The sequence below is a fragment of the Cibotium barometz genome, chromosome 24, assembly GCF_041138505.1.
Source record: "Cibotium barometz isolate CiBa-2024 chromosome 24, ASM4113850v1, whole genome shotgun sequence".
Classification (NCBI taxonomy): domain Eukaryota; kingdom Viridiplantae; phylum Streptophyta; class Polypodiopsida; order Cyatheales; family Cibotiaceae; genus Cibotium; species Cibotium barometz.
In genome coordinates, this window is record NC_141069.1 from 26,123,454 (window position 1) to 26,267,632 (window position 144,179).

At 45.2% G+C, this 144,179-nt stretch overlaps 1 protein-coding gene and 1 pseudogene across 2 annotated transcripts in view; one reads left to right on the forward strand and one right to left on the reverse strand.

The window, feature by feature from the left end:
- Nucleotides 1-5,623: 5,623 nt before the first annotated feature.
- On the reverse strand, nt 5,624-66,690 carry LOC147625087 (uncharacterized; annotated as a pseudogene). The gene is made up of 17 exons (XR_015268916.1): nt 66,519-66,690; nt 57,519-57,840; nt 57,166-57,391; nt 56,771-57,019; nt 56,552-56,667; nt 56,342-56,440; nt 56,154-56,241; nt 55,389-55,618; nt 55,090-55,274; nt 54,688-54,887; nt 41,247-41,579; nt 41,072-41,173; nt 28,318-28,616; nt 27,313-27,461; nt 6,880-7,164; nt 6,143-6,470; nt 5,624-6,001 (listed from the first exon to the last, which is right to left on the reverse strand). The product of XR_015268916.1 is annotated as an uncharacterized LOC147625087 (transcript).
- A 32,171-nt stretch (nt 66,691-98,861) lies between these two features.
- LOC147625088 (U2 small nuclear ribonucleoprotein B'' 2-like) overlaps nt 98,862-144,179 on the forward strand; it is a 53,810-nt gene continuing 8,492 nt past the window's right edge. The window contains exons 1-2 of the mRNA XM_086818345.1: nt 98,862-99,009; nt 99,178-99,350. Coding sequence (XP_086674471.1) covers nt 98,937-99,009; nt 99,178-99,350 — 246 coding nt within the window. The 5' untranslated portion in view covers nt 98,862-98,936. The remainder of the gene's footprint in view (nt 99,010-99,177; nt 99,351-144,179) is intronic.

Here is a 144,179-nt window from a genome sequence, read left to right on the forward strand (position 1 = left end):
CTATAACAACCCCTCAAAATCTGCAAGTTTTATACCCTTAAGTTTCAAATTTGAAGGTAATTTTAAAAATCTGCAAGTGCGAATTACACTATACCGGGGTTTTTTAGAACACTATTTTTTACGGACGAGTGACTGGATAATCTTCCACAATTCTATTATGAACATAGATCAAGTTGACGGACAACAGGTGACCCAATCAGCTTCAACACATGACCAAACAACATTGTCCCCTTCCAAATGGTTATCATATCCCTAGTGGCATCAGGGCACCCACCTCCCAAGCCTTATCCTCCACTTATTAGCCACCCCCTTAGGCACTACATTCTCGCCTCATCACGTGTCATCCACCCCTTCAAACCACCACCATTATGTACATCCTAAACCTCATCAGAGAAGATGAAGATCACTCCCCAAACCTCAGACTGAGCAACCCTTCAGGGAGGTCCGCTGAGAAAGAATGTGAACCCAAGAATACCTTGGCTAGCCAAGTAAAGTCCAACACCCATGCATGGACCTTGCAGAGCCACCAAAGCCCAGCTATGAGAGTAGATCTGCCAAGCAAGAGTCCCATGCAATAGTGTTCTACCCAAACCCTGAGCCTCGTTTGGAGCCTCGTTGGATCCTCGTCGAGCTTTTAAAAGCCCAGGGCTTCTACGAAGGAAACTTGTTTATCTGGGTCCCCAAAACCTTGCTAACCACACAGCCCTGGAAGCTAAAAAGATCCAGGTGACAGCCCTAGTACCTAGTGCCGCCTCAAAATTCGATGTTTCATTGGATCCTTACAAAATTTCAAGAGACGCAAGATTCTACAAAGGAAACCCCCACATGTAGGGTGTCAACATCAAACAAATATATGTTTCGCACACCTACAAATGTGTCCTTGAATGTCAAATCCTAGTGGATGTGGAGACCCAAAGCCATGCCTCCGATATCAACTCTAAATCCTAAGCAGGAATGCAGAGCAATAACTTCCACCTCGACTCATGTGATGATACCACCTTCAAAAAGTCTGAAGAGCCCGCAGACTCCGAGCAGCAAGAAACAACACCTCGCCCATGTAAAGTGGCCCTACCCATCCTTGTTCCTATTAAAGAAGATTTGGCCATGGTGCCAAACCCCAAAGAGAACCATACACAGTTCAGTGGCATTGCCGAGCAACCCCCAAGGCTCAAAAAGACTAACCAAGACCCCACAACACCTATGTGTGTCATCCCACAACACCAACTCACAAGCTGGAAGTGACAACACAAAGCTCAATCAAGCATGCTAGAAAAGCTAACCACGGTGGCGTCTAACCTTTCATTGTGGATAAGCAAATGATTCTCCACCCACGGTAAACACGAATCCGAAGCCTATGTGTACATATGTAACATAGCCCCCCTCCTAAAGTATACAGTTACTAATTTCACTAGAAATGATTTTGAAAAACATAAAAAAAAAACCCAAAAACATATCAAGAATTGTCAAAAACCAACTAAAAACGTGCACACGTACCCCCACTGCACATGCACGTTCCCACACATATTCACATATTTGCAACACTTACATCCCTTGCCACATGAATCCACATTTATATTCATATGCACATGCATTGAAGACCCACATTTGTGCACCCCCCATGTGTGCACATTCACTCACATGTGCACCTGCATTTTCACACCTTTGCACATTATTTACATGCACACACCCCATATGTGCACATTCACTCACATGTGCACATTCACTCACATTATTTACATGCACACACCCCATATGTGCACATTCACTCACATGTGCACCTGCATTTTCACACCTTTGCACATTATTTGCATGCATATGCACGTGCACCCCACACATTCCCACTTGCACACGTACACTTGTCGGCATACACTTTTGTACACACACCGTGTGCACTTTCCCATATGCATATTTGCATCATGCACGCAGACGTGTGCATACACTAATTTGCTAACATGCACATAAACTTACAGCCCATTCATTCATGCACCCACCTACACACACAAGCACCTTTGCACCTTCATGCTCACATTCACATGTGCATGTGCACATCACATGCATCAGTACATCTGTGTGTGCACCGTACACACATTTTAATCCACATGCACACACGTGCACGCGCACGCGCACGCGCACTCTTGAATCTTGCACACACACATTTTAATCCACATGCACACACACACGTGCACGCGCACGCGCACGCGCACATGCACTCCTCTTGAATCTTGCATCCACTCGCGTACATGGACTCTCCATATTTTCACTCATTTTTACACACATCGTGTTTGCTCACACATGCATGCACACGCGCACTACTCTACTTATTTACACTACACACGCACACATTCATACACGTGTTGCACCGACATGTGCCCTCACATTCATATTTACACTTCATGCACTACTCGTGCACACATGCACCATTCCCCCACATTCACTCATGCACACATACCTCATACTCAGGTTCACATATTTTCACACCACGCACGTGCGCACGCACACTAGCGCACGAGCAACCGGCATCCCTATCACATCATCGCATGCCCACAAGGCACTCACTCAGTCATGCATCATTCCATTGGCACATTTAAAGCACCATCGCATCGTTGGCACATTCGATGCACTGCCCATAACCCAACAAAGCTCCAAGCCCCCCGGTAAGAAGACCTACTCATCGGTACATCGACAATGACATTGACATACCGACACCGAAACTGACGCTAATAACAAGGTGAAACCCCTGTCGGCATGAAGCCACTGGGGAGAAGAAGATGTCATCAATAATCTGGCAAAGCAACGATCAACACAACCTAACGATCAACACAACCTCAATGTCCCTACTTTTCTTGACGATCAGTAAGTGCAAGTAAACTCTTCACCCTCCTTTTGCAGCTTATTTTGGCTCCCCATGGCCACTAGAGCACTCCCCACAGAGGGTAGAGCTAGGGTTGCTAGGTTTTCTTGTAAGTACGTCGTCGTGTAGATAGCCCAATACCAAAACCACTCACAACCTTAAAAGAAAATCCCACTAAGACCAAACCCAAATCCACTTCCACTTAGAGACAGCTCCTTGTAAGTCTCCCGTCTCAACCCCATATCAAGGCACTCGCACACTGTATCCCATTCTCGCACGTAGCTTCCATGCCCCATGCCAACACTTTTGCATACTTGCCTTCAATCCAATGTTAACCGCAACCGAGTGGTTAACATACCCCCTTCCTAATGGTGAACACATCCTCATGTCACCCAAGTCGGTGGTGAAACTACTGTGGAAGTGGATGGTGTGGATGATCTAGGATATGCCATGCAGTTGGGACTGAGCTTGAGTTCGGAACCGATCTACAGCCAGATGCATTGCAAAGTGATGGAAACCTTTGGGCAGCCCTAATACCAAGCAGCTTGTCGAGGCGGCACGAAAGGTGACTTAGACATGCCAAGCCTCCATTGGTGGATGTGGTGTGGACCCTTCAACATGTGGTAGTTGGCAAAAGCAGTTTGCACCCTGGGAGTGATGGAATGAGGGCCAAGACTCCATGGGATTATTGCCATGGGTAGATGGTGATCATAATGTCTTGGTGCCACAGGGTATTATTTCTAGTTCTCATAGCATGATGGTTAGAGATTACACTTTATCATGGCAAAATGTCGGCTAGAGCGAGATTTTGTTGGTGTTGAATTAGAGAGGATACATGCATGGAAGCTCATTGTACGTATCGGAAAGGCCAAGGGTTCTCTAGGCAATGGGTCATACCATGGGGCAAACTTGCACACGCCATGATGGTGCCCCATTCAGAGATATACCTCAAGGGTTGTTAGATGTAGGTCCATGTGCTTGTGTGAGCCATTAGATACAAGAAGTGAAAGCAATTGTAATGCCCGTATTGAAATATATAGGTGACGTGCCTGGGCAATGAGCAGAAGGTGTGTCCATGTGTACAATTAGATACAAGAAGTGAAAGCAATTGTAATGCCCGTATTGAAATATATAGGTGACGTGCCTGGGCAATGAGCAGAAGGTGTGTCCATGTGTACAATTCGCTAACACACAGGGAGTCAAGATTATTAAATTGTTGGCTGCATGCTAGCGACCGTTGCGCATGGTTATGCCCACAGGTTTAATGGAGGCACGCAACCTCTATGGCTCGATATATTTGGCATTATTGAGCGATTGGGATAGAGACGGTGTGGCTCAAATGAGTGGTGTGTTCGAGGACAAGGCGATGATGGGTTTCTACTGCTTTAGTAGGTCTCGATGATGGGTCATACCATGGGGTAGGCTAGTGTCCGAAGGGCACAAAACATCAAATTTAGAAAAATAATAGAATTGAATCAATGAAAGCGTATTACAATATGCATGACAACGTACCAAAGGTGCTTCAAGAACTCCTGGATCCACGAGAATATAGTCACAAAATCTTGCATCAAGGATGCTCTACATGGTCTCGCAACATGGAAGGAAAGGCACTAACCACTCATTCATCTAGACACATCTGTGACCATGTGTTTCATACCTTTTTTCTTTCGCTCTCAATACACTAGTGCATATGTCCGAAGAACCTTTGGTTCGAGATGGATTTGGCCAAGGTGAGAACTGCTAGGAATTATATCGGAGTCTCCAATTTTCATGTACTTCGAGGAATGATTTTCCCATTCTCTTTACACCATTCGAAAACCCTTCACCAACCGTTACATGGATTGGTTGAGCCTCCATTTGGCATCAACCAAAATCTGGTCCAATCATCTCGAACTATAGGACCATCACGACATGCCATTTTCTTGAGATGTACTCTGGGTGCTACATAAAAGCAAGTTGTTGCCGTGTAGATAGAACAACTTGTTTCTTGACGTTCCTTGTATTCTTGCCATCTGCAATAGAGTTGGAGAAATGCATGATGTGGGCTTGGGTGGCTATTGCATGACTTATGGGACATTACGAGGAGAAGGTTTGGTACGGCACACATCCATTCTATGATGGCAAAGGAGGCTCAGGCCATTAGAAACCATGTAGAAGGCGCAACTAACGACAATATGCACAGCAAGGAGCGCAAAGATGTATGAAATATGTGTAGCAGAGCGCAGAGATGTCCGAAATATGTGCAACAACTAGCACAACCAAGAGCTATTTGCATAGCATCAAACAATGCCACTTTATGGAGGTACAAGATTTCGAACATAGAAGTGCAAAGATTGAATATTTTTTTCAATTTTGAGAAAAATAGTTTTATATAGATGTTAACAAGTTTTAGATATATGTTAGCAATTCAGAGTTACGCATTTCATGCAAATTATGTGTTTGGTCCCAAGTCCAACAATCGAAATGCTAGTGAAAGATTTATAAGAATCATAAATAGAGTAAGTGCAATGGAAACTATTTATACCCCATTGTGATCAAGGAATTCAATAAACCTAATTAGACTAAGATTTATAAGAATCATGAATAGACTTAAGTGCAATGGAAACTATTTAAACCCCATTGTGATCAAGGAATTCAATAAACCAAATTATACTAATCACCCACGAAGAGTGAAAGCAAACACCATAGCTAAAAAGAAGAAGAAATGACCATGTAATCACTTTAAAATGACATCATTAACGATTGCCTGCCCTTTTCACGCACTCCACGTTCAACTGAAAGTTTATTTCGTGAATTGTTTATCATGGAAACTCCCAGACCACAAGGGCATCATAAATTAATTTATAAACATCCTACACAACTTTTAGTTTTTTTCATGACACGCCCAATGCAGAAGTATCCATCAGATACAGCCGAGCCCTGCATGAGCAGTGGAGGACTAATTGGGTTGAGCCTTATGTCGAACTTTGAGGCATTTATCAAGGGTGAATGATAAAATGCCACTGATGAGTAATTCAGTGCACACCACAAACTGCCTCAATAGATCATCCTACCATAATTATTGCAACTTACACCACCTTTCTCAGGAGCTTGGTTTCATCCCGAGCAGCTTCGCCACACGATGGGTTCCATACTGAGGCTTCGCCCTGCCTTTGAAACCAAGAAGGGTATCAACATCATTAACTTAAAAAGCCTTATTTTTCACAAGATTATGGTCATTTAAACACAGGAATTTTTTTATCGATACAACAAGAAGCTTTTTATTACTTCCTGAGAATCCATAGCGCTCACCTCGAGACCTTCAAAGGCATAGACGCAGGCATGTCCACTTGTAAGCACATATGTCCGTGTGTATTCTCTCTATCAATGAAAACTGAGTTAAGCTCCTATATGCTTCTTGGGGCAGCACCAATAGTGAGAAGCTTCACTCCCATGTCTTGTACTGCTACATCCTTTCAATGACAAAGTGATCAACAACACGCGCATTGCAATTTGGGTCGGGAAAAGGCCATTGCGGAATCCAAGAACTTGGATGCTTCCTTGTGTATGATGGGGAGCCTTCCTTCATAAACCTATCCTCCTCCTCCCACTCAGGGTCCATAACCCATTCTTTAGGAACCTGTCACAATACAAGAATGTAAGTGTTTACCCTTAAGAATCAAATACTTGCCTGCATGATGGATACCGATCCTGCCCCTAGCTATGGCACCAAATTTATCCTGCCAGCAGATGATTGTCACGGTGTGGCCAGTCAGGTGCCCGTGGCTCAGTGGGGGCTACGACCACACCTCCCAACTTTGACAGGTCCACTCATAGGTGTCCATTGAAGGGATGGCATTTCCTCCCCCATGGTACATCCATTCCACCTAGGCAGATCTCATCCCATACCTTCCAGGGTGGATGGGAGTGCCTCCGAGGAAGCTCCCCCATGCTGGACCTCATCGAGCAGATTTTGTGTCTGGGAGGCATGAAACAATATACAACAGCATTACAAAAAATAACTCCAGAAGAGTAGAGATTCAACAAACCTTATCAACAGCAACAGTATACACTTCAAGGTTCCCCGCCACTGTGATGTGAAACCGAGTGAAAGACTTATAGTTTCCAATTCGCAAGGAGGAGAACGCTTCATCAAAATGGAGATGGAACCAGTTGATGCAGATGTATAGGTAGCAGCCAAAGACGAGAGAGACGACAGGGGTGGAAAGGACCCAATAATAAAGGAAAATACTTATAAAATACACAAAAGCATATCCCCGAGGTAGAGTTGTCATTCCTTTTTGGCATATATTCATACGAGTGACTGCCATTACCTGTATATATTTTGAGTGAGTTCACTTGTAAAAAAAGGCACCAAGTTTTGACCTGCCATTTCAAAGTTAGCTCTCAGCCATACATCTTTTTTTGAGTTTTGATACCACTTTTAAAGAATACTTTTGTTTCCCTCTGTATCCACCACAATAATTGCCGCCTGCAAGGAATGCTGATCAAGAAGGGTAAAATAGAGCTCATGAAAGCACAACAGGAGCATAAGAGTACCATCGAGAGGACAGTCAATGAAATAATGCCGCCTGCAAGGAGTGCTGATCAAGAAAGCTAAAAGAGAACTCATAAAAGCACAACAGGAGCATAAGAGTCCCATTGACAGGACAGTCAATAGAAGTATCCGTGAGGTAAGAAAACTTCGGGATTGGTAAGCAGAAAGGACACACAATGAAGACGAGCTACCTACATTGAGGGCATGCAAAACTGCAATTTGTAAGCAAGGAAATGGAACAAAAGCATGCCCGAGATTTGGTCAACATGAGGGCTGAAATGTAAGATAATCATAATGCAAATATGAAAAAAAATGGAAAGGAGGTGCAAAACATGGAAGGAAATGCATGCTCAAAATGATGAAGGTTTTTCAGCCATGGAACCATTGAAACAAGAAAATGCTGATTTGGAAAAGTTTGTGGAAGAGCTTTAGAATGCCAAAGAAGATGCCAAGAAGATAAAGGCGAAAGTTAAGGCAAAGCTTGAAGAGTATATGAAAATGGCATCTACAGGGTTATTATATACATTGCAGCCAGTACAGCCAGCCAAGGTAACGTGCAAGATGCTCTTCATGCAGAAATACCAAGAACTGAACTTAAAATTAATGGGCACAAACGTTAATCACACAAACTATGGGATAAGAAAGCCCACATTGAAAGAGCTTGGCGAATCAGGAAAGATGACACAAAGGAAAAGCCCCTCTATCTGAAAGAAACGAGGTATTTCATGTACAAAGACATGACACATACAACTAGAGCTAAAAACAAGTGGGTTGTCTACAAAGATGGACGAATGATTATCCAGGAGAAATGGGCAGCCTGCGGGACCAAGATAGCCTATGCACGGCAGTCTGGAATTGCAACGGTACCCTTTGACCAGCACAGGCAATTTCAGCAAGGCATACTCTATTAGAGATGTTATCTTTTATACAAAGACAGACCAAACCCCCGGAGAGCAGTCTGCCTATGGTACACAGCTACATCTAGGAATCAACGTGCAGGGACGAGACTCGAGTATGTGGACTAGTACACGGATCCAATGGAGTGGCCAAGCTTTATGTCAGAGAGAGAGAGAGGGGGAGAAGTACTTGCATGTATATTCACACAATAATGATAAGTGACAAGTACAAGTGATAATAAAAACCTAGTCTAGGTGTCCTTTCACACCAAATGTCCAGGGGGAAAACCCGTTGGACAAAAGTGCCCTTGGAGTTAGTGCAAGTTCACTTGCAGCACTACATATAAGCATATGCCCTCAAATCCCCCCTGTAGTGGTAATGTGAACCTGTACAAGGATGCAGATCTCTCTCTCTCTAGGAGAGTAAGCGTAAAGCTTGGAAAGCTTCAAACTTCTCTCAAGGCAATGCCTTTGTAAACAGATCTGCAATGTTATCTTGCGTAGAGACAAAAGGTTAAAGTGATCTCCCTTGCATGAAGCCTCTCCCTAACATAGTGATAAATGTATCTCTATGTGCATTGTACGTGCATGGAAAACTGGATTCCGTGCCACAGCCGTAGCACTCTAGCTGTCAATGAGTATAGTAGTGGGTGTCTGCTGACACTCACGAAGATCTGCAAGTAACCTCCACCGCCATACACAATCCACCATAGAAGTGAAGGTTGCCATGTCCTCAACCTCACACGTAGATGTGGCAACAGTGGGTTGTTTCTTACTCACCCAAGATATGCATGAGTTGCCAAGAAAAAACACCTCCCACTGGTTGATTGCCGGGCGTCATAGCCTCCAGCCCAGTCGGAATCACTGTAAGCATATAACTGCAAGCCCCCCCCTCCCCATGGGGGATAAAACAAGCCACGATCCAAGGTGCCTTGAAGATAGCAAAAGACATGCCAATGCTTAGTACCTGGATTGTGCATAAATTTGCTGGCCTCCAAACACCAAACTAAATATATGGCCTTGTGTTGCACAAATATATGAGACACCCAACTGCTTGGCTATACATACTCATGTCATAAGCCTCTCCTACATCATACATGCTCAATTTAAGCCTTGGTTGTACTAGGGTAGAAACTTACGCACGAGCTTCTATATGTACTTGGATTGAAGCATTATAATTCCGTCATCTGTCTGCACAAACTATATGCCCAAATAGTAGAGCAAGAGACCCGTATCTCACATCTCAAATGAGGTCTTTAATTCAGCTTTGAAAGCTGAAACTGCATCCTCACTATGCCCAATCAGCAGCATGTCATCCACATAAACCCCATGATCCTCTTTAACATGAAGGATGCTCTCAATTGGACTATTTCTGAAATCCTAGCTGACCAAATAGGAGTGTATCTTCTCATACCAAGCTCTGGGAGCTTGTTTGAGACCATAAAGAACCTTCCAGAGCTTACACACTTTGCCTTCATGGCCAAACACCACAAAACCAATGGGTTGACTCACATAAACTTCCTCCTACAAGTCCCGTTGAGAAAGGTTGTCTTAATGTCCAATCAATGCATCTTCCATCCATGAGTGGCTCATGTGTGTCATAAAGACTACTCACCCAAGCCGCATGTGCATGTTCTCTAGAATTTTCAAAACCAGCATGTGTCCTGCTATGAAAAGGAGCTGAGAGTTTACTCTCTGCAAAGTACGTGAAGGCAAATGCACACTTCTGGTTGTGCTACATGTGAACAGGACCTAACCATGTGCTTTTTCCCCTTTGAACCACCTCCGCCCATTTCTACGGCCCAGCCAATGAACGGTGCTGCAATCTCAACAGGCGGCGCTCAGCCCACTTTTGGGCTTACGTGGCAAGGGAACATTTTCCTTGCAATTGGCAGTAGTGCGAGGAGAGCTACCGCTGCCTAGCCAGTGGACAGTGCTGCAATCTCAACAGGCCGTGCTGGGCCCACTTTTGGGCTTAAGTGGCAAGGGAACATTTTCCTTGTGATCTTCAGCTCCTCCGTCACTGTCGGAGTTGCCGTCGGTGTCTCAACTGCCGTGCCTACGCTTGGAGTAGCCCCCCGACCAGCACGCCTTCATCCAGTTCGTGCACCTAAAGTAGCTCCCCGACCCGCACACCTTTGCCCAATTCGCCCAGCTGCTCTCTGTTCAGGATTCTGTCGAGGGTCTACGGGTCCGAATCTCTTTGAATCTCTGAATCTATGAATTTTATGAGGCTTTCAGCTTGCAGGTACTACACTACAGAGTCACAAATTTTGGCCCTTTTCTGAAATTTGTGCAATTCAATCAAACTGTGTACAACTTTTGAGGCTTTTCTGAAATTCATGCAATTCAACACAAATTGGGGCCAAATTTGTATGCAAAAATTGGAGCTTTTCTGTTCGGAGCATGTGTCAAGGTTACAGTGCAGACATTTGAAAAATATTACACACATTGAGTGTTTTTCTGGATGCTACAGAGAATCTGCAAGAATACTCTTGCTTGAGGTTGCATTTTTGCAGGCAAAAAATTTGCACAGGAACATTGGGTTGCCTGGCAATGCACCAAGTGCTTCTTGGCTTGCCTGCAAGTATTTAAGTGTGGATTTTGACAGCATGGCTCAAAATGCTACAGATGTATTTGGTGTGCTATCCCAGGAGGATAAGCTAGATGGATCAAATTACTCCCTATGGAGTTTCATGATTCCGAATATGCTGGTAGCCAAAGGGCTTTTGGGCATTGTGTATGGTGATGACACACGCCCACTTACCTTGCAACCAAAAACACCTCAGAGGGGATATGCTCAAAGAGCTCCACGAGCTGAGGTAGAACACTACACAAGAGCAGAGAAGATGGGATTCCAGGGATGCATAGGCCATATCCTTGATAGCACTTTCTGTCAAAAGGTCTATCATTCCACACATTCGGTCCTGCAAGACAACAAAGCTTGCATGGACACTTTGGAAGCAATGTATCAGGTACACAACGAGGCGAGGGTTGCCTACTTGAAGAGGCAATAGGACACTCTTTCTATGGATCAGGGTGACTCTATGACAAATCACCTCACCAGAGTGAAAGATTTGCAAGAACGGTTGCTGAACATTGATGAGGTTATCCGAGACAAACAGCTGGTCACCAATACTTTGCATTCTTTGCCTCCCTCATATTTGGGCTTTCACACCTCTCTCAATCTACGAGAGGAGGTGCTGAACCTTACACTTTTGAAGAGTTGGTCTTGCAGGAAGAACAAACAAGAGAAAATCTATCCAACAATTGTGGTGGTGACATGGCATTTTCAGCCAAGGACAAGGGGAAAGCAAAGAGCTTTAAGCATGGAGGACACCTATCCAATAGACTTGAGGACACCAGCTCAACAAGTCTGGTCATGGACAACCCTCTTCTAGAGGTGATACGTTTGAAAAACGGGATGCCAGAAAGCCCAAAAAGAAGGGCAAATGTCACTATTGCCATATGCCTAGCCACTACATAAATGAATGTAGAAAGCGCGGATGGCAAAAGAGAAGAAGAAAGATGCAGGTAATGCAATAGCTGTCACCTCTAATGACAACACAGAGCAGTCTGCTAATGTAGTCCATGAGGACTGGACATTTTTGGTAACATGAAATAGTGACACACCAAGTGCTACAGAACAGGATATGTCTTTGATCACAACCCACTATAAGGATGTAAAGAAAGGGAAGAAAGTTAAGCGCAAAGCTAAGGAGTTCAAAGGAGGAAGGACGGTGCGGTTTACACCATATGATGGAGCTTATCGTTACACAGACAAAGCCCTCACTTTTATCCACCAATTTGATATTGCTTTTGGTTCCGAAAACTATTCATAGTCATCCAAGATTCGAATGGCTAGTTTACAACTTACGGAGACAGCCAATGCATGGTGGGGTGCAATCATGGTTAAGGGAACATCTCCCAAGAAATGGAAAGTCTTCAAGAAGCGGTTTTATGGTCAATTTTTACAAGTTTGAAGATGATGTGCACCTTGCATGGGAAAGATTGCAGATGGAAACAGGTGAGACAATTGATCACTACAACAAGAAATTTGGGATGCATATCTCACGATTACTCCTTTTAAAGAGATTTCTGAGAAGTCTAAGTTAAGAAAGTATCGAGCCGGTTTGCATGACAACATTTGAGATTTTGTGAATGTATGCCCGAATGATACCATCCAAGATTTGATGCATTTAGCTTCAGTTGTTGCCAGGGTCAACATGGTAGACGAACCAAAGAAAAAGACAAGTATTGCAAATCGAAGTTCTTCAGTACTTGAGAAGCGTAAGGACTCCAAGAATAGGTTTCAGCCTATGAAGCCGAGGGGTATTCCAAACTCCTACAAAGGATGCACAACTGGACCAATGAGCAAATAGAGGTCTACCACAAGGAAGGGAAATGCCTTAGATATGGCAAAGAGCGGCACACGTTGGCCCAATGTCTGGATCATCGCGTAAGGGACCCAGAGAGCAAGTAAAGTCCAAGGAAAAGTCAAAGCCAGTGGTTGATGGGATTCCCGATGTATTGGGAAACACTTCAAAACCCAAGGCTAGAGAGTTATGCCTCTCTTGGGGCAAAGTGCGGGACAAGAATGCTCTAGTGTTGTTTGACATGGAAGCCACAGAGCATGCAAAAAAGTTGGGTATCAAACCCGAGGAGATGGGACCAGCCTTGCATGCGGAACAAATGATTCATGGTGATTGGTAAGTTGAGGATTCATGTCCACGGTTATGTGAACCATGAGGATTTCTATATTTCACCTTTGAAGCACTCGATGTCATCTTGGGGATGCCATGGTTCCATAGGAAGAGAGCTATTATCTAGATTCCCAAGAGGACCATTTCTTTTAAGCATAAGAATAAGGATATCACTATTGTAGCAAAGAAGAAGGAAGATACCATCCCTATTGTATCTCATGTATCTATTTCCAAAGCAATAAAGTCTTCCATCTTCGCGTATATGATCTTTGTAAAGGATAAGCGTGAAGACTCAATGAAAGATCTGAACTCTCTTGAGAGTGAGAGACTACAGTTTCTAGAGGGATACAAGGATTGCTTCACGGATGTTATTCCAGGAGAGTTGCCTCTTGAGCAACCAGAGGAGCAGCTACCTTCAACCGCATGATGGATCGGATCTTTAGACCACATCGGAAGCATGCAGGCACCTTCTTTGATGACATCATTGTGTCTTCCAAGACCAAAGAGGAACACAGAAAGCATTTAGCTAAGTTATTTCAAGAGTTGCAGAAGCACAAGTTGCTCATCAATGGAAAGAAGAGTGAGTTTTTCTTAGAAGACATACGTTACCTTGGACACAGTGTGTCTAAGGAAGGAGTGCGGATGGATCCGGCAATGCTCGAGGCCATCAAAAATTGGGCAAAAATTGAAATCCATACATGAGGTGCACAGTTTCTTGGGATAATGCTCCCATTACAGGAGGTTCATTAGAAACTTTGCCACCATTGCCACTCCATTGTATGATCTAACCAAGAAGATAGTAGTGTTTAGATGGGGTGAGTGTCAAAGACATGCCTTCAACCTATTTAAGGAGCAGCTTACTACTGGACCGGTATTAGTCATTCCAGACCTAGTGAAACCTTTTGTGGTGGAATGTGATGCAAATGGGGATTGCATAGGGACATTTTTGCAACAAGAATGGCATGTGGTTGCCTTCGAGAGCCAAAGGTTGCAACATGCCAAGAAACACTTGCAGATTTATGAGAAAAACTTCTAGCCGTGATTCTTACTCTTACTTCATGGAAGCATTATTTGCTTGGGGCTGATTTCATGGTGAAGATGGATCATCAAATATTGAGATATTTTCTGACCCAAACTAAGCTTTCCGAGAAGCATATGAGGTGGGCAAACTTTTTGTCAATGTTTAATTTCTAGATTATCCATACACCTGGAAAGAAGAATGTGATTGCATATGCTCTACCTAGGAGACCACAAGTACATTCAGTGACCACTGCCTATCATAGAGAGTTGGATTCCATGAGAGATCACTGTGTGCATGATGAGGACTTTGGTGGGATTATGTGCAAGCTAGAGGATGGTCAAACAGTTATCCCTCTTTATTTGATGGTGGATACACGGTTATGTGTATTTGAGACAAAAAGTGATTGCAGAATCACATGCACCACCTTTTTTTTCCGAGAAAAAGATCCTTCTATTAGTTAACAAAAAACCAACCTTGAAGGGCTAAATACAACCACAAAGGGCTAGATACAGACATACCTCTGCAACTGTCGGGGTGCCCTCAACCTCGGGCGTTTGAATCTTGCAGCCTAACCGCGCGATGTATGCGAAGAACGGGGTATCCAATGTCTCCTCCCGGTCAGTAGGATCACACCAAGTCCACACCCCCCGTCTCCTCGGCGACAAATAGGAAGAGGTAAGGTGCCAAAGGACAACCTTGCCGAACCGAGCAAGAAAGGAGGAATCTATCACCTCAGGCTCCCTGAATGAGAACCTGGTTGTGGGTCCATCACTCTCCCAATGGCTCGACCAATCACCGAGAGAAGAGGAAGGTATTCCTTCCTGAGGCCTGGGAAGCAAATTATCACGGGAAAGTTGGAAATGCCAACCAGTGGGTCGGATGCGGGGTCGAAGCCGTGCTGCCACCAGCCTCGGACGTACGCAAGCGACGGGGCTCAGCTACATGACTCTATCTAAAGCCGCTAGCGAGTCAAACTCAACCTGGTAGTAGTCGCGTCCCAAAGGATGAATGTCTATGATCTTTACAAGCGCTCCAAGGAGGCTAGCCTGTAGAAGATCTTTGAATTGTCCGCGCGCTGGGCGGCTACCAACAATCTTGCACACCAGAGTGGAAGCCTCTAGGGATGCAACTGTCTTAGCAAGGAGCTAGAGGTCCGCTTTTGAGAAAGATAGGCAAGGGATGGATGATGGCCTCGGTCGGGGACGACGGAGCGGCTGCCATGGAGTCCTCATGAGGGGTAAGACCACAAGGGGCCGAGGCTTGCCAAATGAAAAAATTCCCAAGAACTAACGAAACTGCCAGATACGGAAGGGGTGGAGAATCGGAGCCAAAGGGAGACCCGCGGGGGGGGGGGTGTCAGGGCCCTGTGAAAATGGAGCAGGACAAGTGTGGGCATGGTGGTTGCAGGGTCAGAATATTTTATGATTCACATGGGGGGTGCCCGGACAGTGTTTAAGATGTGTGGACAACCCTAGGTGTGAAGGGGGAACATTAAAACATTAAGTTTGAATGTTTATTGAAGTTTGCCCCTAGGCCTTAGTGGTCCTAGGAACTTATTAAGTTGGGGCCCTAGGGATTAAATTGGGAAGGAGGTTTTCTCTCTCTTCTCTCTCTCTCTTCCCTTTTTGGGAATCGTGTAGTAAAAGGGGAGCTTTCCCTCATGCGCATGAGGAACTAGCGTGGAAAAGCACAGGAAGGGGAGGCGACTGCTGAAGATCAGTTGTGCTGCTGTTTTTCTGAGTGGAACCAGCCGTACAGCACTGTACGGCCAGAGCTGGACACTCTCTCTCTCTCTCTCTCTCTCTTCTCTGTTGCTGGCGGCGCACAGGACAGCCGCTGGTGGCTGCGCAGAAGCTCTGTTCAGGCTGTGTAGTGTGTTTTCCAGCAAGTACACCCTGTACGACTGCCGTACAGTGTACGGACAGTCAGATACAGCACATACAGGTGCAGACGGCGCTTTTCTGGGTGCTGGACAGACCTGTGCATGCTGATTGAGGCTGGTACAGAAGTGGACAGCAGGCTGTTTATGCAAGTACAACGCCTGGGACGTATCCCGAGGCGGTACAGACGGGTACTGTGCTGATTTTCAGATCTGTACTTTACAAGGACAGCATAGGAGTGAGCATCAGGAGGAGGATACACAAGCACACGTGTGAAGCAGGGTTGTGCATTCAAGTGCCTGCAGGCACAGATTAGTGCTGTTGCTTCCTCCAGAGTTGTTTCACGAGCTGAACTTGGTAAGCCTTGACTCCGTTCATCTATCTCTCTTTCTGTTGCTTGATGTCTGCTACAGGTATGTGTTATCTGGCTCCTTGTGAGAGGAGGAGTATGGCAGATTGACAAGGGATTAAGACAGGGATTGAACAGCATATGTATGTTTGAGCTGAGAAGATGTATCAAGCTCTTGAGTTATGCCAGATGTATGCCCATGGCTGGCCTGCTTTGTGAACTTGGCTGATCAGAGGGAGGCACAGTGTGTTGTTTGAAGACACAGATCTGTGTGCATAGATCCTCTGTGCTGAGAAGGATTTGTGGGCAGTCAGATTGGACTTACAGGTGTAAACTCTTGGCTGGTTTTTGTGTTGTACTCAGCCATACATATTATTTTAATTGAATAAAGAAATACCGCAAGGGGCGCCAAGCTTTGGGGCCAACAGGTGTCGCTGTGTATTCAGATTTGGGCACTCTAGCTCCAATCTGTGTTTTGTACTTCATCTAGACTACAAGTGGACGGGTGATTGCTCCTACCGCACTCTGGTTTTCTATCAGAGGCCGGTTTCAAGGTTCCGTTGCCGGGACCAATCATCAACTTTCTGAAGGGGGTGAGCTCGTGGTTGCTTTGGAGAAAGTCATCGCTGAAAATTCAGCAACCATGTCTGATACAGAGGAAGAGTACTTCTATCAAGAAGAAGAAGAGCAAGAGACTTCTCCTGAAAGAGATGTATCTGAGGATATTTTTGCAGGAGAACAGGCTGCAGATGTTGAGCCCTATGAGGATGTAACACAGCCAGAAGATGTGCATGGTAAAGAGGATGATGATGCTCGGTTCAAAGATCGCTTGGCTAGTGTTATGGATACTTTCATGCAGCTCACACAGAGTGAGAGATTTGCTGAATTTTTGAGATCTCGTTCAGAGCCCCGCACAGAGCCCCAGAAAAAGAAGAAGAAGGTTCGTTCGAAGAATCTTTCTCAAGGTCATAGTGGTACCACTCCACAGGATCCATCTCCTGCACAGTTTCCGAACATGCAGCATGCTTTTGGTGCTAACCCACAGAGTTCCTTCTATGGACAGCCACCTATTCCTCAGCAGAACATGCATCCAGGGTACTTTGGTGGTGGCTCAGTGTTTCAATCCATGACTGGGGGTTATCCTCAGGGAGGCATGGGTATGTATGGGCCTTTTGGAGCCAATTTTCAGCCTGGCATGCAAGGGAATATGTATGGTGGTATGCAGTCCGGTATGCAAGGAAATGTGTTTGGAAGCATGCAACCTGGGATGCAAGGCAATATGTTTGGTGGCATGCAGCCAGGTATGCAGCATGGAATGTATGGAAACATGGCTGGGATGTATGGTATGCCTGGTGTTGGAATGGGAAATGTTGACCCGATGATGGGTATGAATGTTGGGGGCAGCAATCTTACGAAACCACTTCCATATGATAATCTAACGCCTATGGGCAAGGCGAAGGATTACAAGGAAGGGGGAGCTGCAGTGAAGTTTGACACTTTCAGTGGGGCCAAGGATAAATTGAAGGCACTTACCTTTTTACAGCAGTTTGATGCTGCTTTTTCTGGTGGGAATTACACAGAGTCCTCAAAGGTGAGGAAAGCTGCCACTTTTCTCAAGGGCAATGCTTTGCAGTGGTGGTCTACTCTTCTTTTGCAGGGCATAGCACCCACCACATGGGTCCAATTCAAACAGGTTTTCTCTTCCGTATGGCTCACATCTACATTTGAGGTGGATGTTATGACCGCATGGCACAAGCTGGATGCTTCAAAGTGTGATAGTTTGGAGGATTATAACAAGAAGTTTTGGGAAGCTCTACTCCCAGTGACTTCTTATCGTGCCGTGCCATTATCTGAGCAGGTAGAGAAGTATTGTTGTGGGCTGCCCAAGGAGGTACGAGATTATTGTATAAAGACAAGAGTAACGAACATGTCACAGATGATTGAAAATGCTATGACAGCTAATGCGTTACTCACAGGTGGTTCATCTGGATTTAAAGGCAGTAAGAAGTTGGGCAAGAAAGCTGAAAAATTTGGGCATGCTTCTCGTGATACTAAAGGGTCTTCAGAGACAAAGTATAAGAAGTTGCCAATGCCCAAAAGGACTTCTGAGGAAAGACAGGCTTTGAGAGATGCTCAAAAGTGTTTTTACTGTACTGAAGAGGGGCATATGTCATTCAATTGTCCCAAGAGAACGTCCAAGAAGGACCCTGACAATAAAGGAGAGCCCAAGCCAAAGAAACCAAAGCCTTCTGCAGGCTTAGTTCCTGATCTTGTGGGTGAGCAGCTAGGTGGTGAAGCTACAGAGTTGTGCAGGGCATGGGGCAAAGTGAGAGATCAGAATGCTTTGATCTTCTTTGACACAGGTGCTAGAGCCAACTTCATTTCACCAGATTTGGCTGGCCGATTGGGGATTCGCGCAGAGGAGATGGGGCCGTTACATGAGGCAAATATGGCTTGTCCAGGGTATGCAGAACCCGTTACTCCTATCATTGGGAAGCTACGGCTTCATTTGCAGGGTTATGTGGACAGCGAAGAGTTCTTCATCATGCCTTTGGATGGCTGTGATGTTTTGTTGGGGATGCCATGGTGCCACAGGGTACATGCGGTGGTGGATACTTACAATAGGAAAATTACTCTGACTCATAGAGGGAAAGAGCATGTATTGGATGTAAAACTCAAAGGGGAATCTGTTCCAATTGTATCCGCTTCGGCGATTTCATCAGTAATGAAAAAGCATCTTTCCGCGTACTTGATTTATGTAAAGGATGCACAGGATGATGAGTCTAAGTCTAATTTGTCAATGTTAGATAAGGACAGGGCTGATTTCTTAAGTGGGTTTCAAGACTGTTTTTCCGAGTCATTGCCAGGAGAATTACCTCCTGAGAGGCCAGAAGATCATGCTATAGATCTGATTCCTAGTAGTACTCCACCGAATAGGACCGCCGTATCGTGTTAGTGCAGCCCAACAAGAAGAGATTATGAGTCAGGTACAGGAGCTATTGAATAAGGGGTTGATTCAGCCTAGCTCATCACCCTTTTGCTCACCTGTGCTCTTAGTGCAGAAGAAGGATGGTTCTTGGCGCATGTGTATTGATTACAGGGCGCTGAACAAGAATACCATCAAGAATCGATTCCCCATACCGAGGATCGATGACATATTGGACCGCTTACAGGGCTCCACAGTTTTTAGTCGTATTGACTTGAAAAGCGGGTATCATCAGATACGCATTAGACCCGAGGATGTGCATAAGACAGCATTCCGAACCCACGTTTGGGTTGTATGAGTTCTTGGTTATGCCCTTTGGTTTGACGAATGCGCCTGCCACATTTAACAGAATGATGGACAGGATTTTCAGGCCTCATAGAGAGTTTGTGGGCACATTCTTTGATGATATGATTGTGCATTCACGAACTGAGGAAGAGCATAGAAGGCATTTGGCCATTGTGTTTGCAGAACTCAGAAACCATAGATTGGTGGTTAATGGCAAGAAGAGTGAGTTTTTCTTGCAGGAGATACATTTCTTGGGGCATATTGTGTCTGGTCATGGAGTCCGTATGGATCCAGCCAAGGTGGAAGCAATACTTAATTGGCTAGCTTTGAGGACCGTGCATGATGTACGCAGCTTTCTAGGATTGTGTTCCTATTACAGGCGTTACATACGGCACTTTGCTGAAATTGCTTCGCCTCTTCATGCTTTGACGAAGAAAGCAACTCCGTTTAGATGGGCTGATCGGGAAATTACAGCATTCAAAAAGCTCAAAGAAAAAGCTTACTTCGGACCCAGTATTGGTGTTACCGGACCTCCGAAAGGCTTTTGTTGTCCAGTGTGATGCATGTGGAAGTAGCATTGGTGCAGTTCTCATGCAAGAGGGACATGTGATAGCCTATGAGAGTAGAGTTTTGCAAGATGCCGAGAAGCATTTGCAGGTGTATGAGAAAGAGATGTTGGCTGTAATTCACGCTCTTTCTACATGGAAACACTACTTGCTTGGGGCTGATTTCACTGTGCAGACAGATCATCAGACTTTGCGTTACTTCCTCACGCAGACTAAGCTTTCAGAGAAGCATATGCGTTGGGCAAACTTTTTGTCAATGTTTCACTTCCAGATTGTGCATGTGGAAGGCAAAAAGAATGTAGTGGCAGATGCTTTGTCACGCAAGCCATAGGTCTCTGCAGTTTCACTTGCTTATCACCATGAGCTTGATGAAATGAAAGAGCAGTATGCCCATGATGAGGATTTTGAAAAGTTGTATGATCAGATGTCTGAGGGTCAGCGGCATGAGCATTACACTCTCAGAGATGGGTTTTTATTGATGCATGGCAGACTGTGTGTTACCAGGCCATTGCGACTCAAGGTTATGATTGAAAGTCATGCTCCACCGTATGCAGGTCATAGAGGTATTGACGCCACGGTCAAAGCAGTGGAGACTTTCTTTTATTGGCCAACCTTGAGAAGAGATGTTGATGCTTTTGTGAGGCAATGCATTGTATGTCAGAAGGTAAAGTTTGACCGTCAGAAGACACCAGGGTTATTACAGCCTTTACCTATTCCGGATAGACCTTGGGAGAGCATTGCCATGGATTTTGTATTTGATCTTCCACGGACACAAACGGGAAATGATGGCATCTGGACTATCATATGCAGGTTCAGTAAGCAGGCTCATTTCATTCCCGTGAGGAAGACAATTAAAGTGGATCATATGGTGAAGTTGTTCATGGCGAACATCTTCAAGTATCATGGCTTGCCTACGTCTATCATTAGTGACCGTGATCCACGGATGACGAGTTTGTTTTGGAGAGGGTTGTTTGACAACATGGGTACAACTCTCAAGTTTTCATCGTCATTTCATCCACAGACAGATGGTCAGTCAGAAGAGGCTAACTCTACAGTGTTAGATCTTCTCAAGTGTTATGTGTCAGAGCACAAGCAACAATGGGAAAAGTATCTTCCTCTGGTGGAGTTTGCATATAACAACACTGTGCATAGCTCGACAGGCAAGGCGCCTTTTGAGATTGTAGAAGGAGGGAAGAAGGTACCACCCATTTTGCATACAAAGGATAAGATCTTTGAGGCTGATCAGTATGTGGAGAGCTTGGATGAAGCTTATCGGAGAGTTAAGTTGGCCCTCCAGAAAACTCAGCAGAAGCAAAAGAAAGCCGCAGACCGTCACAGACGTGATTTACAGTTTGCATTGGGTGATTGGGTTCTTTTGCGTTTTGAAAAGGCTAGACTCAAGAAGATGAAGGGTAAAGAGCGCTTATTCCCTAAGTTGAGCATGCGATATTATGGGCCTTTTCAGGTTTTGGAAAAGATTGGTGAGGTAACCTATCGTTTGAAGTTACCAGATCACTGGAGGATTCACAATGCTTTTCACGTGAGTCTTCTTAGACCTTTCCGTGGGGATGTGCCTGAGGATGTATCAGATGAGGCTCAACCGGAAGTTGAGGAACTTGATGAGGTTCTGATTCCAGAGCAGATACTGGCACATAAAGAAAGGAAGGTACGAGGAAAAGTTTCCCGTCGCTATCTTGTGAAGTTCAAGAACTATTCACCGATGGATGCGAAGTGGATGGAGGAAGGTGACTTAACAGATTCACCTCAGGTTTTGCAGCTTTATCTCGATGCCTTTGAGTTAGAGCCGACTCTTATTGTGGCTCATTCAGGTTCAGCAGAGCATGGGTCTGGAGCATTACCTGATGCTCAAGAGGGGGGTAGCACCTCCACTCCCTTGATACAGACAGGCTCAGATGACATCTAGAGGTCGCTTGGTGCAGATTTTATCTCATCCGAAGGTACTGAGGCTGACAGTACATCTGTTTATGGGACTTCTATGATATATGTGTACTAGTCACATGGAGATTTTTGTGGATATGTATGGTTCACAGTGGTATACAACTTGGACTATTACTATGCCATTGGTTTGCAGTGAATATTGATACATGTGTATGGCTCAGAGAGATTGGGACGCTGATCTTGCCATATTGTATATTTCACTTTGGATCTTTTGATGCATCACCAGAATGCAATCGAGGACGCTTGCCATCTTTCAAGAGGGGGGTATGTCATGGCCCTGTAAAATGGAGCAGGACAAGTGTGGGCATGGTGGTTGCAGGGTCAGAATATTTTATGATTCACATGGGGGGTGCCCGGACAGTGTTTAAGATGTGTGGACAACCCTAGGTGTGAAGGGGGAACATTAAAACATTAAGTTTGAATGTTTATTGAAGTTTGCCCCTAGGCCTTAGTGGTCCTAGGAACTTATTAAGTTGGGGCCCTAGGGATTAAATTGGGAAGGAGGTTTTCTCTCTCTTCTCTCTCTCTCTTCCCTTTTTGGGAATCGTGTAGTAAAAGGGGAGCTTTCCCTCATGCGCATGAGGAACTAGCGTGGAAAAGCACAGGAAGGGGAGGCGACTGCTGAAGATCAGTTGTGCTGCTGTTTTTCTGAGTGGAACCAGCCGTACAGCACTGTACGGCCAGAGCTGGACACTCTCTCTCTCTCTCTCTCTCTCTTCTCTGTTGCTGGCGGCGCACAGGACAGCTGCTGGTGGCTGCGCAGAAGCTCTGTTCAGGCTGTGTGGTGTGTTTTCCAGCAAGTACACCCTGTACGACTGCCGTACAGTGTACGGACAGTCAGATACAGCACATACAGGTGCAGACGGCGCTTTTCTGGGTGCTGGACAGACCTGTGCATGCTGATTGAGGCTGGTACAGAAGTGGACAGCAGGCTGTTTATGCAAGTACAACGCCTGGCACGTATCCCGAGGCGGTACAGACGGGTACTGTGCTGATTTTCAGATCTGTACTTTACAAGGACAGCATAGAAGTGAGCATCAGGAGGAGGATACAGGCAAGTGCAAGCACACGTGTGAAGCAGGGTTGTGGATTCAAGTGCCTGCAGGCACAGATTAGTGCTGTTGCTTCCTCCAGAGTTGTTTCACGAGCTGAACTTGGTAAGCCTTGACTCCGTTCATCTATCTCTCTTTCTGTTGCTTGATGTCTGCTACAGGTATGTGTTATCTGGCTCCTTGTGAGAGGAGTATGGCAGATTGACAAGGGATTAAGACAGGGATTGAACAGCATATGTATGTTTGAGCTGAGAAGATGTATCAAGCTCTTGAGTTATGCCAGATGTATGCCCATGGCTGGCCTGCTTTGTGAACTTGGCTGATCAGAGGGAGGCACAGTGTGTTGTTTGAAGACACAGATCTGTGTGCATAGATCCTCTGTGCTGAGAAGGATTTGTGGGCAGTCAGATTGGACTTACAGGTGTAAACTCTTGGCTGGTTTTTGTGTTGTACTCAGCCATACATATTATTTTAATTGAATAAAGAAATACCGCAAGGGGCGCCAAGCTTTGGGGCCAACAGGTGTCGCTGTGTATTCAGATTTGGGCACTCTAGCTCCAATCTGTGTTTTGTACTTCATCTAGACTACAAGTGGACGGGTGATTGCTCCTACCGCACTCTGGTTTTCTATCAGAGGCCGGTTTCAGGGGGGGCAGCAAAGAGGCTGCGGGGGAGGGAAGCAAGGGCAGGCGAAGAGGGGGGGGGCAGCATGTGAGAGAAAATAAGGCCGACAGGGGGGGGGGGCGCCGTCGGGAAGGGGGGGAGAAGGGTGCACAGGCGAAAGGAGGAGCGGGCAAGAGAAGGCGGCAACGAGAGGGGGGCGCACGTAGCAAGGAAGTTCACAAGGGGGTTCTCGCAGCTCCACGCTTTATGCAGGGCATAGAGGTATTTATTCTAAATGGCCTAGAGAGGTATCCACCTGCCAGTGGCTTTACTTGCTTTCCACACGGACATGGGGCCAGCACAATGGATTATGTTTTAGCCTCGCCAACCTTTATCCCGAGTATCCAGGATTTTGCGATTGGCCCCAGGCCCATCGGAGTTACGGTGGATCATGCACTTGTCTCCTTTACGGTGGATTTCCACTACAGTACCCGCCAGGTTGGGAAGTCCTATCACCCGAGATATACCTTCTATAGAAAGACTGATGGAGTATATACTGCAGAGATCTACAGCTTGTTGAGTGCAGAGGATCCACAGAGGCCATTCGCAGAGCTCGCACAGATCCTGGCAGAGGCTTTACATACAACTGCAGCGACGGCCTTCCCACACACACAGCCCACAATACGACCACGTCCTAGGAGCATGCCCCAGAATAGTTGGTATGATGATGACTAGAGTCCGGCTACAGAAAGAGGTGGCCACATGTGTTACTACATATAGACAGTCACGCATCATCTTCCAATGCCTCATTCGGCAGAAGAAGAGAGCATTCTTAGCTCGGCTGGAGAGAGACATGTATCAGCTGTTTTTGAGTCAGGATTCTGGGGAGGCCTGGAGATTGCTTAGAGAGCACCCCCTGCCTCCGCCATTACCTCTCTAGATACATGGGGCGAGTGTGTAGCCTCCCTCTACACAGTACCAAATCAGCCACCACTACCGAACCCTCCAGAGCCTTGTCCACCCACTTCTACCTTCTTCACAACAGAGATGGTGGGGAAGGCCATCAACAGATTGCATACAAGGAGGGCACAAGATCATGAGGGCATTGTAGCCGAGCACTTCATACATGCTAGAGATATGATTGCAGACTTGCTAGCTCTCATGTTTAATAGAGCCATGTGTGAGGAGTTTCCTTGGACTTGGAGTTCTTCCACGATTGTGCCGGTACTCAAGTCTGGAGATCTGAGCCTGCCGACTAACTATTGCACCATTATGATTGGTCACTCGCTGGCCAAGCCTCTATTCTTTAACAGGAGTTGAGCAGATGGGCAGAGAGACAAGGGTCCGAGCTCAGGGACAAGCCGGTTTCAGGAGGAGATTCTCTACTTTGGATCATATCTTTACCCTCAGGGCTATCATTGAGGAGGGCAGAGCACATGGGAGGAGGATCTACTGTGGCTTTGTGGATTTCCGCAAGGCCTTTGACACAGTGCCCACCAGAGCTAGACTGATGCGCAGGCTGCAAGACTTGGGGGTTCCATGTGAGCTCATTTGGGGTATTATGACACTTTATGAGCCAGTAGTTGAGCATGTGCGGACTTCAGAGGATCTCTCCCAGCCAATACACTCCACTATAGGGGTGAAACAGGCTGCCCGCTCTCTCCGACTCTATTTGGACTATACATTGATGAGATCTCTGATTATATTGGGACGCGAGGGGATAGAGGGGAGCACCACTGATCGTAATCGAGGCTCTTGTCAGATCAGTGTCCTTCATTCATAGCACCTGGGAGCTTCCCCGACTCCGGTATGCACGACTTGCTTTAGAGTCCTCTCATCAGCTAGCCATGGAGGGAGACACTTCATGTTGGTATGCGCAGATAGCATCCTGGTTTGACCTCCATGGGTTCAGTTTAGACAGACTTCCACCCTTCCAGTACTCTCTGGAGGCACCCTCTCACCTTGACACATTCTGAGATTAGTAGAGTCATCAGACAGGACCTCATTCAGTTGGACACTAGGAGGACATGGCTAGAGCCCTCACAGGAGTTGGGGACGAAGATGGCTTTCTATAGAGACCATCTTCTCCGCACCACTGAGGATGGCTTTATACTTAGACCAAGCTACATGGATACCCATCTTTCTCATGGATTAAGGTGCGCCATTGGGCAGACCCGCACCTCTTCACATCAGTTAGAGATAGAGACAGGCAGATTTAGAGGCATACCTCCAAGGGACAAGATTTGTCAGATTTGTTGGATAGAGCCAGAGACGGAGAAGCACTACATCTGTCTCGCTGCACAGCATATTATGAGATTCGAGGGCGCTACCATTGCCTTTTCAGAGAGGGATTTGACCACTGGCTAGAGTCATGGACTATTGTGATCAGAGATGCTTGGGTTTTTATCTCCTGGAGATCCGCAGGCTCAGAGAGTCCATTATCAGGAGCAGACGCCCGACAGGGAGTTCACACAGAGACAGATTACTGACTTCTTTCGAGGGACTACCCGGGAGGACACACAGCCGACAGCCCAGCAGTGGGCACCCCGTGGGACTCTACTTGAGAGAGCTATCCAGTTGGGCAAATCCAGACGCCCGAGGGTTCGCGGATCCTCACATCGGAGACGGTGCCTACACCAGAGGATTCAGAGCATCATTGCGAGCCATCGGGGCTCGTCCGACCAAGCATCTCACTATGGCAGATATCCAGGCCATCCGGCAGAGACCCATGCTAGAGCTCCTAGGATGATTACCACTCCAGCCATATACTGTTGTACTCACTGTCACTTTTGTACTCCCCCATATTCATGTATTCATGTATCCATGTACTCATGTACCCCATTTTGACTAGTAGCATTAGCTTCCCACTCTCCCTAGTTGCTGCTTCCGGATGCTCCCTACTGATGTATTGTAGGGCTAGATACTACCTTCAGTTCTTTCTTTTCTTTTCCAGACAGTGTATCAGATGTCACATGGTTGTAACTTTGATCTCATAGGTCACTTTGGCCTTTTGAAGACGTTAATATAACATTTCATTTCATTTCTCTCTCCACGTCATCCCTCTGTTGCATAATTTCAGATTTGTTGTTCTCCCATAAGCTTCCGCATGTATCACTGAGGGTGTCGTCACACAACTTTGGATTCAGACAGAACAGAGGGCATCCCAGGAGACGAGAGCGGGTATGTAGGCTATGTAGTACTGGGGAGATCAATTCTGAGGAGCATTACATACTTAGATGCCCAGTTTACTATAAGATATTCTGATGCTATCATTCTCTCTTCAGGGAGGGGTTCAAGCCCTTATTTGGGGGTGATGCATCACAGGGATCAGAGATGACTGGGACTATACCTACTACAGCTGAGGCACCACAGAGACAGACTATTGAGGCAGGAGCCCGAGATGCGGATACTGCACAGACATCTATGACTGACTTCTTTGGCCCCTCTACGACAGAGCACACAGCCTAACCGTTTAAAGAATTCATATTGATATAAATCCTTGTTTGTTTTTATTTGTATAAATAATCAATATTATTTATTAATTATTCAAATTAACATCTTTCAAATAAAAAAAGGCAGGTTTTTGAAATTTTAGTTTTGCAGAAGTTAAAAAAAATAGCAAACCTCTGGCACATCGAAAGCTGACATTAAATATTTAATGCACGCCGGGTATAGCCCGAGAGTCCAAAACTCCATTCTGGCTTTCAACCCAGTTGGGTCAGGAAAATGCTCGTTTTCCACAGATCGATACCATTCATATAAGGTGTGGTAACCTGCACAATTGCAAGATCTCTGAGAACTAAGAGACATACTGAATTGATAGTATATTTAGAAATTAACAAAAGAGTGGACCAGACCCATATTATATCTAGAACATAAGAAGAAAGTGGTCCACAAAGGTCTAAAAGATCTGCTGCTATATCACTCTCACAATCAATTGTCCCCATCTAATGCTCCATGGTGCTTTTGAAACTGTCAAAATCTGTTGATGAACCAGTGACCCCAATTCTGCTCCTCTACTTTGAATGCCAACAGGATCTACATCAGCTGGTATGTTATAAGGTGCGTGTGTGTGTATGTGTTGTGTGTTTTTGTCGCCGGGGGGGGGGGGGGGGGGGGGGAGGAGAGAGAGAGAGGAGAGAGAGAGAGAGAGAGAGAGAGAGAGAGAATGTGTGCGCACACTATGCCTGCGTGCATGAGCATGTATGTGTATATATGTTGCCTGTCTGTGTGTGTGTGTGTGTGTGTGCACGCACACATATGTGCATGCGTGTATGTAAATGTGTGTGCATGTATGTAAATGTGGTGTACACGTATGTGTGTGCATGTATGTATGTGTGTTTGTCTGTCTCTGTGTGTACTCTGTATGGTGCATGTGTATACGTGTGTATGTACTTATTGTACATGTGTGCATGTGTGTATGTGTGCATATGTATATACATGTATGTAGTATGCACTAGCACAAAGAGGAGATCCTTTCAAATGCAACAGCATCCATAGCATTGAATACAACAAGAATAATCCCACAGCCTTCAGACCCCAAACATTACACTGTAACCTATCTCATTTTTTATGATTGACATTTCTGTTCGAAAAATCACCAAACATAACACCAAATGAAAAAGATACCTGCTGCCCCTAAGAGACCATGGCGAATGCATATCTCAACTCCTATCTCCAGGAGCAGCATAAGAATCATGGCCGCTGTCAGATGGGCACTGACATGGATGAACCCCAGAAACGCACGGCGCTTTTTTGATATTTTCACAGGAACAAATAAATATGACATAATCAAGAGCCACCAAAGTTCCAGTAAGGGATACATATGAATACTCTAGCATGTTCACAAACGCTGTCCAGAGGGTCAACAAAAACTGTTGGACATGTCCAAACATTGAATTGTCTTGCAGAATGTTATCCAGATCACACTGCAAAAACCAAACCCCATACTTCAGAAGTCAGAAAGCATTCCATAAAAATTGAATGATCATGTGTTTTTCAAGAGTAATCTAAAACACATAATGAATCAAATCTGATAAGGAACAATTAAGCAACCAAATATCTGAGGGACTTGATTAAAAAAAGCAAGAAAACAAAACAAGTACCACCAGTAGGCCACAAGGTATTTGCACTTATATATATTTTTATATTTATACTTCGTCTTCTACTCATACTTGTTTTTGTGTTTATATTCATTTTTTTATCGCCTATTTATTTATTCATGTGATTGTTTATGTATACACATTTATGTAGCAAATGTTTGTTTGTTTTGCACGTGTGCATGCAGTCTTGTACATGCATTGCCACCAGCCTAATAAATTGGCAGGGTCGAAAGATCAAGGCCAGAGATTTATGAATGTGCTCAAGGACAAGAGGTCTATAAGAAAGTAATATGCTCAAGGACAAGCACTCCAAAGGAGAGCAAATACAACATGGCAGCATGAGGATACATAGCAAATACAAACATGGTGGAATGCGGATACACGCCAGCACTTGCAAGCAATAAGTGTGGTAGCTAGTTCGAGGCAAGATGCCATTAGAAGATTAGAACCTTGGATGAAGCTGCAGCAGACCTTGCTGCCCAGCACACTAGGGTTTGTGACACTGACTGCATCACGGGTTCACTCAATGGCAGTATGCCTCCAAGAGTTGTTACTTGTCTAGGGAGGTCGTGCGCTACACTGCCCCACTCCACTACGCACTCGCACACACTCCACAACAGGCAATTGGTGAGATGATAAGAGGAGACGCACATAGTTACAGAGACAATTAAGATCAAGAACAATAACATTCATCCATTGCATTTCATCTATCCCCTTGGCAGTCCCAAGGTTGCTCATTTATACAAGTGGTTCAACCACCGTGCAAGTAGGTGAGGGTTGGGTAGGTGCACCGTTTGTGCCATGAAGTGCCCGCCACTGAACGTGGAGTGGGATTCCTTGTGCAACCTACCAATATTGAAGACATGCTGGTGCAACTTGCCACTTGATTGCCAATATTAGGGAGGCACCAGTGCAAACTGCCATTGATTGCCAATGTCAGGAATGTGCCACCCGCTCATTGAAGGTGTGAAAGTGGCGGCCCTCCAAGGTAAGAGATGGACCTCGTAAATGCCATGGAGCGCACTGGCTGACAAAGACGTTGGTTGTGGGTAGGTACTTCCATCGATGAATCACCAGTTGGGAGTGCCACTTGTCACTTGTCAACGACAGCTGGATGGCTGGCACTTGTCAGCTGGACGGTCAGCACTTGTCAGCTAGATGGCCGACATTTGTCAGCTCGCACTTGTCAGTGGACATAGGCCGGGCAATCTGACCGGCTACAGGTCACCCACCACTAATAGATTCACCGTTGCGGGTGGATGCACCTGAGAAGGGATGTCGAGGATATGGTAGGCCTTGCATGTGCATTCTCTTCCACTTACGCGATCATGTAGTACAGAATCTAAAAAGAAATGAGAACTGAATATGAAAAGAAAGCTGCATATAATGATGGTTATGTACAATGATGAAATTGTCCCATGAAACAAAACTAAAACAAAACTAAATACTGCATGAGTGATTAGATGACTAGAGTCTTGTAGATGGAGGGGGCACGCCGCAACCGGAAGAACCGGAATGCTCAGCTAAGGGTAATTCCAAGAAGATGGTACTACCACTTAGAGTAGCGCAAGGTCAGGGGGATGGAGGGGTGAAGAGGCCACGAAGAGCAGACTGAACAGTGTGGCAGACAGCATTGAACTGGGCCGCCTAGTTGCGTAGGGTGGGAAGATCAGCAACGTCAGTCTCAAGGGAAGAGAGGCGGAGCCACATCGCTGTGAGCTCAGTCTGCAACTCCATAATCTGTTGGTGAAAGGGAGATCTCAAGGGTCTGTGCCTGGGAGAGCTGTTCTTGCAGTGTGGTAACCTCCTATTGTAGGTGACTCTCACAAGACCTTGCCTGGGTGATATCCAGTTGGAGTGCAGTGAGGGAGGTGGCATGATCCCTGCTGAACGGTGGACACATCCTGATCATAGGCGCTAGGCGTGCTGCAAGCGAAGCCATTCCTAGGAGAGCAGCAAGAAGTAGCTGGTGAGGTACCCTAAACCCTAAACCAGTTCCCCCTCAGGCCAGTGGTCTGCCACTGCTGCGCCAGTCTCAGCCAAGGTCGGGGTCTGTGCTCTGGTACCTGGGGGCTTGTGTCTCGCCCACCCCCTTGGGGAGGGTCTAAGCTGGGGCCAGGGGGCACAACTGAAGGCGACCTTCTCGACTACTGACGAGGACACTCTCTGGCGAGGTGTCCCATCTGGCAGCAATGTTGTACTGCCAGATATTTGGGGTGTCAAGTTGGGTTGATATATCACCTGCACAACAGTTTGAACTAGTACTTATCAGCATTAGAAAGAAACTTCTTCATTGGAACTCTAGGAGATTGGATCTCGCTTCCAAAACTTTGGTGGTTAACCAAGTATTGCTTGCCTCGCCCTCGTTCATTGCCTTTTGTTGGTGCCTCTCTCATGGATGCATTGGCCAGCTGCGGAGATTGGTCTGTAACTTTCTTTGGCCAAGTTTGGATGGTTCACTAGACACCCGGGCCCAGAGTGGCTTGGGAGACTGTTATACGCCCCAAACACAAAGGGGGGATGAATATTGTAGATCCGGATATACAGTGCAGAGCATTGCTTTGCAAACTAACGGTCAAAGTATTCCTCCCAGGCATTAGCCTTGGAAGGACTTTTTTATGTTTCACATTTCTGGTTATACACCTCGTGGTGGTGGAGATTGGATGCTCAGTTCACGTTTCATTTTCACTGAGGCAGAGTATAGGCCACCTTCTTCTCCACTTATAGCTGCCATTATCAGAGCCTAGAGTAGCATGAGACCTTAAGGCTTCCTACATCAGAGGATGAGGCTGATAGACAACCCATTACGTGGAATGACCTCATTAGAGATGAGGCTGGACGACCTTTGGTGCATCTGGATGTATGCAGTGGCCTAGCTAAGAGAGATGTGCATCGACAAATATTCCCTGGAAAACTTTTAAAAGTCTCCCTATGGATCAAAGACTTGTATCTACCCAGCACCTCATAGGGACGGATCGATCAAATTGATGCAGCTATACCTCATGAGTGGATTACTGGCACATTTCACGATCAACATCATCCTAGGTGGCTGGGAGTTTTCTCAAGGACAGGAGTGCCATTACAGGTATTAGCCTTGTTAGATCAGGATGAGGAGGGAGATCATGTTTTTTATCCTATCCAGCCAGGATGGAGACTATTGAAATGTGACACGCTGGAGATTATTCCTCACACAGTCCTTCATCCAATGAGAGTAGTTAGCCGCTCATGAAAGCAGTGGCATGTTAACCCTCTTCCAGATATCACAGGTCTTGGTGCTTATGGTTGTATGGTGGATGTTCTATCAGATATTTCATTGGGATCCTAGCGAGTGGGAGTGGATTGATGCAGTCAATTTTATGAAGAGTACGCCATTTTTCAGCTACACTATCCGTAATGCTAGGCTCCTTCTACTTGGGCAGATTCAAAGGACTCCTACTCTCAAGCCGCACTGGGAAAGCTATAACATCACCCCATTGATTCAAGAGAGATTTTGGCATAGAATTTAGCACTCATACAAGAGGAGCCAGATCTCTCAGTTCTTTTGGTTATTCTTACATGGTAGCCTTCCCATTAATCAACGGAAGGCTATTTTTGGAGCAGACCCAACCTGCCCCAGATGCCAAGTAGCTTCTGAAACAGTGCAACATTGTATTTGGGGGTGTAGAACTGCTGAGAGGATATGGGGCTCTATAGCTCCGCTTATGTGGAGATTGAGGAGAGAGACCATTTATGCTACTTCGGGTTCTATTTCTTAGCTCACTCAGTCAGGTCCACAAATATTTTTTGAGGGCACGGATGAGGACACTACGATAATGATATGCAGAGGTGTGGCCCAACGCTGCATGCTATAGGATATCACTCATACCTAGTATAGACCACCTCTGCAGAGGACTAATACTACTTGGGAGCTCTTTGCGAGTATCACAGCTTGGCAGATTTGGAGGGCTAGATGCACATAGGCTATTGAGGGCATTCAGATATATGACACTCAGTGCATTTGTACTATATGGGGAGATATGGGCTCACATACATGGACCTTCCAGATTTGCACATGCAAAGTGCACTGTTTTCATGAGGAAGTGGGATCAAGGGATGTTTTTCTCAATCAACTATGAACACTTTGAACTGAGAGAATGAAGGGGCTGAGAATGTAGTCTGTAAGAGAGCTATCAACTGTTAAGACACGACTGTGATCTGCGCCTGCGAGCTCCACCTCTCCCCCTCCCGCTGCTTCTCGCCGTCGCGCCCCCCTCTCCCCCCGCCTGTCCCCCGCCTTCTCCTCCGTCCTCTCCCCCGCCTCCTTCCTCGCTCCCTTCCTCGCCATCTCTCCCCCGCCTTCTGCCTCGCATCCTCCCCCGCCTCCTTCCTCGCATCCTCCCCCGCCTTCCTCCCCCCCGCCTTCTCCTCCTCCGCCTCCTTCCACGTTTCCTCCCCCGCCATTCCCCCCCCCCCCGCCTTCTTCCTCGCTTCCTTCCCCCGCCATCTCTTCCCCGGCCTCTCTACCCCCCACGCCGCCTCCTCCTCCGCCTCGCTTCTCTCCCCCGCCATCTCTACCCCCTCTGCCTTCTCCGCCACTGCGCGGCTCTTCCCCCCCGCCTTCTCCCTCTCCTCCCCTTCCGTCTCGCCCCTCCCCCCACCGCTAGCTCCCCCGCCTCAGCTCCCCCCTCCCCCCCCGCCCCGCCCCCACTATCCTGTAACCCTCCACCTCTCCTTTTCCTCGCAGGGCTGTGTCCCTCCCGTTGGTGACCCCGGTTTCTGGCCTTTTCCCTCTGGAGGACTCCATGGAAGCCACTCCGACTACCCCTGCCGATTCCGGTCTCCGTCTGGAGTTCACAGCTGAAGATCATCAGTTGTTTGTTTCCACAGTACCCGCTCTTGAGGCCTCCTCCTCCTTGGTCTGCAAGATAGTGGGTAGCCGTCCGATGCGGAGAGAGCTTCGCGACCTTCTGCAAGGCAGCCTTGTTGGCGTGCCTGCCAAGATCGTCAGCGTAGATTTTTTGGGACGTGGCTACTACCAGGTGGATTTCGAGTCCCCCCAGGCAGCTCAGATGGTGTTGGCTTGGAGCCCCATTGCCCTCCGCTCATCCCGGGCGTTCCTGGCACGATGGACTCACGGTTTCGACCCCGCTTCTGACCCGCTAGCAGGCGCGACAGGTTTTCCCGTCACTATCTGCTTTCCTGGACTCCGTAGGGAGTACTTGCCCCTCTTGTCATCCATTGGCAAGGCGTTCGGGCAGGTGGTGGAGATGCCTCAGACAGCGGCTTCAGTGATAGCTCGGGCAGCAGGACTCCCGGCCATTCGTGTTGTGGTTCCGTCACCGGAGTCCCTCCCGAAGACGATCCTCCTCCCTTGTCTTTCTGGAGGACATCTGATACAGCGCGTGGAGTATTCGGGCCTCCCCGGACAGTGCTACACCTGTCGGGAGATGGGCCATCTCGCACGCGCCTGTCCCCGCAAGGGGGTTCATCCTTCACGCTATGCCGCCTCTGGACCCCCTGCAGGAGACCCGAGGGGTGGCCATCCACCTCAGAGACCGGACATCCCTGGCTCGCCTCAGCAGGCGCCATCATCTGACGAGCAGGCCCCGGCGGAGGATGCCACGCAGACCCAGGAGGCTGGCGGATGGCAGGAGGTTCGCCGGTGGAAACGCCCGGCCCGCAGGAACCGTCGCAGACGCCAGCAGGCAGCACAAGCTGGCGGACAGGCGACTCCGGCTGGCGTCCAGGCACCTACCCGCACTTATGCTTCAGTCAGGGATAGGCGGCCAGCAGGTCCCACCCCGATGGACGAGGATTCAGACTCAGTGCCCGTTGAGGCCGCCGGTGGAGCCTCCCACGTGGAGACCCCGCTCCCGCCTCCCCCCGCGGGGGGTCCCGCCCCCTCCATGGAGCAGATTCCTGAGGATCCCGGGCCGCACTCTGCGACCCCCGGCTCCTCTTCCCCTCACCCGGAGAGCACTCCTTCCACCCCCCCCTCTCCCCCCCCAGCCCCCCCCCTCCCGCCTCCCCCGGCGGCCCCCCCTGACACCTATCCTCTGGCAGATGCCTCTCCATCCTCTCCTCGCTCTCCCCCCTCCTCTCCGCGAGCCCCCATCCCTGTTGGAAATAAGTGCACACTAGGTGTACTATTTCTCTAGTCTAGTTTCAGTTTCATTTATTGTCTGCTCTTGCTTTCATATTTTCCACATGGTATCAGAGCAGGTTTATCCTGGCTCCCCTCATCCTCGCCATTTTCTGCTGGATCTACCCGTTTCTCCCCTCACCCTATCCTCAGTCTGCTGTGCAGCCATAGCTGCGTTTTTTTCTGCCCGCCATATTTCTGAAACAGGCTCCTCCTGTTTGCCCCTAATGCTGGTCGCCATTATTCTGCCCGCACAGAAATTCTGATCGCCCTGGGCGTAGCTGCTGGGCCCACTTTCCCCGCCCTCAACACGCAGGGCATCACCATCGTGCGAATCGACTATGGGTACACGACCATGGGTCTTCTCTCAGTCTGTTCAGTCCTGATCTCCACTCTGCTTCTCCATGCTGTGCTCGTGCTAGCTTCCAACCCTGATCCGATCTTGGACTACTGCGTGGCCGACACCTCTTCCAGTTTGCTCATCAACGGCCTTCCATGCAAGAGCACCTCGTCCATAACCTCTGCTGACTTCAAGTCGGAGCTGCTCAGAGTGGGCGGCAATGTTTCCAACACCGCCCCTGTTTTCCATCAGTTCTGCCTCGCCATACTTCAGTTGAAGGGTTCCTGTTTCTTCCTGACGATGTTCTTCATCTACTCCATCAGCATAAGGCTCTTCATTATGGTGCGAATCTTTTCCTTCAGCTGGGCGACTCTCTCTCTCGATGGCATCTCTCTAGGTGCAGCCCGTGCTGCCCCCACCCTCATCGCTGCCCTGATCTTCCCCTTCGTTTTTTCACATAGCGGCAAACCTCTACAGCAGCAGCTCAAGGCACAATTTCAGATCTGCCTGCCCATGTCAGGCCCATGCATCTCTACCTTCTCTCTCTCTACTGCCGGCGGCCTGTCCTCTAGTATTGCACATGCAGCAGCTACCCCCGCACTCTCTTCTTCATCAACATGTCTTCTCAAGTCGTGGACCTCCTGGACATTCAACTCATGCAACAACTCGTCATTTTTGGATCTCTGGTCTTCTCGACATCAGCTCGTCCAATGCTGATTTCGGACCTGATTTGCAACATCTGTGCAAAGGGCATTTCCCCCTTTGTTATTTCCCATTTCCTCTTCATCTTCACATGTGGGTTAGCTGTCCATTGGACCAGCCAGACCTGCAGCAGCAAATTTAAAGCAGAAATCACGTGTATGTTGTGTTCTATTTTCAGTCTACTCTCTCTCTCTCTTAAAAAATAAAAATAAAAATAAATAAATAAATCTCAATTCTGAATTTCATTTACTTCTCTATCTTGTACGGGATTAGACACTGCCAAATCTGGTAAGACCTTCCCATCTCTCTCATAATTATCTATGTTTTTCATGCTATCTACCACCATTGGTCACCAATGATGTAGATCATGGGGTAACATCATGTCTATTTGTCTACATGGACTTATCTTGTCCCTATCCAAGAGGCACCCCTGCATTACCCACTCTAGCAGGAGGATTGCCCTTGAGGAGGGATTATCTATCAAGGTCCATCTCTCTATCTATCTACAATCAGTCAGTCTCTCTGTCTATGTGTCTATCCTGTGTGTCTATCCTGTCACATGTCTTTGACACTCTATCTATCAGACTATATGCCTCTCTTTTGTGGATTAGCTACCCACATTCTCTTGGCATTTTCTGTCTATGTCCCCATTTATCTTCTATCTGTCAGTCTCTCTCATGTCTATCTGAAAGTCTCTCTCTCTGTGGGACCACTCTACTGGCTGTTTGTCTCTCTCTCTGTCTGTCTATGATCCACTCTTGTCCCTACCCTTGTGGACCCATATGAGGATATCACTTGAGGAGGGGTGTCTCAGGATCTTTTGTCTCTCATGTCTTGTCTCTCAGTCTATCAGTCTTTATGTCTGTCTTCTAGTCTTGTCCATCTTGTCTTCTAGCTTGTCTCTCAATCCTTATCTAGTCTCTCTGTCTTGGTTTTATCTTTTGTCATGTCATAGTCTTGTTTTTTGTCTTCCTCTTAGTGTCCACTTAAGGAGGGTGTTGGAAATAAGTGCACACTAGGTGTACTATTTCTCTAGTCTAGTTTCAGTTCAGCCTCTGTGTCTTGAGTCTAGTGCCATGTGGCACCTCTACATTTATCCCATAAGTGAGTCTACTCAATATTGTACTTCTCACCTATAAATTGTAGGTGTCACATCAATGAATGTATCAATCTTGTGTCTTGTCTACACTCATCTCAAGGTAACTCTTTGTCTTTCATTTGTGTTCTTGTTTCATTTATTGTCTGCTCTTGCTTTCATATTTTCCACACTCCCTCGGCCTCTCCAGGATACTTCGCCAGACCACCCACTGCCCCGGGGCAGCGCAGCTGGGTAGGCCAAAGTTCAGTCCAGCGGCTGTTCCACCGCCACTCCGGGCCGGTGGAGATGGCGATCCTAGCTTCGCCCGCCACAGAGTTCTCTCCAGCCTCCCCTGGAGGGCCCCCGCGAGTGATGGGGCTTCCAATGGATTACGGTTTTTTCAGGTGCCTCCAGCTGGATGCTGGCCCGTTCGAGACACTAGTCGCGCCCTTGCGAGTTTGCGTGGTGTGCCATCCCTCTCGTTCTCCTTCATTGGTGAGCAGCATGGTGGCCTTCTCCTTTCCTCTCAGTGTTGCCCCAGACACAGCATGGGATTGCAACTCTGTAGAGGAAGTGTTGCGTGATCAGATACTGGAGTTTTCTCACCACTTCAGTGACTTGGGGCTCACGGACCTATTGCAGACCCGATTACACTCAGCCCGCATGAGCTTGTTTGGTATAGGAGATTGGCGGGCGGATCCGGTCCAAACCTCAGTTGAGGCGGTGCTACTGATTCTCCTCCATGCCGCCCCGAGGGTGCAGCCTACCTTTAGATACATATATGCAGAGGATTGGTCTCACGCCTATGCCCTGGACAGGGCGAAGGCGGAGTGGGGCTGGACACAGAGACAGGTCACCCTCTTTTTGGAGAGACTCCGCACCCGGACAGACAGTGACTATTCTCCCTCCAAGCCGGCGCCCAAGACTCACAGAGTGGAGGGCAGATCATCCGGGCCGGCTGAGAGGGGTGAGCCAGTGGCGGCTGCTTCACTTGCCATAGCTCATCCATGAGGATCCTCTCATGGAACATCCAGGGTCTCGGTGGACATCGCTGCTACATTGGTCAGGGCAGACTTCGCCAGGAGATCCAGAGGGCTCTCGTTGGAGGACCCATAGATATCCTCTTCATCCAGGAGCACCACCTTTCTGCCGGGCGTACCCGCACCTGCGGGAAGATCTTGCCAGGTAGGAGTCACACTTTTTGGTCACCGGCATATGGCTCCCAAGGGAACCAGGGTGGAGTATGCATCTCAGTCAGCGAGCAGCTTCTATCCGAGGTTGTGGACTCTGGCACTCTGGTCCAGGGTCGAGCGCAGTGGATCATCCTTCGGGTTGGGGAAGACCGCATTGGCTTCCTCAACTTCTACGCCCCTAATGGGGCGACCGGGAGAGCCGAGTTCTGGAGCACCATTAGGCAGTCCCTCCCCTTGGCAGACCACTGGTGCCTAGGGGGGGATTGCAACATGCTGAAGGATGCAGAGGACAGGATGGGGGGCAGCCAGGAGACCATTCATGGGCCGGAGCTCGCTGCCTGGGAGGAACTAGTGCTGCAGGTGAGAGGCCAGGATCCGTGGACTCTCCCGGAGTTGGGCAGGTTGCAGGGGAGTTTATCTTTCTCACGCTCGGATAGACGGGCTACAGGAGTTAACCTTTCCCGCATCGACAGGTTTTACATTGATGAGTGGGCTTGTGATAGAGGTGGCACTGTGGGCATACTTGCAGGCTCCTCGTTTTCAAACCACTTTCCAGTGCTTCTCCAGATCAAGGACCCTACGAGAGGAGAGCGAGGCCAGAGCGCTCGGATTCCAGATTGTCTCATAGAGGAGCCCGAGATTGCGACCAGAGTTGAGCAGGTCTGGCAGGAGCTACAGTTCAGGAGAGGATCGGCAGCCAGCGATCTTGCCAGGGGCTTGCAGGAGATCAATCAGATGCTCAGACAGGCTGCCCTGGACCGTCTGGAGGCCTTCAGAGAGCAGGAGAGGAGCCTGCGGAGGAGTCTAGCGTCCCTTCAGAGACTCCAGGAGAGGGATCTTACGAGCCCTTGGATCTCAGAGCAGATGGAGTCAGCTCGCACAGAGATCAGATCCATCGAGGAGAGGAGGGTGGAGTCCCGATTCCATGCTCGGGCTTCTTTTTGGACACAGGCTGGAGACAGAGTGACTCGAGATTTCTTTGAGGCGACAGGGCCTCGCTTCAGACGAGAGGGTCTCACGCGTCTTCGGCAGGCTGATGGCCAGGTTGTGGTGGATCCCCCCAGGGTTCAGGCGATAGCCACAGATTTTTACAGGGATCTGCTCTCTGCTAAGCCAGCAGATCACAGGGTGAGAGAGGCTAGGGAGGCAGTCTGGAGCTTCACGAGACCGGTTGTGCCGGCCCATTTGCAGCACTCCCTTCTCTCCCCCTTCTCGGATACGGAACTGGAGGAGGCTCTTCAGGCACTTCCTCGGGGCAAATGCCCAGGAGAGGACGGTCTCTCAGTGGCTTTCTTCCACAGGTACTGGGGTCTCTTACATAGGGGTTTCAGATTGGCATTCCAGGAGATTATGGAGTCGGGAGTCATGCCGGACAGCATGGCAGAGGGGTTGATTCACTTGATCCCCAAAGAGGGAGGAGACAGACTGGAGATTAGACAGTGGAGACCGATCACCTTGCTAGGCACGGCCTACAAGGTCCTAGCTAAGGCGATCAGCAGGCGGCTTCAGCCTCACCTTCCGAACATCATCCACTCCACGCAGACAGGCTTCATCCAGGATAGGAGCATCCTGGATAACATCTTCTCTTTCTGGGAGGCTACGGCTTTGGCTAGATTTCGGCAGGAGGATCTGGCAGTGCTCCTTCTCGACTTCGAGAAGGCATATCATCGGGTGGACTGGGCCTTCTTGGAAGGCACTATGGAGAGGATGGGCTTCCCCCCTCAGTGGATCCGTGGGGGGCAGCGCCTTTGGGCCAGCTTCCGGCCCCGGAAGGTGACACTTTTTCTCTGGCTCACAGCGCATAGAGGACTGGCTGTGGAGGCCTGGCTAGCTTTTGGCAGACACCCAACGTCCTGCCCTCGGTGCGGCCATGCACAGGAGTCGCAGCGGCACTGCTTATGGGATTGCCCACAGGCACAGCAGGTCTGGCAGCGCGCTCTCAGGATGGTTTTTGCAGGCTCGCCAGGTGAGATGCTGGTGACGTGGGGTGCGGTGGCTTGGGCCACGGACAGCAGCCCGGCCCTTGGATATGAGGACGTCCCTGGCAATGCGACCATCCAGGTCTCTGACAGGGCGATGGCGGTGGTTCCGACGCCAGACTTCTCTTCGGCAGTCCCTCAGGAGGGGGTCGGGCACAGATGGGAGATGATCAGCAGCATGACGGCTTGGCACATATGGAGAGCCCAATGCAGGGAGGCCATTGACCGCCCCGGCGGAGGTCATACAGGCCCTCTGGGTGGACATCATTCACACCTTGAGAGGACACTGGGGGAAACTTCAGGGCGACTCGGATCGCATGAGAGGTTGCCGCAAGGCTTTCCTCCGCACTTGGCAGCCTGGCCCTTTCCTCATCGCGAGGGGCGAGGATGTCACTTGGCACTATAGGCCTCCAGTTTGGCTTTTCTCACCTCCCACATGCACTACTAGGTAGCCCCCCCCCAGAGAGCGGCCAGCCACGGGGGTGGAGCTCAGGTGTTCACTGTGTGTTTTTTATCCCTCCTTGTGAGGTGAGCTTTGTAGCCTTATGGCGTTTTCTCATTAACTAATAGAAGGATCGTTTTTCCAAAAAAAAAAAAGGATCTTTTTCTCAACGACCCCCACAAGACTCTCTTGGCACCTTTGTGCCCCATATTGGCTTTTAGGATGAGGTTTTGTTTTGCTCCGGCTTCCAGCCATGATTTTGTAAGGTTTATTCATACTTTATAGAAGTCTCCTTTTTGCATACACACACACACACACACATTATTTTATTTTATTTCTTTATTATTTATAAATTTATCTTAAGTGTGTGCTTTTGAGCATGTACGTCGTTGGTATGCGAGCGGGTGTGTGCATGTGTAGCTTTACCTGTGGGAATGATGAGAAGACCAAAACAAAATAAACAATGCCACCGATCACATCAAAACGCCAATTTTTCTTTCGAAACTTCAAAATGTTCCCCAAGGCTATCTGAAAAAAAATGAAGTGTTTGGTAAGTAACTAAATAGAGCACATAGAGCAATTTGGTGGCACGCACACTTACTCTCTTGGAGTCATCAAATGATGGATACACGGCCTTCTTCTCATAGGAAGAACCCAAAAAGTGGTTGAACTTTGCAAACACGTGTGTGGGGTGGAGGAAAGCCCCACCACACCCATTGACAAGGAGGTGTTCTACATTGGCAGCCTTGGATGATTTGATGGCTGAATGGCGGAAATAATGATGCAAATCACCGGCAATTCTAAGCCTGCAACGACCTTTCAAAAGGTCCTGTATTAAGTGTGATACATTTTCCCCAGTAGAGCTGTCCCAATACCAATCCAGCAACCAAGAAGGTTCGTGTGTCATGATTATCACAGAATCTTTTTTTTTCACCTATGCCACCAGAAAAAAAATGTTACTTGCAGCGTCTACATAAGCAGAATGAGGATAGCGACAAGTATGCAAGGATATAGAAGCAAGCTTACATGGGTAAAAATAAATATGCTATGGTTTCTACATTTAAGAACTTGAAAAATATGTAACACTTCAACAAAAGAAAACTGAGCAAGGTGGCTAGCCGTTTAGGAAATTATTCTTGGAAGTCACCGAAATGACCTCCTCCTGAGTCCAGTCCCCGTGGACTGTGTGCCACCTTCTTTGTTGGAAACTAGCTTAAGCAAAAAACTTTTAAGGGCAGAAGGAGAGAACAAGAGCTCAGTTGATTACATGATGAATAACAAGCCAGTAAATGCTTGAATTGTCGCCTTTAAATAGTAAACATAAAAGTCACCATTAAATAGCACATGAAAAAGGAGATTTTGACCTCAGCACAAACGACGAAGCCAGAAGACACTTCCCTTCTTGCCTCTGTACATGACCCTTTGCGCCTGGTCTTTCACACAAGTCGGAATTGGGTGTCCCCACCAGAGCTTCCCGCAAAGATCCAGATCAACGAATAATTTTTTGAGAGTCTGAGAGGCTTCATAGAGGCACCAGAACACATAGATCACCCCGGTAGGCCCATTGCCTACCACGATGGAGTACTACAAAGATCATTTCCTGAGATTCACAGCAGATGGCTTCATACACAGACCAACTTATCCCGATGCCTTCATGTCCCATGCTATGAGGATAGCCATTCGCCACCTTAGGGTATCACCCCACAAACGGAGGGTAGGGACTGGAAGAGCTGAGCGGATACTCAGAGAGGACAGGACATGTAGACTATGTGAAACGGGGGTTGAAACTTGAGTCAGAGGAGCACTATGTTTGCCAGTGCCCAATCTACTATGAGATTAGAAGGAGGTTTCAATCTCTACTTTGGACCCTTATCCCGGATCATGGAGTACCCATATCAAAGGTGCCTTGGACTCTTCCTACTGAAGCTCAGCCGACTCACAGATCCTCGCCCCCAACACTCCGCCAAGGTTGTTAGAGGCGTCAGAAGCGTTTGGTACGAGGCGGGTATGGTACGCGCCTCGAAAGACTCGTATTTTTTAGAGACGTTAGAAACGTGTTAGAGGCGTCTGTTATATATATATATATATATATATATAGTGATAGATAGATATAATATATATAGTGAAAGTTGAGAGAGAGAGAGAGAGAGAGAGAGAGAGACTAGAGTGTGTATGTATGAGCCTTGAGGGAGGGAGAGAGAGGGTGTGTATAAGAGGGAGAGAAAGAAAGAAAGAAAGAAAGATATTATTAACGTCTTCCAAAAGACCGAACTCGGCCTATGAGAAAAATCAGTGTACCTGTGTGGGGTGTCCTCTGTCAGTGTGTGTGTGTGAGAAAGAAAGTTGTATTAAACGTCTCCAAAAGGCCAAAATGACCGATGAGACCAAAATAGTCCATCATCATCATCTGGATACATCATCAAGATTCAAGGGTACAAAGTAAAATGAAATGAACTGAAATGAACCGGTAGAGTATAGAGAGAGCTCCAAAAGTGGGTATAAAAAACATCATCATCCTAGTGTGTTTCAAGTTTGAACTTTGAACTTTGGGTCTTGAGAAAGGCTTAAGGGAGGGAGGGAGAGAATGAGGGAGAGAGAGAGGAGAGGGGCTCCCTTGGGCCCTTAAAGCCCCCGTCTAAAGACTCAAACCAGCCAAAAAAAAACACTTTTTTTGTTTTTTTGTGGGCGCCTCGATCAGGCAGTCGTACGCCTCGTACGCTTCGAACGCCTCTAACCGTTAGAGGCGCGCCTCGTAACAACTATGCACTCCGCCTCTCAGTTTACCATCACCAGTTTTTTCCAGCCTAGAAGTGTCGATATGGAGGCACCTAAGCCCATCACAGTGGATACGGGAGCCTATACTACAGTGACGACACCACCACCCCCCCCCCCCCCCCCCCCCCCGCGGTGGTGCCCCCAAAATACACAATTAGGCCCATGAGAGTCTCATCAGATTGGGCACACACACTCCAAAGAGCTAAACGCCCTTGTCCCATCGAGCCTGGCGACCCCCAGCTCATCAGCCTCAGATTAAGGAGATCCTCGCCTGCCATCGACATCCTCATCCTCACAGCAAACTATCGACATCTGTGACCTTCTTGTATTACCCATGATGGGCATACACGGTTGATTGATTGTTTTAATTCAGCTCTCCATATCCCATCACTTATTGTACCCTATACTTGGCATAGTAGGATCTAGATTTTTCATCTTGTATAATCTCAGGTTTCAGTTTTCAGTTTTAGTTTACTCTTGCGTTTTCTTATTTCATCCATGACGAGATTTCATGGACACTATGTATACATCATTCTGGTCTCATAGACCCTTTGTGTCTTTTGAAGATGTTAATATCACTCTCTCTCTCTCTCTCTCTCTCTCTCTCTCTCTCTCTCTCTCTCTCTCTCTCTCCGATTTCCGATCAGCCCCTCTTGTTATAGAGGCCATGTTCCAGGCCATCACATACATACAGCACATCTACGCACTACATTGTTAGCCTGTTTTTGGCATCTGGTCATATTCCGTGATTCCTCCTGCTTTGGCCTAGTGGATAGACTCCCTTTTGCTGTGTTCCGGCTGTTTCTATTATTACTTTACAGTGTTTTGGTGGCATTTCCACCTAGGCTCTTTCAGTAGAGGGCCGTGGCTGATCATGTTCTGTCAACTGATCCTCTTGTGTCCGACGAGCAAAGCAACAACTTATTAAGGACCAAAATCTCAGTGAGGCAACCTGCCTGCCTTCTGTCCAGCTGCCAGCACAAGCACCATCTGCAAGTCTGCCCAGTCACTACCCTGCTCCACTTTGCAGAGCTGGTCACCACCACCACCTCACTACACCCCTACGGTAGTTGTGAACACCCACTTGGAGAAGATGCCCATGTCAGCAACAGCCACATCAGCATCCAGTCAGCAGATCAAATGTCAAGTACAAATCAGCTAAGTAGGGTTTTGGAAAAAATTAGGGCTTTTCAAAAATTTCAGCAAATTTAAAATTTAAAGCCTTTCTACACGCTTTCCTGGCATCCATAGGCACTCCAGTTCTTGTGCACATATCTCAGAGCTTTGTTTTGCTCACTCAGGTATACATCCTATTTTTTGGTATACTTTGGCAATTGCATCTTTTATCTCATCATATCCCGGTGCCATGTGTGCACACTCTTATTTTCTCATATGTTTCCTGTAAGCTTAGAGTGCACAAAAGTTATCATCCAAGGCAGGGCTTTCTTGTTCATTGCCCGTATTGTAAGGATGTCGCAAAGAGCACCAGTTTCAAACCTTTCTGGGTTTAGTGGATTCATGATAACCAAAGATCATCTTGACGGTCCCAACTTCTCACTGAGGAGCTTCATGATGAAGAGTCTTTTGATAGCCAAGGGGCTGTGGGAGATTGTTAGGGGGCAAGAGCCTCATCCTGCAACATTAGCAAACACCACCTCTTCGGCAACATCAACCACAACAGGAAGAAAGACCCAAACAACAGCTCAAGTGGTGGCAAGAACTCCAACACAGGTGCCTCCACTCACTGAAAATCAAAGCCGGTGGGATGCTCGTGATGCCCAAGCAATGGCCATGATCACTCTTTCAATCAAGCGATCCATTATTGCTCACATCATCTGATCCTACAGCTCTACAAGGCTACCTGACTAGTCCTCGAGAACATGTTCCACTCCCATAAGAAAGCACAAGTCACGTATCTCGTGCGGGAGTTGGACAACCTAACCATGGACAAGGGAGATTTCATATCAGATCACCTTACCAAGGTAACAGACCTTAAGGAGCTATTGTTGCTGAATATTAATGAGGTAGTTGAGAACAAAAAATTGGTCACCACTATTCTCAATCCCTTACCTAAGTCCTATCAGAGTTTTCACACTTCCTCCTTTTTCATTGTATAGGAGCCCCCCCTCGTTTTGCATTGTAACTTGACCTCCTCACACGTTGGTTGTATTTACACCTCTTTGATGGTTGTAGTCTACTTCATGCACACTTTTTTTTCCGACTAATATAAGGATCTTTTTCAACTCTACCGAGTTGCTCACCTTGTTGCATAGTCACCAGAAACATTTCAGGGTTTTTGACGTTTCGGGACACAACATTTTGTCTTTCGGCTAAGAAACGCAAAGGTTTCGTAGTTTTTTCTATATAAATACAATAAAATAGTTTAGCACTTGTAGTTTGTAGAATTATTTGTAGGCCTACCTAGTGCTAGTTGGGCACTTAAAATATGGTAAAAGCTTGGGCAATTGTGGTCACAATTGGGCAATTGGGGAGTTGTGGAATTGTGACTCATGAGAAATTGGGCAATTGTGAGAAATTGGGGATTTATGAGAAATTGGGCAATTGAGAATTTAGGAAATTGGGAATATTGGGAAATTTGTGAGAAATTGGGGGAGAGAGGAGGAGGAGGAGGAGGAGAAGAAGAAGGAGAAGAGGTGATTGCAGATTGTGTGCAAGAGAGAGAAAGAGAGAGGATGTTTGGGTTGCAGGTCGCGCGTGGAGAGAAAGAAAGAAAGAAAGAAAGATATATTAACGTTTGCAAAAGGCCAAAATTGGCCTACGAGACAAACAAGTAGTACAATGATGTTCCTCCAGTCATCAAGAGGAAAATGTGGAGTGAGAATAAAATGTACAGGTATGACAACACGACCATAGGGGACTCAATGGTGGTGTACAAACGAGAGGGTGTGGATGGAGTACTAGGGCTACTAATGCATCTCTATATGCTAAAGGGGTGATACAAGTATGATATGTTATCTACTCCTAACTCCATCCATTCCCATAGTCTGGGTACAATATGTCATACATCCGATCTGAGGATGCCGTAAATGTCTAGAACATGCATCCTGGGTCAGAGCGAAAATGTGCCAGCTGCTCCTGGAGGCTGGACCTCCTGCTGGTGTCGAGACCCGATGGCCGCGATCTCTCTGTGGTGTAGCCGTGGTGTCAGGTAGCCGGCTAGTCTGGGTCGTCACCTAGCTCGAATCTCCTCCGCTCGCTGAGATGTCACTCCCAAAGTGTGTGGCTGGGCTACTGGTGCCAATCTCTGGAAGAAGTCGGTCAACTGGGACTGTCGTCCTCCGCTATGATGTGCAGGTGTCTGAAGTGGAGAATCTCCCTGATGGGCTGGTAAATGTGACCCCAAGGTATACATATGAGCCCACCACCTCTACCTGTCCCCGGGCTAGTGTAAGGATAGTCTGGCATCTGACTGCTGCTAATGTATGAAAGACCATAACCTTGGTTTTCCCAAGGTTCACTGTGAGTCCTCGCTCCACACAGAGAGTATCCAGGGCCTGTAGATGCCTTTGTAGCCCTGTCCGAGTATCCGACACAAGAATGATATCATGAGCATATAATAGAATGTGTACAGTCGTACGTGAGATGTCAATCCCAGAGCCTCCTCCATGTATGATGTAGTCTGCTACCTCGTCGATGTAGAAGCCAAAGAGTGTCAGGAAGAGAGGGCAGCCCTGCTTCACACCAATGGTGCTCGCAATCATATCTGATAGTCCCCCTGGGCATCTAGCTCGTCCAAACACTTGCTCATATAATCTGTAAATCCCCCACATCATGTCGGGGGGTATGCCCAGTGTCTGTAAGCGGTGGAAGAGGCGCTCTCTCGGGACTGTGTCGAAGGCTTTGCGGAAGTCCACAAAACAGCAATAGAGTTTCTGTCTCCGTGCCCGAGTTTGGTCAATCAGGCATCTCAGGGTGAAAATGTGATCACTAGTAGAGAAAGCTCGCCGAAAACCTGCCTGACCAGGGGCACGGAGCCCCTCCCTCTCAGCGTGTGTGCTCAATTCTGCCTCCAGGATAGCCCCATAGAGTTTGGCCAAGGTATGACCAATCATGATAGTCCTGTAATTACCAGGGTCCAACATGTCCCCAGCTTTGTGGATCGGTACAATAGTGTATCGTCCACTCAGCTGGGAAACCTTCTACCAAAGCCCTGTTAAACAGAGCCCTGTTAAACAGGTAAGCAATAAAAGGAGAGTGTGTCAGCTGCATAAATGAAATGCTCACCCTGTAAGCCGGTGTGATCCTCAGCTCTCCCATGTTGGAATCTATGTATAGCTCGAGATACCATATCGGTAGTAAAGAAAACCGATGAGGTCGGTGGAGTCTCGGTGGGGCGAGGGATGAGTGGCTGGTGCGGAACATCATAAAGCCCTTCTGCATAACTCTGCCAGCGTTGAGGATCAGTAATCGGGGTGGGGGGGCATGGCTCTCTGAGTCGTCGCCAAGCAGTGGCTGCATCTTTGCTCATGAACATGTGGTAGATGTCCTAGTATTGAGCCTCCTCATATGTGCGTCGCTTACGGCGTGTAAGAGACCGCATCTGTCTACTGGCATGCTGCTGTGTTATTTCCCCTTTCGCTATCTAGGCTCGGAGATGTCGATGAAGCTCTCTGCACTCATTATCATACCATCTATTCTGGGGCATGTCCCCGGATGTAGGTGGCTTCCCTGTCTGGAGATGGTGTGGAAAGCTGTGGCTAGATGCAGTGTGCAGTATGTGTGAAAGCTGGGCCGTCAATACATCGATGGGTGTTGTAGGGTCCATACCAAAGAGGCCATCATGTACTTTTGAATCATAAATGTCTGCAAGCTCCCGGGTAAAGTGGAAGATGATACAAGATGCCTGAGTGGTCGGGGGTGGCAGATCAAGAGAGCTCCTAAGAGAAAAAGGCAAATAAGTATGGTCCGCACCAATGGGGCATGTAGGGATAGTGAAAGAGTCTATCAGGTCTGTCCTCTCCCGCGAGCCCAATATGTAGTCCACAGTGCTGCTGCCTCGGAGATGTCGATGAAGCTCTCTGCACTCATTATCATACCATCTATTCTGGGGCATGTCCCCGGATGTAGGTGGCTTCCCTGTCTGGAGATGGTGTGGAAAGCTGTGGCTAGATGCAGTGTGCAGTATGTGTGAAAGCTGGGCCGTCAATACATCGATGGGTGTTGTAGGGTCCATACCAAAGAGGCCATCATGTACTTTTGAATCATAAATGTCTGCAAGCTCCCGGGTAAAGTGGAAGATGATACAAGATGCCTGAGTGGTCGGGGGTGGCAGATCAAGAGAGCTCCTAAGAGAAAAAGCCAAATAAGTATGGTCCGCACCAATGGGGCATGTAGGGATAGTGAAAGAGTCTATCAGGTCTGTCCTCTCCCGCGAGCCCAATATGTAGTCCACAGTGCTGCTGCCTCCTGATGATGGGAAACATGTGAGTCTTCCCGATTCTGGCCATTGTGACATCCCGTTATAAATAACGAGATGGTGTCTAGCTCCCAGGTCCAAAAGGTGTTGCCCATAACCTATACTGTCTGGCCCACTGTCCTCTGACATCCTCGTGGTCCCTGCATCTACATCGTCTAGTGCCTGTAGGATAAGGGGATCTGTGAAGTCGAATGATTCACACTGTCGCTTTTGTGTGCGTGCATTGAAGTCCATTGAAGTCCCCCATCAGGAGAACCTCCCCCATGGTCGAATAGTGTAGGATATCTGCGGATAGAGTGGCGTATGGAGACTCACTAGGATGGGCCCCTCTCTCCTCTCGTCCTCCATGTGACCTGTGTTGAATCTCGACCCCTTCGGCGGGAAGTAGCATATTGCCAAGTAAACTGTTCTCACCTCTGAAAGCTGTAGGCTAATCCACATGTAGCGTGCCTCCGGGTCTCTCGACACCACCCTGATACGCTGGTGTAGTGCTCGTCTGAATTGTATAGCGATCCCACCTAAGCCTCTGGAAGTGCCCTGTCGCATCCCTTGTCTATACACTGATTCCCACTAGTACCCTGCTACCCGTGGTAAGCCTCTCTCTGGGCTTTCATGTGTCTCTGTCAGAAACATGATGTCCCGGTTCTCCATAACCTCCTCTAGTCTGCCTGGATGTGTCCATAGAGCCCCATTGCAGTTCCAAACTGCTGCATATATCTCCTTGTGCTTCTTGATAATTTCCTGTGTCCCATAGGCCATATGGCGCTATGCCACCATCTTGCCCTCTATGTATACATGGCCGTCTCTGTAATGTGCCTTTTTCCCTTCAGCACGTGCTGCTTTAATTTGTGGCATGCATGATTTCCTATGTTGTCTCTGCATCCAAGTTAGGTCATCATCAAAGTAGATGGGGTCCCCTAGTAGGTTTCTCAGAATAACTCTCTGTCTCATGAAGGTTTGCCTGCTCACTTCGTCTGCGAAGCACTAGGGCTTTACTTTGGGTGAGGTCCTTGGGTGGGGCTGTCCTCCATATCTTGGTGAATGGAAGTGGTGCATCCTCCGCATGGCCTAATTTTATGCGTTTCGGCCGTCCACCTCAGGGGTGCACCCCTCTGTCTCTGGAATACCTGTCACGCGTATGTTCAGGGCCCAGGCAACGGATTCTCCTCATCTTCTCTTCATCTAGTGTGGATTGGACCATGTGCGTGTCCTCTTGTACTTCTTTCTTAATGTTTTTCTTGACCACTTCCACCCATCCTTCTCTTACTGCTTCCATCTTGCCCTCCAGGGTTTTGGTAATCGTCTGGGTGAGCTCCTCCTTCATGGCTTCTTTATCTGCCTCGAGGATTTCCCCTTCTTCTGGGCGTTCACGCAGTGAAGCTACTTCGCCTTTAAGCTGGGCAATCTCCTCCTGCATTGTTTCCTTTTCTTTCTTCCATGTTTCTGCCTCGGTCTCCAGCTTAGCAATGCAATCGAGGAGGCTCTTCTGGACAGTGTTGAGGTTGCTGTCCGTGGTTTTCTTCAAATCCCAGTATCTTTTCGAGCTTTTCCATACGTGCCTCCATGACGTTTCTTCTGTAGTTAATCCTTGTGGGCTGTGACTGTTACTTCAGCAGACCAGGGTTGGGAGAGAGAGAGAGAGAGAGAGAGAGAGAGGGCCCAACATTTTCTTCAAATCCCAGTATCTTTTCGAGCTTTTCCATACGTGCCTCCATGACGTTTCTTCTGTAGTTAATCCTTGTGGGCTGTGACTGTTACTTCAGCAGACCAGGGTTGGGAGAGAGAGAGAGAGAGAGAGGGCCCAACATTTTTTAAAAAACGCTTTGACAAAATTTTTAAAAAAAGACAATTTGCTTTTTTTAGATATGAAAAAAAATCCCTGTTTCTGAAACGCGTTTTTGGAGTTTCGGCCATTTCAAGGTTTCGGACTTTCTGAGCACAGAAACGCGTTTCTATGTGACTATGCCTTGTTGTGTGCTTTCATTCAACCGCTTCAGTGTCACCAGAAACGTTTTGGGGTTTTTGACGTGTCGAGACAAAACGTTTCGTCTTTCGACTAAGAAACGTGGAGGTTTCGTAGTTTTTTCTATATAAATACAATAAAATGGTTTAGAACTTGCAGTTTGTAGAATTATTTGTAGGCCTACCTAGTGCTAGCTAGGCACTTAAAATATGGTAAAAGCTTAGGCAATTGTGGTCACAAATAGGCAATTGGGGGGTTGTGGAATTGTGACTCATAAGAAATTGGGTAATTGTGAGAAATTGGGTAATTGAGAATTAAGGGAATTGAGAATATTGGAGAATTTGTGAGAAATTGGGGGAGAGGAGGAGGAGGAGGAGGAGGAGAGGTGACTGCAGATCATGTGCAAGAGAGAGAGAGAGAGAGAGAGAGAGAGAGAGAGAGAGAGACCAACATTTAAAAAAAACACTTGACCCAAAAAAAAAATTTAGAAATTAAAAAAAAATCTCTGTTTTTGAAACGCGTTTCTGGAGTTTCAACCGTTTCAAGGTTTCGGAGTTTCTTAGCCCCAGAAACGCGTTTCTATGTGACTATGCGCTTCACACGCATTTCTTTTTTTTTTCCCGAGAAAAAGATCCTTCAATTGGTTAATGAAAAACAACCGCAAAGGGCTAAGTACAACCACAACGGGATAAATACAGCCTCACCTCATATAAGGGCGGGAGACAAATGATCAAAGGAAAAGAGATGCTTCTCCAGCTGGCCGTTCTGTGAGGAGAAGGCTATCTCATTCAGGGGGAGGGGGACAACCATACAGGTGGTCTGTAATGCCAAATGGGGTCACCGCCTCTATCTATGAGGAAAGGGCCAAGCCTCCAAAGTCTCAAGAAGGCTTCCCAACGCTTCCACATGGGGTCAGAACCTCCCTCCATCTTCCCCCACTGACCGCGGAGGGGGTGAATGATATCGAGCCATATGCTCCTAACAGTCTCAGCCGGCGGAGTGTGGGTACCCTCAATGGCCTCACTACATCTAGCACGCCAGATGTACCAGGCTGCTATGCTACTGCAAATCTCCCATCGTTGGCATGAGCCTGGTCGCCAAACACCTACCGGTGGGGCAATGACTGGTACTGCTACAATACGGAACCTCCTACCGGAAGGGTAGGGACTTGTGGAGGAAGAAGAAAATGTACAGCCACTTGTCCGGCAACTCCACATGCAAGAGAACTCACCAACAACTGATGCCGATGCAAAAAACACAGCTAAAACTCCAACGCTTGCCTCTGTAGAAGAAAACGCAGCCAAGAACCTGGCCGGCTTGCCTCTGTGTAGTAGGAGAAAACGCAGCCACCAAACTGACCGGCAGCAAGGGAAGGGCTGGCTGGACCAGAAAACGCAGCAGTGTATGAAAACACAGCCACTGTTCGGGACTGATCTGCAGCCAGCAGGAGGAGCTAGGTCAGAAAACGCAAGGTACAGATAAGAAGGCGGGCAGATTTGCAGAAGATGGAGCAGCCTGAACCTAAGCGAATGATACCATGTTGGAGAATGCACAGGCGGAACCATAAACAAGACGAGAGAGAGTAGAGAGAGCGTGTGGACAAGATCACCTTTTATATTAGTTTGAGCTTTACAATGGCAATAGGCCAGCAAGTCTTTCCTTGTTGCTCTTGGTTAGAGGTTTTCCCCTTGGTGGTGCATCAACATTAGGATCATCCTCTTGACCGTGATGCTTCAACACCAACTTTCTGGAGACCTCTGTAGGTTGGCACTGCTATTGGATTGAGCCACCACCTCCGCTGTGGTGTACAGCGTCCAAATGGAAATAAAGATCTCTTGGGAATTGGGTTTATGGAGGGCAACCAGTAAAACCCCCCCTGCGGTTAATATGGAACACAACCAGTAGCGCGCGCCCCCACGCACCCCCCAGCGTGCCATTCCAAAGGACTAAACTTTAGGAGAACCAGGGTGTTTGCCTAGTGGGGGAGAGCACCTTGTGATTTGATTCTTCGGGAAGATCCAATTAACTTGGCCCAGCATGCCCCTTGAGAGGTGTTCACCATTGGTACCATTGTAATTGTTTTCCATTTGAAAGTCATATTTGATAAGCTGGAAACCCAATGAGATGCCCTTAAAAAGCTTGTACAAGAATACTCCTTTGGATGATATAACTTATCCCAAGGGGGAGGGAGGTCGGCCCATTGTATCCCGGTGTTGTCTCAATTTTCATTTCATGGTTATTGTGGTTTGTGTGTGATTTATTAAGTCTCGATCATAATAATTAAGTATTTATTAAGGCAAGAGCCTCATCCTGCAACATTAAGTCTCAAGAAACACTGACCATCAGTGTGATTATGCCAAATGGCCAACCATTCCACTAGCCATGTTGATGCTTCTCCTCATGAGCATGCACATGCAGCAGTACAAGGGAGGGGGGAATGCCAAAGTGGAGGCCTTGTGAGAGCAACTTGAAGAGAGATGCCAAGCTTAAGTCCCTGCAAAACAGCCCCCGATATTCAGCAAGTCTCGAACTCCAAAAGGCAAGTTGCTTGGGAAGATGAAGCATTTTCAGTTTATGCTGAAGATTTGGAGCTCAAACCTCATGAGATGGCTGTTTCATATTTGATCTAAGAGGGAGATCTGATACAAAAGCCTGATGGGCAGCTTGCCTTCAAGAAACCACCTCATCTCAACCCTCAAGAAGCGGCATCGAAAAGATTGAGATCCATGGCTCCTCGTCAAGATGAAGTCTCTGCCATATGTCAACGTGCATCTACTCCTCATCATACCCGCTCTGGCAATACCTCTCATGAAATGATGCTTGGGATACAGAGAGAAGGACTACACAACCATTTTCTCAGCATGAAAGGGAAACACAAGGAGAAGCTGGAAGACTCGCACCACAAAAAGCGACCAGGGAATTCAAATTGAGAGATGAGGCCATTTGGAAAATTCAATGGTGAGTCTGACATCTGTCTCACAATTTGGAACCGATTTTCGTGATGAGGAATTTTCCAAAAAAATAAAACTTTCGCTGCTCAAGTTCATCATCAGCAACAGTGTATTTGTTCTCCATTTGAGAGTTGTGTTTGGAAATCTGGCAGCCCAGTGAGGTGCCCTCAAAGCTTGTACAAAAATACTACTTGGAGTCGTTTAAATTATCTCAAGAGGAAGGGGAGGGCAGGGAAGAAAAGGGGGCGGGGGGGGGGGGTAGGGGTTCCACCCATTTTGGCCTCAGTGCTGTCTCAATTTTTATTTCATAGTTATTGTGATTTGTGTGTGGTTAATTAAGTCTTAATCACATTAGTAGTTAAGTGGTTCCAAGATCCGTCCTCTCTTTTACAGAATGTATAATGTTGACTTCAACTTCATTAAGGGCTTCGGAAATTATTGAGTGCAATAGAGATCTCCTGTGGAGAACAAAAATCTGAATGTGAACCTCGGCAGGACCAAGGTGATGGTCTTTCATACCTCGCGCGGGTGTGACTGATCACACACACATTCATGTTCAAATGGACTCCTACACATCGCACTTTCAAATAATTTTGAGCATATATATAGACCCATCTTTCCATCTACACACTCCCACAGCCTGTTGGGCAGCAAGCTGACTAACGCCAGACAGTTTCAGCCCCAAAAAGCAGCAAAGCCAGCTGTAGAGGGAAGCAGATCCATGCCTTAGGACAGTAGATTTACACACACCCCCTCCCCCCGGTGCACGCGCGCCCCGAAGCAGCTGAAAAAGCAACGATTTAATGCAACGCTTTCTTATGCAGGAAGTTGGTAAAGGACTACACAAAAACCACATGCAATGAAAGACTGCCTGGAAAGGCCTTCCAGAAATCATTCAATTAAGTGATGATCGCACCTGCTTTCTTATTAGTTCTGAAAAGTATCGGAACTGCAAGATGTCTATATCACCATATAGGGCTTGATCAAGGCCAAAAACCCACCAGTTTTGAGGAAGCTGCAAAGCAAAATAACTCTTCTTTTGGGGTAGCAGCCAGCCACCGAGCCAGCTCTTGTGGCAAATATACCGCACGAACGTTTCAAGCCCATCAAACCAATCTGCATTAAAACGAAAGAGAAGCCCGCACTATAGATAGCCCATATCATTTTGCCTATAAATTGAACCCTTTAAAACAAGTTGTGAGAGAGAGAGAGAGAGAGAGAGAGAGATCACAAATTTTCCCGAGGAAGCGTGAGTTCAAGCCCCAACAACTATAATGTGATATGTAACACACTTAAGAGAGAGAGAGAGATCACAAACCATGGTTCCCGGGGATAGCAAAGCATTGTGGCCCCTCATAAGTATCAAGAGAGTGCACCCCATTCGGAAGCTCCGGTTTCTTCACAGCTATATGTGCTGCCTTGTAAAGGTCAGGGGGTTGCAACGCGTACTCAAAGGGACGGAAAAGCCGATTCTCATACGAATACGGAGATGGGTTGGGATAACTGTGGCATAAAGCAACACAAACCACAGTTACCAGAGCACCTTGAATCCGTTAAAGTGGACCATAGAACCAAACCACTTGATACATGAATAATTAACAGTACAAAGCAACTTACGCTAGGTCCCCTCCAATCATTAACAAGTCCCCGCGTGGCAGAGCTTTACGCTGTCCCCCAAAATCCACATTTAATTGAGGCTGCGCAAGAAGGCGGGCTACCGTATATGTAGGATTGCCACCATCTCCAGTGTCTGCCATAAAGTCGAACCATAGCTCCTCACGCTTACACATGTGGTTATACAAGAAAGCATCCTTTTTACAACATGGCTGAGCTTTTGTCATTGCAGCCTGTCAATGCAGAAGACACGATTAGGCCAAGGCAAAAATAAGACAATCTCTGTTACGACACCGCGAAAATGAAGTATGAACTCTGTGGTCACACACACTCTGAAATTGTCTTACAAGATTAGCCCAGATAGATTAAGAAAGCTAAGATCCCCCCCCAATGGTGTAGTGCTACACACCCACGCACCCACCACCTGCAGTGTAGTGTTAAATGGGCCTTCCACTACACTTGCTGTGCCACTACACGCTGGAATGATTTATTTATTTTTTTATGTGGATCTACAACCTTTATACACAGCAGGGGCTCAATTGTGCTTATACTGTGTAGCTAGGGTTATGACCAACCACTTTTTTCTGTTATATAGAGAGGATATGCCCTTTTTTCCATGTGTTGTGCATAGGAGGTTTTAGAAAGGTAGTTGAACATAGGTGATGAGTGGGGCCCCAGGAGTAGATTTTGAAAAGTGGCACCCCATGGATAGGTTTTGAAGAATGGACCCCCAAGAGCTGAGATGGAGCATCTACTTTTGAAACATACCTGCATGGTCCTCATGTCAAAACGGCCAAGAAACAGAGTGACAGACACCAAGAGGTCGAACGCAGTTTTAAACAAGTCAGCTGATGTTCTGCACATGTTAAACAGTTGGTTAGCTGGAAAAGACTTGTCAAAAATCTGAAAACAATATGGCGATTTAAGAGATTGTGCCAGGTAGGATGCCAAAATACCCTGAATACCAAGGGACCATATCCAAAAAATTGGGAGTTTTCGATACTGTTAGCTGCTGCTTGGAGCCTGTGACCAACTGAGGATGCGTCAAAGCCCACCTGATGATCATATGGCGAAATTACCCAAAATGATTGATGTTACTTATTTCTTTTTTCTCCAAATCACTAAGTACTAGCAAAAATGCTGGTGTGGACAGGAAAGAAATGTACCCGGTTGAGCGCTCCACAACATAATTTGCAATGTATAGCCCTATAAACGTTGCCCACAATGAGTAAACTGGTGATATGTTGTCAGGTAGCCCAACACACCCCTCATTGCAAGCAAGCTGCAGCCAAAGTTACAAGTATATGGTCACCTTGAGAGACAGCTTTTTGCCCAAAGAGCACTGCCTTTGACAAAGCTTTTGATCCACAAAATATGACACTTACTTCTCCATATAGAACCCACTTTGAGAAAAACGGGTAGTCACTAGCCGAGCCAACCGGCCCTAACCAAGTTGAGCATATTTGCTCTTTCGCTTTATGAATTGTAGGCCATCCCGTAGCCCATGTTTTATTCGAATTTTTGAAGTAATCAACAATAATATGACTGGACCTCTGTCTTCCAAATGAGTTTGTCCGTGAGGGAGCACGGTTTCCACAATGGCTATAGAAAACACAGCAAGCTACGCTCAAAACCTGCCAAAACATCAATGCCAGAATAGTTTTCCACCTATTAAAAACCACAGATACATGCAATCAAAACCAAACTTAATTAAGTGTTGAAGAACCAATGAAGTTCAAGCAAACACCAAAACCACATTTCAATCAAAAGAAAGGCATACCGCACTATTTTGCAGTATAATAAGAATTTCAGGCCGCTTCCCAGCCAGACGTGCTGCAAGCCCAAAATACCATAGACCCAGAAAGGTTATATGAAAAGCTACCAAAGCAATAACTGAGGATAAGAACAATGTCAGAAAGAGTGACAGGTTCATCCTCATATCGACCCCCATCGACTGAAAACTTGGAAGATGGTAGCATGCTGCAATCAAAAGCCAAGCCACATACCTGCAAAGTAGGCATTCAAGCCATAAATCTTTAATCACAAAACCTTTGGAATGTTCTTGAAAGAAGATGGTCCATACTTATAATGTGATCCCAAAACCTTTGGACAAGATCTTAAAACCAACGTTACCATCTGCTGAAATTGGAGTAGCTAGGCTGAATTGTCTTGCCATAGAATGGTGATGAGAAGAAATAGAAGAATCCCAGCAGACACCCATACATGGACCACCACTTTAAATTGTTGTCAAGCTTAAGAATGAGTGTATGCATGTTGTCTGTCGATATAAAGAAAAGACACCCCAAAAGAACTGCCAAGACTGCATGGCGAGAATGCTCATGCGGGTAGGGGTATTTGTGTGTCAGCATGGTCCTTACTCTGTCCATGTTGACGCAGAAATAATCCCTGATCTACACGACTCACAGGGGGGATAAAAGAAAAAGACTGCTGCAGTCTGTTACAAACAAGACTCAGAAAATAATTAGGGTCATGTTTGGTGAGAAGCAGATAACAGTAACAATAAGTTTATGCTCTATACTTAATCGAACACAAAAGATTAATCTAAGCAAGACGCATAACATCACAAAACTGTGAACCCTGCTAAGCCTTTCATGTACAAGTTCCAAACCTATGTATCTTTCTTTTCTAGACCACAATCAAGCATGATCCAAAAAATGCTGTTTGCCTATGACTCACACTCATGAGGCATCCAAAACCAAAGAAATATTTAAACCTTTGCTCCAAGAGAGAGAGAAAAGAAAGAAAGAAAGTTGTATTAACATCTTCAAAAGGCCAAAATGACCTATGAGACCAAAATGTTACATCATGTCCATGGAATACATCATCATGGTACTGAAAGTAAAACTAAAAGAAAATATCCGTTTTAAAAAAAACAGCCTCAAGCTCTCACATCAGCCAAGAATATCTCGCATAAGGCACTACAACATGGTACCCAATGTAGTCTTACGGTGGTGACAAATGATAGCTCTGATCCTCCAGAGGTGACGTGAGCATGGGTGTCGGGGGCATCAAGCTCTACATAGCTCGATGGCTCTGTCTAATGTCACTCCTCTCGACCGGGCTCCTACATCAGCCTAGAGGTCGAGGGGAGTGGGTGGATCTGCTCTCAGGGCTCTAGTCTGGAAGAAGTCAATGAGAGCTCTCTATGCTAGTCCTCGGGCAGGTGCAGCGGATCTGGCTCCTGCATCAACCTAGAGGTCGGGGGGAGTGGGTGGATCTCCTCTCGGGGCTCTAGTCTGGAAGAAGTCAGTGAGAGCTCTCTATGCTAGTCCTCGGGTAGGTGCAGCTGATCTGGGCCACAACAGGGATTCCTTGTGTCTGTGGAGCTCCAAAAGAAAGAGCCCCACGCATCTCTAGTCTCGAAAATCCATGATCTTAAGAGAGTGGTCCAAATCCCTCTCAAAAGAGGCCCCTGATCTCATAATATACTAGGCACATAGTCACAAAAAACAGGAAACAAGGACGAGACCGACACCCCCTAGAAACATGAACCAGTAGATGTATACAAAACGGAAACGGCATGTAGACTAGGTTGGTTAAATTATTGAACAAAAACAAATAATTACAAACTTAGCAAAACTTAACAGTAGGAGTAAAAAAAGAAAGGAGACCTCATGCTCAAGTTGATTGCTTGTTAAATTTAGGGTCGTTTTTTAGTGAACTTTTGTGTTACTTTTTTTAAATTGAACTTTTATTTTATTTTTTTACGTTTTTAAAAAACAAACTTTTTTTGAACGTTTTAGTCCCATAAGCAGATGTACTATCAGCTGTTAGTACCTTCGGGTGAGACAAAAGCTGCACCAAGCGACCTCTAGATGTCATATGAGCTTGTCTTTATCAAGGGAGCGGAGGTGCTACCCCCCTCTTGAGCATCAGGCAATGCTCCAGACCCATGCTCTGCTGAACCTGAATGAGCCGTAGCAAGGGTCAGCTTTAACTCAAAGGCATCGAGATAAAGCTGCAATACCTGAGGTGAATCTGCTAAGTCACCCTCCTCCATCCACTTCGCATCCATCGGTGAATAGTTCTTGAACTTCACAAGATAGCAACGGGAAACTTTACCTTGTACCTTTCTTTCCTTATGTGCCAGTATCTGCTCTGGAATAAGAACCTCATCAAGTTCCTCAACTTCCGGCTCAGCCTCATTTGATACATCCCCACGGAAAGGTCTAAGTAGACTCACATGAAATGCATTGTGAATCCTCCAGTGATCTGGTAGCTTCAAACGATAGGCTACCTCACCAATCTTTTCCAAAACCTGAAAAGGTCCATGATAGCGCATGCTCAACTTAGGGAGTAAGTGCTCTTTACCCTTCATCTTTTTGAGCCTAGCTTTCTCAAATCGCAAAAGAACCCAATCACCCAATGCAAACTCTAATGCACGTCTGTGACGGTCTGCTGCTTTCTTTTGCTTTTGCTGAGTCTTTTGGAGTGCCAACTTAACTCTCCTATAAGCTTCATCCATGTTCTCCACATACTCGTCAGCCTCAAAGATCTTATCCTTTGTGTGCAAAATGGATGGTACCTTCTTCCCTCCTTCCACAATCTCAAAAGGCGCCTTGCCCGTCGAGGTATGGATGGTGTTGTTATAAGCGAACTCCAGCAAAGGAAGATACTTTTCCCATTGTTGCTTGTGCTCTGACACGTAACACTTGAGAGGATCTAACTCTGTGGAATTAGCCTCTTCCGACTACCCATCTGTCTGTGGATGAAACGATGATGAAAACTTGAGAGTTGTACCCATGTTGTCAAACAACCCTCTCCAAAATAAACTCGTCATCCATGGATCACGGTCACTAATGATAGACGAAGGCATGCCATGATACTTGAAGATGTTCGCCATGGACAACTTCACCATGTGATCAACTTTGATCTTCTTACGCACGGGAATGAAATGAGCCTGCTTACTGAACCTGCATATGATAGTCCAAATGCCATCATTCCCCGTTTGTGTCCTCGGAAGATCAAATATAAAATCCATGCCCGATGAGGATTTTGAAAGGGTCTATGATCAGATGTCTGAGGGTCAGCGGCATGATCATTATATTCTCAGGGAGGGGGCTTTTTGTTGATGCATGGTAGACTGTGTGTTACCAGGCAGTTACGACTCAAGGTTATGATTGAAAGTCATGCTTCGCCGTCTGCAGGTCATAGAGGTATTGACGCCACGGTAAAGGCAGTTGAGGCTTTCTTTTATTGGCCGACCTTGAGAAGAGATGTTGATGCTTTTGTTAGGCAATGCATCGTAAGTCAGAAGGTGAAGTATGACCGCAGAAGACACAGTAGATGGTGCTATGCCCTGCAAAAGAAGAGTGGACCACCACTGCAATGCATCGCCCTTGAGAAAAGTCGCGGCTTTTCTCACTTTCGAGGATTCCACATAATTTCCACCAGAAAAAGCAGCAACAACCTGTTGTAAAAAGATAAGTGCCTTGAGCTTGTCTTTGGCCCCATTGAATGTGTCAAATTTCACTGCAACTCCCCCTTCCAATCCTTCGCCTTACCCATAGGCGTTAGATTATCGTAAGGAAGTGGCCTCACAAGATAGCTACCCCCTGCATTCATGCCCATCATAGGGTCAACATTGCCAGTTCCCACACCTGGCATACCATGCATTCCTGCTGATCCCCCCATGTTTCCAAACATACCACTATGCATACCGGGCTGCGTGCCCCCATACATGTTTCCTTGCATTCCGGGCTGCATGCCCCCATACATATTCCCTTGCATTCCAGACTGCATACCACCATACATATTACCTTACCAGGCTGAAAATTAGCTCCAAAATTCCCTTGCATTCCCATGCCTCCCAGAGGGTAACCCCCAGTCGTAGATTGGAACACAGAACCACCGCCAAAATAGCCTGGATGCATAGACTGCTTCGGAATAGGTGGTTGTCCGAAAAAGGAACTCTGTGGGTTTGCACCATAAGTGTTCTGCAGGTTAGGAAACGGTCCAAAAGCAAGATCCTGTGGGAAGGCACCACTATTGCCCTGAGGTGGGTTCCTAGAACGCTCTTTCTTCTTCTTCTTCTTCTTCTTAGGCTCAGAAGGGGATCTCATAAATTCAGCAAACTTCTCACTTTGTGTGAGCTGCATAAACACATCCACTGCCCTTGCCAAACAAGCTTTAAAGTGAGCATCATCTTCCTCTTTACTTGGCATGTCTTCTGGCTGCGTTACATCCTCATAACGTGCATCTTCTGTAGCCTGTTCTCTTGCAAGTACATCCTCAAATTCAATCCTCTCAAGAGTGGTCTCCTGCTCTTCCTTATCATCATAAAAATAGTCATCTTCTGTGTCTAACATCTTGCTGGAATTTTCAGCAATGGCTTTCCTCGAGACAACCACGAGCTCATCCCCTTAAGAAAGTTGATGATGTGTCCCGGCAACGGAACCTTGAAACCGGCCTCTGGTAGAAACCAAAGTGCGGTAGACTTGCAGTCACCCAATCCAATTGTAGTCCAACTAATAAACAAATAAACAAGAAAGAGAACGACACCTGTTCGCCCCAAAGCTTGGCACCCCTTTCAGTATTTCTTTATTCAATTTCAATGGAAAAGATTTAGATGATTACAACATGGCCATCCATGGCTCGTATGTCTGCAAGTCCAATCTACCAATCCTCAAGACCTCTTAGCATAGAGGTTACACAACCTTGTGTCCCAAGAACACCACACTGTTATCTCCTCTAATCTGCTAGGTCTGTACATCCATGAGGCCTTAGATATGCATCTGACTGAACCATGCACATAGCCATAAACTCAGCCATGAAAACAGTCCACAAACTCATCCAAATCAGCCCACAATCTTGTCCTGTTTCCACCCTCTGAACTGCCAAACCCTTCCTCTCACAAAGGGCTAGAGAGAACCACTCTAGAACAGTCTTGAGCCAGTGAAAAGAGAGACTCCATATGACATCACCTGCAGTCCCACTTGCTCACAACGAGAGAGAGAAACTTACAGTCTTTATGTCGCTTTCCACAAGAGAGAAAAGACACGAGGAAAAACCCCGTACTATCCTGTCCTCTTGCCTTGCAGCCGGGAGAGAGAGAAAACCAGTGAGAGAATCTGTAGGCGCCTATATGCTCTGCAGCCAGCAGCCACCCAGTTCTTCAAGAGCTAAAGAGAGAGAGAGAGAGAGAGAGAGAGAGAGAAAGAAAGGAGACCTATATCTCTGTTCTGTAGCACAGCACAGCAGCCAGTCTGTGTGTTCTCCCTCATGAAACCAGCCCAGTCAGCGCCTGAACCCTCTGTAGTACAGTAACCAGACAGAGAAGCGCGGCTCGCCCACAGCCTTCTTCCAAAAACAGGAGTATAACCATATGCGCAGGCACCTGAAACTGTTCTTCCCAACCCTGAAATCTGCGCTGCCTGCCTACAGTCCCTCCAGAAAGCAAGCATAAAACAAGCGCAGCCCTGCCTCTGTGCGATTTTTTTCGGAAATTCCTCCTCCCAGCCTTACTTTTCCCAAAAGCAAGAGATAGAGAGAGAGAGAGAGAGGGAGGCGTGTACTCCAAAAGTGGAGTAGCCCCCCCCCATAATTATCCTAGGGGCCCTTAAAGTTATTAAAACTTTCCTAGGGGCCACTTATGGTTTTTAAAACCTACCTAGGGAAACCTACCTAGGGGCCACCCAAGGTTATAAACCTTATGAACTTTAATCCCTTGGTCCCCCTTCACACTTGGGGTTGTCCACACATGTTACCTTTTTGTCCGGCCACCCAAGTATGAATCTTAAAATTTTTATCTTGCTCACCGACCACCATGCTCACACTTATGCTGCACCCATTTCACAAGGTCGTGACACATAGTCATAGGGAATGGGCATTTTTAGACTTGGGAATGTTGGGGATGGTAGCATCTTCCCGTCTCATGTCACTCTATAGTCATAGGGAATGGCCATTCTCAATCTTTTCCATCCTCGTTCCCCATCCCCATTTCGCATCTCATGTGACTCTGCCCTAGCCGCTGCCGCTGCCGCTGCCGCTGCCGCTGCCTGGCCCCACCGACTAGCTATGCCGAATCACCTAGCTGCCATCGATTGGACCACCGCCACTTGACAGTGCCGCCAGTACCACCACCTACTTTTTTGGGCACTAATTGATTCTACTGTGCTACCCCATGGACCTATCCTGGTTCATTCACATCTATAAGACTTCTTGTGGACTGTGTGCTCCGGGTTTGGGCAACAAACTCACAACTAATCATCATAAGCTTCATCGTTTACACTTATCTCTTGTGTACCTCATGTTCAAGGTTGGGCTTGGGCTTGGATCTGGTACTAGCCTGGTGAGAGATTCTTGTGGGCCATCCCCATGGTGTGCTCGGCATCAAGAATCTCGTGCCTCAACATCAACATCGACTCCGACTTGGGTTTCTACATCGGCATAATTGTTTGCTTTTGTATTCATTGATGTGTTGATCCTAGCTTGCTAAGCCCGTGGATTGTTCTTAAATAAATTCCTCAAAGGAGGCGATGCCCCACTCAATGTGTGTGTCCTGCGCAAAGTTCCCTAAAACCTTCTCTCTCCCCCTCTCTCTATATTTCTATCTCTTGGATACGTGGTAGAATCTATCACAACACGCCCCGCTAGGCTTACAGTAGTATCAGAGCAAGATTTCTCTCAAGGAATCTTTCTTGGGGTGACAAAGCCATGTCGAGAGTAGAGGGCAACCAAGGACCTAATGAAGAGAAAAACTATGAGGCCGATCCAAGACTTCAGGATGGGAACCAAAGTTGTCGATCCATTACCCATGAGACCGCAGCCATGTCATCAAAAGACTAGCATGTTTTTCAACAATTCAGTCGTTTGCTCAAGGATGAAGAATTCCGAGCTTGAAGAGCCAAAAGGGAACCAGACAAAAGAAGGGCTCAAATGTTTGAAGACTTCATCAAAGATAGAGGCACTGAAGCCAAAGGAGTTGAAGCCGCCAAAGCCTATCTTCCTGCCAAAGGAGTCACCATTGCAGAAGGATCTAGAGCCACCAGATATGTTTCTCGTGGAGGAGACAGGGAGACTATTCCTAGGCCTGCTCTCTCAAATGCAACCTCTTCGGGACAAGAAAGGGAAAGGAAGCAAAGGAGCCTACACTAACCGACAAAATGGACTTCAAGCCGGGAGAGAAGAGTGTCAAGTTCGATACTTTCTATGGAAAGAGGATACACAAAAGCTTTATCTTTTATCAAGCAATTTGATGCCGCTTTTGGAGGAGAGGACTTCTTCGAAAAGTCCAAACTTCGCATGGTTCGCATGCACTTAGAGGATGCTGCCTTGAATTTGGTGACTAAAGGTGGTAGGAGAAGAAACTAAGTGGAAGCCATGGACCGACTTCAAGGTTATGTTCAACAAGAAGTTTCTACCCGCGGATGTGCAAAAAGAATGGGATGAGGTAAAAGAGAAATTCGGTGGGAATGTGGCAACTTATCTGAACAACTTTTCAGCTGTTTAACTGAAGTTTACTTCTTATGTTAAGCTTTTAGCTTAATTAAACATGATTAAGATATCTTAAATTTTAATGCTTAAATACTTGAGTAAACATAAGGCAAAGTGCAAAAAGCTGTGTGTTGTTGCATTGAGACACAAGGCCTTGTTAAATAGAGCCTGAAGAGATACAAATAAAGAGGCACATCCATGATGAAAGAGTGTGACTCTTGAATGAATAGTTATGTCCTAGATGTGTCCTTTGATCAATAGATGTGTCCCTTTGAAGAGATGTGTCCTAAAGAGGCACATCCATGATGAAAGGGTGTGACTCTTGAATGAATAGTTATGTCCTAGATGTGTCCTTTGATCAATAGATGTGTCCCTTTGAAGAGATGTGTCCTTCGATGATGACCCATGTGACAGGGTGTGACCCTTCACTGGTGTCCCTTCAATGATTAAGAGTAATTAAGGATAATTAAGGGTAATTAAGGGTAATTAAGGGTAATTAAGAGAGATCAAGTCACAATCATGATATTTTCTCCCACTTAAAATAAGACTCTGGCTAAGTAAGAGACTTCTGATGTTGCTGAAGATCTTCGTTTTCTTCATTTAGGGCTGCCTAGGATGAATGAAGAGCTTGCCCATGTGATGGAGAGCATGTGGGACTGACCCAACCTATTGGAGACTCTCTTTTGAAGATTGTTAAAAGCTTTTGAAGAGCCCTTGTGAAGATCATGAAGATTTTGAAGACCTGAAGACCCTTGAAGGCTCTTGGAGATGGATTATACCATCAAAGCTTTGGAGAATCAAACTATCTACGCTGAAGAGGAGACGCCCAAAGCACGAAAAGGTTTGCAACTTGAAGCAAAAAATCCCAATGGACCTACTCCATCAACACTTGTTTGATCTCATTAATTTCACTACAAATACTCCATTGGTAATAAAATATCTTGGGGGGGGGAGGAGGGAGTTGGCCCATCTTCAACCCCCTATGTGGTTTTGGTTTCACGGCACTTCATTTGAGTTTTGATTTTGTGTTTATTAAGTTAATGGTTAAGTGCTCCAAGATCCGCGCTCCCTCATTACACCGAACTTCCCCTCCATTGGAAGTACCCCCCTAATGAGCCCCCTACTCACTTATATCTCATTAAGTGAGGTACCCTAAACTTATGTCACTTTACATAGGGTAACTAACTGATACTCTTAGTGATATGAACCCACCATTAGTGCCACTAATTTCATTAGCATAGCCTCATCATCAAAGCCAAACTAGTTATGTCTTTTGCAGACATAACACACACTGCCCTATACCACAATCATATAAACCTACCATTATCATGGAAATAACATGCTATCATTTTGAATAAACAGAAGTTAACCATTCTCCTTTGTGAAAAGAGCTTTTAAATATATACATATGATATTCTTCCCAAAGTCACAATCAAATGATTTATTTAAATATTAGAACAACTCTGTGAGAAGGTATTATTCCAACAAAAAGGCATGGGAATTCAAAACAGTTTTTTCCCAAGCAAACAATTCCATTAAAAAAAACTAGGCATTGTTGCAGTGCATTTTTTGAACTTTAAACAAACAAACACAAACAAAGCAGACATAAATTCAGAGTAAGCAGATCAATTCAAAAAGACAACTTTTCCAGATTAAATTCGAAGAAAAAAAACTTACGAGCAGGTAGCCACCGCATCGAGCAGTGCTCCGCAGTGTGAAAAATTGAGCATAACAAGCTTTGTAAAAGCGCAAGTATTGGCCCAGAGAGAGTCTAGTGACAGAATATAACCTGTGTATGTGTGTGTGTGTGTGTGAGTGTGAGAAGATGCTCTGAAAAGTAAAGGAGCACAAAAAAACAAGAAAAACAAGTGAAATTTTTAAAATCAGAACTTTAACACGTGTCTTTTTTATACTAAAAAGGGTCGGCTAAATTGCCTTTTTTTTTTTTACGTGAATCTTACATGCCAACATCTTACACTAGTTACAATTAAATTAATTGCTTAGGGCCTTTTCCAAAAGCAATTTAATCTTACACTATCTTACACTAGTTACAATTAAATCAATTGTTTAGGGCCTTTTCCAAAAGCAATTTAATGCAACTTGGCCATCTTAATCCTTTGTAAAACTTGACCAAACCTCCACTCTGAGGAAACGGGTTGCATTCAATGATTATTAAGGCTCGCGAGAAAAGGCACTTAGAGCCTCGCTCCACGAACTGGTAGACAAATAGTTGTGCACAGTGATAGGGAAACAAAAGTCCATCATTGTCATTTGGGAAAAAAAAATAGAATTAAATTAGGTTTTGAGAATTTTAGTTATAATCATAAAATCGGTTCATGTGTAGATTTTTTTAAGAAGAATCAACAACGTCAAGAATAGGGCACCAAAATGCTCTTTTACGTCTCAATATAGGGCAACAAGATGCTCTTTTACATCTTAGGTTATTATTTTCCACTTTATTGTTTTCCAAATAATATTCCATTCTCTTTTGCCCTTTTCTAAGATGTTGGAAATCTTATGAAATTGGAAAGCCTAGATTTTTGAAACATGTGTCAATTCTCAAATACATGCAAGCGCGGTCTCATCTCTTTATAGGAGTGCACCCCATGGAATGGGATTTCAACCATTTATACATGACTATAATCCACCATCACACAAAGTATTGATTGAATGAGCATTTCTAAAATGGAAACAACATGTGGTGGATTAGAAGCATGAATCAAAGAGAATGAGGGGTTAGTAGAAACATTGAATTGATTAGGTGCAAAGTTAAGGTAAAGTTATAACTTAAACCCTATCTTTCACTTAGCCTTAGCTTTCCTATATTAGACTTCTCTTTTATTCACTAACACTAATGAATATTAGTCAAAGCATGTAATTGAACATACCCTTGTGTCAACCTAGGCTATCAAAACTACATAGTTACTCACCCTCTTTTAGGTCACCTACATTGAGTCTTGCTTGCTATGAAGTTGGTATAAGTCATTTGAAAATGATTTGGTGACATTTCATCGCAGTGCCGATGATAAGTCTTGCACTATGAATGAGATCAAATGTACCATCTGGATGGAACTACCTTGGGTTGCGCTCTAGCCAATTGTGTGACTTTACAATGAGGGACCATCCAAATCATCATTGATTATAGAAGACATGTCAAAGAGAGTAATGTGAAGCCTAGGTATGTTAAAACCATCACTTGGAATTTAAGAAGAAGGATGTCATAATAAGTGTCTATGAAGTGTTAACGTGTTTAGTCCACAAGTGATCCACTCATGACGGCATGCTTTACAAGATGTCAATCTTGAATTCATATCCTTAAGTATGGATTCTTCCATGTGTACTTGAATTTTACATGGAGCACAAAGGAAGGTTACACGCATGCATTGCACTCATGCATTTTAATTATGAAGCCTTTAAATATTTTTCCATGTGTATTTGAATTTTACATGGAGCACAAAGAAAGGTTACACTCATGCATTTTAGTTATAAAGCCTTTTCAAACCCTCAAGTCCTTTAGGTAAGGAATCCTCTATGCTAGGAGGATTACAATGCAAGTACAATGCCATCGTTTGAGGTTTCCTCCAAAGAGGCATAAGATCCATGTTATGATAAATCCAAGATCTTATATACCTCATCCACTTTCTCAAAGTCTACCTTTCATGTAAGGAACTTTATATGTAGACTTGGGGGATTTAAATGGCATCCCAAGTAGATAGTTGCAAATAATGAGGTTGAACTTTCTATGGAGACTTGGGGGATTTAAATGGCATCCCAAGTAGATAGTTGCAAATAATGAGGTGCCCATCTAGCTAAATGGACCAATCTCATAATCATCAAGTGTTTAGAATTTAAAGTGTACTTTATTATCTCATAATCATCAAGTGTTCCAAATTTAAAGTGTACTGTATTATCTCATAATCATCAAGTGTTCTAAATTTAAATTATACTTTATTATTTCACCTAGTGTGTTTGTGAACCTTCAATGGATGCCTTATATAAATGTATACATTAAAGGTCATTCTATTGGCAAGCAACAATGTTGTATCAATTGGTGCATATATCAATTGGTGGTGCTAGTGTGTTAATGGTATCAGTTCTCTTTTTATGGTTTTCATGAATCCAACTATCATGAATCCAGCTATCATGAATCCAGCTATCTTGAATCCAGCTATCTTGAAGTGCTAGGAAAGAGGGCACAAGAGCAATGTGGTGATCGAATTACATCATGGATCTCTTGCTCACCTACATGTATCAAGGATCTTTGTTATCGACTTCTTACTTGCCTAATGGGGATTTTCCACCTATCTATCACATGCGTTCAAGGGGTATTTTTAAAATTCTCTAACTATGAACTTTGATTATTTAAAATGGCCCCTTTTTTATACAAACTCATAACTTTTTCCCAAAATTCAATAAAAAACCTTTATGTAAGTACATCTGTACTCTTAAAAACATCTATGTAAGTGCAGTTGTACTCTTAAAAGCATCTATGTAAGTACATCTGTACTCTTTAAAAAAACACATGATACACTTACATATTTTTTAAGTAAACCCCCCATGTGATTTTCATACTAACAGGCTTAGCACTATAAGGTTTAACCTTGAGCTTCTTCTCTTTCATTGCACTTACTCATGATGTTATATTTAGACATGCAGTGTATTAACCAAACTTCTACCTCGTTGTTGTAAGGTTTAACCTTGAGCTTCTTCTCTTTCATTACACTTACTCATGATAATATGTGTAGATATGCAGTGTATTAACCAAACTTCTACGTCATTTCAAGTCATTTATTGTCAAATATGGGTAGAACTTTTGTCATGAATTTCTCTTCAAAGTATCCTAGCTTCTTGGCTAAGCTAGAAAACTTATGTTCTAAGAAATTATTACAAGTTAAGCACATTAAAAATAATAGAGCTAAATAGAAGGCCTTTGCTACCTTCAAAGTTTGTATATTTAATTGCAAAAGTGGTACGTAAATTTTGGGGAAATTCTAAACCCTACTTATCGTGCAAGTAGTTAAGTGGTAAGTGGGTTTGATGCTCTATTAGCCATTATTGTGTCCTCTTCTTTATCTTGTCCTTGAGTCGAGCATTGGAAAAGAAAAAAGACAATCATTTGTTGGATTTTCTTCTTAAAGATTTTGATATGATGCCCATTGATTGTTTGCTTTTTATTTCTTGAAGATATTGGTCATGGTCTCCTTAGGTATGATTAAAGTTATTTGCAATTTAGAAAAAAAAATGATTGATTTCAATGTTTGGTTTTGTGGATTTGGTCAAGTTTTTTCCTAGCCCATCTAATAGATTGAGAAGCTATGTGTTTAATTTTTGTCTCCAGCAACAGTAAAGGGTTAACATTAACTAAGTGTTAATGTTAATTTTTGGATCATGTAATTAGAGTGTAGCAATAAGCATCACATGACTAATGACCGCTAATCATAGGATAATGTGATGTTTAGTGGGTCATGCAATAACAGTTAGTAACCACTAATTGTATGACTAATGTCCAGTAATTGTAGGCTAATAATGGTAGGACAATGTGATTATTGACTCGGCAATGTGTTGATGACTATGTAGTGGAGTAATTGTAGGCCAGTAATTGTAGGACAATGTGATCATTAACTCGGCAATGTGTTGATGACTGTAGTGGACTTGCATTACTATTTAGACAATCATTGTCATGAGATGCAATGGTGTTTAATATGTAATAGAGTTTGGGTTTCTCACTTAGTGACATAAGGTGGCTATTGAGTATGCACTAAAGACTCTTGGATGGTAAGTTTTTACCTTTGCTAGGGCATTTCTTAATGCTTGTTGGTTCTACTACGTTAATGCTTGTTGCTCCTACACCAAGATCATTTATATGAATACCAAGATGTTGCTTATCCCCATTAACTAAACACAAATCGTAAGGATGTATAAAAATTGTGAAGAGGGGCACACAATGCAACCAAGATGCAATCTTAAAATACATTATGGCTAAGATGAAGAGTACATAGGACCATGAAAAAGAGCAAGGAAATAGAGTGGGCATAAATGGAAAACAGTAAGGAAAAAGATGCAATCTTAAAATACATTGTGGGCTAAGATGAAGAGTACATAGGACCATGAAAAATAGCAAGGAAATAGAGTGGCATAAAATGGAAACCCATGAATATTGCTCGATGAATCAAGAAATGGCACATTAGCTACATTAACCACCATCTTCCATGAATATAGCTTGATGAATCAAGAAATGGCACATCCTGTTACTACACATCAACCACCATCTTCCATGGAGTGAAATAGAAGTGCAAGTGATGCATGTAGTTTGTACAATTAAAAAGAGTTCATTCATGTACAAGAAGTGCAACTCCTGGCCAAATCCTAAAGTGGTATGTCAACAAAGTCTTGAAGTGTAATGACTTTAAACAACAATTTCAAATAATGCGTGAGTTTGGGATGCAAATGAGACACCCTATCTATGTCATAAACATTGTGTTTATAACTAAGAAGACCACATGGAATGCCACTCTCTAATATAATCAGCCTCATGGCAATGTTAAAGAAACCACCCTTGACCATTGATATATTTAATAAATTTTGGGACCGAAACTTCAATGGCACTAAGAACTTAAAAATGGATCTAGGGAGGTTCATAAATGAATATTATACCTGTAATTAATTTAGAGGATTATAAACACACTAATGATAATTAATATGGTATCACAATAAAGACTTGAATTCATTCCTCAATCCACTCTAAAATGAGCATAGGAGTACATCAATTTATAGCTTACATGAAGACCATCTAGATCTACGATCCATGAATCTTCATATTATTAAAGATATTTTTAAACCTCCTACTAATTGTAAAAAAAGTGTTTCAATGGAGTAGGCAATTCACATGATATTCATGCTATTATAGTTCCATCCATAGGATGTTTGCAAGTTTAATATTTCCAAGCATGCATGCAAAAGTATAATACTTAGCGCCCTCATAAAATGGTGTACTGGCTTCTTTTCTAAACAAATCCCTTGTCAATTGTTTGAGATTTTGGGATCCCTTTCTCATCCTTGCATTAAAAAAAGTCGATGACCATATTCTTCATGACACATCATCCTCTTCTACCTCATGTGGGTGCTTCTTTTCAAGTGCTTCTCCTTTTTGTCAATCATTATACTCCCCCCTTCACAAGTTTTCACCACCAATGATGCATGCAATAGTGTGGATACTCTTCTATAAATCTCTTTTTCTCATCCTCCTCCTAATAAAGATTGAAAAGTGATTATCAATGTATAATAATCTCCATCATCTTCATAAATTGCTTAGCCTTTTTCAAGTATCTCAACCACATCTACCTATTCACTGTTTACAACGTCACCAACCAAAATAACCTTTAAACATCATATGATGAATTTCCTTAAACCTTTATACATGTGCACACACACAAGGCTCATGCACTCACCCTCAAACCCACAACATTCGTCACCATAATTTTTAATTATTTAAATTTTGGGCACACAAGTCTTAATAAGAACTAGTTGTATATAATGTATACAACTAGTCTTAAATTTTGGGCACCCAAGTCTTAATAAGAACTAGTTGTATATAATTCATTTTCTCATAATGTAAAGACATAATTCCCCTTTGTGTTGATTGATCTCTTATGTTCTCCTTACTCTTTTCTCTTTTTTTGCTTGTGCGTGGGCATGTGTGTGTGTGTGTGTGTGTGTGTGTGGAGAGAGAGAGAGAGAGAGAGAGAGAGAGAGAGAGAGAGAGAGAGAGAGCTAAGAGAATTAGCTTATTGTTCTTAGTGCATGTGCCTCCCTATGCTTTATGAGAGAGAAAGGTGTAGACAGTGTGATAGAGGTGTATCCTTGCAAGGTAGTCCAATAGCTTCTCGCGACAACAAGAGGTGAGGCTTGGAAGAGGGGAGCCACCGCGATGGAGCTCGGAGGCTATGGAGATCCTGAGCTCAAAAGTAAGGTAAGTATCACCATGACGGTTGTAGCATGTTTCCTTTTTTTATGTGAATGGTTGAGAGTCCTTGTGAGAGGGCAGAAACGGGCCACCAAAGAAGCTTTTGCACACTGCCTTGCAAGGACACACCTCTGTACACTATCTCACATAAAGCATAGGGAGGCACATGTACTAAGAGTAACAAACTAATCCTCTCAAATCTCTCTCTCCCATACACACACATGAGCAAAGGGTAAGGTGTGTCCTTGCACATTGCCTTGTAGGGACACACCTTTGTACACTCTCTCTCACACAAAGAATAGGGAGGCACATGCACCAAGAACAACAAATCCCAATCCTCTCAACTCTCTCTCTCACACATACACACACACATGAGAAAAGAGTAAGGAGTACATAAGAGCTCCAATTAGTACTAAGAACAACAAAATAATCATCTCAACTCTCTCTCTCTCTCACACACACACACATGTGAGTAGAGAGTAAGGAGTATATAAGAGCTGCTCTAAAATGAGCATAAAGGGGGATATATGAGAAAAATAACTTGTATATAATTGGTGAGACTGTGGGTGGTATACTGCCAATAGTTTACAGGTTGTGCCACTTTAGCGTACTAGAGTTATGGCATAGTTATAGCACCGGCTCATGTAGTTAAGTTCACACCATGAGCTGACCATTATATGTTATAGTAGGAGAGTACTTTCCCTTATAGTATGTACTCTAATCTTTTTAGTTAATGGTTGTAGAGAAGAGAAGAGAATAGAAGAAAATTCAGCCTTCCATCTCTCGTGTGCTTATCTACTTGTGTGTGTGTTTTTGCTTACATGAGCTCAAGGTCATCCCCTCCCCTACATTCTTCTTAAAAGCATGGACGTGGCCAACTTTTCTCATAAAGATTAAAATGTTTATTGTGCCTTTTCATGATACTTATTTCTACCTCTCTTAGTGGTGGAGAGTGCATCCCAAAAAAGGTTTAATAGTGGCCATAATCCATTCCTTCTTGAGGATGATACTCTACTTCAAAAAACAACTGACGATCACGATTGGGGAATTGTTTACCATAGTGATGGTAGTTATGTGGCCTAATGAGGTCCACGTCTCCCAAGACAACATTGTGACTAGCCCCAATTTTAACTGAGGTTGAAAATGCAACTAGGTGGTCTTTTAAGGGGAGTTCTAGCTCAAAGCGAGCATGTTCCACTACTATTTTTGTTTTAAATGTCTCTAACACAACTGGTAATGTTATTTCCATCCCATCCTTTCTTGTAAACCTTGTTCCAATATTTTGTGGAAGAGTGTCCTTGGTCATTGCCAAGGCATGAATAAGCTCTGGAAGAGGCTCATAGTTGTGGTTCTTATCTTCACTATCTAACAACTTGTTGCAAAATGTTTGCAACTTGGACAGTTTTGTTCGGCTCATACGGCATTCTAGTAAATCTCTCCCATCAAGAGCCTTTATCAAAATATCTACATAATTCTCTATCATGAGGTAATACACAAGATCCACCTCTCCATCCATGATAAACTCACACATATAATGATACTATATCTCAATATTTGCTTCGTGCAATCATGAAACATCGAGCTCTTAGTAATCGCCATGAAAATTTGATTATCGCACAACAACATTGTTTCTCCCTTTTGAGTAACACCCATGCATCCTAAAATCCTTATCAACTAGATTGCTTCACATGAAAGCAAAGCATGCTACTCAACCTCTATACAAGAAAATGACATAATAGGCTGTTTCTTGTTGATGTAAGATATAATTTTAAACCCAATCAAAAAAGAAATACTTTTTTTACTATCATAATTTCCTGCCCAATCTATATCACAAAATCCAACCAAGGTCAATTGCCTATGTGAGTGATGCCATAATTAATGGTACCTTTGATGTAATCTAACAACCACATCCTTATCTTCTAGTGGTTCTCATTTGAGAACATGCTAAGGATACTAATTCCAAAACTGAAGTCAAGCCATTGCCCCATATGTACGTGATGTCATACTCAATGGATCTTTAATGTACTTTAACACCCACATCCTTGACTTACAATGATTCTCTCAAAGGTTGCTTTGAGAACTTGATAAGGATACTAACTACAAAAATGATGTCAAGTCATGTATTGCATAGAAAAACCAAACTTGCCACCAACTTCTTATATGACCTCCATGGGTGTAACCATTGACTTACACTTAACCATTTGAGAACATGCTAAGGATACTAATTCCAAAACTGAAGTCAAGCCATTGCCCCATATGTACGTGATGTCATACTCAATGGATCTTTAATGTACTTTAACACCCACATCCTTGACTTACAATGATTCTCTCAAAGGTTGCTTTGAGAACTTGATAAGGATACTAACTACAAAAATGATGTCAAGTCATGTATTGCATAGAAAAACCAAACTTGCCACCAACTTCTTATATGACCTCCATGGGTGTAACCATTGACTTACACTTAACCATGCCAAATGACTTTAGAAATTCTCTTGTATACTTTTACTAAGAAATAAAATTTTCATTTCTCTTGCTAGACCTTAATCTCTAAAAATACATAAGAACAAGGTCTCTCATTTCAAACTGAACTCAATATCTCTTATGTTTGCGATCTTTTCACGGTGGTTCCTTGTCATAATGAGGTCATGCACACATAGGGCAATCATCATGTTCTTTCTTACCTCAAAGATAGTATATCAATTTTCGCTTGATGGGATTTTAGAAATACCAATGAGAAAGCATTGATCCGCTAAGTACCATGCCCAACCTATTTTTCATCCATAAAATGATGCCTTCTAGAGTCCGCACACTTTGTTTTATGAACCAAGGAGCTTAATGTTGGATATGATAATTCAACTATGAATATTGATCAAGACATACTCAAGGTGGATCAAAGCTTGTACAAAACATCATGAACATGAGGGACAAAAACTAGTATATGCAGAAATTGCTTTGAGATTAACACAAAAAGACACTAATTATGATTAGGCATAAACCAAACTTACATAATCACTTGATTGTTGAAATTTGAGCTGAATGATGAGCTATGGTGGATCAAACACTAGAATCAACATAATTAACAAAGTGATTAGCAAGTGATTAAGACGTAATTAGTGAAAAATTAGCACATAGATTAATGTAGGCATGGATACTCAAAAACCAGCAAATTCTCATTAGGGCTATGCCTCAATTTATAGAGTTTACATCAAGCATCAAATCCCCTTGATTTCTCCATGATTTACTCCCTGAATATCTCCACCTTTTGCCTGATTCTCTCCACCTCTTCTCTTTTCCCTGAATATCTCCCAGAATATCTCCACACTCCTAAATTCCCTCATGCTACCCATTATTCTCTCCCAGTAGATTCTTCTAACCTTTTCACAGGTTCTTTCACAATTACATCTCCTCTTTTACAGCCTCTATCCAAGAGCTTGTTCCCACACACACCCTTTTCACTTGTATATTTCAACACCTCCCCTCAAGTGAATAATCCTAACACACCTGGACCCTGTATCAAGTTTCCCTCTTACTTGATAGCCCGCGACCAGTGCCTCAAGTCCCTAAACTCCATAGTCCTTGACACTCTCTCTCTTAATGTGTCCAAGGCTACTATAAGTGCCCGTGACCTTGACTAAAGTGCTCACACATACATCTACCACTTGGCCTACATCATCGGTGGCTCAGAGGTGGTTTTACTTTATTGGGGCAGGTTACATTGGGTTGTGGGTTCTCTCTCTCTCTCTCTCAGAAAAGATGATCCGACTCCACTTCTCTTGGAGCCTCCATGAAGTTTGCCGATGTCGTTCCTTCTTCACTGGGTTTGCTGTAGCAGTCTCTCGCCATGTGTCCTGGCTTTCCACATTTGTGGCAAGTGAAGGTCCTCCCTCCTACTCTGCCTCTTCCTCGTCCTCGTCCTCGAGAGAATCCTCCTCGGGTGAAGAATGCTTTTTCCTCTCCTGCTGTTGAGTCGAGCTCTTTCTTCTCTTTGCCTCTGCTCTCTTGCTCCAGTAGAGCTGCTTCTATCTCGTGTATCTTCAGTTCAGGTACATTCTTTAGTGTTGCTACAATGTTTTCATAATCTCCTTTATCCACACTCTTCAAAAGTACAGCTAATGCTTCATCATCTTCTACCTTTTTGCCAATAGCTGCCAGCTGTTGCTTAATGCTTTTATATTTGTTCAAGTGTGTGATTAAGGGTTCACTTTCCTTCATGTCCAATTTGTAAAATTGCATTAATAGATTTATCTTGGAATTTTTTGCTTGTGTACCAAATAATTTATTGAGTTCATCCCATGCATCTTTTGCCCACTGTATCCCTGTGATATGGTGAATGATCTCATCATTTAAACTGAGTGCAATAAGCCCCAATGCTTTTTCATTCCTACTCTTCCACTCATTTTCCCCTCTCTCTGGGCATTCATCTCTCCCTTCAACTAATCCCCACAGATTTTTCCTCATCAGCAAATACATGGTTTTTGTTTGCCATGTATAGAACTGTTCTCCATTAAATTTGGCTATTTCCTGTGCTGAATTCATGGTGAAGTGAAGGGGGTCTTACCTCTTGATCCAAAATCAAGATTCAAGGGCAGTGTCTACCCTTTTACAACTCAATCTGGTGTTTAATAGATGATTACAACAATTTTATCAGCATAAAATCACCAGAAATTACATTAAATTGAGAGTAACCAATTTGTACGGGATGGTTGGAGTATCAAACCAACTCCGATTTGAAATCTGAAGTTATAGGGATCTGTATCAGATACCTAATGGTTAATTTGAACCCTCAATTGCACCAAAGTACAGTGATTAGCACTGATTAATCACTGATTAGCAAATTAATGCTCTGGTTTATGTGCAGAAAACAGAGTATGCGGGGAGCTCAGATCTGGTGCCTTCCACTTCAAATGAGCTCAAATGCTTTGAAAGGCATCAATAGCAATGAGTATAGTAGAGGATTAAGCCAAGAAACATAAGATTTGAGCAAATAATGAAAGCTTAATCTCTGTTTTACCAAAGTCACCTGCAGATTTGATGAAGAGCTTTGATCTCTCTGTAGACTTGATGAAATTGATTTCTGTCTTCACCAGCTTGTAGAGCATGCTTGATTACCCTTTGTGCTAAGAGGAATTAGAGAGTTTTGACCTGAGCAAAGAGCAATCTTCATTCCACTTCAGAAAAACGGCGCCGGTTCAAACGTTGATTTCTGCATCATTTCTGCGCGGTTTGCAGCGTGGAGTGGATGAGCTTGAAGCTAATGAGCTTAGCTAGCTTAAGCTAGAAGCTCATGACCTAATTTTAACTGTGCTGGATGCTAGAGACCCTCCACTGGCTGGGGGTGAAGGGGAAGAGTGAAAACTCACTAAAAACTGATTTTTTTGCTAATTATCTTACTAATCCTGATTAATTCACTAATGGGCTCATAAATCTAGTTGATTCTAGGCATGGCTCTGATACCATGTTGAAATTTGAGCTGAATGATGAGCTATGGTGGATCAAACACTAGAATCAACATAATTAACAAAGTGATTAGCAAGTGATTAAGACGTAATTAGTGAAAAAATAGCACATAGATTAATGTAGGCATGGATACTCAAAAACCAGCAAATTCTCATTAGGGCTATGCCTCAATTTATAGAGTTTACATCAAGCATCAAATCCCCTTGATTTCTCCATGATTTACTCCCTGAATATCTCCACCTTTTGCCTGATTCTCTCCACCTCTTCTCTTTTCCCTGAATATCTCCCAGAATATCTCCACACTCCTAAATTCCCTCATGCTACCCATTATTCTCTCCCAGTAGATTCTTCTAACCTTTTCACAGGTTCTTTCACAATTACATCTCCTCTTTTACAGCCTCTATCCAAGAGCTTGTTCCCACACACACCCTTTTCACTTGTATATTTCAACATTGATCACGACTTGTACCTTATTTAGAGACCCCTCTACCCTATTTTAGTTGCATGAGTTTCATGAACCATATGTACCAACCATTTGTAGGCTTTACACCAACCACTGACCACTAGCCTAACCACCACACATTAAATTGGACTAAGGAGTTGGGATTACCTTTATCCAACAATCCCCCCTTAAGACCAACTTCTTACAAGAACATGAACAAGTCTAACATACCTCCTTGACACAATGAGTAAGAGTCCCCCCTTAACAACAACAACAACATACGTGGTGTACTCTCCTCTACAACTCGTCAAGTTGGAACAACATAGGGTGGTGTACTCTCCCCTTAACAACAACAACAACAACAACAACATAGGGTGGTGTACTCTCCTCTACAACTCGTCAAGTTGGAACAACATAGGGTGGTGTACTCTCCCCTTAACAACAACAACAACAACAACAACATAGGGTGGTGTACTCTCCTCTACAACTCGTCAAGTTGGAACAACATAAGTCTTGACTCAACCACATACATGACATAATTTAAAAAGCATAATCATCATCTACATCTTTTATACTAAGACTAGAACAAAGATTTGTTTCTTCCTCTTGGCTGACTTCTTCAACCACATGTGCCTTTGCTAGCTTTTGATCTCTTTAGTAGCACTTTGCAGATGGATGATTCGTCTTTCCACATCTTTCCACAATACTCAGAAGGATGTTTGGAGAAACAATCCCTAGTAAGATGATTTGTACGACCACAAATAGTACACTTCTTCTTTGCCGATGAAGTAATAGTATATGCATAAGGATCTATCACATCCTTTGTAATCTTCTTGTCTTCTTCCTGCAAAGAATTTATGATACTTTCCAAGGAAGGGACTGGCTCCTTCTCTTTAAGTACCGTCATAATTTGCCTATAGCTTGAAGGTAAGCTTTTAAGCAAGATAGCAGTAGCATCCTCTTCAGGAACATGAGACTTAACATAAACCAATTGTGTCATTAAGCTCCTCAACCTGTTAATCACAGCTGTTAAATTTTCATTACTCTCCATGGTTAGATCAAAGAGTTGCATCTTCAAACTGATCTTGGAATGCTTTGCCTTTGCACCAAAAGTATGCTCTAGTAATTCCCAAGCTTCCATATAGCTGACTCAACATTATCAATATAATGAATAAAATCATCTTCTAAAGCAGTAATGATAATACCAAGTGCTTACTCATCTCTTGCTTGAAGTGTAGCCGTTGTAGCTCTTGTAACTGCAAAGCAGAAATACCTGCTTCATCTTCAGGAAGTGTTTTGACCGTACTCCACAGATTTTCCTTCATGAGGTAACCCTTCACCTTGATTTGCTACGTATGAAACCCAGTTCCGTTGAATTTGTTGGGCTCATGATGATGCAATATGATGCTTGATGTTGATAACTTGCTCATATAGATGATTTAAGCCCAAATAATAATAATATCATCAATATAGATCAAAATAATAAGCACCATGTTGTTGGAGCAAGAGAGGCAGAAAACAGGCGACTGGAAAAATGCTTTGTACACAGCAGCTCCTGTGCACCAATTACTACAAGTTTTGGTATGCTGAATCCTTACATTATAGACTTGAAGCACCTAAGAGGAATTAGACTAATTCATAGAGACGGCGCCGAATGAACCCGACTAGTAGAAAGCTGCCTGTTTTGATGGCGACGATGAATTCGTGAGTGAAGAAGCGATCAAATCCGCCTTTGAGTTGCGTTTTAGGGCTTGCGTGGGAGCAAAGCAAGAGGCCTATATCAAAATATTGAGGTATAATCTCCTCAGATGCAAGCATGGAGGCAATCTACAGCATGTTGTCCAAACAGGGAAAAAACAAGCTATGGTGATTAAGAGAGAGATTAGGGTTTTTGTTAATAAACAAAACCTAATTGGGTCATGCTCTGATACCAAATGTTGGATATGATAATTCAACTATGAATATTGATCAATACATACTCAAGGTGGATCAAAGCTTGTACAAAACATCATGAACATGAGGGACAAAAACTAGTATATGCATAAATTGCTTTGAGATTAACACAAAAAGACACTAATTATGATTAGACATGAACCAAACTTACATAATCACTTGATCACGACTTGTACCTTATTTAGAGATCCCTCTACCCTATTTTTAGTTGCATGAACCATATGCACCAACCATTTGCATGAACCATATGCACCAACCATTTGTAGGCTTGACACCAACCATTTTTAGTTGCATGAGTTGCATGAACCATATGCACCAACCATTTGTAGGCTTTACACCAACCACTGACCACTAGCCTAACCACCACACATTAAATAGGCTTTATACCCTATTTTTAGTTGCATGAACCATATGCACCAACCATTTGTAGGCTTTACACCAACCATTTTTAGTTGCATGAGTTGCATGAACCATATGCACCAACCATTTGTAGGCTTTACACCAACCACTGACCACTAGCCTAACCACCACACATTAAATTGGACTAAGGAGTTGGGATTACATTTATCCAACACTTAAACCTAGGTGCCCTTGAGATGGCCGTTTAAAAATGTTGACTTCACATCCATTTGCAATACCAACCACTTACCATGAGCAGCCAAGGCTAGTACTATAGGAATAGTGGTCAATCTAGTTGTAGGGGTGAGTGTCTCTTGAAAGTCAAACCTTTTGACCTATGTGAAACCCTTTGCCCCATGAGCCTTGCCTTATAATTATCCAATTTACCATCAAACTTGTACTTGGCCTTCCAAACCCACTTCATGCTAATAAAATCTATTTTGTGATGATCCATAACATCCCAAGTGTGGTTTCTCATAATTGAGTCATACTTTGATTACATGCCCCCTTCAAAAATGGATCGGTTAATGCTTCCTCCAAGCTTGCTAGCTCGTGTAATTTTAGTATTTCAACCATCAAGGCCATATTGAGAATGCAAGCAGAGGCCCTCTTCTACTCCACTATTCTCTTGGATCTACAAATAGCTATAATTCCCGTCTAGGAGATGCTTCACCCATTTGGGATATGGCCCCTTCTATGGTGTTGTAGGGTTATGTTCATCATCTCACGAATTAGCAAGCCTCATCATAGCCTTGTTTCCTTGTAACTCTGAGTGTCCTACAAGTTTTTTTTCACTCACTTGGAAGTGGGCTTAGACCTGCCATCATGATGTGTATTGAATCTTCCGTAGGAGACAGTGCATCTGAAGGGGTTGAAATAAAGTTGTCACCAACCACCCTCATATAAAATTTTGTCGTGATTGTGATGATCCATTGAAGGCACTTTCAGCTACCATTGAGTCCTCTTTCATCACATCTAGTAATACAAGGTTTGGGTGAATATGTTTTAGAGGTAAAGGCTCTAAGAACTAGCTCTTTCTACAAGCTTTTGAGAATGGCTACTGATTTGGTCGAGGCCTTTGGGAAGCTCTAAGGTTCTCTCAGATTCTATGATGAATTTGTCTCGTCAATGATCACCTCGGAGAAAATTTTATCATGACTATGATGACACATGAAAGACAACTCTCACGTCCACTAAGTCCTCTTCATTGCATCTAGCATTACACAGTCTAGGTGAATTGGTTCCAGAGGCAAAGGCACTAAGAAGTAGCTCTTTCTATGGCCATTTGAGAATGCAAGCTTGGTTAAGGCCTTTGGCAAGCTCTACAGTTTCACAAATTCTATTATTGGCTCTAGGATAGGGTCAAGGATACGCTCATGCGGGGTCAGGGGTTCATTATTTGACCACTTTCTCAAGAATAGGCTCTAGTTTATCCTCTACATCTTCCTCATAAGCTCTTGGGCTTAGGGATACTCTTTGAGTTTTTTGGTCATAGTCGATGGGATTTTTTTCTTTAGAATATTTGGTTTGGTCACTCACTATCTCCGCAAGGAGACTGCGACCAAAAACTCTTTGAGTATTTTGGTCATATAGTCAATGGGCTTTTTTTCTTCAGAAGATCTGGTTTGGTCACTCACTAGCTCCACAAGGAGACTACTTTTGGAGCTCTTGTTTATCTAAACAACTCTCAATAGTCATGATGTTGTTGTCCTTGAAAAACTAATCATGCATTACATTTTTGCATGCTCTTTGATGCTTTCTTATTTTGGAACTTTGGTTCCAATCCTTTAGCCTTCAAGGTTGAAGGAGCAAAAGCAGGTCTAGCTAAAAGCTTCAAGGTTGAAGCTTAAGCCTTCTGCTTATTCGGAGACTTGGAAGTTCCCTTGGTTGGTGTCTTGGCTTGGAGCCTTGTGATGGCATTAAGAGGGCTATATGAATAAGTCATTCTTGTACTCTCAGAAAGTTAAGGCTCATCAAGGATGCTACTAATGCTTCTACCACCACGGCAATTGTCACTATTGGGACAATCCTTATAAGCATTGATTGAACCCATATTGTAACATGTGGTCTTTCCTTAGATCCACAAATGCAACTTTTTAATGTGGGTGTGCTAGCTTATGCATCCTGGCCTCACTCCATTGTCACACCGGAATGCTTCCTTAATTATAGGGGTTGCCTAGATGGAAGCAAAGAAGAGATATCCTTTTTGATGGTTCTCTATGATGGTTCTCTCTTGTAAAAGAGGTGGTAGAGAAGAAGTAAGAGAGGGAGAGGCCTACACTCAATCCTATCTAAATAAGCAAACCATCAAGCTATGCAAATCTCTAACACAATGCACAAGCAAGCAAGAGGAGAATATGGAAAGCTCACAAGTATTCCATTGAAAGGGAATGAATGTCAAAATCGACTTATATACAAATGGCTAGTGTTCATACTTGATCGACCATAACTTTAAAATAGTCCCAAGCTGCTAGTTATAGCCTTATGTAAGTATATACACAAAGTTTGTGACTGCCACTTTAGAAAGTCCAGTGTTGTTGTTGGTAACATGGTAAAGTCCATAAGGTAGGATGGATAGGTGAAATCAGTGCAAAGTGGTTAACACCGCAACTTACATCCTTGGGGATATTACCTATATGACTACTTTACAACTTTGATCACTAAGGAAAGCATAAAAAACATGAGTGCATCTACTCTAGTCCTAGTACTACGACTCCTCTAGTGCTCTCGAGGTCTATGTTGTGTCTACATATATATAGAGGATACTTGAGGACCTAGTTGGTTGTGATAGGCAACTCAAAAGGAGGGTGTATACAGCCTCATTAGGTTCCTTTTTTCAAATGGAATTTGATGGCTAGATTTTGGGACCCCTGGGGAGCTTCCTATCTTCTCTGCCTAAGGCTGTGGTCTAGTTTTTGGGACCCTTGGGGAGCGTCCTATCCTATCTGCCTTAGGCTACCGTCTAGAGGCCTTTGCTAGAGAGGAAAGGGGTTTAGACCCTAGGCTTTAGCTACCTTAGCATGTGGGCCTCTTTTGGCTCAAAATTTTTGACATGGCTTATTAATCTCACGATGAACCCCCATAATAATTTTTGGCTCATTATGAGCAGTTTTCAAATTTTCATTTCCTAGAAGGAGATATGTTAGATCCACTTGCCATCATCTAGACCCTCCGTAGTTCAAAGTGCTTGTAAAATTTATCACATTCTCAGTTGTTTTTACCCATATGCTACCTTCAAACACCTTCATTTAGTTAGAATTAGGATCCTGCTTGGGTTTCCTTAATAGGTGACCCCTCATAAAGTGGTCACCCCTCATGAAGTGGATAACCTTTCTCGAAACTCCAATTCTCCTGCCTAATTTTGGTATTTGTAGTTATATCATAGAGAATAAGTTTGGTATGGGATATCGAGCTTGGATTGTGGATCTACTGGTAAAGCTTTTGGAAGCTTTGGTGTAAATACCTCTAGGGTGTGGGGAAGCACATTAATGTTTCCACTTAGTACAATTATGCATTCTTAGATTGTGGATCTACAGAGGTAAAGCTTTTGGAAGCTTTGGTATAAATACCTCTAGGGTGGGGAAGCACAATAATATTTCCACTTAATAAACCATACATTTTTTAAGGTCTTGCACAATGCAATGATGTTTCTCCCTCACTATGCAGATCATTAGGGTGAATATGCTCTCTATGCCTTTTACTACTATCCACCTTCTCAATTCTTTGCCCTTCTCTTTCATGAGGCAAGGTCAGGTGCAATAAAATAGTTTTCTCTTTCTTGTAACTTCTTGCCTTTCCCTCCATGTAGGTGGGGAAGTTTCACATGACGAGGTCACCTTTAATACCTTCTCCCTTCCTTCCCTCCCCACTTGAGTTGCTCGACAAACCAACTCGGTGCTTATGACACCAAATAATTTTACCTTTTACAAGTATCATCTTAAACCAAACATGTTTACACGAGGGTCCCTTTTAGTGCACTTAAACCTATAGTATCCTTTGTAGCATTTGGCTATCAACAATAATCTAATCCACCTTTGTCTAGGCATCAAAATAGGCAAGGCTTTCTTCTTTATGTGGCACTTGAGTGACACAAACTTTGACATTTGAGTGACACAAACTTTGACATTTCCCTTCTTATTTGTGGGCTCAAAGCTAATAGTTGGGGTAGAGTTATGGAAACCATACATATTTTAAGGTCTTGCACAATGTAGTAATGTTTTTTTTCTTGTTGGACCAATAATATTTATTTATATTAAGTGTTCAAAATCTGGCATACATCACCCCCAAAGACTCAACTCTCTACTCTTTTTTAACCTCATTCAAGATTTTACAAAGAAATTCCCATCTTTCATCCTCGCACAAGGGGATTGTTTTTCTAACATACCCCCATGCTTTGACCAAACCTTGACAGTAGGTCTAGTGTCAACCGGGTTCTCAATAAAGGCAAAAAATGTGTGATCCGTCTGCTTTTCCTTGTGGTATCTTCTCTGAGTTTTAGGACCAAATCTTGGAGGCCTTTTCTTCTCAATCCAACTCCTCACCTGTAGCCAACAATCCATCATTAGGGAGAGAACCCTAGTATGCATGAAGCTCAGCCAAACTCAGGGAAACAATCAAGGCATATTCCTCTACAGGTTCTGAATCAATAAATCCAATTCCAGAGATCTAATTTTATTTACATTACATACAGACCAACACATGTATATACATTTATACATCAGCTCAATATCCTACAATCCTATACATGTAGCCCTCAAAAACACAATTTCATTTTTGCTAGTCCAAATTTCTCATAAGATGCAAGTTTCGATAATGTTAAACACCAACCCACTGAGCTCATCATTAACTGCCTACTTCCCAAGTAACCAGTCCTCCCAAAAGGTTTGCATATTCAGACCCCTCTCTATGCACTTAGTCATTTTGCACCAGGTGCTCCAAGTGTTCCTTAAGGCTAGACATTCCCAAAACACATGCTTGCCACTTTCTATTGAAGACATGCATCTAGGGCAAATGCCACTAGCCGTGTTCCTTTTTTGCAACTAATAACCAATAGGTAATGCCCACATGCTAACCTTCCACAAAAAAACTTGAAATTTCCTAAGGACCTGGCAGTTCCAGATCAAGTGCCATCTCTTTTTCCAGCTAGAGGCACTCCACTTTACATTCCATGTTTTGTTGCAATATAGAATATTGGCATCCCCTTTTCTCATTAATGCATAAATATCCCTAGTTTTGTCCTCCTTCAGTTTGACACCATTAATCCAAGTCCAGTCCTTGATCCAAACTAAAGTATCAGTAGTAGCCGAGGAACATAATTCACTATGCAACATCTCCATCACCTGAGTCATCAAGTCTCTCTTTCCTAGTTAACTGAAACTCCTCACATAAGAGGTTCACCTCTTTCCACCTAGCCAAATCCATGTCCTAAACAGTCAACCAGATATCTAATACCTCTGTTGTTGAGAATCTTTGCCACATCAGTATCAAGTGAAGCTAGGGGGGGATTAAACTTATGAGTCCACTGTAACCCCAAGGGCAACATAGAGTTACCAGTTACCCTCCCCCACCATCCCAAGCCATGAAATCCAAATTATCTTTCCAACAATTACATAGAATTTTGCAAAAGATCTGAACATGTGACTTTCAGAGGAGCATATGAAAACAATTTGTCTTTCCAGTTTAAGTTCCCCCATCTGCCCTTGGCCAACACATCAGTCATCTCCACCAACTCCCTTATCATTAAGGCCCAAGTAGTATTTTGAGATAGCGCCCTAGGTAGCATCAGTCCTTCTGGCAACACAATGAGTGGGAAAATGAATGATACCAATGCTCCCTTCCCTTTTAGGCACTTACACCTTATACCAGGCCAACGAAAAAGGACCTCTTTTCTTACCATTGCCATTTCTCCATAGAAAGTCTTTGATAGGGCCTATGATTTCCTTCCAATGACACTTCCCAAATTTTAACACAAGAATTAGAAACATGATATAAGCATTCAACACAAAGTTGCAGAGATCAATTCTGTTATGGAAGGGAACTTTCAAACCTTCCCACTTTTTCAATTTCTCCACAAATCTATTGATGGCCCATATTACTAGTTGTTAATTAGTAAGTCCAACACCAAAAGGAACCCCAAGCAGTCTGACAATATGACCCTTTTGCACCACCTCACATCCCCAACTTTGAAGATCAAAATCATTGTCTTCAGTCAGGCTTATGATCCTAGACTTCAGAATGTTACATTTAGAACCTAAGGCATTGGCATACTCCTGTACAAGTTATAGGGCCCATCTCACATTGTTGTTCTCAGCCTTTAAGAATAACAGAGAGTCATCAGCAAAACATTGAATTACTAGTTGCTCAATGTGCTTGAGTTTTAAACCTGTAATCTTCCCTTCACTGCATGCTAGCTCTAATGACAAAATTAAAGGGTGAGAGGCAATAGCAAAAAGTAGGGGGGCTAATGGGCAACCTTGTTTGACTGACCTATTGATCTCAAATCCCCCTACAACTCTTCCATTAAGAAGCACTTTAGAATATCCACCCAAGGAGAGAGCATAAATGCATGTAGCCATTTTAACTCCAGATCCCATTTTCTCCATCACCCTGGCAAATGAATGACCACTGTATCCTATCATAAGCTTTCTCTAAGTCCAATTGCATCATAATACATTTCTGCTAAGTTTTAATGGCCACATCTCTACCCAGTAGAGCAGTAAAAATATTATCATAAATAGACCTGCCTTTGATAAAGCCATGCTGTTTTTTTGAGATAACACAGGAGTGATTCTAAGGCCACATCTCTACCCAGTAGAGCAGCAAAAATATTATCATAAATAGACCTGCCTTTGATAAAGCCATGCTGTTTTTTTGAGATAACCTCTTGCAACACAGGAGTGATTCTAAGGGCAATCACCTTAGCTAGAATTTTGTACATCACAGTTATTAAAGTAATAGGCCTCCAAAATGCCTATTACTGTCAAGTTTTTTGCTGTTTTTGCTGAATAGATTCCTTCTAGCCCAATACTCATGTTTTCTATAGCATCTATCCTCCTCTGCTTTAAAGTTGGCTTGACACTTAAAATACAACTCAGTGTCATTAGAAACCAATCCTATAGTCTACCTCTTCAGCAATAGATCGTCAAACAAAGCAGACCACTTTCTTCTCTCACCTCTCCTTTGCTCAGCCCTCAATTTACCCACAACTCTAATGCACCTTGCATCTCATTAGCAAACTGCTTCCATGAACCCTCATCCCCCTTTCTCCTTTTTAATTTATTAATGGATTCTTTAGTATATTCCACAAAAGGGGGTCTTTCAGGAGTAGATTATTCACTCTCAGCTTCCTTGTTAGAAAATGAGATAAATTCCATCACAATAAGACTAGCTCCACTTCAAAGGAAGATGATCAGACAAGGTAGAGCTACAATCCACTGCCACTCTCAAAGTATGAGGTACCCATGAGGCCTACTGACTAAAGAAAACTCTCAATTCTTGATGAGGAGGATAAATATTGAAGGCTAAAATAAGTGTGCCTCGGTTTGTCTCTCCAATCCCCAAGATACCAGCTATCCTTAAGCCCTAAGCCCCTTCTAAGATCTTTGTTACCATATTATAGTAGTGATGTGTGTGAACACACTTAGGACCGCCGGGGCACTTTTTCCCTCACTAGGAGGTTTTTTCCCCCGTGCATTGTATATACGCCCATTATCTTCTAGGGCTTGTTATCTTTCATTTTTGGCACTCATAATACACTACTGTGTTGTGCTCAAGCTTCCTCATCTTCTTGAAGTTGTGTGTGCATTCCTGCAACCCTAATTCCAACAATTGGTATCAGAGCAGGCTTCCTCCTCCCGGGCAGCATCACCGGCACCTGCCGCTTCATCTCCTCCGATTGCGACGAGGTTTCACGAGCGTCTGTAGGTTAGTATATGCCGTGGGAATGCACGTAGGGCTCGTTCGTTTCAGAATTTTGATCTGAAGTCATTTCGCCCTCCGTTTTTGCATTCCAAGTACTGCGCAGGCAAAATCGTCCTACTGTGCAGATTTTCTGTCAAGATGAAAATCTGCAGGACAGGTGCCCATTCGTCTGTTTTGGGCTGTGCTACATAGCACAGGTCGATTTTATACAGGTTTACCTCTTACAGACAGCATTTACATCTAGTAGTACAGTCATTGGCCATGGCTGACAACAATGATGTATTCCGCATGTTGGCTGCTGAGGATAAGTTGGATGGCACCAACTATCCATTGTGGGCATATATGATGCGACATGTATTGGTAGCAAAGGGGTTATGGAACATTGTGCAGGGTATTGATGCACGTCCTATTGTGGCTGGGAATGCTGCAAACACATCAGAAACAGGTACTGTTGATGATGGTGCAGGCACAAGTGCTGTAGCAGCTGTTCGAGAACCACCACTTTCAGCAGAGCAGATTCGTTGGGATGGTAGAGATGCGCAGGCTCATGCCTTGATTGCGCTGTCTGTCAAACGTACCATTATCCCACATATTCGCTCCTGCAGGACTTCTAAGGATGCTTGGGATGTACTTGCCACATTGTATCAGGCAAGAAATGAGGCTCGTGTTGCTTACCTCCGAAAACAGTTGGAGAGTGAGCATATGAACGAAGGTGATTCTATGGATAGCTTTTTGACAAAGATCAAGGATTTCAAAGAGCAGCTCATTTCTGCAGATGAAATCCTGTCAGACAGTTCACTTGTGCAGACTGTTTTGAATGGTCTACCAGATTCTTATCAGGGTTTTGCTTCCACTCTTCGCTTGATGATGAAAGGCAATCCCAATGCCTTATCATTTGAGGAGTTAGTTTCTGTTTTGCTGCAAGAAGACCAGTCAAGGCAAAACAGGAATATTATGCGTGTCGCAGATCAAGCTTTCGTTGCTAGTCAGAGAAGCGGGAAAGGTAAAGCTGGCTTTTCTTCTAGTAAGCAGAAATCTGCAAATGCTGCGCAACCAAAGAAGGAAGACAAAGATGAGAAGAAGGGTGACAAACAGAAGACATTTTGCAAGTACTGTAAGGGAAATGATCATGTCATCAAAGCGTGTCCTAAGCTGGCTGCGAGCGAAAGAGGCTAAGAAGAAAGAGGCTGGTATGGCTGTTGCAGATGCCTCTCCTTCTAACAATGAATCTGCTAATGTTGTTCAAGATACAGAATGGGCATTCAATGCGCAGTGCAGTTATGACCCATCTTTGCATGACACATGTATGTCTGCAGTAGATTCAGATGTATGGTACTTTGACAGTGGTGCCACTAAGCATATCACCTCGCAGCGCAGTTTATTCACTTTCCTTGAGTCTGCTCCCACAGGGAATACTGTCACTTGTGCCAATAACTCCTCTTATCCCGTTAAAGGAGTTGGACAGATTGTGCTGAATGTTGCAAATTGCAACACCTTTACACTTTTTGATGCATTGTATGTGCCAGGGATCAAAAAGAATCTGCTGTCAGTCTCCGCATTTGCCAAAACAGGTTTGGTTGTAAAATTTGTGGATGACAGATGTACTGTTCATGATCTCTCTTGTGGTGACATCATTGTAGCATCTGGTTCACTATGTCGAGGGCTGTATAAGCTCAATATGGATGGCAAATGTGTAGAGGATTCAGCATGTGCTATTATGGATACGCAGGCTATTTCAAATGCAAAACTGTGGCATGCACGTTTTGGTCATCTGAATTTTGCAAGTTTGCTGCGCCTGCAGAAATCTGAAATGGTGTCTTCTTTGCCTAAGCTTGAGGCACCTGTCAAGCATGTTTGTGAGGGCTGCATATTGGGTAAAATGCAGCGTGCTTCCTTTCCCAAAGATGGATCAGTGAGAGCTGAACGCAGATTGCAGCTTGTTCACAGTGATGTTTGTGGTCCCATGCAAACTCCATCATTTGGAAACTACCTTTACTTCGTGACTTTCATTGATGATTTTACCAGGCATGCATGGGTATATCCTTTGAAGGCAAAGTCCGAAGTGTTTTTGTGCTTCAAACAGTTTTTGGTTATGGCTGAAAATGTGTCAGAAAGTAAGATGGGCACCCTCCGTTCAGATCGAGGGGGGGAGTATATGTCTTCAGAATTTAATGCATTTCTGGCTGAGCGTGGGATAAAACACCAATGTACAGTGCCGTATACACCACAGCAAAATGGTGTGGCTGAGAGAAAAAACAGGTCTCTCATGGAAATGGCAAGATGTATGGTTAAGAGTCAAAGTCTACCACATGGTTTTTGGCTTGAGGCTGTCATGTGTGCCACTTATGTACTAAACAGGTGTCCCACCAAAGCATTACAGGTTGTCACTCCATATGAGGCTTGGCATAGCCGCAAGCCATCTGTTGGCCATTTACGTGTTTTTGGTTGCCTGGCATATGCATTAGTGCCTGTGCAACATCGCAGAAAATTGGATGACAAAGCTGTCAAATGTATTTTTGTTGGATATAGTGCTGAGAGCAAAGGCTATCGTTTGTATCATCCACAGACAAAGCGCATTTTGGTTAGCCGTGATGTTGTATTTGTGGAAGATGCAGTTCAGCCCTTGGTTTCATGTACTAAGGAGACAGATATCAGCTCACGTGATGTCTATGATACATTGTTGCCTCTTTTCAATGGTGCACAGTCAAGTGCAATACCTCATGAGGCAGTTTTTCAGCCTATGCAGGTTTTAAATGATGGCACAGATCAGCCTATATCTGATGCAGATGTGCATGATGCACTTGAGGATGAGAGACAAGAGATTGAGGGCTCTAGGAACATGCCTAGATGGCTGGTGCAGACTTTGCGTGACAGCAAGTTGGATGCCCCTTTGTCTAGTCGCACTCGTTCTGGCTCTCATGGTGCCTCTTATGCGTCAGATTGTTATGCATTGGCTGTTTCTAGTATGTGCGATGAAAGTGAGCCTGTTTCATTTGATGAGGCACAAAGTTCAGAAAATTGGATGGCTGCTATGCAAGCAGAATACGATGCTATTATGAAGAATAGTACATGGTCTTTATGTGACTTGCCCCCTGGCAAGAAGGCCATTGGCACTAAGTGGGTATACAAATTGAAGCGTAAGCCTGATGGCACAGTGGATCGCCATAAGGCTAGGCTTGTTGCAAAAGGTTATGCTCAAGAGAAGGGCATTGATTTTGATGAGACTTTTGCTCCCACATGTCGTATGACCACTGTTCGTAGCATCTGTGCATTAGCAGCTCATAATGGTTGGAATGTACATCAGCTGGACATAAAGATTGCGTTCTTAAATGGAGATTTGCATGAGGAGGTGTATGTATCGCAGCCTCGTGGTTTTGTTCAAAGAGGGCAGGAAAACAAAGTGTGCAGGTTAAAAAAGGCTTTATATGGTTTAAAGCAAGCTCCACGAGCTTGGTATGAAAAAATACATGCATATTTGACTGCACATGGGTTTCAGAATAGTCCAACAGAAAGCACTTTGTATGTTAAACGTGTGGATGGTGTACATCTAATCATTGCTCTCTATGTCGATGACATGCTGCTCACAGGACCAAATGAGAGTCATATTGCTGATTTTAAGGCTGATTTGAATGCCTCTTTTGAGATGTCAGATTTGGGGCATTTGCATCATTATTTGGGGATACAATTTAAGCAGTGTGATGGAGGTATTGCTTTGTGTCAGACAAAGTATATTGAAACATTGTTGCGGAGATTTGGCCTTGAAGACTGCAAGCCTATTGCTACTCCAATGGAGACAGGTTTGAAGTTGAGTCTTCATGATGCTGGAGATCACTTTGATGTCACACTCTATCAGACAGCTGTTGGTTGCCTCATTTATGTATGCATTACGAGGCCAGACATTCAGTTTGCAGTCTCACAGGTGAGCAGATTTATGCATAGCCCAGGCATTAAGCATTGGCAGGCAGTGAAGCGTATCTTTCGCTATTTGAGTGGTACTCGGCATCTTGGGTTGTTTTATCCCAAGGGGGGATCATTGCCGCCAGATTTATATGTTTTTTCAGATTCTGACTGGGCTGGTTGTTATGACACACGCGTGTCCACGAGTGGTTTTTGCTTCATGCTTGGAAGCTCATGCATATCATGGTTGAGCAAGAAGCAGCCTACTGTGGCCACTTCTAGTTGTGAAGCTGAGTACAGGGCAGCTTTCACAGCTACGGTTGAGTGTGTGTGGCTCAGACGCCTTATGGCTGATTTGGGTGTTGGGCAGCCATCTGCCACCACCATCTTCACTGACAGTCAGAGCGCATTGGCAGTTGCGCGGAACCCAGTGTTCCATGCTCGTACGAAGCACATTGAGGTGCACTACCATTATGTCAGGGAGAGACTCTCTGCAGGAGAGATCAGTTTGGCTTATGTGCCAACACAGGATAACCTTGCAGACCTTTTCACAAAGGCTCTGCCTCGTGAGAAGTTCGAAGCTTTTCGCAAAGCTTTGGGCTTACTCCCTTTTGTGGATTCATCCACATAGCTAGACACTTCCCTATACATGAGTGCTAGCTCTTGTTCACCGCATCACTCCAGGGGGGATTTGTTACCATATTATAGTAGTGATGTGTGTGAACACACTTAGGACCGCCGGGGCACTTTTTCCCTCACTAGGAGGTTTTTTCCCCCGTGCATTGTATATACGCCCATTATCTTCTAGGGCTTGTTATCTTTCATTTTTGGCACTCATAATACACTACTGTGTTGTGCTCAAGCTTCCTCATCTTCTTGAAGTTGTGTGTGCATTCCTGCAACCCTAATTCCAACAATCTTCCCATTTCCCTTTTTCCTTCCCTAAAAGAACAGCACTGCCACCACATCTATCAACAACTCTTTCTACCATATTAAAATTCCCTAGCATAATGCAAGGAACCTGAACATTTAACCAGGCAATCCAATTCCACATACTACTTCTAACCTTATGATTATGAGCCCCATACACATTAATAATCCATATTCTTTCACCGTCTACTACAATCTCAACAACCAAAATTCTTCCCTCATAAGATGAATAGCTATAATATTAGGATTAAGATCTCTTCTAACTAAAGTCATGACCCCACTATAACCTAAACTAACACCACCATATAAAATTTTTGAATCTCTTAAACTATTTATCCTAGAGATTTTCCCAAAAAGGTTGTGCTTCTGGACAGTCGAAATAGACATACCCCAAGACTTCACTAATTCTCAAAATATATCTTCTTATCTTTAATCCCTTTCACATTCCACGTGCACCCCTTAAACTCAGTAATGTTCATCGTGTTAATGCAGTTTCCGGGACCATTTCCACTTCCTCTCCATCCCTCTGACTACTCTAAACAAAACCAGCATTCTTTCTTGTTTCATTCAATACCCGCTCAAAAAACTGTTCTACCAACAGAGAGTTATCTCTTTCAAGTAATGGGCTATAGGGGTTAGAAAAGATGACAGAATTTAGATTCTCACCACTCCCATTCTTCCTACTCTCATGACCTTGACTAATTTGGGCCTTCTTAGCCTCATCCTTACTCTACCTAACATTGGCTTTGGTTTTAACTTTATCCCAGCCCCCTTCCCTCTTGTTCTCCCCAGTTTCTAACACTACTTCCTTCCCTTTAGATTATATGTTCTGAGTCTCCAGAGGAACGCTCTCTTTGTCGCCTCATCCCTCATGGATTCTATGACATGGCAATCTTTGGCAACATGCCCAAAGGCCCCACATTTGATGCATGCACCAGGAATGCACCAAACTTGAGGCCTAACTTGGCCTAAGTCTACTTCTAAGGATTTTGGAGTCTCGTTAGTTGGGTTCCATGTGATGCACACGCTATTACCCTACTTTCCACCTACCTCATCACTAGGAGCATATAACACAGAACCAAGGGACTGGACTATATCACGCGCAACATAGGTCTAAGCCAAGGAGGAAGTCCTATTACCTCAACCTAAGTCGAGCATGCATTCTGTAAACTTTTATTGACATCAAACAAAGGATCAAACGGAAAAACATGCACCAACCTTTGTCAAAACCCTTGGCAAACAACTCAGACACAAACTTTCCTTTAATAAACAGCACATTGAAAAAACCATTCTCGAGATAGAAAATCTTAGACACAAAGCAGTCATGCAAAATACTTTCCTAGTGCCACTTCCCTAACTCCCCCTTCGAGACGGAGGGTTGCCCGGGCAGAAAAGAAACACGCTACACATAAAAAATAACCCTACCTAGCTTCTAATGAACTCTTGGCTCATCAGCTTCAGGCATACCTTACTCTTCACTTGGTTAGAGAGTCTTTCATTTAGCCAGTCATGAAAGCATTTCCTCTTGATGCACTCCACCTCGACCTCCTCACCTTTGCGCTTCATCTCCTCCTCTACCTTCGGATCTGATTCCCCCCATCCAATTGCCCCCTCATTCTCACATGCCCATCGTACGTCGACGCGACAGGTGGTCAACGTATTGGGTCTTGCATGGCGGTGACCTCTAGCGAGTGCCAATAACGTTTTTCTCCCTCACTATTTAGCAAATCATTGGGGTGAATATGCTCTCTATGCCTTTTACTACTATCCACCTTCTCATTTCTTTGCCCTTATCCTTCATCTCAATTTTAGGAAGCAAGGTCAAGTGCACTAAAATAGTTTTCTCTTTCTTTTCTAACTTTATTTCCTTTCCCTCCATGTAAGTGGGGAAGTTTCACTACCTCATGTCCTTTTGGCCCTAAATAATTATAGGTTTGACAAGGTATCATCTTAAACCAAACATGTTTACATGAGGGTCCTTTTAGTGCACTCAAACCTATAGTGGCCTCTCACCTCACACTAGTAACAAGTGGTATTTGACCGTTACCTTTATGGGCCTCTTCTCTCACCCTCTTTGTTATGTGTCTAAGAGGTGGACATATAATCGATCAAATTTAGAGGTTAGTATGCTTATTTATTGTTCTAGAGCCTTGAGGGTGAAGGAACGAAAAGAATACTTCATGTGGTAGCTATTGTAGTAGCAACCAACGGTGGTGTAGATTCCATTATTGATAGAGTTTTTGGGTAACCTTTTGTAGCACTCTTTCCCGCTAAAGCTATAGCACCTCTCCATAGTTTATAGAGTTTTTAGGTTACCTTACATCGCCATCCTCTCCCCCTAGCATTCTTGAGCCAAATTTACTTCAAGGTTCCCTATACCCTTAAATTTTAATCTTCTTTTAAGGGCTTTGAAAGACCATTTATGGAACCTTTTTATTACCAAAGGCTCTTCCACATTAGCATTTTTATTACCAAAGGCTCTTCCCATTAGCATTCATAGCAAAATCTTTCACCAATCCCTTCATAAGAGTAGTTGTCCAATCTATAAAGCATAGGATACTGCTTTTGCTTCAAATTTATCATTGTATTCATCATTTTGTCATAGTTCTATACCACCTAAAATTCTCTTACAAATCCCAATGAAAGTTGTGTGTGTCTCCTTTATTGCTATACATCTAGCCCTTCACACCATGTTAGTGTGAGACCCTTGATAAATTTTGGTAGTAAGTCAAGCCACTATGCTTTAGTCCTATCCCCATGTGTCTTGCAAATATTTTGATGTATTCCTTTGGTTCTTACACATCCCTCTCGATAAATACTAACATGCTTAACATAGTGCACAAAATAAGCTCTCGCTTGACCTCGTAAAGTTGTTGGGGTGGTTGTTGTTGTTTCCTTCTCAATAGATTGTTGATAAGAGCAAACAACATATCCAAGATAAGTGCCATAAAATTTAGAGCTTGTGAGTTTCCCTATGTCTCTTTAATCTCTTCCACTGCTAACCTCTTAGGCACATTGAGTTGTCAATGGTCCAACAAGCACCTTTAGCAAGAGGATATATTTGATGGTTTCAAGGACGACTTAGACATCACAAAAAATTGAGATTAATAAAAGCCCAAGTAACATCATATTTAACAATGGGTAGAATGAGAGGCTTGAGACACTACGTGACCTTTGGCATTCTCTGCCAACTTTTGATGGTAGTAGATTTTGTGATCCATTATTAGATGGATTTACAACAAACATCCAGGTTGGAAAGGCTCCCTAGGTGTGGGAATGGTGTGGAGGTCAAAACATTGGTGATGGCTTAAAATTCTTGTTCTTAAATAGGTCCCCACACAAAGACCTTTTGTTACAGTAAAGAAACCAAAACTTTCATATGATGCTTTTGATGATTTCCTTAGAAATGCTTGAAATAAGAATTCTTCTTGAATAAATTAGTAAGTCCAATTGATTACTACGAGATCATTAAGTAGAGAGAGAGAGAGAGAGAGAGAGAGAGAGAGAGAGAGAGAGAGAGAGAGAGAGAGAGAGAGAGAGAGAGAGAGAGAGAAGAGTGTTTATGCATGCATGCATGTTTATATGTATGTTGGAGCAAGAGGGAGTGTTTATGCATGCATGCGTCCATGTATATATGTATGTTTGTTTGTTTGAGCAAGATGAAGTATTTATGCATACATACATGTATATATGTATGTATGTATGTATGTATATATATACATACATACATGTATATATGTATGTATGTATGTATGTATATATGTATGTATATATGTATTTATGAATGCATGCATGTATATATATATATATATATGTTGGAGAGACTTTTGAAAATCGCTCGCTAGTTTAGAAAACCACTGCTAGAAATTGCTCATCAAAAAGCATTCGCCGTACACTTTCTACCATCACAACCACTTGAGAGACACCCCCCTAATGCCTTTCCTCCGAGTACTCTTATCTTGCTCCTTCGAGAATAAGGGTTGCATACACAAACAACCATTATGTTAGACCATTTCCTAATGAATTTTGATTACATTGCACAAGAAGAATGAAGTCTAGCTCAAATTGTAAGTGTTGCAAAGTAGAGGTTAGCCTTGGTATACTTGTGCTCCAATGAGCAAATAAACAACTTCTTAAGTTCCGTGGTTAGCATTGAGGTCCTTCAACCATGACTTCAATGCTGCTTCATGCATGACATAGGGAATCTAAGAAGCCTAATGGAACTTGTTGAAAAGGGATGGCATGAGTGTTTTGTTGTACAAGGTTGAAGAACAAATAAGCGTGAGTGCTTAATGTATTTGGTTTGAGCATGTGCTTGTAGTTGGTGAAGAAGATAACATTCTAGAATTTGTGAGAGCTCTTTTTACCAAAGAAGTCAAATGTGATGCTATTGTAGGAATGGTGGCAGTGCGGACACGGTACAATGCAAAATTGCTCCTCGCTTTATATGGAAGGAGCTTATAGGGCTTGCCATCCAATTACATCCAAGTGCATGGCAACCTTGGCAATGACACAACGATAGCATGGATTAACAGACAATAGCCTCTAGCTATAGGTTTCCTATCTACTTTTCTCGAGAAAAGTACAATACACTCTACATGCTAGTATCTTGGGCTAGAGAATCCAAAAGTCGTGCAAGCTAGGGTGTGAGGAGTCACACAAACATTCACGATGAAATATGTGGGTTTAAATGCAAAGATTTGATAAGAGTTGCATTGGTAGAAAATGTAAGCCACATTCATCTAACACATCAACAATTCATCGACAAATGGCTAACCGAACGAACGATAGTAACATGAATCAAATTAAAAAAATCTATCTCCACTATAAACAATTGCCAAATGGTCTCTCTTTGCCATAAACAATTATCATATGTTAGCACACTCACGGACTTTACTCAAAAAAATTAACACAGTGTGCATAGAATAGGAAATACTATTAAACTCAAATTCTAAAATAAAAAAAGTTAAATATAAAAAATGGAAAAAAAGACAAAGAAACGAACCCTATTGTTCGAGTTGGTGTGTAAATATTAAAGGGTTAAAAATTAAATATATATATATATATATAGAAGGAAAAATTTCACTGTGAGTGTCACTTGCTCAAGTAGAAGGCGAGACACAGCGGGGACAAGATGTTGCAAGGAGACGTTCCTCCTAACCAGACCATCTACATCAACAATCTCAACGAGAAAATCAAGAAAGAAGGTACCCTTTGATCTCTTCTGCCTTCTTGCAGTCAAACGTAATAAGCTTGGGTTGCTTCGTTACAAAAATAGGGTTAGTATTACGGTTTCTGCAAAGGGTATTCCCATGGAGTTTGTTGGAAACCTTCTTTGGGCAGTTTCTAAGTCTTTTCTGTTTGGTGTGGCGCAGAGTTGAAAAAGTCCCTTTACGCAGTGTTCTCGCAGTTCGGGAAGATTGTGGACATCATCGCTAGCAAAACTTTGAAGCTTAGAGGTCAAGCATGGGTAGTATTTGATGATGTAACTGCAGCAACAAATGCTCTGAGGCAGATGCAAGATTTCCCTTTCTATGACAAGTCCATGGTATTCTACTTTTCCTGATGCCTGCTGTTATGAAGTTAATAGACCTTTTAACTTCTGTGAGAGAGAGAGAGAGAGAGAGAGAGAGAGAGAGAGAGAGAGCATGGCCCGTCAAAAGGTTGAAAATCAGCAACAGGTTGGGCAGCCAGCAGATGAAAAGGGACATCGACAACAAACCTTTTGAAAGTAGCAAGGGCTGACCTAGGAGCAAATAGATGCATGCAAGAAAGAGGGCAGATTTTTCACATCTAGGCAAAAGGATTGTATCTATGCGAAGCATCTGTTTTTGGTAAAGGAGAAAGGCCGGTTGTAGTTGCAGGGCCTGTACATAGCTAATCCTTCACCATTGATTGCACTTTAATACCCATGGTTTCTAGTTGTTTGATAGCTTTTGATCTTCTTGCAGCTACAGGATTTGAAGCAGCCCCACCTGTTGTTTGCCAATAATGCTGCCATACATTCAACGAACCTCTTCTGTACAGCTGTTTGTATAGCCAGCTCATTTGTACACAGCCTGCCTGCATGCTATGCTCTATGCCTTGAAATTAGTCACATGTGTGGTTGGTCTACACGCTCAAAGTCAGCCACCTTGCCCATACAGCTATGGCTGGACTGTGCAGAACTGCCACAGTCCAGTCAAGTATCTGGTACAGTGCATGTCCGTCCCTATGTTCCATATGCACAGCTTCTGTACCTGCCGTCTGTATGTATATCGCATATATGGGGCGGGCAGATTTGATGATCTGCATGCAGGTCATGTGCTTGATTCACTAGTATTAAATCTTCTCTAAAACTCAGCTTGATTTTGCAGGCATGCATCCCCAATTCAGTCAATTGATTGCTTCAATTGAACATTGTGTTTTTTGTTGATGACAATATAGTTCACAGCTTGCACTGAGGGATTCTACTTCCATTCACCTCCCAACCTTGACCAAGACCCTTGCATGCACAATGCCTCTAGATCCCTTATGGAAATCAGGCAATAATCACATGCTGGGTTTAATACCTCCTTGCCTATGCTTGCCATGTGGCAAATTACTTCTTAAAGGCTTAAAGCCCTTTAGGACTTTCAGCTTAATCCAATAGTTAATGCCTTATGCAGTTACCTAGGTCTATTCACTTCACATTGGCCACCTCAATCATTGGTTAGCTCTTAGATCCCCAATTTACGCACGTGCACTTTGGAAAATTGTGTAATTATAAGTGATGTAACAAGGAGAGATAGGAGTCTCAGCGGCATTGCTTTCGGAATTACCCGAAGGCTTAGTAGGTTTGGTGGTATATTCCTCACCTCTTTAGGATGGACACGAGGTGCTTGGGAAATGGAGGCGAGCTACGAGGTGCTTGGGAAATGGAGGCGAGCTACGAGGAGGATGACACATGCTTAGCACTAGAGCTATCGCATTATTGCATTGCTACCATCACAGCTTCCAAGGTTCCATGAACCCATTTGATGATCATAGACCAGAGATGTGAGCGCTCATCAGCAACATCATAGGGTGGCATATTTCGCGTGCATGTTGTGGTTTATGGTCACATGTGGACACACATGTGAGGCAAGTGTATATGAAGTACTTTGAGAATTGGCGTGATGAGCTGTGGACACATTTGGGACAAGTTTGTGTGAACTTTCTAGTTTCCCTATTCTTCGTGTAGCTCAACACCATGGTTATGACTCTCTACCACCTCTACAGGTTGCCCTAATGCTAGCTGCTCTCTTTCTCTCCCATCATCACCATGGGTGAGAAAGAGTCCTTGGTTCCAAGTGTGGAGAAAGGTTGTTCGTTGCTTTGGCATGACTTGAGAGGCACCCAATGTCCGAGAAGGGTGTGAATGGTATTTGTTGAGATGACATGTCAAATGCATACACACTTTTCGTGTAGTGTGTAAAATATCACAAGTGTCCACCCTCGTGAAGTAAGTTTCACATCACGTAAAAGATTTGGTGCCAACTTTTAATATGTACGAAACCTTTAAATACGAGATGCCCATTTTATAACTTGTCCACCCACACCATAAGGTAGTGTGAACCACCATAAATGTTTTGAGTGCCGAATTCTTCCCCAAGTCTTCGGGACCTACTAGGCACGCAAGACCAAGTTTAGGAAGTTCAATGTTGCGCACAATTTGATTCCAGGTACTTGGTTCTTGTCTTGGATAATCCCCCATTCCCAAAGCTTGTACTTTCCAAATATTTAGGCAACTTGAAGTCTACCAAACCCCCTTCACATTGGAAAAATGTCTGAGCTGGTGATTTTCCCTCCCCAACTTCTTAAAAGTTGTAACTTTTTGGGGGGAAAAAAAAGAAAAAAAAGGGGAAAAAAAGGTTGTCCGCAACTTTAAGCTTCGAGCCATATATCCAAGATATACTCATGTCCCATCAAGTTGGTGAGACGAGATAGTCTCATATACCTAATATAACTGAAAGAATACATGACCCAAATAAATGGGCGAGACAAATCAGTCCCATAACTCGAGATATCATAATCATGTCTTAAATAAATGGGTGAGACACATCAGTCCCATAGTCGAGATATCATAGCCATGTCCCAAATATCCAAATCATATCTCTCTATCCATACTCCAAGAGTATATCCAAACAAATAGTGTTGGTGTCGAATCCACAAGCTCCAAGAAGGAGTCCCTTGTTCCCCAACCCCCAGTGTCACGTCAAATGCATGCTACTCTCTATTGGTTTCCATGCTTACACATGCGAACACCAGGTCAAGAAATAGAAGACTAATTGATTGTGCATGTAGGTGTAGAACATCCACTGGATCTAACCATGGACATCAAATCCTCAATGTACTAGATTCTATTCTATTGACACTTGGCATAGACATAGGTTTCCTTGCCAACAAGGTGTAAGTCCACATGATCCTTGGCACAGGCATAAAGTCCCCTGCCAACCAGGTGTCGTGTACATTCTACCACTTGCACGCAGTGTTACTCTAACCACATACCTTGGACGAAAGATGGGCTCAAGTGTGAAGCATAAGATAAGAATCACTCACAAGCATAGATATCGTAGTGCTCCATAAATATTTGTTACACATAGATTATAGGCATTTCGGTTACCAATAGTTTTAAGGCATTTTGGCTGTGAATAGAAATCCATAGAAAAAAATCCTCAAGCCATGAGTTGTCATGCGCTCCATGAAACGAATACATCCTGGTAAAGGGAGCCATAAATCAGTAGATACTAGGCTTTTCAATCATGGACAATGTCTCTTGGAACAACTAAAGGCAAATAATTCACCCTTCTCTTTGTATACACATACAAGGATAAGCACTTATCCAAGATTATTATTTGCTAAACATAAAACAAACAACAATTGAAAAGTACTTTTCTCTTGTTTGTCAAGTTCGTCATAAGTCTAGAAGAGATTGCTATGGGCTTTGATAGAATAAACCAGATTCCAATAAACTGATCCAAGCTTAAAAGCGAAGTTTGTGCTTCCAAAATAGGTTGTAGGAACTCATATATCCATAAGTGAGACGTGCTATTGCTCATGCTCATGCCATAAGTCTGTGCTTAACTACACTAATAGCTAGAGTTTATACCCCGATAGGATAGTCTTTACGCAAGAGCATGAAAGAGCCAAATGTAACTCCGTGTCGATAGGGGTTTCACAAGATACTCGATTATTAATGCAATTAAACATATGCCACTTAATTCGACAAAAATTGTAAAAGAGAGATATGCACATTGGACACCACATAGAGGCTAGAATGGGCCGAGACTCCCCTAGAAAGGTATTTTAATTACTCAAGGAGAAAAATATCATGTACAAGCTTTGAGGGAGCACACACTCCAGATTTATCCACATACAACCATGAATAATTCATATACATAGGCTATCATTAAAGCCCCATGAAAATGCCAAGAATGTGTATATTCCGTGTGAATACTGGCCAACATGGTTTATCTAATAGCCCACATAGCTGTCCATAAACTAATTCATAAACCCACAAAGCTGTCCATATACCAATATGACTCATCCATAGACCCATAAAGCTATTCATAAACCAATAAGGCTCATCCGTAGACTTATAAAGTTGTCCACAAGCCAATATGGTTTAGATACTGTTCAATTCACATGCTGCCTCGTGTTGTGCAGAAGGAAAGTTGAGCAGATACACAAGAAAGAGGGGGAGAGAGCTACGGTGATTGTAGAGAAGACATGACGAAACTGGAGAGAGAAAGTATTGCAGGACTCTATGATGTTTTTGATTGATATATAAAACCCTTCACAAGTACATGCTTTTGTAGACTGGTAGCCTTATCGTGTGACCCATAGAAATCACACGCGCACGCTATACAAATGACACATGGCACACTTATCCTATCCTCTTATAAGAAGGTGTTCACACACACCGAGCTCCGAATCCTATCAAACCTCCCTTTGGAGCAAAGGTGGAACCTGCAATAGTGTCCCAAAATTCCTTACAACTTCTATTTTTCTACTGTTTAATGTGTGGCATGTGGAGCCTGACATGACATACATGGCTAGTGTAGCTTGACATGGTGTGTCTGTGTGGCATATGGAGCCTGACATGACAGTACATGTATGGCTGGTGTAGCCTGACATGATAGTACATGTGTGGCTTGTGGGACTTGACATGGTGTACATGTATGGCCTATGGAGCCTGACATGATGAAATTCTCTGGGACTAACTATCTTGGAGATCTTTTGTATTTATGTTCTGGGAAGGTTCGGGAAGGATCATGAGCCTTGGACATTTTATCGGTGTTTCTTTCAATCTAGCTACACTCATGTGTGTACATGACTTTGATTTTATCTTTGGATGATTGGTCTTGTTTGCCTGGACAATGCCTGAGTGTCCATGGGACCGGGGACGCCTGGGCACCCTGTGGACATGTATGTGCACACCTGTTTGGGACTGACAGGTGGTCTACACAACCTTTTATTGCGACAAAAACCTAACAGGTGCTGGCCGACCCCTTCTGCATGTTCTCCATTGCTGGCCGACCCCTTCTGCATGTTCTCCATTGCTGGCCGGCTGATTTACAACTTGAACAGAGGCTGGACAGAGGATGAAAACAGAGATGAAGAGCTGGTCGTGGGCATTTGGATAGTTTTCCTTCTGACCGAGGGCTTGCAAGCTTGTGTACAGCTGCTGGTCAGTCCATCTTCTGGCCCCTAGTGTGGTGTACTGTGCAGATTTGTCATCTTAATTTATCTGGCATGCTTATGTGTATTTTTCAGATTTCATGATTGATAAGATTTTCCGTAATTCTGGATGGATCTGAGGAAGATACCATTGAAACCGGCTCCACCTAGACAGAGGAGGGAGGATGAGGCTCAGCCGGAAGTTGAGGAACTTGATGAGGTTCTTATTCCAGAGCAGATACTGGCACATAAGGAAAGAAAGGTACGAGGTAAAGTTTCCCGTCACTATCTTGTGAAGTTCAAGAACTATTCACCGATGGATGCGAAGTGGATGGAGGAAGGTGACTTAACAGATTCACCTCAGGGTTTGCAGCTCTATCTCGATGCCTTTGAGTTGGAGCCGACTCTTGTTACGGCTCATTCAGGTTCAACAGAGCATGAGTCTGGAGCATTGCCTGATGCTCAAGAGGGGCCCTTCCGTTTACATTGGTATCAAAGCCTGGCTTTCTACACAGTTGTGCTTAATATGATGGTGGATATGGCTGTAAGGAGTCATTATTCGTGAGAGAAGGTTGGGATTTTGAGGTAGCCCTCGTCTTATTGTCACGCCTCGAAAGAGGTTACTATTGGTTTAAGCAGCAATGAGCGTGTGGAAAGACTTCGTGGCCCTCCTGTCTGTGTAGGGCACCCTTGCAGTCTATTCGCTATCATACTTGGGGAACTGGTAGAGAGAGATTCCGGGGCACGGAAAATTCCTTTTTTTTTCCGAAAAGCTAGAAAATACATTATGGCTAGCCAGTCAGATCATTATGTGGAGGACTCTATCACCCGTACTCACCACATGCAGGAAGAGGATGTTAGAAGTCATCTCCTGTCTATACATATACACCAGGGCCTCTGTTGTGGGTGTGCCCGCCTGTATTAGGTGTTTTCTCATTTTTTTTCACTCTGCATATTTTTTTCCCATTTTTTCCTATTTTTCCATGGTTTGGCTGGTTGCCCTGTGATGGCAGGATGACCCAGTAGCTGGCCGACTGCACGTGTTCACCTTCTGGAGGAGGCCGACTCTTCTGATAAGGTTGTGGACCTCTCTATTGCTGGCCAACTTGTGGTGATGCAGTCGGGTGTCTGTTGGCTGTCTCTTCTGCAGGCCGACTGCTCTCTTGGGGCCATATAAAATGGCCCCATGGTCCCCATTCCATTGTATCAGTTATTCGGGATTCTTTTGTGTATATAGAGCAAAGTTACGCGCCTCTCTCTCTCTCTCCTTCTCCATTGCTGTCTATTTTCTGCAGTGCACTTGCTCTTGTGTTCTCAGATTTTGTCATCATCTCCGCTGCAAGGGTCCGTGTCAATGCAAGGGTCTGTTCATTCATCTTCCTTAACTACACACCGCAGGTAATCAATCATATAAGGCATATGACGCTGGCCAGAGGTATATGGCAGCATTTGGCTCCTCTTTATAACAGGGTATAGTGGCAGGCTCAGCACCATCACGTGGGAGGAGCTTGTGCCCATGGTCTTGGACCAGGAGGAAAGATTCTCGAACCATCCCCACAGGGCGGAGGCTCGGAGGCCTTAACTGGCCAACGGTCGAAAGATAGGAATAACAACAAGGGCAAAGGGAAGACTTCATCGGAGACATTTTCTGAGAAGAAGCCTGGTGTAGACCGAGAGAAACTGAAGGCCGAGAGGTCCTGCAATGATTGTGGCGAGAAAGGCCACTATTGGAGGAAGTGTCCTAAGCGGACTGGGAAGAGTGCTGATTCTTCAGCCTCAGACTCCAACATTTGTGCACTTAGAGATGATGGACTCAGATGCTTCATCGTCTTTGAGTGACGAGGCATGTGGCTTTACCGCAAAGGATACCCGGGAGTGGATTCTTGACAGTGGTGCTTCCAGGCACATGACTCCTTCCTAAGACTTCTTTTTGGATCTGAAACGGTAGTCAAGTCGCATCTTCATTGGCGACAACTCCACCATTCCGATACATAGTGAGGGCCGGATGGAGATTATTCTCGACGGCAAGGGGGGTAAGCATTCCTCCCGTGTTCTTTACGTCCCCGCTCTTGGTTTTCATCTTTTGTCAGTGTATGAAGTATGCAAGACTGGCTTCCGGGTGGAATTTGAGGAGCATTCAGTTGCTCTAAGGGACCGCGAGACTGGCCAGGTTGTTTGGGAACGCGGTGCAAAACAGTGCCCAGTCCCTTTGTTTTCAGGCGCCTAGTGTCCAACCATCAAAGGAAAGGATGCGCAGATTTTATGTGATTTATTCAGCATTTAATGCTGATTTTACAGTCGTGGGCAGAAAATATGCTGGCTGACTGCTGTTTGTGGAGTAGTATAAATAGTGAGCCCACAATCCCATTGAGTTATCTCATAATTCACCAAGTGCTCAAGCAACCAAAGGGCTAGGACAGCCAAGGGCTTGCTAACGCAAAGGGGTGAAGGATTGCAGGTCAAGGGCAGAGATTTCTCAGCCAAGAAAGGTCAAGATTTCTGTATTTTCTTTTCAGATTTACATCATTCTAATAAAGCAAATACACCATCCGTGGTGGGGGCCCTACAGAGGGTATTTGGGACCCAATACTGTGTCATCTCCTCTCCCCCCCTCTCTCTCTCTCTCTATTTGTTGCACATCTTCATTCAATTTTGTGCATTAATTCCGTCGTGAAAAGGGTGCTGATTTCTGAGCATTGAAGTTACTGATCTCCCTCGAAGCTTCCGCATGTTACAGTGGTATCAGAGCCTACTTCAAGTGCAAAGATTCAGCAAAGAAACCATAATTTTTTTCTCGCTCGTGAGTGATCTTAGCCAATTGGTACTTGGAAGGTGAGGCCATTCCTTGGTGGACTCAGTGGGCTCATGCCCACACCAGATTAGGTATGGTAGCTTAAGTGTGGGACGAGTTTGTCCACGACCTTAAGTAGCGGTTTCTATCGCCCCACTACCTTGAGCGACTCGAAGACGAGTTCAGGGGAGCGCGTTAGAATGCGCAACCAATCCTTCAGTTTGCCAATAGAATTTCGACTTTATGTTTGCAATTAGGCTTATCTGATTCGGACAAGAAAGGGCAGTTTTTATATGGCCTTGACACGCAAATCCAATGGGAGGTGTGTATGTTTAGGCCAACCACCTTTGAAGACGCACTCTTGCTTGCGCAGAGTGCAGAAATGAAGCATAATGGTAGCAAGCCCAAGACTCCCCAGCCGGCTGCTCCCAAGGCTACTGCCTCGGGGGGGAAAGGCCAAAACCAGACGGGGTCTTCCCCAGGACAGAGCCTGGGAGCATCTGGCTCCAAGAACTCGAACAATGAGTCTAAGCTTACTCCAGACCAGAAAGTAGAGGCAGGCAAGACAGGTGGCAAGTTGAGTGATGGAGCTTTCTCTGTACAAGGAGATGTTTCTTTTGTCATACAAAAGGACATACTTCTCGGGAGTGTCCTAAGAAGTCTCCAAAGCCCGTCATGGCTGCCTCCATAGCTTCCGTGGTGAGCTCAGCTCCCACACAAACCTCGGTGGTTTCCCCTAGTTCTTCAAATCCCGGTGCTTCAGTTGGAGCAATTATTAGCCGGGAGCTCGAAGATAAGCAGAAGGGCGCCCATGACTAGGAGTATGAGCGCAACAAATTGCTCAAGTCCTTGAGCGCAACGAATTGCTCAAGTCCTTGAGCGCAACGAATTGCTCAAGTCCTTCATAGGTGGCCAGAGAGTCGTCGTCTTGTTTGACAGCGGCAGCATGGAGGATGTGGTCACGGAACAGGCCGCTAGGCGTGTTCGTTTCGCCCTGACTTCGGTGGACAAAAAGGTTGAAGGTTTTTAGCACAGGCATGACAATGAGCGTCAAGTATGAAGCTCTAGGTGCTAAATTAGTTATTCAGGGCATAGAATTTGTGCGTGATTTTATGGTTGCTCCTCTTGTAGGAGCAGACATAATTTTGGGTATTCAATGGTTTCACAAGTTTCTTCCTGGTGTCAAGTGGGACAAGCACACGTTCTAGATCAATCGGAATGTGTCAAACGCCCCAGTGACCATTAAGTGTGAGCCAGGAATTCCGAACTTTCTGCTCATAAGCCACTTGCAGGCTAAGCGAGCAGTCAGGAAAGGCGCACATTGTGCGATGATATACATCTAGATAGCCCAGACGGTGGCCAGTATTTCCGAGAAGTACTTGGCTCTTCATGAAAAGTTCCGGAAGATTTTTGTCTCCTTCCCCAGCTCCCCCCATCTAGACCGGAGGACCACAAGATTGACCTCCCCGAGCAAGTTTCCGTATCGCCTTTTCAAGGCAATGGAATCGGAGTTGGACCGTCTCCTCCAAGAATTGTTGCAATCTGGCTTCATCCGCCCTAGCGTGTTGCCATTTGCAGCACCGATCTTATTTGTCAAGAAGAAAGATGGGTCTTCTCGATTGTGTGTCGATTTTCGTGCACTCAATAAGCTGACTATCAAGAGTAGATTCTCGATGCCTCGAATAGATTATATTCTTGAGAGGCTGAATGGAGCAAAGGTGTTCTTGAAACTTGATTTAAAGAGTGGGTACCACCAAGTGAGGATTGTGGAGGGAGACATCCCCAAGACATCCTTCCGTACGGAACATGCCCACTATGAATTTGTGGTCATGCCATTTGGCTTGATGAACGCCCCAGCTACATTTAACTGCATGATGATGCGTGTTTTTCGGGATTTGATTGAAAAGAGTGTGGTCATATTTCTGGACGACATACTGGTTTTTTTAGCTACGGTTGAGTAGCATGACATTGATGTGGAGAAAGTCCTTAAGTTGGTGGAAAGCAACGAGCTCTACGTCAGTGAAAAGAAGTCGGAATTTTATCTGTTCCAGATACATTACTTGGGATACATAATTAGTGCCGAAGGCATTCGACTTGATCTGGCTAAAGGGGGCGAGATTGTCAATTGGGAAATACCTCAGATAGTCTATGACATCAGATCCTTTGTGGGTATATGCCAGGCATACTCCACCCACATAGACAAGTTTTCTGATCTCTTGGCAGATCTCATCGATCTGCTAAAGGGTGTGAAGACAAGAAGGCAAAAGATTCAAATGACTCCACGAGCGTTGGAGACATTCAAGAACCTCAATGTGGCTTTATTAGAAGCGCCTTGTTTAGCACTTGTCTCGTGGCACAAACCATTTCAGGTGATCACCGATGCGAGTAACATCGCAATTGAAGGTGTGTTACAACAGAATGGTCATCGAGTAGCTTACATGTCTCGTAAGTTACTGCCCGCAGAGATGAATTACTCAATCTACGATCGTGAACTCCTAGCAGTTATACAGACCTTGAAACATTGGAAACATTTTCTTGATGGTCGTGACTTTGAGGTTCGCACTGACTATCAGGCATTTCGCTGGATTCAGACAATGCCAAGTGCACAGTGGAGTGACCAGCAACACTGCTGGAGCCAGATATTCTAGCAATTCGGTGGTATGATTGAGTACCTTCCAGGAAAGGCCAATCTAGTGGCCGATGCTTTGAGCAGGAAGGGACAAGTGACTTTGATTCAGACCACTAGACTCGATCTTGTTGGTATAGGACTAGATGACATGAAGCACACGTACGTGGATTCCGAGGAATTCGGTACACAGTGGGAACATGCATTGGATGCCACAGGACCATGCCACTTTCTAATACGCGATGGTCGGCTTTTCTACAAAGGCCGACTGTGTGTCATGAAGTCGTTCAGGGCAGCTCTTCTCCATGATGCCCATGACGCCATTACTGGGGCATGAATTCGACTCTGAAGAAATTAGAACGGCAATATTATTAGCCAAAGATGAGGTGAGATGTGTTTACATATGTACAACGCTGTGATATTTGTCAAAAGGTGAAAGCTTCTCGTGGAAAGAAGATGGGGTCGTTACAGCCCTTGCCAATTCGTGAGGGTTCTTTCCAAGATATTTCAATGGACTTTGTCACACGAATCTGCCTCCGAGTTCGAGTACGCGTAATACGCAATGCTTAACTATTGTTGATAGATTTAGCAAATTTGTTATGCTTATTCCTTGTAGGGCCAATGTGACCGTCGAGGATGTTGCCCAGTTGTTCATTCGGCATTGGTACCCGATTGGCGGGATTCCTAGGACCATAGTGTCAGACCGAGATGCCAAGTTTACCAGTCATTTTTGGAGGGCATTGTTTGATAACTTTGGTACTAAATTGAATTTTCTAGTGCATTCCACCCACAGACGGACGGCCAGACAGAGATATACAACCAGTTGGCCTTTGATGTGCTGAAGTGTTATGTCCACGATCAGCAAGGTAAGTGGGAATCTTATTTGTCTTTAGTTCAAGCTCTTTTGAATGATTCTTTTTCTTCAGCTATTGGCTGAACTTCATATGAGGTAGCGTTTGGAAGACCTTTCCAGTCGTTTTTGACCAGGACCTCATCTTCAGTACCTGAATCGAACAGAGTGACAGAGTGTTACCAAGAGATTTTAGAGTGAGTTAAAGACAGGTTGGCTAAAGTGCAAGAGGCCTACACTCGACAGGCCAATAAAGACCGAAGGGATATGAAGTTTTCGGAAGGGGATTGGGTTTATCTTCGGATTATGAAGCAAAGGTTGAAGCAGGTGGGCAAGCGATGCCCGAAGTTGTCTTTCAGGAGCTTCGGACCCTTTCCCATCCAGAAAAAGATCAATGAGGTTTCCATGCAGTTAAAGCTACCTCCGAGTTGGACTATGTACGATGTGTTTCACGTCGGTTGATTAAAGCCATATGCAGGTCCGATCCCTTCAAAAGTTAAAGACGAGGCAGGCGGCGACGGGGACGGCGCAGGGACGGGGATGGCTGTCGGGGACGGCAGAGAGCCGTTGCGCGTGCGCCTGCGCCCGTTTTTGGCCGTTGCGCCTGCTTGCCCCTTCGTAGCCGTTTATGGCTGTTGGGCCTGAGCTCTTCTAGCCGTTTATGGCTGTTGGGCCTTGGCCCTTGGCTCTTTGAGGCTTGGCCCTCTCTCTCTCTCTTGCCCTTGAGGCTTTCCTCTCTCTCTCTTGCCTATCTATATAAGAGCCCACCTCTACAAGGCTACAAGCACACACAAGTTCATAACTCTCAAGGCTTATTGCTCAAGCTTTCAAGGCTCAAGCTTCTTGAATCTTCTCTCTTCCAACTTCCAAGTTCCAAGCTCTAGGGCCTAGGCTCTCACGGTTCACCTCTCCCTCAAGCCTCTTGAGTCTTGACTCTTCGAGTCTTCCAACTTCCAAGCCTCTAGGGTCTCTCTCTCTCTCTCTCTCTCTCTCTCTCTCTCTCTCTCTCATTCCTCAAGGCTCAAGAGTCAAGCCATCTTCAACCATGGCATCCTTCTCACGTGCCGGGACTTCTCGTAGAAGGACAACGGGATGGACATGGTTGGAGGAGGTAAACTACACCACATCCGTTCATGGAGGCGGTTCTCGGCCATGGGTATGCAAGCTTTGCCCGTACCGGTGAACGGGTGGCGCTGACAAAGTGCGAGCCCACCTCTTGCATGAGAGTGGGCATGAGGTGAGGTTTTGCACGAATGTCACGCCCGAGAAGAGACGGGAACTTCTTGACAAGGTTAGCGTCTACGAAGCGGTCGAAGCGACAAGAAGGACACCACGAGTGGTCGTGGATCCCGCGACGATGGGGAGAGGAACTCAAGCCTCTACCATGGAGTCATGTGGTGGATCGGGATCATGCACACCATCACCTTCACCATCAAGTCGGAATGTTACTCCATCCACGACACCGGCACCCTCCATCTCCACGGCCTCTCAATCATTACGTGGCCCACGGTGACAATCTACACTTGGGGAGAATTGGAACCCGAAGTTGAAGGAGGAGGTGGATATGGCGGTGGCCCGCTTCTTCTTCCACGACCACATTGCCTCTCAAGCGGCTAGGTAAGTGCAATCGATCATTGCCAATTCATCATTCATGTTTTCATCATCCTAGTCCCCTTCTCATTAGTAAATTACTTTCTTGAATAGGTCGGAATACTTCAAGGTCATGGTTAAGAAGATTGGGGAGTATGGCTCAACCTATACGCCCCCCTCATCCGAGAGCTTGCGCACTACATTGCTCGACAAGGAGAAACGCATTGTAGAGCAAGCGGCCGACAACACAAAGCGGCAATGGGAGAGGAACGGAGTCTCCCTCATTGTGGATGGATGGAGTGACACCCGCAAGAGGAGTATTCACGGCATGGTTGCATATTCCCGCGGAGAGATGTACTTCATCTCATCTCATGATGCATCCGGCACTGGGAAGAGCGCGGATGTGCTTGCGGCGGAGTGGGCTACCACCATGGAGATCGTTGGCCCCGAGCATGTAGTGGGCTTTGTTGCGGATGGGGAGCCTTCCAATAGGGCGGCGGGAGCTATTCTCCAAAGTATGTATGGACATGTCACGGTGTCCTTTTGTATGGCTTATTGCCTAAACAACCTCCTCAAGGACATCGGGGCATTACCATGGATCAGCCCGCTCATTGAGGAGGCCAACACCATGGTCTCCTTTGTCCTCAACCACCAAAGACTTCGGCATGAGTTCAACAAGAGGTCCTGTCTCTCTCTCCTCAAATATTCCGACACCCGGTTTGCCTACAACTTTCTCATGTTGGGCCGGTTGAAGGATTGTAGTGGTGCTTTGAGGGGGCTTTTCCTTAGTGACGAGTTTGTCGCCATGCAAGAGTCCCGTACAAACACTGGCCAAGAGTGTAGGCTACGGGCGGATGACGCCTCTTGGTGGGAGCGTGTGAAGACCACAGATGCTATGGTGAGGCCCATAGTCCACCTGTTGAGGATTGTAGATGCTATGCAGCCATGCATAGGCAAGGTCTACGAATCCATGGATCGCATGATAGAGAAGTTGAAAGACTTTGTGCCTGACGAAGACAGATACGAGGAGATCCATGCCTTGTTTCTAGGAAGGTGGAATTCCTACTACTCTCCATTGCATGCAGCAGCTTATGTGGTGGACCCAGAATTCCAAGGCAACAAGCAGGAGAGCGACCGGGAGGTGAGCGCTGGATGGAGGATCATCTTGGATCGTCTTGTGCCTAATGCATCGGTTAGGCGCAAGATCAGGGACTAGCTTTCGATGTACAGGTCATTTCATGGCTCCTATGGCTGTCATGATGCACAGTTTGACTGCTCCAAAGTTGGTGTTGCTCTATGGTGGGAGGACTTTGGTTTAGATGGACCGGAGCTGCAGCAGCTTGCCATCCGCATACTTAGCCAGGCCGTCAACTCCTCTTGCTTGGAGCAACTTTGGAGTACCTACAGCCACATTGCCTCTAGGAAGAGGAACCGACTCGGGGTAGAGCGTGCCAATGACCTTGCCTTCGTCAGCGCGAACTTGCGAATGCTTTGCAAGAGCGTGACCAAGAAGGCAGATTCCTTCACCGAGTGGGAGATGAGTCAACAACGCCACTTGTTGCCGCTCTTTTACATAGGCCTTCGTGTTTTGAGTGGCTTGTAAAGTGGGTTGTACAAGCCGTCTAGCATCAACATCATCATCATCATCAGAGGGATGTCGTGGTCGCTTTGATTAGGAGCTTGACCCCGATCCTTTCCCAATATTGACACTCGCGCTTCCGGATGCCGAAGAGGGCATGAGTGTCTCTTCCTCGAGCCCTTGTTGTCAAAGAGGTGGGCTTGACCTTGTGTTATCCGCTTGCAAATGAGAGTTCTCCCTAATCACCTCATCGGCAATGACTTGTGGAATGGATTGACATCCGGAGATTCCACCTTCTCCCAAGTTTGCCATGTGATGAAGCACTCGGGTGATGATGCTATTCCCTTCGAAGCCGCAATACCGGCATTTCCAACGCTTCCCTCCCGAACTGGTGGTGGAGGGTCCAAGCACTATGGTGAAACAAGCCCATGCGGGATTGGCTGGCTTAGGCATGATGGATTATGAGGGAGAGAATATGTGTGTGTATGAGAGAGGGAGAGACAGAGAGAGTGTGTGTGTCTAGACTCTAGAGAGAGGCCTTGAGGGAGGAAGAGAGAAAGAGTGTGTGTGTGAGAGAGAGAGAGAGAGAGAGAGAGAGAGAGGGTGTGTGTGAGAGAGGGGGGGAGAGAGAGAGTGTGTGTGACGTGTGAGAGAGAGAGTGTGTGGGAGAAGGAATTAGGGTTAGGTTAATGTGGGAGACATACAGAGAGAAGCAAGGGAGAGAGAGAGAGAGAGTTGTGGGGATAAGTCAACTCATGAGGCATGAGTGTGTGACTCCCCTATCACACATGTATATTGCACTAGTACACATAGTGCACTTAGTACATTAAAAGTACTACGTGTACTATGTACTATAACTTATGGGCTTGTACACACTATAAGGGTGGGCATAACGCCTTTACCCCAACAACCTCCCACTTAAAGGCAAAGTGCCCTTAAGTAAAGGAAAAGAAAAAATCAGCATGTACATGATAATATACAAGGCCAAATCAAGGCTGAAACTGGCCTCATCCAATGCCCATCAAGTGTCTGCAATGAGCAAACCGCTCCGGAGGCAAACTCTTTGTCAACAGATCAGCCGGGTTGTCATCCGTATGAATCTTAACAAGCTGAATTTGCTTGTTCTCTAGCACCTCTCTGATGAAGTGATACTTCACATCCACATGCTTCGTCTTTGCATGAAAGACAGGGTTCTTTGCCAACTGGATGGCACTCTGACTGTCACAATGCAACAATGGAATATCCCCTGTATAACCCAAATCAACCACTAACCGAGATAGCCATAATGCCTCCTTGCAAGCCTCTGTGGCTGCAATATACTCGGCCTCTGTAGTAGATAAGGCAGTGCACTTCTGCATCCTGGATATCCATGACACAGCACCTCCTGTGAATGTAAACACATAACCGGTAGTAGACTTCCGGTTATCTGGATGACCGGCATAATCCGAATCCGTGTAACCATGCACTAATGCATCCTGTTTGCCAAAACAAATGCACATATCCTGTGTGCCCTTCAGGTATCTCATGACACTTGCCAGGGTTGGCCATGTATCTAGAAACCACTCCCACTGCAAATGCAATGTCCGGCCTAGTAGCAACCATGGCATACATGAGACTGCCACAAGCTGAAGCATACGGAATCTTGGCCATATCAGCCCTGTCACTATCCGACTGTGGGCTGTCCATAGCACTGAGTTTCACATATGGAGGCAAAGGAGTACTAGTCTTCTTCCCCCCATCCATATTGAACCTCTGCAAGACTTTGCCAATGTATTCCTTCTGAGACAAATACAACACATGCTGATTTCTGTCCCGAAGTATCCGCATACCCAAGATGTGATTTGCATCACCCAAATCTTTCATATCAAAGGTTTGATGCAGCCTCTGCTTCAAGGCATCCATCTCCTTACGAGATTTCCCGGCAATCAACATATCATCAACATACAAGATGAGGATCATTAGACTGCCATCCAAAGCTTTCTTGGTGTACAAGCAGTGATCTATGTCACTTCTCCTGAATTTCTGAGATTTCATGAATGTATCAAATTTATGATACCATTCTCTGCTTGTTTGAGCCCATAAAGACTCTTTTTCAGCTTGCATACAAGCTTCTCCTTTCCACTTACTGCATAACCCTCTGGCTGCTGCATATATATCTCCTCATGGAGATCACCGTGAAGAAAAGCAGTCTTCACATCCATCTGAATCAAGTCCAGATCATCATGCGCAACCAAAGCTAACACAGCTCTAAGTGTGGTCATTTTGACCACTGGAGAGAAGATCTCATCAAAGTCCACACCATATTCCTGCTTGAAGCCCTTAGCCACTAACCTGGCTTTGTATCTTGGCTTTGCATCTGGTGCAACTTTGAGCCTGTATACCCACTTGCATGGCAAAACCTTCTTGCCTGGAGGCAAAGGCACTAACTTCCAAGTTCCATTTTTATGCAGAGAATCCATCTCTGACTTCATGGCCCGCTCCCAAAGAGCCTTGTCTGCCCTCTGTAAAGCCTCCTTATAACATGAGGGCTCCCCACAGTCAGTGAGCATCAAGTAGTCAACCCCTGGAACAAACGTGTCAGGGGCTCTGGAGGGTCTTGTGGACCTCGGTACCCAATGACCATCATTTGCAGGTTGCTGTCCAGCCTGCATATCACCCATTGGTGGCTCCTGTTCCATGCCATAAGGCTGAAATATCATGCCCGGTATCTCCTCCAACTGTGGTATATCCATAGGGATATCTTCTGCCATGTCTGGCTGTCCATTTGGACCATTTTCAGCACCATTTAAGGGCTGGTTTTCTTGCTGTAATGGCTGATTTACAGCCCTTTGTTGTTGTCCATGATGTTCCTCATCATCAAAGATGACTCTGCCAGGCTCCTGTTGCCTTGCTGGATCCTTATACATGCATGTTTCATCAAAAATGACATCATTGCTGCGTATGATCTTTCTATTCATGGGATCCCAAAGTCTATACCCCATTTCACCTCTGTCACCATATCCTAGGAATATGCATTTGTGAGACTTAGGGTCAAGTTTGGTGCGCATTTCCCTGCGTATGTGCATGTACGCAACGCAACCAAACACTCTCAAGTGCTTGTATGATGGAGGCTTCCCTGTCCATACTTCCTCTGGCACTTTCCCACCAAGCCTCGTGTTAGGTGACCTATTTATAAGGTGAACGGCTGTCATAACAGCTTCAGCCCAAAAACCATGAGGTAATGCAGCATGTGACAACATAGAACGGACCTTCTCCTGAATGGTCCTGTTCATCCTCTCTGCTGTCTCGTTTTGTGGAGGATCATAAGGAGTAGAGAGCTCCCTCTTGATGCCTTTAGCATCACAAAAGTCCTGAAACTATTTGGACATATACTCTCCACCATTGTCGGAACGCAAAGCCTTCAGTGTTTTGCCAGTTTGATTCTCAACATGAGCAACAAACTTCTGAAACACTGAGAATGTATCACTCTTCAAACGAAGAGGATAGACCCACACCTTGCGTGTGGCATCATCAATAAAAGACACAAGTATTTTGCCCCTCCCAAAGAAAGCTGAGGCATCTCACATACATCTGAATGCACAAGCTCTAACTGAGCATCTTTTTGTCCAAGAGCTTTCTTGTGGGGGCACTGTAGTTGCCTACCATATATACAATGCTCACAAAACTGAAAACTTGAAAACTTTAGAGAAGGCAAGTAACCCAAACGAGACAATTGCTCCATTCCTTTGACACTCATGTGTCCCAACCGGCTATGCCACATAGAAATTTCCGGCAGCTCGGTTGCATTTACATTAGCATGGTGACAAACACCTGCATGCATGAAGTAAAGAGTGTCCACCTTAGAGCCTCTGGCAACAACCAGTGAGCCCTTACTAATTTTCCACTTTCCACTACCAAATGTGGTAACATAATCAGCATCATCAAGCTGTCCAGTAGAAAGCAGATTCTTCTTGATCTCAGGCACATGCCTGACATCATGGAGGATAAGCTGTGAGCCATCTGAAAACACAAGCCTCACATCACCTCTGCCAAGAATCTTGCATGCATGGTTATCACCCAAATAAACCACTCCTTCATTGCCAGCAGTATACCTGACAAACAAGTCTCTGCAACCTGTGACATGAAAGGAGGCACCTGAATCAATGATCCATGAGTGCATACCATGACCACCTGTAAGAAGTGAATGGGCATCAAGTGAAGAAGTAAATAGGACCTCATCCTCACTGCCACCTGCATGTGACACATTGATTTCTTCAATCTTGACTCCACTTTTGCCCTTTGGCTTTACATCTTTGGCTTCATCTTTCTCTTTGTCTTTGCCTTTTCCCTTTTCCTTTTGATCATTTTTCCATTTGTAGCATTGCTTTTTAATGTGTCCCTTCTTGCCACAATAATGGCATTCCAAATCCTTTTTGGAGCGAGACTTGCTCCTTCCCCGTTCTTGGCTTTTTCCCCTTTGTTGGGATCTCCCACGTGCATTCATTGCATTGGACTTTCCAACAGAGTTGTTTTTCATCTCTTCTTGAAGAAGAGCACCCTCAACATCTGCATATGACAGCATAGCATGCGAATTGCTAGTGGCTGTCCTGAATGTGTCCCAACTCTCTGGCAAAGTGCATAACAGAAAAGTGGCTTTGAACTCATCGTCCATTGCCAATTTTTGATTAATGACCTGGCTGACAATACCATTAAACTCATTTAGATGGGCTGTCATAGAAGCCCCTTCCTTCATCTGAAGGCCTATGAGTTTCTTCAACCAATACACTTTGCTTGAGGCACTTTGTTGGGCATACAAGTCCTGCAATCTCTGCCACATTCCCCAAGCTGTCTTCTCTTCACGAATGCTGAAAAGTAATGAGTCTGACACAGACAACATGATAGTAGATCTTGCCAGCTCATCCATATCTTCCCACTCTTCAGCAGGAAGAGAAGCGGGCATCACACCCCTTTCTTTGATAGGCTTGTGCTGCTTTTTCTGGAGCAACACATTGTAGCACTGGGTTTGCCAAATATCATAATTATGCGAGCCTTCAAGCTTCTTGATGTGAAGCAATGAAGAGCTCTCACCTGTGGTTGCCATAGCAAAATGCAACCTGTCAATGCCTGACTCCCTGCAAGTGTGCAAACACTGCACCAAAAGCACACAAAGTGCTCACAATTTTTCTCCCAAGCTTTATCTCCCACTGCGGAAGCACAAATGCAACTTTTCTCCCACTTTATGTGATGAAAACACCAAAATTTGGTTGCTGCAGATTTTGGACAGCACCTCAAATGTGCTCTGTTGCTCTTCCAAAGTACTGTACAGCAGTACCAAGTGCTCACCAATGATGTACCAAACCTGTACCGGCAAGTACAGCAGCTGAAATTGAACCTTTTGGTCACTCAAAACAGTGTACAGCCATGCCAAAACTTGCACAAAGCTGTGCCAAATCTGTACCAGCAGGTACAATAGCAATAAATGCTCTCCTGGCTGTCCAAATGAGTGAAAATCAGACTTTTACAGTCCTGTACACTGCATGCAACAGTCCCGAACAGAAATTAGGCAAAAGCCCCTTGACTGCAAGCTGATTTTTGAGGATTCAAGGCTTAAATGTCTTGCCTGCTGCTTTGCCAAGCTCAACAAGCATACAAACTTGAAAAGCCCCTTGAATTAAGATCAGTTTCTGATCATACATGGTACATTGACGCACATGAAGGGATCCAGAGTGTTCACGATGCTTCCCCCTGGCCACATATACATCAAATACATGAAAGCCCCTTCATTTACAGGCACATTGAGTGCTTGTAAGGCATCAGCACATTATCCACAGCATCAACCAAATCGGCACAAAAGCCCCTTGATTTGCACTGCAATTTGCTGCAATTTTGCCCAAATGTGCGATTTTTCACATCATATAGCATGTATGAGTGCTTAATTGCACAATTACATCAAAAGCCCCAAATTTCGACATCCAATTTCTTGCAAATTGATCCTAATTTGGCCAATTTCCTGCTAATTGATCCTGATTGTGACCAATTTCACCCAATTTTGCCAATTTTGCTCAAAAATTGAGCAATTGGGCACCTGTACCTGCTCAATTGATTACTGTACTTGCTCAATTGCAAATCCCAAAAAAAATTGAGGCAAATACCTTGTAATTTTTTGATTTTTTGTTTTTGTTGCAGGAAAAAGGGGGGTTTGCTGATGCTGCTGCAGAATTAGATGGATGCTCTAATCAAGCTGATGCGTTTGTTGCTGTACGGATGACGGAGGGCTTCTCCATCGCTACTCGTGAGCTTCTTGAACTGCTGGTGGCTGACGAACTCCTGGTTTCCCCTCTTCTGCAGAGCCTCAAGAGTCTCAATTAGCAGAGCTTTAAGCAACACTTTCTGCAGCCGCACGTCGTTTCCCTGGACCAATTGCTTCAGAGAAGCTTCCTCGCTAAACTGCGCAGCAGCAAGCCTTCTTGCAGGTACGGCAACCCTCTTCTTCGAACCAGTAGTAGGCAGAGACGATATGTATGGCAACGTCACCAACGCTTACTTCGCCGTGTGTGCCTTCGCCTAGCGCTGGCTCCTTCGCTTACTTGTCCAGTGCTAATGCGCTTTACAGCCATATGGTAGGTAAAGGAGTACACTTAAGGTTCTCGGAGGCCTCCTCGCTACCCTTTGCCACGCTTATGTTTCGCCTAGCGCCAGCCGACGCCCAGATGTCAGCTCGCCTGCCTTCGCCTAGCTTCGCCTAGCACCACTTGTTGACGTCGCCTTCGCTTGCACTTCGCAGCCTTGGTTGCTGTAGGCGAGTAGGCGCCTGGCTACGCCTAAGTATGGACAAAGGCCTACGACTGCCTAGTCTCCCGCTTCACCAGCTCCACGCCCACCATCGTGTTGGAAGAATACTGCACATGCAGAGCTGCAGATTGGCTCTGATACCAGTTGTGTGGGAGAAGGAATTAGGGTTAGGTTAATGTGGGAGACATACAGAGAGAAGCAAGGGAGAGAGAGAGAGTTGTGGGGATAAGTCAACTCATGAGGCATGAGTGTGTGACTCCCCTATCACACATGTATATTGCACTAGTACACATAGTGCACTTAGTACATTAGAAGTACTAAGTGTACTATGTACTATAACTTATGGGCTTGTACACACTATAAGGGTGGGCATAACGCCTTTACCCCAACAGAGAGAGCTTTGAGGGAGGAAGAGATAGGATGTGTTAGAGAGGGAGAGAGTGTGAGAGGGTGAGAGTGTGTTTGTGTGTGTGTGTGAGAGAGAGAGAGAGAGAGAGAGAGAGAGAGAGAGAGAGAGAGGGGCTGCCTTGAGGGGGAGAGAGTGAGAGAGTGTGTTGGGTATGAGTCTTGAGAGATTCGAGAGAGAGATTGAGAGTGCTCACTGGATGCTTGTGCTGCCTATAACATGTGGCAGTTGTATCAAATAGCCCAGAGCCTACCGCCTGCACAAGAGAGAGAGAGAGAGAGAGGCCAGCTGGGCACAGTACCCAAACGGGTATAAACGGGTAATCTCAAGATTCGCCCATGCTGCCACCTTTCCCAAACGAGCATAAACGGTCGACTATCCCAAACGGGCATAAACGGCGAAAACTGCGCAAAACAGGCGACTTGGCGAAAACAAGCGAAAAAAAAATTAGAAGATTCGTACACGCCTCGAACCCGCGTCCGTATGCCTCGATCGCCTCTATCCGTTAGGTGCGTGCCTCGTAACAACCATGACGAGGACGATGCTGGAGCATCGTGATCTTCCTCGTCCACTTTGGGGAGAGGCTATGGCTACGGCTGTCCGTATCCTCAACCGTTCTCCAACGACTTCAATACCTAACATGACTCCCTTTGAGGCATACTTTGGCGGGAAACCTGATGTCTCCCACTTCTATGTGTTTGGGAGTGATGCGTATGTACATATTTCAAAGAAGCAGAGGGGGAAGCGTGACTCCAAGCCCCGTAAGCTTATATTTGTGGGATATAACTCTCTTTCCAAGGGATTCAGATTGTTTGATCCAGAGAGGAATGAGATTGTTGTCAGCAGGGATGTGGTCTTTGATGAGCATGTTCTAGTTTCTACTATTGACAAGCCGGCACTTCTTGGAGACCGAGAGGATTCTGATGATGATTCCCAGTCTATTGTTCCAATTGGACAACCACAGTCAGTTCAGGAGGTTGAGTCCCCATAGCAGCAGGAGGCTCCGCGTTCTGTTGGAGTACCAGGTGGTTAGTCGACACCGTTAGGGAATCAGGTGTCACGGAGCTTCCCTCCGAATGGACCACGGAGGACGGACCTCGAAGATCGCACAGAGTCCGAGACAAAAGTCATTCAACGGAGCTTCTTTAGGTAAACTATGCTTTGATGTCTCGTATCATGCGGGACAAAGATCCCACTTCCGTCAAGGAAGCCCTTTCATAGGATACTTGGAGGAAAGCCATGCAGGTGAAACTGGATGCCATCGAGAAAAACAACACATGGGAGTTGGTACCGAGGCCGTCAAAATGGTCAGTCATTGGTGTCAAATGGGTCTTTAAGACCAAATATGCATTAGATGGGTCGGTGGACAAACACAATGCCAGACTCGTGGCTAAGGGTTATGCTCAACGGCCAGGCATCGACTATGAGGATACTTTTGCACTGACAACGAGGATGGCCACGATTCGGACCGTTCTTGCCCTTGCTTCTTCTCAGCGGTGGCCTGTGTTTCAGATGGATGTAAAATCTGCGTTCCTTAATGGTACATGCAGGAGGAGGTGTATGTTGAGCAGCCTCTAGGCTTTGTTGTTCCAGGATCAGAAGGGATGGTTTACAGGTTACGGAAGGCCTTTTATGGTCTTAAACAAGCTCCCAGGGCTTGGAATCAGAAGATTGATTCCTTCTTTCTCCGGATTGGTTTTCAGAGATCAGTTGCAGATCCCAACCCTCATCTCTTTCGGGAACGCGGCATGGTTACAATAATCATCCTTTATGTGGATCATATCATTCTCACCGGGGGTCATGTGGAGCACATTGGAGTGACAAAGGATGCCTTGTCAAAGGAGTTTGAGATGATCAACTTAGGCTTACTCCACTTCTTCTTGGGATTGGAGATCTGGCAGACCCAGAGGGGGTTTTTCGTCTGTCAGCAGCGGTATGTTCGTGAGTTGCTTGAGGCCTTTGGGATGGAGAACTGCAAGCCTATTACGTCGCCGATGGACCCGAACACAAAGTTAACTGTGAATGATCCTAGTGAGCCAGTTGACGCCTCTCAGTATCGGAATCTGGTTGGTTCATTGATCTGCTTGCTGAACACCACAGCTTTTTCGTGGGGCTGTTGAGCTCATTCATGTAGACGCCATTGAAGTCTCAGGGAGGCAGGATTGCGGATCTTGTGGTATTTGCAGAATACAAAGGATCTTGGCCTCTTCTACACAGGAAGGGGATTGATGGATGGAGTCCGACTCCAAGGTTGGAGTGACTTAGATTGGGGAGGAGATCGAGACACGAGGAGATCTACTTGAGGTTATAGTTTTACCCTCGGCTCAGGAGCAGTTCTTGGAGCAATAAGAGGCAGCCAACTATTGCCCTATCTTCGATAGAGGCAGAGTACCGGGCTGCTTGTGATGCTGCTTGCGAGGTTGTGTGGCTGCGGAGGTTGCTTGGCGAGATTGGGTTTCCGCAGAAGGAGCCCACAGTCATCTAGTGCGATAACTAGAGATGTGGAGAAACAGGGTAGAAACATCATTGTGAGCCCTCGTTAATAGAGGCAGGCCCTAGGGTCATCTAGGATTTGCACAAGGTAGCTATAGCTATTGCTCGGAACCCGGTCTTCCATGCATGGACCAAGCACATAGAGATACAATATCACTTTGTACGTGAGAAGATCTTGGCTGGTGACATCTTGCTACTTCATTGTTCGACGGAGGACAATGCGGCGGACCTCTTCACGAAGTCTCTACCTCAGTCTATGCTTTGGCGGCACTCCAGCTCCCTGGGGTTGGTTCCACAGCCATGAGCTGAGAGGGGGTGTTAGAAGTCATCTCCTGTATATGTAATCTCCTGTCTATACATATACACCAGGGCCTCTGTTGTGGGTGTGCGTGCTCGTATTAGGTGTTTTCTAATTTTTCCCCACTCTCCATATTTTTTTTTCCATTTTTTCCTATTTTTCCATGGTTTGGGTGGCTGCCCCTGTGATGGCAGGATGACCTAGTAGCTGGCCGACTTCACGTGTTCACCTTCTGGAGCAGGCTGACTGTTCTGATTAGGTTGTGGACCTCTCTACTGCTGGCCGACTTCATTTTTGCAGGCCGACTTGTGGTGATGCAGTCGGGTGTCTGTCGACTGCCCCTTCTGCAGGCCGACTGCTCTCTTGGGGCCATATAAAATGGCCCCATGGCCCCCATTCCATTGTATCAGTTATTCGGGATTCTTTTGTGTATATAGAGCAGAGTTACACGCCTCTCTCTCTCCTTCTCCATTGCTGTCTATTTTCTACAATGCACTTGCTCTTGTGTTCTTAGATTTTGTCATCATCTCCGTTGCATATTCTGACAGAGGATAGAGGCAGGGATCATGTTGTGGCTTTGGCGGATAACGATCCACCTTTGTCTGCCAGGGCTGAGGATGAATAGGATATTGATGCCTTGATAAATGAGCTTCAAGAGCTCCGTGCTTTGCAAAGAGATGCTGATGTACAGAGGATCATTGAATCAAAGTCTCATACCAAGGTTGATGTGGTCACTTTTGATGCAATTGCCCAGTAGATGGGAATCGACAAACCTCGAGAGTTGGTTGTTGCTTATTTAAAAAGCCGTGGTGATGTTGTTTCTGATGATGAGGGCAAGTGGGTTTTCACACGGCAGCCTCGTAGGCTATCCCGTGAAAGGGAACTTTGATGATGTTGTGAGAGGGCATGCAGCCCACACCAGTGATGTGAGAGGGCATGCAAACCGCACTAGTGATGTAAGAGGGCATGTAGCCCGAGCAAGTGATGTAAGTGGGCATGCAACCCGAGCAAGTGTTTTGAGGGGGCTTGCAGTCCATGCAACAGATATGAGGGGGCATGCAGCCCGAGGAGATGATGTACATCGACATGCAGCTCGTGGGGATGATGAGGGTTTTCAGTCCATTTGAGAGATGCAGAAGATCTTCATGCATTGTCGGTGGTGTCTCCACCTTCTAGGTGAATGGGAGAATTAGGGTTACATGTGGGAGACATACACAGAGAAGAAAGGGAGAGAGAGAGAGAGAGTTGTGGGGATAAGTCAACTCATGAGAATGAGTGTGTGACTCCCCTATCACACATGTATATTTGCACTAGTACACATAGTGCACTTAGTACATTAAAAGTACTAAGTGTACTATGTACTATAACTTATGGGCTTGTACACACTATAAGGGTGGGCATAATGCCTTTACCCCAACAACCTCCCACGTAAAGGCAAAGTGCCCTTAAGTAAAGGAAAAGAAAAATCAGCATGTACATGATAATATACAAGGCCATATCAAGGCTGAAACTGGCCTCATCCAATCAAGTGTCTGCAATGAGCAAACCGCTCTGGAGGCAAACTCTTTGTCAACAGATCAGCCGGGTTGTCATCCGTATGAATCTTAACAAGCTGAATTTGCTTGTTCTCTAGCACCTCTCTGATGAAGTGATACTTCACATCCACATGCTTCGTCTTTGCATGAAAGACAGGGCTCTTTGCCAACTGGATGGCACTCTGACTGTCACAATGCAACAATGGAATATCCCCTGTATAACCCAAATCAACCACTAACCGAGATAGCCATAATGCCTCCTTGCAAGCCTCTGTGGCTGCAATATACTCGGTCTCTGTAGTAGATAAGGCAGTGCACTTTTGCATCCTTGATATCCATGACACAACACCTCCTGTGAATGTAAACACATAACCGGTAGTAGACTTCCGGTTATCTGGATGACCGGCATAATCCGAATCCGTGTAACCATGCACTAATGCATCCTGTTTGCCAAAACAAATGCACATATCCTGTGTGCCCTTCAGGTATCTCATGACACCTTTCACTGCTTCCCAATGCTTCTTGCCAGGTTTGGCCATGTTCTAGAAACCACTCCCACTGCAAATGCAATGTCTGGCCTCGTAGCAACCATGGCATACATGAGACTGCCACAAGCTGAAGCATACGGAATCTTGGCCATATCAGCCCTGTCACTATCCGACTGTGGGCTGTCCATAGCACTGAGTTTCACATATGGAGGCAAAGGAGTACTAGTCTTCTTCCCCCCATCCATATTGAACCTCTGCAAAACTTTGCCAATGTATTCCTTCTGAGACAAATACAACACATGCTGATTTCTGTCCTGAAGTATCCGCATACCCAAAATGTGATTTGCATCACCCAAATCCTTCATATCAAAGGTTTGATGCAGCCTCTTCTTTAAGGCATCCATCTCTTTACGAGATTTCCCGGCAATCAACATATCATCAACATACAAGATGAGGATCAATAGACTGCCATCCAAAGCTTTCTTGGTGTATAAGCAGTGATCTATGTTACTTCTCGTGAAATTCTGGGATTTCATGAATGTGTCAAATTTATGATACCATTCCCTTGGTGCCTGTTTGAGCCCATAAAGACTCTTTTTCAGCTTGCATACAAGCTTCTCCTTTCCATTCACTGCATAACCCTCTGGCTGTTGCATATATATCTCCTCATGGAGATCACCGTGAAGAAGAGCAGTCTACACATCCATCTGAATCAAATCCAGATCATCGTGAGCAACCAAAGCCAACACAGCTCTAAGTGTGGTCATTTTGACCACTGGAGAGAAGATCTCATCAAAGTCCACACCATATTCTTGCTTGAAGCCCTTAGCCACTAACCTGGCTTTGTATCTTGGCTTTGCATCAGGTGCAACTTTGAGCCTGTAAACCCACTTGCATGGCAAAACCTTTTTGCCTGCAGGCAAATGCACCAACTTCCATGTTCCATTTTTGTGCAGAGAATCCATCTCTGACTTCATGGCACGCTCCCAAAGAGCCTTGTCTGCCCTCTGTAAAGCCTTCTTATAACATGAGGGCTCCCCACAGTCAGTGAGCATCAAGTAGTCAACCCCTGGAACAAACCTGTCAGGGGCTCTGGAGGGTCTTGTGGACCTCCGTACCCAATGACCATCATTTGCAGGTTGCTGTCCAGCCTGCATATCACCTATTGGTGGCTCCTGTTCCATGCCATAAGGCTGAAAAATCATGCCCGGTATCTCCTCTAACTGTGGAATATCCAAAGGGATATCTTCTGCCATCTCTGGCTGTCCATTTGGACCATTTTCAGCACCATTTAAGGGCTGGTTTTGATTCTGTAAATAATGGCTGATTTACAGCCCTTGGTTGTTGTCCATGATGTCCATCACCATCAAAGATGACTCTGCCAGGCTCCGTATACATGCATGTTTCATCAAAAATGACATCATTGCTGCGTATAATCTTTCTATTCACTGGATCCCAAAGTCTATACCCCATTTCACCTCTGTCACCATATCCTAGGAATATGCATTTGTGAGACTTAGGATCAAGTTTGGTGTGCATTTCCCTGCGTATGTGCACGTACGCAACGCAACCAAACACTCTCAAGTGCTTGTATGACGGAGGCTTCCCTGTCCATACTTCCTCTGGCACTTTCCCACCAAGCCTCGTGTTAGGTGACCTGTTTATAAGATGAACGACTGTCATAACAGCTTCAGCCCAAAAACCATGAGGTAACGCAGCATGTGACAACATAGAACGGACCTTCTTCTGAATGGTCCTATTCATCCTCTCTGCTGTCCCGTTTTGTGGAGGATCATAAGGAGTAGAGAGCTCCCTCTTGATGCCTTTAGCATCACAAAAGTCCTGAAACTGTTTGGGCATATACTCTCCACCATTGTCGGAACGCAAAGCCTTCAGTGTTTTGCCAGTTTGATTCTCAACATGAGCAACAAACTTCTGAAACACTGAGAATGTATCACTCTTCAAACGAAGAGGATAAACCCACACCTTGCGTGTGGCATCATCAATAAAAGACAAAATATTTTGCCCCTCCCAAAGAAAGCTGAGGCATCTCACATACATCTGTATGCACAAGCTCTAACTGAGCATCTTTCTGTCCAAGAGCTTTCTTGTGGGGGCACTGGAGTTGCCTGCCATATATACAATGCTCACAAAACTGAAAACTTGAGAACTTTAGAGAAGGCAAGTAACCAAAACGAGACAATTGCTCCATTCCTTTGACACTCATGTGTCCCAACCGGCTATGCCACACAGAGATTTCCGGCAGCTCGGCTGCATTTACATTAGCATGGTGACAAACACCTGCATGCATGAAGTAAAGAGTGTCCACCTTAGAGTCTCTGGCAACAACCAGTGAGCCCTTACTAATCTTCCACTTTCCACGACCAAATGTGGTAACATAATCAGCATCATCAAGCTGTCCAGTAGAAAGCAGGTTCTTCTTGATCTGAGGCACATGCCTGACATCATGGAGCATAAGCTGTGAGCCATCTGAAAACACAAGCCTCACATCACCTCTGCCAAGAATCTTGCATGCATGGTTGTCACCCAAATAAACTACTCCTTCATTGCCAGCAGTATACCTGACAAACAAGTCTCTGCAACCTGTGACATGAAAGGAGGCACCTGAATCAATGATCCATGAGTGCATATCATGACCATCTCCTGCAAGTAGTGAATGGGCATCAAGTGAAGACGTGAATAGGACCTCATCCTCACTGTCACCTGCATGTGACACATTGACTTCTTCAATCTTGACTCCACTTTTGTCCTTTGGCTTTACATCTTTGGCTTTATCTTCGTCTTTGTCTTTTCCTTTGCCCTTCTCCTTTTGATCATTCTTCCATTTGTAGCATTGCTTTTTGATGTGTCCCTTCTTGCCACAATAATGGCATTCCAAGTCCTTTTTGGAGCGAGACTTGCTCCTTCCCCGTTCTTGGCTTTTACCCCTTTGCTGGGATCTCCCACGTGCATTCATTGCATTGGACTTTCCAAGAGAGTTGTTTTTCCTGTTCATCTCCTCTTGAAGGAGAGCACCCTCCACATCTGCATATGACAGCATAGCATTCGAATTGCTAGTGGCTGTCCTGAATGTGTCCCAACTCTCTGGCAAAGTGCATAAGAGAAAAGTGGCTTTGAACTCATCGTCCATTGCCAACTTTTGATTGATTACCTGGCTGACAATACCATTAAACTCATTTAGATGGGCTGCCATAGACGCCCCTTCCTTCATTTGAAGACCTATGAGTTTCTTCAACCAATACACTTTGCTTGAGGCACTTTGCTGGGCATACAAGTCCTGCAATCTTTGCCACATTCCCCAAGCTGTCTTCTCTTCACGAATGCTGAAAAGTAAAGAGTCTGACACAGACAACATGATAGTAGATCTTGCCAGCTCATCCATATCTTCCCACTCTTCAGCAGTAAGAGAAGGGGGCATTACACCCCTTTCTTTGATAGGCTTGTGCTGCTTCTTCTGGAGCAACACATTATAGCATTGGGTTTGCCAAATATCATAATTATGTGAGCCTTCAAGCTTCTTGATGTGAAGGAATGAAGAGCTCTCACCTGTGGGGTTGCCATAGCAATATGCAACTTGTCACAGTCAATGCCTGACTCCCTGCAAGATGTGCAAACACTGCACCAAAAGCACACAAAGTGCTCACAGTTGTTCTCCCAAAGTTTATCTCCCACTGCGGAAGCACAAATGCAACTTTACTCCCACTGTATGTGATGAAATCACCAAAATCTGATTGCTGCAGATTTAGGACAGCACCTTAAATGTGCTCTGTTGCCCTTCCAAAGTACTGTTCAACAGTACCAAGGGCTCACCAATGATGTACCAAACCTGTACCGGCAAGTACAGTAGCTGAAATTGAGCCTTTTCGTCACTCAAATCAATGTACAGCCATGCCAAAACTTGCACAAAGTTGTACCAAATCTGTACCAGCAAGTACAGCAGCAATAAATGCTCTCCTGGCTGTCCAAATGAGTGAAAATCAGACTTTTACAGTCCCCACCACTGCATACAACAGTCCCGGACTGAAATTGAGCAAAAGCCCCTTGACTGCAAGTGGATTTCTGAGGATTCAAAGCATAAAAGTCTTGCCTGCTGCTTTGCCAAGCTCAACAAGCATAAAATCTTGAAAAGCCCCTTGATTTAAGATCAATTTCTGATCATACATGGTACATTGACGCACATGAAGGCATCCAGAGTCTTCACGATGCTTCCCTTGTCCACATATACATCCAGTACATAAAAGCCCCTTGATTTACAGGCACATTGAGTGCTTGACAGGCATCAACACATTGCCCAAAGCATCAAATGCGAGTGCCTGCATGCAAATCAACCCAATCGGCACAAAAGCCCTTTGATCTGCACATCAATTTCCTGCAATTTTGCCCGAATGTGAAATTTCTCACACCATACAGCATGTATGAATGCTTAATTGCACAATTACATCAAAAGCCCCAAATTTTGACATCCAATTTCTTGCAAGTTGACTCTGATTGTGACCAATGTCACCCAATTTTGCCAATTTTGCTCAAAAATTGAGCAATTTGGCATCTGTACCTGCTCAATTGATAATTGTACCTGCTTAATTGCAAATCCCAAAAAAAAAATGAAGTATGTACCTCAGGCAATTTCTGATTGCAGGAAAAGGGGGGTTCGTGCTGATGCTGCTGCAGAAAATTTGTGCAGATGAAGGACTCCTCAGGCATGAGGATAGCCCAAGACATGGGCACAGAGAGATGGTGCTTCACGGCCTGCCAATACAGTGCTGGACTTTGGCCAGCATAAGGGTTAAAGAACCAGTCGTCAGGTACAGAGAGAGTCGGAGCAGCGGACTGTTAACAGTAGCTTCAGCGATTATGCAATGTGACGGGCTCCACCTTTGTTACGCCTTGTGGCCAGCGCTATACGTGATGGTCTGAGCGCCACCGCCAGCTTAAGCCAGACACTCTTCGTGGCAGTACAGGCGGGCTACCAGGCGCCGGCGTAGGGGGGCAGGGTAGGGCGCAGTCAGCAGAAGCGCCAGCACAGCCTCCGCCGTGGCCACCGCTACACACGATGTGCGACGGGTCTGTTTGTTGCCGCCGACTCAAAGTTGCCGCTGCCTTCGCCTAATCACCAGCAGCTCGAGCGAATCTCCGCCAGCCTGTTTGTTGCTGGCGCCTCTCACTGTCTTGCAGCGCCCAAACACGACAGCAAGCTCTTTGCAGCGCCCAACACGACAGCCTGTTTGTTTGCAGCGCATGTGCTCCAGAAAGCTCCTTTGCTCGTGCCAAGCTCAAGGCTCCATAGCCGAGCTTCTTCTTCGCGATGAAGACGACTCCGCACACCCGCACACACACGAACACAACCGTGGCTCTGATACCAGTTGAATGGGAGAATTAGGGTTTCATGTGGGAGACATACACAGAGAAGAAAGGGAGAGAGAGAGAGAGTTGTGGGGATAAGTCAACTTATGAGAATGAGTGTGTGACTCCCCTATCACACATGTATATTTGCACTAGTACACATAGTGCACTTAGTACATTAAAAGTACTAAGTGTACTATGTACTATAACTTATGGGCTTGTACACACTATAAGGGTGGGCATAATGCCTTTACCCCAACACTAGGTATGTTCTTGCTCTTAAAGTTGCATCCAGAGTGGAAGGTGTTACACGGGAAATCAGCCCTAGATCTGTGCACCGTCGCCATCGTAGACATGACGAGGAGGATGATGTATTAGATCGTCGGGATGCTCGTCATAGCAAGAAGGCCAAAGAGTTCAAGTCAGGGGACAAGGACGTCAAATTCGAGAGCTATAATGGAAAGTTGGATACTACGAAGGCACTTGCTTTCATAAGGCAATTTGAAATAGCCTTTTGCACTGAGGAATTTATCGAGAAATCTATGCTCAGGCATGTGGGTATGCATCTTAAAGAGACTGCAAGTGAATGGTGGATGGCAAAGCTTTTGGATAGGACAGCTACCCGTAGATGGAGTGCTTTCAAAGAGTAATTTTATGATCAGTTCCTTCCTCGTCACATTGAGAAGGATGTACGAAAGGAATGGGATTGACTAACACAAGATAAAGGTGAATCCGTTTCCTCTTATGTTTCAAAGTTTTGGTGGATTCTTCTCAAAGTCACACCTTTCATGACGATTAGTGAGTACGAGATTGTACCACTTGGTCTATCTTAAAACAAGGCTTGAGGAATAGTGCCAATTTTATGCCCAAAGCCTTAAGGCTTAAAGCCCACTCGAACTTAAGGCTTAGAGCTTGCGAGTTGGTAGTATAGAGACTTGAAGCCTTGTGGTTTTTAGATATAAGATAGTGTGCATACATTTCTCAAGAAGTTTAAGGTATGAATAAGTTGAAGAAAATAACCCCTCATGTGTAATGGCTCAAGCAAGCCTTTCCTTGGGCCTCAAGGATTATAAGTGGTGGTTAAGTTAAGAGACAACCAACTGTGAACTGGGTCATCGGGAGGAGTTTGAGCAAGCTATGTATAAAGAGTCCTTGCCTCAGAATAAGCAAGATCGTGTTGGGGCACACAATCCTTCTTGGTGTCCAGCAAATCCTCGTGCATTTCATCCTTGGCCTCCTGTATTGCTTTGCGGAGGTTTGAGAGGGCATTCAATTCCAGCTTCCATGCCTCCTTGGGAGAGACTTCTTCTTGTTCCCCCCTTTTGGACCAACTTCCAGCAATCTCCTTTGCATTTATGGCCACAACATAGGCCTGGAAGGCCTTGATTCCTTCAATCTCAGCCATGTGTTTGTCCTTTGAGGAATTTGATTTGCTCCGTCTCCTCATGTACAGGCTTGAGACCTGTATTTTCCTTGTCGTGATGCTTCTCCTGCATTGAAAGAAATTCCTTCATGCTGGCAAAGGCATCCCAAATGTGCGGGCTTGTCAAGGCTATTGATGGAGGCTGTGAGTTTCTTGTGGTTTCCACTTCATTTGTTGGACTTTGTGTTATTAGTGCTGTTACTGTTGTCATTGGAGGGTGGAGTTGCCATTACAATGGATTAAAGGGGGAAAGAAATATATCCCCCCAAATCGCAGTTTTTCCTGTGATTTTTCTTCCTCTACGAGAGAGAGAGAGAGAGAGAGAGAGAGAGAGAGAGAGAGAGAGATTTTATTAATGTCTTCCAAAAAACCGAACTCGGCCTATGAGACAAATCACCTGTGTGGGGTATCCTCTGTCATCCCAACAAAATGAAAAAGTATTGAACTAAGAAAGCTGAATCTGGGTGTGCAATAAGTACAATGTGTGGGGGAGGTGATGGAGCTCTACTACTAGGAGAATGCGAAGCTATATGCATGGAGTATACAATCATGATATGCAACCTAGCTAGCTCCATCCTGTACCATACGGGGGGTATAGAATGGTATACATCAATGAAGGGGGTGTCCACAGCTCCCTGAAGAACATGCCTGGGTCTGCTCTGAAGCGAGCCAGTCTCGCTCCGCACCCTCTCTGTGAAACTGAGCTCTGATCTCTGTCATCTCTCTGGTATAGGCGTGGTGTCCACAGTCCGAAAGCCAGGTGTCCTCTGTCTCCTGCGGGCTCTGAGTGTCTCTGCTCTCTGGAGAGTAATTCCGTGCTATGTAGGGGCTGGGAGTGGGGTGGATCTCTGAAAAAATGTAGTAATTTGTGTCTGTTGTCCCCCCTCTGGAGCTGTCTGAGCCTGTAATGATGTCTCTCTGTGACGCTGAATGTCTAGAATGAATCTCCCTAGTATGCGCTGGTGTGCTGCCTCAAAGATCTGGCGTAGGGAATGTGGCTCTTTGAATAAAATGGGATATCTCTCTCTCATGGCTGTATATGCTCTGCATTTGCATACATAATGCTCCTCACTCTCCACCTCCTCTCTGCACAATTTGCATACCCTCTCCTCTCGGGGGATCCGTGCTGCTCTGCCAGTCTCGATCTCCATCGATGTGATGAGACTCTAAGCTGACCAATAGCTACTCGGGAGTTGTGTGGTAAAAAGCCCTCCATGTATCTAGGCCTCTCTATAAATCCATCATCAGTGATACTCATGAAGTGATCTCTGTAGTATAGCATCTTCGGTGGAAGAGGCTGTGTAGGTGATATCCATGTCTCTCGTGTATAGAGCTGCCATAGGTCCTGTCTCAATACTATGTTCCTCTCACTATGAGAGAGACAGATATGTGGTGCATCCCTCTCATACTGGAATGGTGGTAGATGATCCATGTCTAGGCCATGCTGTGAGAACCAATGTCTGACCTGTGCATACCATGATCCTCTGTCTCCTGCCTCAGCCAGCTGTCTAGATGCCTCAAAAGCTCTGTATGACAATCTGTCCTGTGGCATCTCTCTGAATCTGTCTAGCAGGCATATAGTCTTAAATATGGCCTCTATCATCATAGGAGGTGCAGCAAACTCTGCTCGGATAATGTCATGAGGTACTGACGGTTTGCTGCGTATCATGCGTGCCATCATGAGGGCCTGTGGTCTCTCTATCTGTGTCCACCAATGGGTAGCAAGTCCTGGCGCCCATACCGCTGCTTCATACATTAGTGCCGGTGTGACTAATGTGTCAAATAGCCACCCTTTCGTCCGGGGTTCTTGAAAATGCGACTGGTGGCACTGTCTCTCTAGCATAGCCAATGCTGCATATCCCCGTGTCAATCTGGCTCTGGCTGCTAAACCCACGGTGAAGCGCGTGGTTGCTGCAGAGAAGGTAACCCCTAGGTACACGTATGATGTCACCACCTCCACCTGGCGTCCTGCGAGAGTGAATGTCAGCTGACTCCTGCCCTGTCTCGATGTATGAAAGACCATAACCTTGGTTTTCCCAAGGTTCACAGTAAGACCCCTCAGTGTGCAAAAATCATCGAGTGCATGTAGATGCTGCTGTAGACCTCCTGGAGACTCAGACACTGATACAATATCATCAACATAAAGCATAATATGTACTGAGGTACCTGCTAGATCAACTCCATCTCCGCCTCCCCGTGTAATGAAGTCAGCCACCTCATCAATGGATAACCCAAATAGCGTGGGGGAAAGTGGGCATCCTTGCTTCTTCACACCAATGGTGCTAGCAATAGTCTCGGACATACCTCCTGGGCATCTGACTCGCCCAAAAACCTGCTCATATAATGCATAGATGCCCCATGTCATATCTGCTGGTATGCCAAGAGACTCCAGGCGCTGAAAGAGCCTCTCTCGTGGTACTGTGTCAAATGCCTTGCGGAAATCCACAAAGTAGCAATAGAGCTTTCTCTTCCTCACTCTGGCCTGATCAATCATACATCTCAAAGTGAATACATGGTCTGTCGTAGAGAAAGCTCTCCTGAAGCCTGCCTGCCCTGATGAGCGTAAACCTGCTCGCTTTGCGTATAAGCTAAGCTCTTGCTCCAACACTGCACCATAGAGTTTGGCCAACACGTGGCCAACCATAACCGTCCTATAGTTGCTCGAATCGAGCATATCCCCTGTTTTGTGGATCGGCACAATGGTGTGCATCGTCCACTCCGCAGGCAAACCCTCTGCTAGTGCCCTGTTAAACAGGTGTGCAAGAAAAGGAGCCAAAGAATCTAGTGCATATATGAGATGCTCACCCTGTAGGCCCATATGGTCGGCGGCCCGTCCATGCTGTAGGCGGCGGATAGCTTCCTTTACCATCGAGTGGTTAAAGAAGCTAGCTGTGGTAGGTCGAGGCTCCTGTGGCTGAGGTATAGGTGGCTGCTGTGGGGCGTGGTATAGGCCGTCTGCATATGTGTGCCATGTCTGTGGGTCTGCAATGGGTGTCGGTGTCCGGGGATCTGTGAAGTGCCACCATGAGATAGGGCTATCTCTTACTCATGAAGAAATGAAAGATCTCTAGCTCCTGTATCTCTGTGAAGGCCCGCCTTTTGCGGCGAGTAAGTCTCCTCATCTCTCTCCTCGACTCCTGCTCTGTGATGGCTCCCAAGGCTCGCTGTATGCGGAGCTGTGAGTATAGGGCTCTGCACATACCATCTGTTCTGGGGCATAGTCCGAGATCTCGCAGGCTCTCCTGAGTGGACACGATGTGGGAAGCTCTGTAAGGCATCCGTGTGTAGGAGTGATGCCAGCTAGGCTGTAATAGTATCCATAGGTGCCAGGGGATCCATGAGTAGGAGCCCATCCTCTACTCTGCCAGTGTATATGTCTGCCATGTCATGTGTGAAGTAGATGGTAGTGTGTGGCGTCGGTATGTGGGGGGCTGGTGATACTGGTGATCCGGCTAGTGAAAATGCCAAGTATGTATGATCTGCCCCAATAGGACGAGGTGGGATGGAGAATGAGGTGACAAGCTGTGATGCCTCCGAAGATCCCATAATGTAGTCCACCACCGTGCCTCCGGTCCGTGTATGACTCCCATGTGGGAAGCATGTCAGCCCTCCTGATCTCGGCCACTGTAGCATCCCGTTATAAATAACGAGATGATGCCTGGCTTCCAACTCTAGTAAGTGGTCCCCATAATGTCCTCTGTCTGGTCCAGTGTCCTCTGATGCCCGACTAGCCCCTATCTCCTCTGGATCCACATGGTGGAGGATCTCCATGTCATCATAGTCATACACCTCACACTGTCTGCTCTCTGTGTGGGCATTGAAGTCACTCGTAAGAAATACTTCCCCTAGTGTAGAATAATGCATAATCTCCTCTGACAGACAAGTGTATGGCGAGGCTCCTGTCTCCTCCTCGTGTGGCATGTCCTCTGTAATGACATAGGAGGATCCTGATGGAGGAAAGTAACATAGGGCTATGTATATAACGCTGTCCTGTGAGAGCTGTAAGCTGATCCACATGTATCTGGCCTCTGGATCCTGTGCTACCACTCTCAGTCTCCCCTGTAGCTCCCGTTTGAATAGAACTGCTACTCCCCCCCGACCCTCTCGAGGTACCCTGGCATGTGGTCCTCCTGTATGCTGACTCCCATTGGAATCCCTCTACTCGAGGTAGCCCTCTCTCTGGGCTCTGATGTGTCTCTGTCAGAAGTATGATGTCTCTCCCCACCATAACATGCTCTAGTCGTCCAGGCTGCACCCATAGTGAACCATTACAGTTCCATACTGCCATGTGTATCTCTGTCAGTGGCCTGGTCTGTGTCCCATAGGGCCCAAACCGCTAATCCATGGGCCGGCCATCAATGATGACCCGACCATCTCGATAGAAGGCCTTCTTAGCTTCTCTCCTCGCGTGTAAGACTCGTGGCATGCAAGCTCTCCTATGCTCTAACTGCATCCTGGTGAGATCATCATCCAAGAAAATAGGAGCTCCCTCTAAGCCTCGTAGTATGACCCTCTTCCTCATGAAGGTGACCCTCTCCGTCTCTCCTGCAAACTGTAGGATGAGGGCTCCCTTGCGTGTTGAGTCTTTCTCGGCTCTCCATGCTTTGGTGAAGCGGAGAGGGTCCTCTTCCCTGTAGCCTAGCTTCATGCATAGAAGCTGTCCATCTTTCTCGGGAGTGGAGTTGGGTGTCTCGGCTATACCTGTGACTCGAATGTTGAGGCGGTAGGCATGCCTCATCTTCTCCTCCTCAATGGTGGTGTGAATGATTTGATGTTCTTCCCTTTGAGTCTCCTCCCTCACTTCTTTGCGGATGTTCTTCTTCACCACCTCAACCCATCCTGACTGCTTGGCTTTGAGTTTTCCCTCCATGTCCCTTGTGATCTCCTTGGAGATCTCTTCTTTGATGGCCATGAGAGTGTTCTCATTGATCTCCCCTTCTTCCTTCTCGGTGTTCTTGACGGCTACCAGTTCCACTTTCAATGCACTCACCTCCTCCTTGAGTGCTGTGTGCTCTTGTTCAAGGCCCGTGACCCGTGCTTCGGGGGCCATGATGTGCCGATGTAGTTTGTTCTCCACCTCATTGAGGTTGTGTCATGTGCACAGTGTGTATCTACCGTGTGCTATACGCATGCAAGACTAGTTTCGAGGCTTGGGGAAGCTTGGAACTAGGCAGGCGAGCTGAGTCAGGGAAATACTAACGGGCGGGCACCCAAGTATGGACGGGCGGGCGGCCAAGTGTGGACGCCCGATGACCGGCCAAGAGCCTATAAAAGGGTGGCCAAGGTTAGTTATTGTATTATAGAGAGTCTCGCGAGTTTGTGAGAGCTCTATGGTCTTGGAGCCTGGATCTAGTGCAGACGTGCACCTGCTTTATGCAACCGAGGTAGGCAGCAGTCTCGAGGCCCGTGAGGGCAGCTTCGTGGCGGTATGGGACGTCGCGAGGAGGAGATTGGTTGGTACGTCATCCTAGTTAGCTCAGCTCGTGGCTCGGTGGGGACAGCCAAGACTGTGGGCTCTCCCACGGCTGTCATGGTTGGGAGGTGAGTCAGGCCTGCACCCCCTTGCTTGTTTGTTTGTTCGTTTGTTTGCAGGATTCGAGTTTCGAACCAAGATCGATCACGAGGGGATCCTGTTAGAAGTCATCTCTTGTCTAGATTTATACACCAGGGCCTTTGTTGTGGGTGTGCCCGCCCTTATGAGGTGTTTTCCCATTTTTCCCCACTCTCCGCATTTTTCCCCTATTTTTTCCCATTTTTCTGAGGCTTGGGAGGGCTGCCAGGTGATGCCAGGAGCACCCTATTGCTGGCCGACTGGATCTACATCAGTCGTGGGCTTCAGGGCTGCTGGCCGACTGGATTTGATCAGTCGTGGGCACCTGTTTTGCTGGCCGATTGCATTTATGCAGTCGTGGGTTTTTTCATCAGTCGTGGGCATTCCTTTAGCTGGCCGACTGCCCTCTATGGTAGGTATATATAGGACCCCAGCCCCCATACCTCATTTGTATCATTCCTCGGGATCTTCTTGTGTATATAGAGCAGAGTTACACGCCTACATCTCTCTCTCTCTTGTGCTGTTTTTCTGCCTGCGTTTTTGCTCGTGTTCCCAGATTTGGTCATCATCTCCGCTGCGTATTCTGACATGGTATCAGAGCCCTAGGCTCTAGATAGGTCTTGGGATTTGTGTGAGCAAGAGGGGGACTGTTTTGTGGCTGATTGGTGGACTGTTTTTGGGCTGATCGGGAAGAGGAGAAGCAAGAGGAAGGCGGGCTGATTTGCTGGACAGCCACTTGCAGGTATCAGTTCTTCTTTGTTCCCACCCACCCACCCTTTTCAGAGTACATTCCCGCTATGGCAGATCTGTTAGAGATGGCCGAGAGACATGTGAAGATCCCGACACTCCCCACGTTCCCGGTGGACCGTCAGTTGGACGGGAGCAACTACGGCATATGGAAGGTGACGATGGAATCCGTTCTGGAGTCCTACGATCTCGCCGATTTCGTCGTCGTTGGTGTTCCACGGCCGGAAGTAGAGGAAGGGGAGTTACCGTCAACCCGAAAGGACCGGGAGGCCCAGACACAGATGTGGGATCATGTCAACGCCAAGGTCCGTTCGTTTATTTTCCTCAACTGCACACCACTGGTAATCAATCATGTAAAGCACATGACGCTCGCCAGAGGTATATGGCAGCATTTGGCCTCACTTTACAACAGGGCATCGCCCATGAAGAGGATTTCCTTGGAAGTACAGATGCGGGTTATGAGCCCTGCAAAGTCGTCGACGATGCGGGAGCATATTAACAAGCTACAGGCTCTTCAGCAGGAAGTTCTTCAGGCTGGGAAGGAGATATCGTTAGAGGACATGGCCATCACGTTGCTGTCACATTTGCCCTCTTCGTACTCAGCATTTTACTCCTCTTTGATTACCAGTGGGCAGGCTCAGCACCATCACGTGGGAGGAGCTTGTGCCCATGGTCTTGGAGTAGGAGGAACGATTTACGAACCCTCCTCAGGGTGGAGGTTCGGAGGCCTTAACTGGCCAACGGTCGAAAGGCCGTAACACGGGCAAGGGGAAGGCTTCGTCGGAGAAGTCTTCTGAGAAGATGTCCGTTAGTGACCGCGAGAAACTGAAGGCAGAGAGGACCTGTAATGATTGTGGCGAGAAAGGCCACTACTGGAGGCAGTGTCCCAAGCGGAAGACCGGGAAGGGTGAAGACTCCTCAGCAGCAATCATGAAGACTCCGGCTTTTGTGCACCTGGAGGTGATGGACACTGATGCTTCATTTTCTTCAGGCAGGGAGGAGATTGGAGGACTCTCCGCAACGGATACTCGGGAGTGGATTCTCGATAGTGGTGCTTCCAGGCACATGACTCCTTCCCGTTCCGGTTTACAGGATCTCTGTAAGCTTTCTGGTCATATTCTTACTGGTGATACATCCACTATCCCAGTTCACAGTGAGGGCAGGATGGAGATAGTTCCCGATGGCAGAGGGGGGAAGCATTCCTCCCAGGTGTTGTATGTTCCGGCACTTGTTTTTCATCTATTGTCAGTGCATCAGGTTTGCAAGACTGGCGTACGGGTGGAGTTTGATGAGCATTTTGTTGCTCTCCGGGACAAAGCAACAGGCCAAGTGGTTTGGGAAGGTGGAGTGGAGAATGGAGTCTACAGGCTTTCAGCACTCTCTCTCTCCCAGGTCCTCAAGATTGTGATGAGTGGCAGTGTGGTAATAGCTACTCAGGTGTGGATACGCTGCAGGTGCGAGCTTTCCGAGACCAGATGGTGGATAGCTTGCCAGTAGATGGCCGCAGTTGGCAGGAACTTTCCAGTACTGAGGTTGGTAGTTCTTGTGTTCGTGAGTCAGAGGAAGCTGAACAGGTCACTTATGCTCTGATGTCTTGTCGTGTTCGGGACATAGAACTTCCAGTAGTTAAGGATGTTCTTTCCACGGGGACCTTTCGGAAAGCCAGGCAGGTGACAGGTGATTACTTGCAGAAGGAGGTAGTTTCTCCAGGCTTTGTGGTTCCGGATTCAGAGGGGGTTGTTGACAGGTTTCATCAGGTTTCCAGGACTTGTTTGTGCACCGTAACAGGTGTTGATCCTTGTGAGCAGTGTGATGTCTCTGTGACTCAGAAGCTGTATGGTTCATTGATCTGGTTGATGGACACCAGATTGGACGGGAGCTTCCTAATGAGGCAGTTGAGCTCTTGGTTGCAGATGTCTCTTTGGGAGGCAGGATTGCGTTTCCTGTGGTTTCTGCGGCATGCGAAGGATCATGGACTCTTGTACGAAGGAGGGGGATTGTTGGATGGAGTCCGACTCCGCGGTTGGAGTGACTCGGTTTGGGGAGGAGATCCAGACACGAGGGGATCTACTTATGGCCCAGGAGCAGTTTTACGGAGCAGCAGGAGGTTACATTGCAGGTTTGGGCTTCCACTGGAGGTACCCATGGTCATCCAGAGGCACTTTGTTCGTGAACAGATCGTTGCTGATGACATCTTGCTGGAGTTCTGTTCGACGGAGGACAGTACGGTGGACCTCTTCACGAAGTCGCTCTCAGGATTTGCTCAGGCGGCACCCCAGCTCTCAGTGGTTGGTCACACAGCCAGGAGCTGAGAGGGGGTGTTAGAAGTCATCTCCTGTCTAGATTTATACACCAGGGCCTTTGTTGTGGGTGTGCCCGCCCTTATGAGGTGTTTTCCCATTTTTCCCCACTCTCCGCATTTTTCCCCTATTTTTTCCCATTTTTCTGAGGCTTGGGAGGGCTGCCAGGTGATGCCATGAGCACCCTATTGCTGGCCGACTGGATCTACATCAGTCGTGGGCTTCAGGGCTGCTGGCCGACTGGATTTGATCAGTCGTGGGCACCTGTTTTGCTGGCCGACTGCATAAATGGCCGACTGCATTTATGCAGTCGTGGGTTTTTTCATCAGTCGTGGGCATTCCTTCAGCTGGCCGACTGCCCTCTATGGGAGGTATATATAGGACCCCAGCCCCCATACCTCATTTGTATCATTCCTTGGGATCTTCTTGTGTATATAGAGCAGAGTTACACGCCTACATCTCTCTCTCTCTTGTGCTGTTTTTTTGCCTGCGTTTTTGCTCGTGTTCCCAAATTTGGTCATCATCTCCGCTGCGTATTCTGACAGATCCGTGGGGATTTGACAGTGGTATCAGAGCATACCTCGTGAACGAGCAAGTCGGTAGGTAGAGAAGAAGAGGTCGAAGAACGGTATGTGTTAAAAAAGCTTGCTGTTTTTTCTGTGCATACTGCAGTTTTCAGATTAGTATGTGCTTTTTCTTCATCAAAGAAACCCATGTTGATGGGAGATGGTAGTGTAGTAAGGGTTGATTGCTTTGCAAAGAAGAGGAGTCGTGTTTGTGCAGTCGCATGAGAGAAAACAGAAAAAAAAGAAAAAAGCATGATGCTTTTCGTTGCTTTTTGTTGAACGAGAGAGAGAGAGCGAGAGAAGTGCTGGATCGTGGCGAGTGGGTTTGCTGGTCGAACGCTGGTGAGCAGGCGATTGGTAGTCGAGTCTGTGCAATTGATAAAGCTGGCAGTCAACGTGCGAGGGCAGCCGTGCTGGCAAGCGTCTAAGGCTCTATTTGCAGGCGGCCAGCAGGCCTGCGTAGCCAGGCAAGCCCAGGCCTACGCCAGGCAGCCAGGTAGCCAAGCCACTTAGGTGCCTAGGCTAGGCCAGGCCAGGCGGGCTGGTGCCCAGGCCAGCGCTCACGCCAGGCGGGCTGGTGCCCAGGCCAGCGCCCAGGCGGCCAGCTCTACGTTGGCAGGTGGCCCAGCGTAAGTAACGGCTGGCGCACACAGACTCCAACCACAGGCGACGCCGACAGTAACGCTGACGGCGAAGGTGACGCCTGCAGACAGCTCGCCGACGGGCTATTCCATGAGGAAGATAGAAAAAAAAAACAAGTAAAGCTTAACGTTAAAAAAAAAAAAAGCTTTCGTTTTTTTTGAGTTAAAATTTTTTTAAAAAAGTTTTAAAAGACCTTTCCTCCAAAGTTTGAAGGTGTTTATTTTTTTTTAAGAACCTAGAATATATATATATCCATATATATATATATTTTCATATATATATATATATATATATATATTTATCAAGAAAAAAAAAACACAAAAGCTAAAGCAAAAGCTAAGTCTAGCTTTTGAAGATTTTTTGGCTTTTTTGGCTTTTGAAGATTGTGTGGTGTACCACCAAAATCATGGTGTATGAGTAACCTGCAGATCACTCGTTAACCAGGCTCATGCCAGCAAGACGATGGGAGATTTACAGTAGTATCGCAACTTGGCACATATGGCAAGCTAGATGCAACAAAGCCAATAACGGTACCCACAGTCTACCAGATGGGTCTATTAGGAGAATTTTTCTTGATATCTTACATACCCTCCACAGCCAGTAGTGGCGAAAGTTGCAGGGAAGCTCTGGCTGCATTGAGGAAGTGGCAGGAACCTTTCTTGAGGCTTTGGCGGCCTGGCCCTTTTCTCACTAATAGAGGTGGTAACTCCACTTTGCATTACTTACAGAGACCACCTATGTGGTTGTTTCCTACCCTCCCCCTATATGAGATAGCCTTCTCCTCATAGAGTGGTCAGCTGAATGAGAAGTATCTCTTTCCCCTCTTTTGATTATTTGATCGTCGCTCTATACATATACGGCGAGTTTGTATCTAGCCCTTCGTGGTTGTATTTAGCCCTTTGTTGATGTTTTTCATTAACTAATAGAAGGATATTTTTCTAACAAAAAATTAATAAGGTCAAAAGGAGGTAGAGGGAACCTAAAATAGCAAAAGGGAGTGGAGATAAGATTTTGAGAACCTAGGACGTGCTGCACTTGTAAATTATTTGTGCACCAAAAATGAACACATCATAGTGTACGAATCCATTCAGCTCGTATCTATGATGATACGATGGTCTCTTCCAAGTCGAAACCCGTTATCGAGCACGGGAACAACAATAAAAGAAAGTTCTCCGCACCTATGGCTAACACGACAGAGGGAAAGTCTTCGGACCAACCTTCGAAGAATTCGAGTTCGACACCAGCGAAGAAGAAACGACTCCTTCGGGCTTTGAAGTTCAAGAAGGAAGGACGTTGTTTTATCTGCGAAGAAAAAGGACACATGCGTAACAAGTGCCCAAAGCAAAAGGGTACCAAGTCAAACGCAGGACCCAAGCCAAAGGCAGCTAACCAGTTGTCTTTGACAGGTACGTCAATTACTGTACTTTCTCGCCCTAGTACTTGTTCTGATTGTCTGTTCAATTCTAAGATATTTGGCATGCATGATCTTCTCCGAGTTTATAGAGAAGTGAATGGCCATAAGGTTTACATTCTTTTAGACCCTGGCAGTTCGCATAACTTTGTTAACTACAAACTTGTGCAGAAATTGAGTCTTGATACGACACTCAGCGACCATACCTATGAGGTACGTCTACCTGCGGGAAGACAAGTTTGGGATCGCAAGGTGGAGATGCTTCCAAT